The sequence below is a fragment of the Catharus ustulatus genome, chromosome 4 (genome assembly GCF_009819885.2).
Source record: "Catharus ustulatus isolate bCatUst1 chromosome 4, bCatUst1.pri.v2, whole genome shotgun sequence".
Taxonomy (NCBI): domain Eukaryota; kingdom Metazoa; phylum Chordata; class Aves; order Passeriformes; family Turdidae; genus Catharus; species Catharus ustulatus.
Window position 1 is genome coordinate 11,071,975 of NC_046224.1, and position 136,899 is coordinate 11,208,873.

Here is a 136,899-nt window from a genome sequence, read left to right on the forward strand (position 1 = left end):
CCTCTCCTCGGGAGCCTTTGGGCTGCCGTGCCCCCTCTCCTCGGGAGCCTTTGGGCTGCCGTGCCCCCTCTCCTCGGGAGCCTTTGGGCTGCCGTGCCCCTTCCTCGGGAGCCCGTGGGCTGCCGCGTCCCTGGAGAGTCCTTAAACGGCGGTGCCTCCTCTTCGGGAGCCCGAGGCTGCCGCGCCCCCTCGGAGCCAGTGTCTGCCGTACCCCTGGGGAGCCCTTAAGAGGCCGTGCCCCCTCGGAGCCAGTGTCTGCCGTACCCCTGGGGAGCCCTTAAGCGGCCGTGCCCCCTCGGGCCGGTATCCGCCGTGCCCCGCACGCTCTCCGCTCCCGCTCGGTGCCCGCGGCGCTGCCTGGGGCGGGCGGACGGGCCGGGCGGCAGCCGCCGGCGCGCAGGGCGGGGTGTGGCCTCGCCATTATTTATGAGCTCCAGCCCCTATTTGCTCAGCTAATGATGCACCGGCGGCCGCCGAGCCTTGCCTCGCTGGAGCGGCGGCCAGGGCAGGGCAGCGCCTGTAACAGGAGAGCAGCGCCGGCACCGCGCGGCCGCTCCATTCACTCCTCGGTGCGTGGCTGCGCGCAGGGGAGAAGCGCTCGCTGAGCCTCGGGAGTCCGCTGCCAGGATTATTGTACAGAGGAGCCGGGAGTATCTTTGCAACCACCACGAGGAAAGACTTTTCTCTTTTCTTTCTTTTTTTTTTTTTTTTTTTAATTAAACATTTATTTTTCTCTCTGCCGTGAGCCAGGCTTGGAATTAAAATGTTCTGGTAGCAGGAGTGGAGTCTATAAACTGATAGAAATCAGATAGAAGTCAGTATTACTGCTGCTTCCAATAGCCGGGTAAGCATAACTTAAAGTTCTCTTTCTTTTCTGTAATGAATGTGAAATGGTTGAATTTTGCTGCTGTTCAGATAGTTAAACCGATGTTTTCCAGATTGGCATAGTCTGTGTTTGACAAGGTGTTTTTTTGGTTTTTTCTCCTTCATTTCTTTTTTTTTTCTCTGCCAAGTGATTTTCCCTAGAGGATTTAAGAGTAGGACCCAGCCTGTAGCAGATGACACCTGCACAGCACTTCCTAGCAAAGCGATACTGTACTTTCCGAAAGCCGTGCAACATGCTGCCAGCGACCTCCGTGGCAGGGAAACTTCACTACTTCACTTTCGTAGCGGTTTTTCTGTTTGTTTACAGTTAGACTAGAGTGTAAGAACAGAAATGCAATTAGACACTGCTTTTTGTCTGTCCTGTAGGATTCTTTTAAGTACTTGCAAGGCTTTAGGTCTGTGTGTTGTCAGCAGAGATCATGTGCACTGGACGTGCTGAATATAGTATCATGACTTACTGAGATAAATTAAGAGAGCTGGAGCTGGGATATAAGCCCAAAGCAAGAGTCAAACCTGCAATGAGATGTCAGTTACCAGCTCTGCAAATCTCTGAAATTAAACCTATTTCCATTAGGTAACTCACATGTCAGACACCCTGAGGTGCCTTTTTGGCACTGTATGCGTTTATTATTTATGTGTCTAACAGCTGGGCAGGAACCATGCTGCTCAGCACTTGAATCTTATATTTGCCTGTCACTTCTGTGTTAACGGTGAAGATCTGCAATTTGAGCAATGAAATGTAGCAATGTTTCACTCCTCCAACTGATTGCACTAGAACTGGCAGGAGGCACAAGAATGGGAGGGAAAGAGAGCTGAAAGGAGGTTTTTCTATTATTGTTTCCTCCAGTATTATTTAAAGGAAGAAGGAAAGCTGCACACTTGTTCCTCTGACTTTTTTATCTATATTGCAAAGAAAGCATAGTGCTACTACTGTAAAATACTAATCCCATTGAGTCTGTTAAATCACATGTTCTGTATGATTGGCTATTTGGTTTGGCTGTCAAATTTTATAGGGATTTAATGCCATTTCTCTCTTAGAAGAGGAGTGAAGTTAAAGGATATCCCATGGGCAAGTCACAAGGTTTAAATTTAAAGCCCACAAAGCAATATTAGTACTAGAGTTTATGCAGCCTGTTTAAAAATTGTTCTTGGCAAAAACTCTGCAACTATCATTTTATTAGTTAACAGACCCTTAGAGATAATTTGAAACTGGGCCAGAATGGATATGTTTTTCTTACAGATCCGATCTGTAGCTGGCAGATTTCTGACAAGGTTGTTTTTGTCAATTAGAAGAGTTGTAGAATTACTTGGTCTTCGTGCATTTCTCAGTACTCAGAGCAAATAATGAAGGAGAGTTTAGAGTGTGGGCTGCAGAGCTCTGCTCTTTCATGTACTCTCTCCTTCCCACCCCCAGCTTGATGTGGAGTCCTCATGCAAAGAGAAGCCTTTCCAAGTGATTTACAGTGAGTGGAGAGGGAATGGCAGAGGTGGTAATGAGATACGGGGCTTTTACCGTTCAGTCAGTGGTGTGGATCCAGCCCAAACTACTGCTGACCTAAAGTCATCCCTGCCTGACAGCTCATTCCTGCCGTGCTGGGGTGGTTCTTTAAGGACAGGTGTGAACCTCGGAGGGATGGGATCAACAAGCCTGTAGAAATATTGGCTTCCACTGGAGGGACTGTAGTGCTGGAGCAGAGCTGAGGTGAAGAACTAAGCTGACTGCACAGGTAACAAGTCTTTTCATCAAATAAGTGTGTAGCCTTTTATGATAACTTCTAGCTGTAGGGGTTATGTCTTTCAAAGTGCTTCCAGTTGCCATAAAATCACGTGTATCAGCTGCTGGTTAACTAATAAGTGGTGTCTAGTAAAAAGGCTGTTTATATCAAAAGGAAAAATATACATGGTTATGTATTCTAACTTTTGCAGCTGAGCTGATAAAATTGTTACAATAAGTGAAATTAAATTTGCACTTCACGGTTTTTGGACAGATCCTGTTTGGTAGCAGATGTGATGCAGATATGCAATATTCAGCTTCTGATGTGGTGGCTGGGTCTTGGGTCTGGTCCAAAGTCCATTAGAAAAGCCACTTTCCTCGAGTGATTCCAGTGACCTCAAGTCCTTCCTGGACTAAGAAAAGATACAGAGTCAGAGTTCTGGAGTGTTTTCTGATTCTCTGAGATGCTCAGGCTTCTCAGCAGCTAACTCCTATAAAATGAAAGTTCAGCAGATGTGCATGAGGAGTAGCAGATGTATGGAGTGTAGTATCATTGTCCAACTCTGGGATCCTTAGTGCCCTGTAGAAGTCAATGAGAGCAGGTGTGTATCCTGAAAGGAGCTAGCCCAAAAAGCAAACGTTGACTAAGAGTTTCAAGTGTGTTGAAATACTTTTGGTTTCATGGTTTTGAAATTAATTACATACATAACCAGAATTATTTTAAAGAAAAACTTGGGGGTGATTAGAGAGCTCAGCTTACTAAAACTTAAAACTCATTTCCAAGCACCTTAGATTTCAAATCCATTAAGAAAAGAAAAAAAGAAAAAAAAAAAAAACCCCATACCTCCCCCGCTTAACATGAGAGATGTCTAAAAATATCAGCCAGATTTTTATTCGTGAAACTTTATCTCCCGTCCTTGCTTTGCTCTGCCTTGACATTTAGTATAATTATATTTCCAGCAGGTGGAATTGTCTTCATTTTAAATAAACTGAGTCTAATGCTGTAGTCTGCCCTAACCAGAAGGTGGGCTCTGTTGGTTCCTACTAACAGGCAGAGAGTTCCTCCCATGCCAGCAGAGAAGACTGAGGAAAATCACTTTCAGATGCACAAAGGAAAAACAGGAGTGCTGTACCTCCTTCACATCAGTAATTACAGCTTCAGCTGGAAGAGGCTTCCAACACAACCTTTCCATACTTTTGCTTTTGCTCCACAAGATTGTGCAAGAAGAGTAATGAGATAACTCTCTCTTTCAGGTTTCGTTTCTTGGATATTAAGTTGCAAATCTGAAGAGATGGCATTTCTTGCAGTGAACGTGTTGATTGGGATATTTATTTACTTTAGCAGTGTAAAAGGATCTTCCCAGCCTCAAGCAAGGGTGTTCCTAACATTCAATGGTAAGAAAGAAGACAAACATTCTTAAACAAATATTATGATTGAACTTTTTCTTCTCCTTGAATTCAATAACTGAGTAGAAACTGGCTTTTTGATCTGTGTCCACAATTACTGTTTTTGGTTTGTGCTGTTGAGGCACCTGTCAGCTTAAATTTGATTCTTTTACCAGAGTCCATCTATCGCTATCGCCACATAATTAATTTGTAACTAATAATTAGTAGGCTTTTCTCTTTATTTTGAATTATTATGAACTTGCTAACAATTAAATGTTTATTTCTTATCCTTAATTTTACTTGGAAAAAATAAAACACGTGACATGCGGTGGAGAGTATTAATGATTTGAATTGCTTTCAACTGAAACACTTTATATTCTGAAAATAGGCTGGCTGAAGTTTTACAAAACAGTTACCCAGGCATGGAGTGCTTTGAAACAATATCATTCCTTGTGCACTTTGTGCTCTGTGTAGGATGTGTATAGTATGTAACAATCACTGACACCTTCATACTGTAAACCAGCAATGAAAATTATCATTTTCAAAAGAAAGTTTCTTTTACTTCTGAAGTGCTGAGCAGTACCTTATTGCTGCAATTACCCCAGTTTTACTTTTAATAGTAAAGTAACTTATTCTTCTAGTCTTAAATGCTGATTTTAGCCACCACTTCAGGATGTGCGTGTTCTTCAGCTTACAGTGCCTGTTAAATCTGAGCTGAAACTTTCTGTCACAAATTATAGGGGCACTGAGTTTCTCCAGTCCTCTGCCTTTTCTGTGATTGTCTTTGAGACATGAGGGCTTGCTATTCCCTGCACCAATACTGTTTGCATTAGGATGGCTTCTGTGGTTCATTAGTCCAGGGATGCCCTGCCCCTGCCTTGGGAATATTCTGGGTGCTCTGAACAGTCTTTAAGAATTGCTTTAAAAATAATCAGAGCTAGTAAGTATCTCAAACTTCCACTTGCTACAATGATCATAACTATGTAAACATGAGGCTTAGAGACATCCAGGAGGAGACTGCCACGTTAGACCTTTCACAAGAACCAGCCAGAGTTTGAATAATTATAGATTATGGAGCCCTAAATTTATGAATACAGTACTTAATAGGTGTGGAATTGCATGGCTCCAGTAAAAGCAATAGTAGGAATTGATTTCCAAGAGGAAATTCAAATGAAGAAGTAGGGATAGGAATTTCTTTTCCTTGCCTAAAGTCTGCCCTGACTTTGGTGGAGATGGTACTGTTTTGGCACAGCTCAGCACAGAAGCAAGTTTGGCTGTGGTTGTGTCACATTGCAGGTTTGCCACAGTTATGCACAACAGGCTGATTCAGATTTCCACATCATCTCCTTGGTGGCCTTGAAAGTAATCTAAGCTTCCCCTGATCTCTGGTATGACCATGAAGTAGGAAGTGTTCAGGTTTTGTGGTATTCAGCCTTGTGAACAGGAAAGAATTGTAATGAGAGGCAAATGGTTTTAAGAGAAACTCAAGAGATTTTGTTTCATCACAGGTATCCTGCAAGGCTGAAACAGTGAAGCAGCCATAGGGAAAAAGAGCCCAAACCTAGGAATTAAAAAAAACAAAAATTACTGAATTAAAACCTTAGTTTCCATGTCCCTGAGAGGAGGTTGTCCTCCCTTCCTTTAGAAGGGGCTGTCACTACTTTATGTGAAGTTACCCCTTTGTCTGGTGAGGTTCTTGGGCCCAAAGAGCTCTGTCCCCTGGGCCAACTTTGTCTCACTAGTTCCTGCTGTAACCCTCCTTGGCTGCCTTGGTTAGACAGCCTGGCAATGCTATCTGATTTTCTTAAAGCTGACTTTACTCTCCCTAATACTTAACAGCCAGCCTTTCAAAAATAAATTACATTTTTAGGTCCTAAATTTTTATTGAGTCTTTTGAAGTCATAAATATAAAAAATGAATTATGTGTTTTATAATATGAGAAGTATGTCTGAAATAAAAAGCTAAGCTTTTTGTGTAATATATAAACAGAAGTTTTATTTTTAAACCTGATCTCCAGATGGTAAGAAACAGCTTTCATTATGTGAAAAGAGTTTGCAGGTTGTTGTGTATACCAAGGTAATGGCCCCACCTGTAGTATGAACTTCTGTTCTATAAATCTTTGTTTACTCACATGAGTAGAGATGTAATAGTAAAAGGTGAAACCTTGTATTGTTCTCTAGCTAAGTGTGATAACACACTCTTTCTTCATAAGCTGCTTTGAAACTCATTGTTTTTAAATCATGTAGAAATAACAAGTTACTTGGCAGTCTCCTTGCCCTGAGAAGCTGTCAGTTTTTATGGAGAATTGTCACTCTTTTAAAGTGCATGGTTTGAAAATAAAACCATAATTAGGACTCCTTATGTTTTAAATGACATTAGACAACAAAGACAAGTCATTCAAGCTTAGGATACTTACATGATATTTTTCAAGTTCTGAATTGGATTTGGCTTGGTGTCTACAATTACATTGCATAAGTTTTGGGGGTAGAGTGTATACAGGAGGAGAAAATGAGTGATGCTTTTCAAAGCTAACCTGCTCCTTCAGGATCAAGTCAATTGAGCTTATTCACATTGCAGCATTTCTCATGGGAAAATCCAGCAAGTATCTTGACCTGTTCCGTTTTTCATCAGGAAAGATAAAAATGCGAATCATTTGAATCATGGGCTGCTTTTCTCTTTGCCATCTACTTCATTAAGAATCAAATGTAATTAAAAAGTGCGCCTGGGTAATACCTCAAGAGCCTGATAATAGGGATTTTGCAATTAACATCAATGGATGAAGGACTGCAACCCTAACTTCTATTTTTGAAATCAAAAGCCTGGCCCCTTGTCTAATTAAAATGTAGTTCATGACTTAGCTGAGGTTGTTAACTGTGCATATGACGTGAGTGTAGAGCTCACTGCTGTCTGCACCCTGAGTGTCTTGAAAATTGCAGTGCTGTACAGAACCCCGAGGCTGATGCTATTGTTGTGCACCTGGTACAGCCATTTACAGCTGAAAGGAGGGGTCAGGCTGGAGCTGAGCTGCTGCTTTGCTCAGGTGGATGTGGTTTTACAGGGCACTGGGCCTATGGAGAGTCAAGCAAGGAGACTCTCTGTGTGCCTGGGGAAATTTGGCAGGACCTAATTGTCCCGTTCAAGGGTCATGGCTCGAACCACTGATACTTGTACCATTCTGTTCTTGAAAAGCCACTGCAGCTGAGGAGTGAAAGATGGCCCCGGCTTTTCCAGATTCTGAAATTGCAGAGGTGTGAAGCCTGTGGTGCAGCAGGTGCAGCAGTGTTGGGAATCCTCTGCTGTGTCCCCACTGAACGTGCAGGAGGGAACCTGGGGTGAGGGAAGCAAAGGAGTCAACAGCTCCCTGCACTATTAATACTCTATTTCCCCCTCCTCCTGCCTCTTCTGGCTCCTTGTCCCTGGAATAGATTTTTTTTTTAATCTGCTTAAATCACCTATCACAATTTAAAGCACCATAGTTTATTTTCTCTTCATAGCAGAAGACTTAGCTTATCTGTTTATGAACTATCAAGTGTGGTGCCTGTGGTTTCTCAAGCTCCATGCATTCCTCCTTGTTACTGCACGTTCCTGAACAGATAATTGGGAGCTGTGTCCTTCAGTGTTCACAGGGAAAAAGCCTTTCTGAAATCATTGGGAGTATTATCAGAATAAGGAAGGAGGTTCTAGACTCCAGGTTAGTGTCAGATTTTGTTTCATTTGAACTCATGTTTACTTTTTGGGTTTTGTTGCAGCCCTGAAATGCTGAGCTGTACCATTTCAACATCAAATTCTGAATTGGTGGAAGCAGATATTGTACTTATTTTTAAAAATAGTACACTCAAACCTTCTTTGGGATTTAAATTTATACAGTGATGCACAAAGAAGTGATAATTTCACAATTCACTGGGAGCATTTAATGCATTCCTACCTCAAATGTCTGGTCTAGCAGATATTTCCCATGCAGATTCTCCTGTTGTCTGCAGTGAAAATTCCATATGAGAAGTGGATCAAGGCTAATTTGCAGACAGTTTTGTTCTTCTCTTTGTTATAAAATTACTAGAACACGTAAAGGACTTTTAAGAAAGTATCAGTCAGATTCATTAATGACAATTAAAGTGCATAAAATGTCACCAGAGCAACAGCAGCACTTATTCAACTGTCAACATATTTTAAAAGATTTAATGCAACCCCTGTGGTTACCCTCAAGGAAAAATAAAGGAACTGAGAACCATTTTCCTTGAGCTCTTGAGCAACAGCAGTACAACTTGTTTTTAAACAATCCCTCATTGTAATGTTAATGTTACCACAGTTAATAAAAAGTTCATTTATTATTTGAGGGACTTTGTGCTGATGACAGTCTAGTAGGCAAAGGTTTACGCTTATGTAGTTGATTGGATCTTTTTTGGTGTCCATGGAATGAAAGCTATGAAATGAAGAAGTAAAGCATTAAAAGAGAAGAAAAGTAAAAAGAATGAGATAAGATATCCATAGTTTAATTTTATTTACATGCAGAACTTACCTTGAATGTTTGTAAAGTTGCTTAATTTTCAGCAAATTGAGTAATATTTTCTCAGAATTAAATGATTTGGCTCTCACAGCTTCATGGGTCTTAAATAATGTTAATTTATGAAGTGTTGAGCATCAATGATGTGAAAATTTTTCCAATTTAATTGTCTCTCACTGGAGATCTAAAAAACTTTATTTTAATACATCCAACTAAAAATATGTTTTTTTTGTTATGTTTAGTAGTGAAGATTTTTTTTTTAATAGTTTGTTATAGAATCATAGAATGTTAAGGGGTTGGAATGGATCTTAATGTCCCCACATCTCCTGGCATGAACAAGGATACCTCCTGCTAGAGGTATCCGAGGTGCCCTTGAACATTGCCAGGGTTGGGATATCCATAATCCTCCTTGCAACCTGTTTCAGTGTCTAACCAATGTCACAGTACAAAAATCCTTCCTGATAGCCAACCTAAATTTGAGCCTTTTATGGTTTGTGCCCATTACTGCTTGTCCCATCACTACAGTTCCTGACAAAGAGCCCCTCTCTGTCGCCCCTTCAGATACTGGAAGGTTGCTGTGAGGTCTCCAAACCTTCTCTTCTCCAGGCTGAGCAGCCCCAACTCTCAGCCTGTCTTTGTAAGAGAGGTGCTCCAACCTCTTAGCAACTTCATGGTCTCCTCTGGATTTGCTCCAACAGTTGCAAGTCCTCCTTATTCTGGGGACACTAGAACTGTGCTCAATATTCCAGATGGGGTCTTGAATTGATAGCTTTGGTTGTTCCTAAAGACTAATGCCTGATTTGCAAATTATTGGTTTTGGGGGTCATTTTTAGACTTCTGCCTTCTCTGTATTTTTTTCCCATGCTTTTTTTGTGTTTTTTATTTCTATGTTAAATAAACAGAGGCTTGTAATAAATCTTGTATTGAAATTGAATTGCTTGAATAGGCTATGAATTAAATGTAAAAAAAAAAAAATATATGAAAGGAAGCATTATGTAAAAACCTTCATTCTTTCTAGAGTTCCATGGGTAAAAGTCCTACATGCCAAATGACATTGAATCTGCTTATTTTCATGCTCTTGTTCAGTGGCAGTCTCTTTGAGTTGGCTTCACTGTCATTATTGCTGGCATGAGGGTACAGGTGAGGATAATTTATTGTTTCTCTGTTTAGTTAAATTGTGCCATGTGATTTAACTTCAGTTATAAAAATGCAGTAAAGCTGAAGTCACAGGTGGTGTTTGGTCCAGTTCTGTGTTTGTGCTCTAAAATTACTCTAAGTGATACCCTCATGGGAAAGCACAAATAAGTATGTCTTCAAGGTAGTTAATTATCAGGCAACAAAGGTGCCTGATTATTAACAAAGGTAGTTAATTACCTGGCAACAAATTATCAGCCTACAAATTTGATCCTACTCCTGGATGAAGAGCTTGTCTGAATTTGACAAAATTTGTGAAGACTTGTTTTTTTCTTGCACGCTAATAAGTAGATCTGTTATCTAAGAGATGACTTACTTCCTTTAATGTCTTTATGTTCCTGAACTCAGTCAATTTGACCTGTGTCTGAACCAGTGATTTTGTTTGGTTTTTTTTATTTTGGTATGGAAAAATCAAACTTTATCTTAGAACATTTTGACAGATTCTTCACATCTTGGCGCTCTCTGCTTGTCATAGAAGAAAGCAGCTTATCTTGGCCAATTCCAGTGCTCTGTCATTACAATTCTTTCTTGTGTTGCCTGTCCAAGTCAAATGCTGAAGTCCCTACGTAGGCAGTTATATTGCCATTATTCTACAACACATCTTCTTTTTATGTTTACAAAAATGTGATGAGAGAGAAATGGCATAGACATTTCTAATACCCCATTTTTTCCAGATTGTTTGGGTACCAGTAACAAGAGCTCCTCTGTGAGCCATTTCCATACTGGATGAGCTCACAGTGCACTTTGATATGTCGAGCTGCACAAGCCTTTTTGTGTATCACATGTAATTAGTGACGTGACTCACAATAATTACTCATTTTATTGAAATGCGTTGACTGAGATCCTGCCATGAATAAATACATAGACCAAGAACTTACCCTGTTATTTGAACTGACTGTTCCCTCAACATCTGTATTTTGTTCTTTTTGGTGCTGACTTTTCAGAGTTCTCAGTAACACTCCTTAATAAAAGCACTAGGCAGTGTTTCCCAGGAGAAGGTCTTTGTCTTAGGGACACAGCTTACTGATTCACAGTGCAGCTCCTCAGCTCATCTCGTCTCATCTTACATTCAGATATCACTTGCTCAGCAGACAGGAGGTTAAAAGAAGGCTGTATGTTTTTCCTTGTTCAGTTGATTACAGAGCTGGGGTCTCAGGGATACAACTGAGTGAAACGTGCTCCATTACCTGTGTGAATCAGGGTGATGTATCTCTCTTACTGAGAATCAAGATAAATTTCCAGGAATGAAGAGAATGACTGTGATTAACAGAGGGTTTTCACCATTCCTCCCTTCCCTTTATATCTCCATCTTTATTCAGTGCAAACAATTACATTTGCATCATTACTTCATCTGCCACTGACATAGCTTCTTCCAGGAAGCAGAAATGCTGGTAGTGATTTACTGGAGCTAAGCCTCAGGTGTAACAATGGAAAGAAGATAGGGAGTGATTGCTCTGCCTCTGCCATGAAAGCTCTCTGGAGCTGGGACCATCGTCCCTTTAGAGAGTTTAGCCCTTTCATCTTATCTTTATGAATGTAAGGCTAACTATTCCTCCTTGAGGAGAAGTTTCTTGATTATTTTGTGTGGAAGGTTGGTGGAGGTTTTGTTTCCTGCTCCTTTGTACAGCAGTATTTGGGATATTTCCAGCTACTGCTCTAACCCAGCAAATAAGTTCTGCAAAAAGGCTTCTCAATTACCACAACTACTACCCCAGATTATGCAAAGATTTTTTTTTTTTTTCAGAAACACAGTGCACACATAGTTTTAATTTATAATCTTGGAAGGCTTCTATTCCAAGGCAGCATTTCGAAGGCGTGTCTTGCTGCTATCTTACCTAGAAGAAATTAGGCCATGATATCTCATCATTTTTGGGAAAGAAAAAGAAAAAGTTCTGGAACTCTCCATCAAATCACCTTGATAGAAAAAAGTCTCTGGAAAGCATTTCACCCGTACATAAGTCCAGAGAGTGCTATCAGGGAGCAGCAAGAAATGCAGGATGTATTGGGAGCTCTGTGTGTTGTTAGGGAGAAGTGAATTTCAGATCTGGTGTGTGAATACCCTCAAATCACTGTGAGTTTAGAGACTGTGAGCAACTTTCAGGGCTGAGCTCTTCATTTATGATTTAGCCACCCTCTCCCAAGTGCTATATGTAATTTTTAATGACATTAATAATACTGAGGAAGGAAGAATGGTTTTGGATTTGTTTGGGGTTTTTAAATTTTTGTTTGGAGATTGTAAGTAAACATTTCATATGAAATACATCCTATTTTTTATGAGAATGTTTTATTTCTAGGAAAAATTTCAAAGTATGATTTTGTGAAATGCAATTATTAGTGATAGAATGGAATGCATACCCAGACCTTTGAACTGTTCTTCCTAATCTTACACACTGCTCTGGAATAAATTATTGCCTCACAAAATTATCTTCTAGAATGTGGATGAGGAGACATGACAATCAGCTGGGACTGCCAAGTTTCTTCATGGAAAAAAAATGTGTATTGGCAGTTGCTTCTTTTTTAAGTGTTTTTTTTAAAGAAATAAAATTAAGCTGAATCCGAATTATTTTAATTACAGGCACTGCTTTCAGACATTAAGAAGGTCAGAATGGCATTCCAAAATTTGAAAAAAAATGGTTTTAAGAATTACACAGTAAATGTGTGATGTATTAAAATTCACTTTCAACTATTGTCTCAACTGTTGTCTCCTTTTAGAATTTCCTTTGCAATTTCACGGTTCCAATACTGCTTTGAAATGGAACTGAAAGGCACAAGGTCTAGGAGATCCCTCCCTGAGATGAACAGGCTTTCTCAGTTACCTGTTCTTATAATTTTTTATTGTTTCCGTTGCTTAATAATTTTTTTTCTGTTGCTTAACAACATTTCTCTTTACCTTTCTTAATGAAAAATATATTGATTTTCAAAAGCTTTGAGATGTGCAGAATAAATCAATTTGTATCAGTTCAGAATCAATTAAATTGGACAAATAGTTGTTTTCTTTTTACATCTGTGTAAATCAGGCTAGATCTCTCAGTCTCCAAGCTTAAAGGAGCTGCAGAGTTATATTTACAAGTATAAGAGAAATATGCAAGGCAAGTGTCTGATCCCTTATTTAGCTCAATTGGCTGAGAATGGTGAGCTTCATTTTCTTTCCTTCTCATGATGCAACTTTTGAACAGCAGAAGAAATACCATGGTATATATGCACACCACAAGTGATAGTGCAACAGGAAGCAGAGAGGGGAAGACAGTAATATTAGATGTATTCATAATCCTGCAATAATTTATTTTTAATGAAAAAGGCCTGTGTATTTAGAACAGTGTTGTAGATGCATCAGTTTGAAGCCTGCATTTTTTTGTTTGTTGATCCCAAGCTTTTACTTGGTTTGAACTTAACACTGATACAGAAACTCCTTGGAAACAACTACTGGTCTCAGGAGAGTGGATTTTCCTTATCCTCTGAGATCCCCACTGAGCCATAGCCAGCCAGGCAATGAAACACTTGGGTTTTCCTTGGCTCCACCACTGTCACACACCTGTGCAGCCTTTCTGGTGCGTTACAAAGGCACAGGAACACATCACAACATGTCCTTCTGTAGCCCTTAGAAACTCCTCTTTGTCTGGAATAACCAGCCTGCATGCCTCTCATTGCAGTTTTCTGAGACAGTCTCTGTGTGAGTATGTTGAGTGCTCTTACAAGGCAAATATCAAATTAGAACACAAAAATGTGAGCACTTGTGTTTTCAGAATGGCACTTTCTGTTTTTTTAATATCAACCAATTAAGATGTTATTTTCAAGGAGAGGCTTGGCATTTTTTCAAAAATTTAGTTCTTGAGGCCTGAAGAGGATTTAGTTGGCATGGAGAAGTGATCCCAGGCTTAGACTTTGTGATGGCTTCAACATGAACACAGCTGGAATTTTTTAAGCTGATTCCACTAAAAACCCACTTCCTGCCACTGTTGAAAATAAGGCAATGTATTATTTTTTTTCCCTAAAGCAGACAAACCTACAGCAAAGACAAAAGAGTTTAAAGCCCCCATGAGGTGTTTTATTGTGGTTTGCATTAGGGAACTCAAACAGTACATACACAACTATTAAATATGAAAATGAATATGCCTGTAAAGCCATTACCTCTTATTTAATAACTTACCATCTTTGCAGCTTTGGTAACTCCCTTTAAAATGAGAAGTGTGTCAGCCATTCATTTTTCCAGGAAGAACATTGTTTTACTTATGGATACTTGCAAATGTAAAACTTTTTTAGACAAAATTTTGAAAGTAAAGTAGGTAAAGAATAATTTGTCAGTCATTTTTATTCCACTAAATGTTTTTTTTCAAGATCCCTCTCTTCTATTTCCTGATCTCAGGTGAATGTGTTCTTAAATTCACACCAACGACTGAAAGGCTAAGCTGCATAAAATCACAAAAATTATTTTAAGCTTTCAGATGCAGTCTTGTGTACCACTGTCTGCATGAGCAGTGCTCAGGAGTGGAGCTAGGAGAAGACTTATGAACTTGGCCAGCATAATTTGGTCCTCCAGCCAGGTCCAACAAACCACTGACTTTTTTTATCTAGTCACATTCTTTCCTTGGCGATATGGGAGAATCAGCTTGCACAGTATTGCTTCCTTAGCTGATGAATTCATCCTCCCCAGTACCCAGAAGGTGAGCAGTGGGTTCATGAAGCACTGGCATGGTGCTTACTGAAGGGAAAGAACATGAATGTTGCTCCATTTTTGTGTGTATCTGCCCCTGGGCTAGTTAGAGCAGGCTCTGGGGAAGAGGGGCAAGCACAGGAATTCAGCATCTCCCCAGCAGCTGGGGAGAGCAGAGCGACCACCCTGGTGCAGGGGCTCTGAGGAGGCTTTTATAGAGGAAGGCTGTGCCAGCTGAATCAATACAGGGGCAGGTTTCATACCTACTGTGGTAATTTACAGAGATGTGTTGGATGGGGGAGAAAATCTCTTAGAATTAATTAAGAAAATACAACCACCCAATCTTTCTTGAGCTGGATTTTTTTTTTTTTTTTTGCAGATACACAAATCTGCCTCAAATGATGACTTAATTTCCATTTCTTATTAAAAAAATAGAAAGGTATATTTTATTGGAGATTCTCAGAGCCTCAGTGCCAAAGAACTTTCCTTCATAAAAACATTCCAGTTAGATGCAGCACTGCAGTCCAGAGATGGGATCCCTGTTATTATTATTATTATTATTATTATTATTATTATTATTATTGTTATTATTATTGTTTTTGCTTATAGCCAGTGCATTTTTATGGGTACTGGTATTATTTTGGTATTGGTATTCATACTGGAGTCGAGCATTCAATGCTGATTATGAGGCAGCCTGTCCTTCTCCTTGTATTCTCACTACCTCTCTTATCTTGTTCTGAAAGAGGTGGAAGAATTCTGCCTGGATTTTTCCAAGAGGCAAGAAGCTGAGTTTATTCTTTTCACTCCGTGTGGTGACTGTGAGAGACTTTTGCTTTAAAGTTATTTTCTTTTGCACATGGGGACAATAGCATGGGAAGAAGTTTATGGCTTGCTTACAGCTATTGGAAGCTTCCCTAGCCAGCTGGAGATCACTTTCAGATTGGGTTGGATGTAAGAGAAAACATGTAACGTCTAAGATCAGCTAAACTTGAGATTGTGTGTAACATCAATAAACCACAGCACTCTGAATAAACAAGGTGGCCACTCACTGTTTACTGTTCCCTTTGCTTATTTTTCCAGCACTGTGTCTGTGATAGCTCCAACCTGTTTGCTGAGCAGCTTTACATGGGGTTTTGCTCAAAATAGCTCTAATTCTTAGCTCATAGGTATAAGTTCTATGTGGAAATGTGTTAGGACTAGCAGATTGTGGGACAATTGTTTTCTAAAAGGCCCTTTAAAGAAAGCAAATATTTATCAGTGGAGAGTGAGGGGGTGACATAGGAAGCACCAGGAGGTGAAAGGGGCTTCTGGAGGTTGCTCACAGGCACAAAATACTGCGCCCCGGCTCATGTAGTATGAGAGCATTCAGCCTTAATGTCTGCTCCAGAGGTAATCTCCAGTTCCTTTGAAGCTGACTTCAAATCTGCTATTGGATCTTGTGTTGAAAAAAGTACACAATTGTTCTCTTTAGGCTCATTTAGGAGGCAAAATGCTTTTTTTCACGTAGGAATGGAGCATAGTTCTGGCCTACTGTGTCATTTGTGTGTTAAAGTTTTCTTTGGTCATGCCAATTTATTTGTTTTGATTTGTGGAGATGAAGGACAGGGTAAAGAAGGTGTTCAGTTCTGGACCCTCCCATCATATGAGGTTCTGGGGAAACAAGAGCCACAAGGCTGCTGTGAGTGCTGGAGCACATGGTAAGCAGAGTTTCTTCTGGTGGCTCTCTGATGGGGAGATTCAGACTCTTAGCAGTACACAGTGACATCTGTTTAGATGATAGGACTTTTCTTATTTTTTGTTTTGTTGGTTTTTGTTGTTTTTTTGGTTTGCTTTTTTTTTACTATGAGCATACAGAGACATTGGAGCAGGTTATACAAGGAGGCAACAGACACACCCATGCTCCAGGTGTTTGAAGCTCAGTGAGATGAGGTCCTCTGCAAACCCACCTCACCTCAGTGGGTAGCCCTGTTTTGAGCAGGATTTTTGGCACAACCTTCAGATGTCTTTTCCAACCTGCATGTTTTTTGCTTCTGTGATTTTATCAGAGATCAGCAGTGTTAACATGTTGGTATCTATTTTGGCAGTGTTTCCAGTACAGCTTATCTATTAAAGTAGTTCTGAAGAAGAAAGTTAACTTCTCTTGAAAAGGTCAGAAATTTGACCCAAATGACCTGGAATCCTGTGTGCCTGTCCCCACAGTGAAAGCTATAAACACTCAGCATCAGGAATTTTTATTTAGGTGCCTTCTGCAGATTATTGTGCCTGAAGTGTGTGTTTCCAAGGCTGAAACCTTGCATGTTGTGTAAATTGTTTTCTTACAGTCAGAAATAGAATAGATTTCCCTGGTGCGGAGAGGAAAAACATGGGTCTATCTGATTTGGTTGAACAGTAAAATATAACAATTCCTCTTTTAAGGAATGGCAAAAATCCTAGATATGCAGCATTACTTGGAATTATGTGAGGACAATGTCATATGATTCTCTGTGTGTTTTCTGTACATAATCTTTTTTCTCTTGTTTAAGAAAAAGAGATTGCCTTCTTTTTAAACTGAGCTTGTTCATAATACAATGATTAAATCAGTACATTATGATGGAGCATGAAGACTGTAGCTATATTTACAGTTTTAAATAAATTCTGTAATATTCTATTTTTGAAATTCTATTGAACTTTTTTAATGCCAAATTAGAATGAAGGTTAAATTATTTCAGTTGCATTTCTGACTGTGTTTCACAGTATATGTTTGGTCTCAGAACAGACACTACATCTTTTTGTGGTTCTAGTTTATTTTCAAAATTTGTGTCTGTATTTTATATATTAGTGTGTCTGTATTTATATATTAGTTTGTGTGTGTAATGTTACATGGAAGAGATAAAGCAGACTTCTACAGTACACACTGTGTTTGGGGAGGTATACGTGTCTACTTCTGAGCAAAATTTATGTTATCTGATCTATTGCAGGTGTATAGCAAAAAATGTTTGCTAAAATATAATAAAATGACAATTCCAGATAAAAAAATCTAAATTACCGGGCCACATCCTGTTTTGAATGCATAGCATCCTAAATTTTTCCAAGCTATTGTATTTTCTTTCATTTGAATTTGCATACTCGAGCTCTCCTCTTTAGTGGTTTGTGTGCACACACACACAACTAGCACAGAAAAAAATTAGTAAAGTGACACATACTTCTGAGCTTAAGCTTTTTCAGCCTGCAGTTTATACTGTAAGACTTTGAATACTTGACAAATTCATTAGAATTGTATTAATTATTAGTCTGTACAGACTGAGGGAAGATTTCTGTAGCCTCTTTATAAGCCTGTACTGCTCTCTGACTAGCATTATATATCAGAGTCCCTCTATGGTTCCTGTCTGCTACAGAGTCATGGAATCCTGTGGCTTGGAAGGCACCTCTAGCCAAAATCATGCTCCAAGCAGGTCTGAATAAATCAGGTTGTTTTGAGACAAGCCTACTTAAGTCTTTTATAACTAAAGTTGTGGAAATCCCACCCTTTAATACCAATGTTCCAGCAGGTCATTTTACAAATAAGTAAGAGGAGTAATTCCCCATCCCTGAAGGTGTTCCAGGCTAGACTGGATGAGGCTTTGAACAACCTGGTTTAGGGAAAGGTGTCCCTGCCTATGGCAGAGGAGTTGAAATTAGATGATCTTTAAGGCCCTTTCCAACCCAAACCATTCTATGATTGATTCTGGGATTTCCTCTTTTCATTTGCCTTTTAAAACTCAGTCCAGTTATCTCCCCATGGAAGCCATGCAGTCCCGAAACTTGCCTCTTTTCTTTGGCTTATTTTTAGTCTTGGAAAGTGATCCTGACATTCTAATTATGAGTTGCTCTCTTCAGTATCTGCTCACCATCTCTTCACTCCTCTCCAGGTTCATCTCTGCAGATAAAATGAACAAAGTTTGACTCTGTCTGTTACAATAATTCATAAGTTGGGCGCTTTAAAACTGTGTAAGAGCCATATATCTCTCTTTGTATATAGTTACTATTAAGTTGTTCTGATGTCCATTTGGGGAAGAAAAAGGAGGATTTTGTTGGCCTTGGTGTTATTAGAGTCAACTATTGAGGGGTTTTTTTTTCCAGAGGATGTGAACAAATGTAAGTGTTTTGAGTGCCCATGGCAGTTGTTGAGTGTTTCTTGAAGCTGAGTTTGATAGTATGAGGAAATCACCTTCCAGCTGCTTTTGGAGGAATTTCTTTATAACTTTCTGAGGATACCCTTTGATTCCTTCTCATAAATCAATTTCTATATACAGTTTAAAAGAAAAATCCTGTTTACTAGTCCCTTATTAATTTCCATTTTGGGCATTAATTCTTGTCACTGGGGGAAGCCAAAGCATTGTGTCATTTGGCAATGCCAAAATCTCTTGTATATGAATAATAAAATTGAATAGATCTCAGTTCACTTCTTTAGACTCTCTGCAGACAAATTCATTCTCTGTGTGGTAAAGAGTAGGTGGATTTTGTCTGTAAGGGGATATTCATTTTCATTTGATCTGCCTTAATCCTGAGGATATGGGTTCAGATCCCAGAGCTATTGAAAATATTAACTTGTTGCTTCCATCAGCCTTCAAAAGCTCTGTGATTGAAGGCTCTCAGCAGCTGTTATCTACTATAATAAATGCTAATGATAAAAAGGCTAGATGAGCTGAGGATTTTTTTTTTTCAAGAGCAAATAAAAGTATTTTCTTTCTAAATTAAGTTAGGAAAAAAAAATCCTTTGATGATTTCTTTATTGATAGAAAGTACCAACAAGATTGTTCTTTTCCACAAATACTGGTTAGGATTTGGGGGTCACAGTTCATTGCAAAATATGCTGCCTCTGTTTGCCCAGCTGCCACACCTCCTTTCCCTTGCCTCCTCCTGTATGCGAAAAAAAGAGGCTGAAAGCAAGGTAGAGGAAATAACAGGTTTAGTGCTGCTCTGCTTGTAGGCCATAGTCCTTAACAGGATTAAGAGTTTTTGCTTCCATGTGCATATTCCCAAGAGGAATGGTACCCTAATAATTAAGCACAGGCAAGATAGTATAGTCTCCTGGTGTGGTTTTGGCTGTACAGGGACATGTATTGATGATTCAAAATACAGGAAAATGTCTTGCAAGCTTTTTTGTTATGATTTTTGTGGGGGGGGGTGGGTGGATGGGAGAGGTTGTGGTGGTGGTACTTGGGTTTTTGTTTTGTTTTGTTTTGTTTTTTTCTCTGTTAAGGTTGAAACAACTGGACTGCTCCTCCAGCATAACCTGGGCAGTCTAGGCAGAATGGGCCCTCAGACAGAAGCAAGCCAAAATGTCAAAACCAAAGGAAACTCTTAGGGAGAAAAAGGATATGGGAAGGATTTTTCTTTAATCTTTCATTCCAACTTCAATTTTATGGATGTTACACTCAAATTAAAGTAAGATCATGTTACAGCACTGTGTGCTACAAAACCTTATGGCCCCCAAAACTTAAAGAAAAAATACCCATATTCATATCAGATGCATTTTAATTTCAAAATGGTCCACAGAGTTTATGCCCAGCATATTGTTTGTATTGCAGCAGTCTTTCTCTGTCTTACATGTTTCCATTTGGTTTTGGCAAAACAAAATTTGTGGGGACAAAAAACCCTTTCTGAAGTCCAGTGATGTAATCGAACTTTGGATCATGATTGTATTTTCCAGTGGTTGCAGTATTTCAATTAGAAATCTACATTTAATCACTCTCCACCCTAAAAGAGGGTGTGCAGTTATGAACACAGCAATACATGACTGTTCAATTATATCTTTCATTGTAAGAGAGTATTCTATTTTCTAATTAATATTAGAATGAAAACAGAATAGATAAAAATCAATTTCTATGGTTTTACATATTTTTTTTTAATATGTACAAACTGCAGCATGAAGAGTTTTTCCAGTTCAGAGGTTTCAGGGCCATGGATGTGGTTTTGCATTAACAAGGTGGCATTTCCATGTTTTGGGACTCCTTTGCAATGATGAAAAGGACACGTTTGCTACTGTCCCTTACTCACTGCCCCTACCAGTAATTGCCACTTTGCATTATTTATACAGACTGAGTTGGTTTACAATTTTGTTTTTTCCTGCTTTTATCTTTAGCCACTATCCAACACAACTGCACCCAAGCTTTTTTATGAGGTTTGTCTGGTGGAAGCGGAATTAAAGATTTTTGTGTACTTTGCTGTCTTATGACAACTGGCAGCAACTGAAATGAGACATGTCAAGTGACTACCACAAAAAGAAATCAGTAATTTACAAGTTCAGGCAAAGGTTGAAGAAACAAACCTTCTCTGTAATTGTTCTGTCTTGTACAGTCTGTTAATATTTTCATATTTGAGAATATTTAATTTTCCTAATTGAAAGAACGTTACACTACAGTTGAGAAGAAAAGACAAAATCAAAAGCAGAATACTCTCATTTTCATCAGAACAGTGCTAATACTTATGTTAGTCAGTGAGAAAAACATGAGGGTGGATGAGGAACAATAATTCATTACTCTCTCTCCTGCAGTCAATTAAATATGTCTCATACGTAGCTGATTAAAGCTGCCTTTTTCCCATAATAATAGTAGTAATAAGATTCAGACTGAGACTAGGACCATTTCTCCCAGCATATCAACCCTTTAGTGGAAGGAAAAAAGTAAAACCCAAATGCCAGCCTTGCCAGGTTGAGTTGGATTATACAGTCACTATCCATAGCTTGCAATAAGTGCAAAGTTATTCTTACTGCTCTGATGTTGATGGCTGTTCATAGCTAGACCTGCTGAGTCTTAACCAGTGCACCACATCTGAGAAGTTTTTGCACATGACAGAAGCATGGGTCAGAAAGGTGATGGTCTGATGTCCACACGTGCAAGTCTAACATAAAATTCGTGTGTGAAATCATAGATGGGCTCGTGTAACAAAGGACCCTCCCCATCCTCAATTTGTCTGCTTTTAAAATAGTATGTAGAAGGATTTTGGAGAACCAGTTTCTGCAATGTCCTTCTCTTTCTATAAAACCTATTGTTATTTATTTCCCAGCTCCTTAAGATACTACATACTATTTTACTAGGCTAAAATATGCATTGCCCTTACAATTTTTCACACTTGCTGTCTCCTCTGATTTGATTCACATTTCCTTCCTTCTGTATCTAGTTCCCTGTCCAAGTTAAAATGTAAAATAAAGTAGAAGATATGCTTGGGCCCCTGAACACATTGCTGAAAGGTTCGTTTTTCTGCACACAAGTGTTCAGAGTATTTCTCACAGAAGAATTGCATAAATTATGGAGATTCCAGTCACAGAACAGTGAATGGTATTGTCAGTTTGCTTAGGAAAAACTAATGAGGTTGTAAAGAAATACTGTCTGCTTTATAAGAGTAAAATTTGACAGCTGGAAAAACAAGGGCAAAAGGCTGGTTTCCATTTTCCATTGATTTTAGCCCTCAACATTCAGAAGACTTCCTTTTCTGCAAAACTGCATTCACACTGCCTACACATGAACACACAATGCTCTTTTGCTTCAAGCCAGAGGCAGATTAAACTTCATTAGGAGACTAAGGCTTGAGGAAAGTTCAAACTGTAACAGATAGTAATTTGACAAATAAAGAATTAGGGTTTGTTTTACTAAGCCAAAAGTAAAGGCTAGAGCAAGGTTCCCATGGCTCTTTTGTGCCTTTAACCACTGGGTAGGAATACCATCCCTTTTCATAGTCTGGTTTACATACTGTATGAGCCTAGCAGACACATACCATGGCTGTTTTAATGCATTTGAGCACTCACTGAAAGCACACATATCTCTCATTAAATTAAAAAAAAAAAAAAAGGCCTATAAAGCATTTCCCTTAGAGCAAGAAATAAGAACAGGAACTAGAATATGTGTTCATAGTATTCTTAGGTAGATGCACTAGTAGCTCAGCTTAAAAGCAACAAGAATTAATGAATTTTATGTCTGAATGGATTTCATTAGCTTTCTGTAAAAACATTAAATTCTCAGCTGAGCATCCTCATATTTACACATTCCCAGGCCTTGTTGTTCTAGAATAAAGGATGGATCATTGCAGGTGAGTGACAGATACCTGTGGTAACTGATGGGCTGTGATTTGAGGATTTAAGTTCTTCTCACTCACTAGCAAACTGTGTAATGGCTAATGTGCAGTGGCACAATCCCATACAAAGGTCTCTGACATCATTATCTGAAAACTTTTTACTAATATGTATTGGATGAACTTCAACAGACAATCTGTTTGCTAAATGTTGTACACTGGAATGCACAATGTACTACATAGTGACTGCATGCAAACAATATTCTGAGTGAGGGCTAATACAGAATGATGTGCTGAAATGCCTGGCAAAAACATGATGAGACTGTCTCCTGGGCTGGAATGCAAAGCCACTGTGTCTTTGTGTTCTTGAGAGTTAGGTACCTCAGACTGGGAGCTGAAGTAACCCTGTCAAATAAACAAATATGCCAAAAATCATCAGGCTTCTTTAAACATTACCTGGAAGTATCTAGGGGAGAATCTTTGAGGACAGGAATTAGGACACAAGCCTTGGTATTATTCAGGTCTGCAGTGAGGTACAGCTATTAGCCTGGAATCTGCACAGAGGAACATTGCCTGAAGAGAAATGTTTGCATAGTTTACATTCATTTACAGACTATTTTCTTTTCTGCATTGTATATAATAGAGAAAAAAAGTTTTGATTTCCATATTAATTTGGAAGCAAAAAGTTGGAAATTCCAATTCCACCCTATGTTTCTTAAGGAATGTTGTAGGTAGGAGACATAAGCTAAGTTAATTAAGGTTCACTTTTCACTCCTCTCTGTAGCCTCTGCCACCATACACAAAAAAATAATTCAGAATGAGCTGAATTTGACTGAGAAGCTTAAGGGGCTCAGATTAGATCTCAGTTGCAATGCCTTGTTTTCATAATTGCTGCTTTATTGTGTAGTTGCTGTTAGCTCTGTAAAAAAGAGAAATTGTCCTTTAGAGGCATCCTCTGCATGGTGGAAGACTGGAGCTGTGGCCAACCACTGTTCCATTCTTCACATCCCCCAAATGATTCCTGCAGCCTGCTGAAGGGGCTTTAGCCACCTGCCCCCAAAATCTTCTCTTTGATTGTCTTCTGCACAGATTAGGTCTCTTAGATCAGCTGTTCTCCATCTCCAAAGCTGAATGTTGGGAAACATAGAATTTTGAAAGGTTGGTAACACTTTGTCTTGGCTTTAGACTGGCTCAGAGATGCCATAACTGAGTTAATTTTGTGCATGTTGCCAGAAGGTGCTCCTGTGTGTGGAGGTTTTAAATTCTTGCCATTGTGAGTGAACAAATCTGTCAGTTCTATTGCTACTGATCCCCAAAAGCTTCATACAGACATACAGAGATACCTGTGTCCTGGAAGGGATTTCAGCCCTGGTGAACAACTCCTTTAAAACTTTAAAAGGGCGATTAAATTGTCGTTTGGTACTTCGTAAGAACAATTTACTTTATGACTTGAAGGAAACTACTGCACTGAAAGCAACTATAAAATGATGAAAACTGTGAATTAAGTTTTCTAAATTATTTTTACAGAAGTTAAGAAAAGTAGCAATAAAATGAGTCATTGTGAAAATGGTACATTTGTTCAAAATAAGGCCTATATTGTAGTCAATATATGTATCAGAACAATCCTGCTGATACTAATTTAAAACCCGTGAAAAGCAGGCCAATATGTGCTTAGAACCCAGTGCTGAAGTGTGTAATGAATAGAAATTGCCTTGTGTTGCAATTAGAATTTGTGCTGACAGTGAAAAATACAGTTTGAAACCACACATTTGGACTGACTCCCTTTTCTCTCTTCGTCATTCAAGTCGACTACTCAGCTGTGTGTGTGGGGGCAGCTGCATTTACCTCTAATGAAATTACAGCAGCAGAGAATTTGGCTTTGTTTCATTAACTTCACTTGTTTCTTAGAGCTTTTATGTTTCATTCCCTCAAGCCACAGGATAGCTACTTATTCAAGATATTTGTGAATTCAGAATGTTTTGTATTTTCTGCCTCAGGTAAGGAAGGTAGCTAAATCTCTGTCTTTTCCTGGTGTACACATGTACACACAATATTCTGTCCCTTTATCTGCATGTGTAAACATACACACAGAAACAAAAGGTCACTGTGAGACCCTTGACTTAAGAAATAAACCAAATCAATATTTAAATCCAGTCATAATGAAAAGATGTTTTAAATGTAAGAAATCTGAAAAAACAGAAATACTAGAAATCTTAACCCTCTAATCCACCTCATTTTATTGAAAGTGTTTGTTCCAGCACATTTTTGTAGTGCTTTCTCTTGTTAGGAATGAATGCCTTAAGCACAGAAACTTTTTCTGAGCTGTTATTTCAGGAGGAAGAATTATTTTCTAACTGTGAGCCTTTGTTTTCTATTTTGTAACTCTTTGTAACAGTGAATTATACTTCTGTGCCCCATACTAATCCTATCCAGTTTGAGCACAGAGTACTCCCACAAAAACTGTTGCTGTATTGCTTTACAATTTATTTTTTTTTTACCTTGATGGCCATGCTTGGTTTGTTTGTTTGCTTGTTCATGATTTTTTGATGTTCCTTCATCAGTCAGTCTCTTTAGTCTCTTGAATACTTTAAGTGTTCCAAACTTGTGCCAGTTGTCCCTCACATTAATAATATTGAAAAACTTGGAAAGAAAGTTCATTATTCCATGGGTAAGCTCAGGGTGGTAAAGGGCTGTTCTGTGATGAGATTCTTCCAGGTAGTGTTCAAAGTGATGCTAAATACAAGTCAGAGCATTTTTAATTTATTTCTTGCAGCTGCATACACTTTCATTGTTCTAATGATAATTTAATGTGTGCAAATCCAGACTGTCTCCCTTGAAGTTGGTGAATATGCATCACCTTCCTAATTGTTTATTAAGGGATTAGATTTGAAATGGTAAAGTGCAGTGTGCCAAGTCTGTAGGCTCACTCACATATCAGCAGTGAAACAGAACTAGTGAAGTAATGGAGCCAAGACTTTGGACAGCTCTATTTACATGCTTATGTGGATGCTGTTTCCTGAAACTTGTCATTTTGGTGTTGACTCACCAGCTGCACAAACGCACAGGGCTGCACTCTCAACTTCTTAATTTATTCAGGCACAAGTCTGTTCTTGTCTTCTTAGGGACACGTGTGCAGTAGAACAGCAGCATGAATTACATAGTATGATTTTCCAGAGGTTTTCAGACTAATTCATCCTAGATTTTGCCAGTCAGCTTGACTGGAGAGATGGAAATCTCAAGTTTTACCTATGAAAGGAAATTATTCCTGAAGGTCACTTGGACAATTTCCTTATAGCTACCCAAGACAGGATTGCCCTGTCAGGTGTTGGGGGAGGCCCATGTGGAGTTGGATTGCTGGCAAGAGCAGGTGGCAATGCTTCATTAGGCTCCTTATCTCAGGAATTTGTCTCCCCATTTCCCCCTGTAGCACTAAGGTGTCAGAGCAATCTGCTGCTTGCAGAGACATCCAGACATAATGTGGCAATACTGGAATAGAAGCATCACCATGTAGGAACTAGACCTGTTAGTGTGTCTAACTATGTGACTGATATCTTCAGTATTTTACTGGGATATTGCAGTGTAAGCAGATTTCACCAGATTTGTTCATAGTATGCTGCCAATGCTAAACCCTTTCACAGGTGCATCTCTTCTGCTGAAAGCTTCATCTAAAGCAGGATTTTGAGTTGCATGTGAACTTGTGCTCTGAACAGCCTCCCACTTAACCAAGAGGGATGTTTAGGTCTGGAGTTCTGTGTCAGCCTGAGGCTTGGTGCAGCATTATTTGCTCAGACAATGGTCCCAGGTGCCAGCAGTCCTTGTTGCACAGCTTTGCAGCCTGCTGCCTCCTTGGCCCTCTCTCAGCATTGAGACATACTCTGCAGAAAGCAGCCTCAGCATGTCCTGAAAGGAGATGAAAATGTATTTCAGCATTTGAGTCTTTACTACTGTTGTACAATATGCATGAAAAATCATCTCCTTATGCTTGTTTACTGTGTAACAGAAATTGAGGAGTTTTCAGTTTAAAAAGAAAAGTTTAGCTGATCCAGTTTCTTGAGATGGAGCATAAAAGGGCTGTAGAGAAACAAGTGCTGAGGGGGTATGAGTGGGCTTTTGTTAAAGATCAGTAGTAAACAAGAAAGACTTACCATGATGCTCTGGAAAAGCTTTTAATTTGTATAATACAATTTTTATAGCAATTGTGTCCATACAAAATAGGACCCAGGCAAATACAACAAACAAAATAAGTTGGACTTGTGTGGGTTGGGTGATTTGTTTTTTGTGTTTGTTTTTTTTCGTGTGCATAAGATACCTGAAGGCAGTTTTAACTTGCATAGGCTTCAAAGGATTGTAATATAGATATATGCAAAATAAGAAGAATTTCTTGTTTGTTCTCTTGCTTTCTTTATGAATAAGAGTCTGTGTGCCAGGCAGCAGACAAATTTAAAGTGGAGAACTGTTTAGGTATGCAAGAGGGAATGGTTTTCAATTAATGGTATTTAAATAATTTGATGCTACTGTTCCTTAAGTAGAGTAAATGAATGTAATGAATGTAGGCAATACCTTTTTAGCCCATTAGCTTTATCACTTCCTTGAAGGTATGAAAAAATTTGAAGGTAGCATCAGAAAAAATATGAAATAAAATCAAAAATGTTTATATTTTCACTGGGATCATTAGAATTTGTCCTTGGATTTTAAAGCATTTTTTCATTACCTGCTGTGAAGAGGTTTTTCATGAAAGCCGAAAAACGTGGATGGGAATGTTGTGCAATATTAACCATTTCAGGAGGCTCTGTGTAGGAGAGCCACTGAGTAAATTACAGAAATAGCATAAAATTTCTAAGTCTGGTAGGAAAATTCGATTCTCCCATCACTTTTCTATGTGTATTAGGCATCAGAACTGAAAATCAGAGAAAGCAGTCCTTCTGAGCTTCAGTTATATTTTATGTCATTTTCTCTCCTGCTCATCTCTGTTACTTTACACAGTTAAATGCAGTTTTGTGTAGTAATGCTACAGCAACTCTAATGATCATTCTTCCTGAGCCTGGTTTGATCCTGTGCCTCTCACAGCTCGTGACTCACCCAGGAGTGAACGGGGAATTGGATTTTCCTTGGTGTGAGTGTGTGGGTACCTCTGGCCATCCCTGTGCCACCTCCCCGTCTCCGTGCGCGGCTGGACACCATTCCCAGCTCTGCTCTGCAGGCTGTGCCCATGCCAGCCCTGAGCTCTCTTGACTCCCTGCCCAGATGGCAGAGCTGCCCTGCGAGCCTGTCCCGTCCTGGCTGTGCCCGGCACTTGGCTGGCAGCAGAGCAACTTCCCGGGCAGAGATGCGGGCAGCTGCGACTCAGACGGGTATTTTTGGAAGTCTCTGAACTTTACAGTTAAAGATGTGCCAGAAGTATTTAGGAAAAGTTCAGGAGAACGGAACACTTGCTTACTAACTCTCTGGCCTGAGAATGTCAATAAAACTCAGTTTAATAAAACTCTCAATTTAAGAGAATAAAGCTTTCAGCTGCAGGTTAGTTTGTTTCTGTTTCCTCATGGGCTGCAATATGCTTCCTAGAAACTCTCAGCAGTTTTAAAAAAATATTAAAATATGTTTTCATGTTCCTAATAAAGAAAAGCTTTTAAGAATATAATTATTCCAGGAATTGATCCTGGTATGAGCAAGCATTAGCACCACCAGTGCTGGTGCTGCAGTGGCAGGCTCTGATCAGCAGCAGAGGGAGACGGAGGTTGGAGAAGAGTGGGGAGTGATGACAGGAGCAAAACAGAAGTGGATTCTCCTGCAGAATGAGCAGACCAGTCAAGAAGGTACTGAGCTGAATTGAAGTGGGAAAAAGCTATTTTATTTTATTTTATTTTATTTTATTTTATTTTATTTTATTTTATTTTATTTTATTTCTGTCCCCTGGAAAAGAAGTAGTGAAAAGCTACTATTGGACATTCTGTCATGGAGTCTAATTTTGTTAACCTCAGTGGGCCATTTATCAGCTTCAATTGAAGGAATAACTGTTAAATCATGTTAAAAATGAATAAAAATTTCCTGTTGCATCAAGTGTTCCACCTTTTCTTTCTGTAATGCTCCTAAGTATTTCCCACAAGGGACTCATTGGCTTGTCAGGGGATTTAGCATTCATGTAACAGTCCAGAATCATCATTGTCTCATGATTTGTTATTTCAGCAGCATTTTGAAGAGATTTGTGGGGAGGGCAGGATTTTGAGGAACAGCACAGTGCCTGCTGTCTTCTCACAACAGGGTTTTACCTCCCCTCTGTGACCACCCACCCCTGGGAAGGGCTTAGGGTGCTGGTCTTCTGTTGTGCTTCTTCCTGTTCTGCATTTATTTTATCAGCTGGAATACATTTGAAATCTTTAACTTTTCCTTAATAGAATTTGTAAGTCCAGACCAAAAACTTTCAATAAATATGGCTTTTTATACTGCTAAACATATTAATTTAGTACTAAGTACTGACCCAATCAATGTGTGGAGGTATTTTTTGTGGGGAAAAGATGGAATCTCATTTGAAAAATAATTTCTATTATATTCTGCCCTTGTAACTGTTTTGGGGTAGACACAGTACAGACTTCTGGTGTGAGCTAAACCAGCTTTCTTTGTGTTCTAATGTAAAGCCCATTAAGCATTTCACAGGAAGACTCTTCTAGATTGCATGGCTGTCCAGCTGTCTGGCCAGACTCAGTACAACAGGTGTTTGGTTATGATCTCAGTTACACATACACCAATACTCTCTGGAGCTGCCTTTCAATATTTTGTTTTACCTCAAAATCTAATAGTTTCAACTTGATGCCACTATTGATTGTAAGTCCAATGATCATGAATGCCTGCCTGTAAGAAACACAGTGGAAGACGCAATTCTGAAGCTCATTTTGTTTTAAAAAAAGAGGCAGTTACTAAGACTGAATTATTATTCTTATTTTAAGAATTAAAATCAATAATTTAAAATGTTACAAAGACGAACACCTACTTTTTTTCTGTCCCTTTCCTTCTAGCCATCAACATGTTTTACCCAGCAGGTCTAAGAAACAGCCATATGCTCTCTAGTCTCAAGGGAACTAGCTCCAGCTTGAAAATCAATATGTCACTAGCAGGCTGTGGTAATAGATGCTTACAGCAGCAGGTTTGTGTAAGCTAATGGTACTCTGTGCAACAGCAGCTCGTTTAGATGAAAGGGTTGCCTGCTCTCATTCAAATGTTTGGGGCAGCAAAAGATGAATGTTTGTAAAAGCTGATCAAAATGGTAATTTGTTCACTGATGAGCAGCCTGCCTATAGTTCTGCTCTGGAGATCCTACCAAGGAATACAGTGTACACTAGTCTTTCAGGTTATTTCTGCAAGATGTTTTCACATTTGTAAAGACTGTCACTACCCTATGAGCTGGAATGAAACAATATAGTTTAAATTGTTTGGGGTTTTTTTAATGCATGAACATCCACCTCTGGATTTGGATAAGCTGAAAGAAATCTGCAGAAAAGCAAAACTGCAAATATGTGAAATTCAGATAGTTTTTTTACAAAGCTGCCTAGAAATCATCAAGGCCTGGATTTAATGTATATTCTGAAAAGAGAAAGGCCTAAAATTAGTGGTTTTATTAAAGAATCCTGCCTTTTTTTTCTTTTTTTGATGTTTGGAGGACAATGTGTGGAGGACAATGGTGACAGATCACGTGGACCAAAGTTTATTGAAGCAACTATTTTTTATTTGGTGTGCCATTGCAAAACCATTCACAGTGCTGTTAGTGACATCCTCTTGCTTGCACAGAAATGTTACTTACACCAATGTTGCTAATATATTCTACCTAGTGTCTTTCATATCAGTTAAAATGCCCTTCAAATGCAGTGTTTCACTTTCTCCTTCAGAGCAACTGCAGGCAGTCTGCAGTGCCAAATAGAGGAAACTGCAGACATGTATATTGTTGTAGATATGTACAAGTTCCCTTCTCACATGCTGTAAGGTAATGCTCAGTTTCATTTCTTTCTCTTTCTTGGGATGACCTCAGCATGGTTTTTCACCTAAAAAACGTGTTTGAGTTATCAAAGACAGAAGCAGAGCTTTGACTACAAGACACAAGTTCATCAAGTCAGCCAAGAATTCTGTCCTCTCATGAATTGTGACCAACAAGATATCCAGAATTGCAGGCTTTGTCTTGTAGTACATAGTCCGTTTTTTGAAACCCACTTCTCATTTCCATCAATACCTTTTCAAGATAAGATGCCTCTCTATATTTGCTTCCATCTAGTGCAGGAAGTCTTGAGGCAGTCCTTTCCACCCCTTTTCTATTATTTAGGATAAAATGACTTGTCTGAATAATTCACATCCATACATTAGATTTTGCTTGAGTTCAGCTCTAGAACAGAGCAAAATTTTGTTCAGGGGAAAGGAAAATAACTCCTAATTGTGTCTGTTTAATTCTTTCATGCATGGTTTGTGGGGGCTTATTTAAAAAGAATTGCAACACTTAAGACTGTGTCTATCTTAATCTCATGTTCAGACATGGTGTTCATAGCTTTAGTCAAAAAGAGCTATTTAACAACACTTTGGAACTTGTGGGAGCAAGAGCTTTTCTTGTTGAGCCTTTAAAATCTAGCTAAGCTTTATTTTGGTGATGTAGGGTAGCTCTTTCTGTTTATTTATTTCAAACTCTTCCAGCAGCTTATTTTACATGTATTTATAAGTGAAGTTTCATCGAAAGGACAGGTGGCCTCTTGTTTGCAACTTTACAGGATGCATCAAAGGACATGATAAATACACTGAAAATTTCCTCTAGCAAGAAACAAAACCACCAGATTATTTGTGCACTATGCATGTTTATAGCCTACTTCAAAGATTTTAGTTACCTTAGCTCTGAGCCGTGGAATCTCTCTTGCAAGGCATGAGAAGGTCAAGAACTCCTGCAGACATGCAGACATCAGCCTGGCAGGCTAAACCCAATGTAACAATTGAGTGTACACATCAGCATGTTTCCTTTTGTCTGAACAGTGGTCTGAAGCCCTCGAAAATACAGAGAAAACCCAACTTTTGGCATCTTTTTAAAATCTAATTCACTGTCCATTAAAGTCAGTTGAAAGATTCCCATGACCTAAACAGAGCTGGGGAGTCTCTTTCCTCAGAGGGAGCCTGTCTGCATTCTCTGATAGGATCCCAGGTTGGATAAAAAGTGAAAAACTGACAAACTGTATTATCAAATATCAGAAAGCGTAAGAGCTTGTGAAATGTGAAGCCTTTCCGTATATTAGGTCAGCTATTCACAGAGCTCCCTCTTCACATCAGCCTGGAAATAGAACTGATGGATGAGCATGGGTGAGAATCAGACTCGTTACAAAACCTTCAAAAAATCCAGCCATGGGAAGAGAATACTACTGAACAATCAAGTCAATCACTAGAAGACTAGAAAATAGTCAGCCTAAATTTAACTCAGCTGCTTTGTGATCATGTATTGTGAAATTACCATTCCAGAATTTTGTAGGCCTTTATCTTTAGAATTTATGAAGGCCTGAGATAGGATGGAAATGGAAGAGAAACATTTCAATTCAATTTTTTTAGGAAATTTGGTCTTCTCTTTGCCTGTTCCACAGTTTTCATTGACAATTCTAGACCAGTCCATTAATTAGTGTTTTCAGATGGTGACAAAGTGCTTTTAGTAGGGCTGAGATTTCTGTTTGATTGGGAAGTGCCAAACACTTAAACTTTCCATTTCCCATCTACAAGTTACTAGACATGCTGTAGTAGCAATTTAGTTAAATTTTCTAAAGGCACTCAGATGCTAATTTGAGCAGCATTGAAAGCCCCTTCGTAATTAAGAATATTCTTTTCAAGAGAGGTCAGATGATTCCTAGAACTGAGCAAGTGGCACTGAGATGACCCTTGCTGATGAAACCCAGAGGAGAAATCACTTTCTATCCATAGTGCAGCCTCCCTTCTGGTGTTACATGTTGTATTTGGTGGGTGTTCCCTGCATATCCTGCCTGGCATCATATTGGAAGGTAAGATAAAATGTATAAGATAATGTATAAGCCTGATTCTGAATTGTGCAAGTAATGCAAAGATTTTTATTTTTTTTTTAATTACTGCAGGTCTTGAAGTGAGTAAGAGATTTAGGTGAAAAATACATGTATATACTCTGTAGCTGACTGAAAAGGGAGTAAATAAACATATTGTGGTTACAAGTTTAACAGTTTAGTGTGGAGGAAGAGAGAAATACTGTTCTTAATTCAAGAAGAACAAGTTAAAGGATATTTATCCAAGCTAGGTAATTTCAAATGTGTGGCTGATTATCCTAGACAAATTTAAGGGAAGTGTAAGTTCCTCAGTTCCAAAGCTATGGTTGTAATAACAAATAAACTTTCTAGGAGCTTTCCTGGTTACTGATGCTACGGGGCATGAAACAACCCAGGTCTCCACTGAAAATTACCTTCAAAACAGGAAATCTGCATCCAAAGTGTTTGCTAGTATTCATGCATCCTGGAAATTTCCATCCTTAACCTGACCCCAGTATTTGGTTGGGAAGGTGCTACCAAGCAGAGGCAGGTCCCTGTTATCACTGTTCAACACTCCAGACTTGTGTCTTCAGTGTTACTCACATGATAGGGACTTTCTCTGACTTGCTAAGTGCAGCATTACTGAGTCTTTTCAAGAGCCCTTCAAGGATGATAATGTCCAAGTGGGTCAGAGCATGGTGGATCAGCAAATATTAGGCTGCTCTTTGCAAAGAGGTAAACAGGGTTTTTAAAAGTACAGAGAAGTCAATAATATGGGAACCAAAAAGCTTCCAAATTGACTAAAATGCTGTGGAAGTCAGTTTAAACGCATTGGAAGGATAGAGATGTGGATTGAATGAAACAAAGTAGATTTATAAGGGCTAAAGTAGATTTTAGTGTGATCCAAATTCCTTCCTTGATGGAGTGTCTGCTTTTATGGATGTGAGGAAGTGCATCTGTTACAACTTGACTTGACATAGTCCCATTTCAAATTCATTAAAGTAAACTATGGAATTAAGGTGTAGATTAATTTAATGTATTCTTAGTGGGTGGAAAATAATTTAAGAATATTGTTTTGCTGTTAAACTGGAAAGACTTCTCTAGTGTGATTACAAAATGTCTGTCTGGAATCTATTTCTATTACACATTTTTCAGCAGCAGTTTGGATGATGGAATAGAATTTCCACATTTGAACATGAGAGTCAGCTGAGAGGAATTTAAAGATTTTTGGAGGATAAAGTCAGAGCTCAAAATAATTTCACTTAATTGAAAAGTGGTCTGAAATAAATAAATTTAAATTCAACAATGAGAACTGCAAAGTCTGCATACTTAGAGAAAGGAGAGAAGGAGAGAAAATTAAATGGTAAAATAAACAAAAGAAGAAAATTATGCAGCAGCAGCATCACAGAACTGGAGTTAGAACTGGATTTAGTTTACCTTGCAGACTAAGAAATGAACAGCATAAATGTTTCACATAAATTTATTGAAATGTCCATGTCAGGAACAGGAGATTACTCCTGACTTCTAACAGAAATTACTTCACACTGATGAGTGCAGTTTTGGTCACTGCATTTAGCAAAGATGTAGACAAAGCAAAGGGAGTCCGGAGAACTGCAGCATGGCTGATAAGAGGTATAAAAGATATGACCTGCAAGGAAACCTTGAAATAACTGGGTTTGTTTAGTCTGGAAAGAAGAAGACTCATGGTGTGGGAGAAGGGAACTTGATAAGAGTCTTCAAAACTGCTACATCCACAGGGGTTATCAGTTGTTCCCCAGATCCATGGAGGACTAGGCATGCAGCTACTGACTTAATTTGTAGTAGGGATTCAAAAGAAAAACTTCACCGGGCAGACTTAAACAGAAATTATATTGGAAGAATGGGAGTGATGGTCTGCAGAAGTTACACATTTGTCAGGAAAAAAATCATTGTGAACCTGTTTCAGCTTAACAGGATGGTATGATAACACTGTGATCCCTACCAAATCAGCTTCTCCATTTTGATTTGGTCCATTACTTTATCTTTCATGTCTACGGTATAATAAATAAAACATGCAATTCTTGCCTTTGCTGAAACATAAATTAGTCAAATAATTTGCAGTAATCCACAATCTTTAACATTGTTTAAATGAAAACTTATTTCTCCAGTAGTTTTTTAAAAGGAAAAGATGTTGGTGTTTGGTGTTAAGGAATTATATATTTTCCATATATCAGCATTTAATAACTTAATGTTTGATATTACTGGTATATTCCATATATTCTATATATTTCCATAATAAAGTTTTCTCATTTTCATGGTTCTTCCATCACAGTATGCTAGGAATTATAGACTGCTTATTAAAAAATGAAATGTCTAGAGATCAGCATCCATCCAAACTTACAAATAAAACCTTTCCTCTAGAATGGTAGTATTGACCATAAATTTTGGCTCCTGTACGGGTTTCATTTTTCAAAACAAAATGGGCAAACCTAAATGTACTCTCTGGGATCCATAAAATCATACAATATTTTACCACCAGCTTCAGTGGAAATAATACATATTTTTAATAGGCTAAAGGTAGCTTCAAAATCCACTTTTCAGTTGCCTTTGCAAAATTGCATATTTCCTGATTCAGCTCTGGGATGGCTGCCATCTCTGAGTGATGCCATCATTTGGGTTGTGGTACATAGTGTTACAAGCCTGGCATTTCCCACATTTTTCATTCATGTTTCCTCTTTCATAATTTTTCAAACCTTTTTTTTTTTTTCTTTTTTTTTTTTTCTTTTTTTCCCCCTATCATACTTTGCTGAGTTGAGTCTCCTGTACTGAAGGTGTCTGTTAACATTTCTGGAGTCCTTCTAGGGGTGCCCCATGTACCTACTGTAACTGACTGAGGGAGAAATTTGAACCGAATTGCATGGTATGCTCAAGGAAAAGCCCAAGCTATTGGAATGAACCATATATACCAGAAAGAAAAAATGTAAATCAAAATATATGACTCCATTGTTGCTGCCAGTAGGTTTTGACATTGCAATTCTCTTGGTTTAGTGTTTTTTTAACTTGTTTTTGTGCATTAGAGCATTCTTTGTGATCTCAGGCGTGTGCTCACCTTTAGCTGCTGCTCTCTGATTCTGGAGCGCCTTTGGTCATCAATATTAAATGAACTTTAGTATTGAACTGCCACAGATGCATTTGTGAAAGTGTGCCAGTCCACCTTCAGAACTGGAAGCAAAGTACAGTGACCTGTGAGCTCTCTGGGCACATCAGCAAACATCAGCACCCTCAGGGAAAAGGAAGGAGGCTGGTGAGGATGGAGCCACAGGGCTTAGTGGGGGAATAAAAATGAAGTGACACAGGGCAGGACACAAAGAGAGTGCAGCATACAAAGAAAGAAATAGAAATTTTGCACTCTGGCTTTTTCTGAAGTTCATGAATTCCTGTGGATTCTGCAATCCTTCCTAAAATGAGTAACATTATCAGATTTTGGATCCTAGCAGTATGTATTATGTATTCATTCTGCAGAATAAACACGTGGCCTCATTTTGCTACATAGTGAATATGGTCTTCTGTAAAGTTTACCATAAATTAAGTGGATGGATCACATTCTCCGTCTGGAAGTGCAAAGAAAAATAGATTAATTTTGTGTTACTCATCCCTTTTCACCCTTAAATGGGATTAATGCAATAGCTATTTAAACTAAAACCAGAGAATACTCTTCTATTGTTTGTGTAGTCTATACATGCAAAAGGAATTTTTTGCTTTTATATACTAGGTCTTCAAACAAACAAATCATGAGAAATGAAATCCAGGAAAATAATGTTTTTTACTCTAAAAGCCATAGTCAGATTTTGGTAGTATTTCAAATATTTCACTTTTATTAAAATAAGTCAGCAATAGTTATAAATAGTTTTGTTATACAACAATTTGTGAAGCTAAGCTACACATCAAATATATGAATGTACAACAAAAAATTAATTACTTGGTTCAGGGAAGTTGTTTTGAAAGGTCATGGAAATGTGGCTGGTATTTACCAGCTGGTTGCATATGACTTCCTTGCACATGCAAATAGTACCTAAGTGACATCCCCTGCCAAGAGCTGAGCTAGCCTAGCCTAGATCTGCCAAGATTTGAAGAAAAATACTACAATACTACAAAAGTCATTAAACCAACCTAACTTAACATTTATACAGAATATATTTGTGTGAAAGTATTACTACACTCATACGTTAAACTAAAAAAATTACAACTTTTTAGGGCAGGATTGGTTTGAATTAGTGATACCCACATAGGATGCAGAGGAGTGATTGAAGTTGATTTTGAAAGAATGAGCCAAGGTGAGCCACGATTCCTCACTGAGCAGCAGTAGAAAGGAAGGACAGGAAGGATTTGAGAGGTTTGGGCTGAGGTCAGAAGCTGATCTTTTGATGGTTTGGAGTTAGGGTTTGCTTTTTATTTGAGGTTCAATATGAATGTTTTACTTGGACTGGACCATCCGTGCTGCCACACCTGAGGAAAGTACGGCAGAACTGGAAGCTAGATGTGTTCATTATGTTGGATGGATGTAATTCACTATGTTGATAAAGAAAAAGATAAGGCACAGGGAACTAATAGTAATTATGTGGCTTTAAATAGTAGAGGAGTAAGACAAATGCTGCATGTGGATAAAACATCAGTAAGTTAAAAACAGTGCTGAATCTGCACAAATAGGGGGTATCCTCAGTGTAAGATCTAACTGCATTGTTTTGATCAATCACATTTGTGAAGGTGAACCTTACCTCACACGTATGACAAGCCCACTTGCCTGTTAGCATTTCTTATCAACTGTTCCCACAAGGAAAGATGAATATGTTCGATATGTTGAATGTATGCAATATTTGCTTGCTGGTAAGATTCCAGCTGTAAAATAATATTTCCATGATTAAATATTAGGAACCATGGGGGAATGCATTTATGTAACTGTTTGAAACAAAAGCCATAGTTCTGATAACATTGTGATGGTCCAGGATGCATCCCTGCAACTGAGAACTGAATGCACTTCTAAAAAGTATGGAAATGTAGGAAGCTCTTGAAGCCTTGCAATTATGAATGTCAGTGCCAGAATGAAATTGCCCATTATGAGTAAATGGGAGAGTCTGTAATCCAAAGGCTTCTATATTGAGAGTGTTCAAGCTCTATAAAGCACCATCATTTTTCTGGTACCTCTGTCCTCTTCTGTGCTCAAGAAAAACTCAAGGTTTTCCCAAGGTTTTACAGATTTTTAGATTTAGTCAGAAAAGATTGTTGCACAAAAATGCAGCAGGTTAGAGGCCTTGTACTTCCAGGTGGGTTGATGCTTTTAAAAACAGCATAAACATAGTAATATTGTGATCTACTCATGCTGTACTCTTAGGGATAGGGTGAGTGATGATTCCTGTCTTCCTGATTTTTAAGTGTAGGATATGTACAAAATTCTATCAACATGGAATTTAAGATATTGACATAATTTTGTAATTTTTTGGAAAGGGAAATTCCTTGGCAGTAATGCAGAATGCAGAAGGAGGTGCTACAGCAGGCATGTAAGGACGCTGAACTGATCTTCTGGTTGTGCAAGGATTTGAAACTGATTCTCTGGAAGGCAGCAATTGCCTTAAGGTTTCATAATTGTTTTCGTTACGTGGGGTTGAATCAAATATGTCTTCAACATTTTTGTGCATAACTGTTCTGTTCTATAGCTATAAGGGGAAATCTTTCTAAAATGTACCTGTGACTGCAGATGTTTCTGGTCTACCACACCAGCTCCTCTGCTGTCTAAGTGACTTGATACAGCTTTGTAAGTGTTCACTTTTCGTACCATTTAACAAAAAAATTGTTCCTTTAAGTAACAGTGCCTCATTTGACTTGTAATTGAAATTGCAGGTAACTACGAGGTTGCCACCTGCTGAGACAATAAAATCTTTGATGGCACAGTGTCTCAGTGGACTGGGGAGGTGGGGAGAAATGTCTGCTGCGTTTCTGAGACTATGTTTTGTTCACAGCCTGCTGGTTTGGATTATAGTCAGAGATGATTTTCCAAGTCAGCATGTACAACACCCTGCCAGAAAGTTGTTCTTGGAGCTGCTGCTTCTTTGTAAAATGCAGAGGGAAAAAAAAAAAAAAAAGAAAGGAGGAATAAGGATTTTCACTCCTGGATTTCAGGATGTTGTAGAGACAACAACCAACAGTCTGGACTTTGATGCATTGATTCCTGGGTGGGCAGTGCATTTTCTCACTTCTGATTGATTTTGTTGTTGGTACAGCAGTGTTAGAAAAGAAGGGAGAGTTTTCACTCAGACTAGCAGTACAAGCAGCATGTGTTTAATATGTGAATGAAGCAGATGAAGTGGTAGTTCAAGCTTTTGTATAAAACATAGTGGAAAGTTTATTATATGTTTTATGATTTTATAATTACCCTCAAAAGGAAAAGAACTGGTTTTGAAATTATAGAATGTACTTTTCTGCAAGCAGATGAGCATTTTTTCCATTTTCTGTAAAGAAGAGTGTACAAAGCCATTACACTTACAGGGATTTAGTCAGCCTACACAACAAAAGTATGTAAAGAATTTCAGCACAGTGGTTGTTTGTAAGATATTTAGACCTGTTCTACTGACTCAAACAGCTGAATGGTAGCAGCAGTAATAATATTTTGCTAATAATATTACTAATAATATTTAGTAATAATATTTAAATAATTTATTTTCAAGAAGAAAGCATCAAAAGCTTTGCAAGGCACATGATCCAATAGGTAAACTACAGGATAGAGGAGTTGTCTTGATTGCCCAAGTCCAAGAGAATCTACATTACTCCTTTAGACACAGGCATGAGCAGGATACTGCACCCTTGCTGCTTTTCTGAAAGTGTTACATACCCTGATCAAGGTTTTAACACTTAACCAAGCAAAATTCCATTTCTGCCAACTTTGCCTAGATCTGTTTTGGCAGAAGGCTGACCAAACAGCTGGGGTGCCTCCTGCAGATGGAAGTTCACCTTCCTTCTGCCTAACAAGCTTTGAGCAAGTACCTTGTTTTCTGTCTGTGATTTCCTATCAGCAGATCAGCACTGATGCCATGTCAGAGATACAGTATGAGAATAAAGACACCTACAAACTTGACTTGTAACCACAGGCAGGTAAAGCAGAACAAGAACATCATTTATTATTGTGTATGCCTGCACTTGCAGTCATTTCAGCAGGGATTGAGTAGTGCAAAGTCTGGGTCAGTGCAGTCCACAGAGAGTGCATCATCAAGACTTCATTTCCATTCTTTACTTTCATCTTGCAGCTGATGCAGTTATGCTTTTTATAGACATCTAAAGGGAATTCCAGTTCTAAATTTCTCTTTGCTGATCACTTATCAAGTGAGTTCTTGTGTACTTGTGCACAACTTGTTTAGAGCAGCACAGCATGTATTGGAAGAGAGGGAGCAGTTTGCAATTTATTTACAGTACTTAGTATTTCATATAGTCCTACCATGATTTTTAGAGAAAGAATTCTAGAAAATTGCCAATTGTAAAGCACCATTTTGATACTGTCCCAATATCCCTTTTCATTTAAAAACTCTTCCCTAAGAAATGAAAAAGCATGAAAAGATATTACTCAACCAACTTTTTTACTAGGGTGCTCTTTATGAGTTCTGCATCCTCAGTTTGCAACCTTAAATGGAATTACTGTGTTTGCTAATTGTAAACCAAATGCATGACTAAAACAAAGGTACTGTTCTGCATTTGGCATTACTCTTATCTTTTTTATTTTGTAAATTTTGGCAGAGACTACAGTACTATACATATTTGTGAAGCACAGTATACTGTATGTCTGTATTTTGAAATTATATTATCTTTGTTCTAAAAGTACTAGAGGGTGGGGCACTTAGAAGCAATTATGGCCTGACAGGACAAATCTTACTGAAAGTACGTGGTATTGCTAAACCTTTTAGATGGAAAATTCCTCTCATACTTTTCACATTACAGCAGTGAAATCTGTGTAATTATTCCAATCAGCAGATATGCAATGTGAATCACAAAGAAACAAGATCAGAGCAATATAAAGGTATAAACATATTGAAAGGGGAACTTTAGCATCTTTTTGCTTACAGCAAACATTTTTTTTCTTGGAAACAGCAGAAAGAAAAGCAGTGAGGCTTGTTGATGTCAGCAAGTGTACTCTTTGAAGGCCTTGGAGGTGCAAAGCAATAAAGAAAATTGATTCCAATTCAATAGTAAGAAAGAGAAAGCTGATGTTCCAGAAAACAAAACCTTTTCCTTTCTCACCTGGGTGACAAAGCTACCTATAAAAATGTTCTCTCCTGCATTTTGGGTGAGATCTCTTGTAGAATTAAGTTTGCTCCATGGGCCTGTGCTGGGGGCTCTCTCTGGACACAGGAATCCTGATTTCCCTGCTCAGAGGTCTGTGATAAGCCTCTGCATCACGGGGAACCTTGGAGGAGGATAAACTTAGTGCACAGCCATGGTTTGTTTATAAAAACAAGTTGCCCTGGCAGAGAGTGTTAGCAGTCTTAGAACAGAGGCTGTCAGATCTTTTGGTATCTTCTTTCCTTCTATCTTCTGTCTGGGGGTTGCAGTGCCTTCTGCTGTGTCCTGGTGTGAACAACGCTTACTTCAGGCATTGTCATAGCTGGAGAAAGGCTTTTGCTATTGTAACATTGGATTTCTTGACTTGGTTAACTAACCTGGTAATGAAGCCCTTCATGCCATCTGCATTATGTCAGCAAAGTAATCTTCAGCTTAGACAGCAGCTGGGCATGGTTTTTCCTGACAGATGGTATCCTGTCATCTCTTTAGCAGCTGTTTGGACGTGGCTGTGTGTCAGCGCCACCGTGATATAATCATTGTATCCTGTGAAGCAAGCCCAATGTGACCCTTAAGGCACTTGGCATCGTGCTGTTGGTGGCATATTTTGCAAGAATATTTTGAAGAAAGGGTATAGAAACAAGAAATCCGAGCACGTGTCACATATGTCCTTCCTTTGCACAATTTTATGAGAAGCGACAAATGTGTTCCAGCACTGTAACAGTAAGTCTTTTGCTGGTTGCAAACCTAAATTTTGGATTTAGAAAGCTATATAGAGTTGCTGTGAAACCATGCCAGTTTTGCAGTAATGTTACTTTGTTCTGGCTTTATTCCACTGCTACTAAAGAGAGTCTTTTACATTTAGCATTTAATTGAAGCTCTAGATTGTGTCAACCAGCAAATTTTAAAATCAGTGAGAGAATATTTATGCAACTGGTAGAAAGCTGTTTCAAGAACATACTTTCTCTTCCTTGATGTATGTGGTCGTGGCAATTCTGAGTCAAGGAGGAGATACAAGATTTAACAGAATCAATGCTCTGAAGAAAAATAGCAACAGGATAAATTTTCATGTTGGAATTCAAATACTTAACCTGGTGGCTATAAGGAGATTCTTTACATTTTTAGACTCCTGTATTGTAAATTATGAGTCTTAACCATGTGTTTTACATCTGAAAGCTCAGTTCTTTTCACTGTTTAATGTGCTCTCAATGATGAAATGTCCTTTTACTTTCCTGGTTTTTTTCCACATATGCATCTTCCGCTTAATCACGTTCTGTGCTTTCACTCCGCCTATGGTTCAAGTCCCAAGTGCAGCACTAGCACTGTGACATGGTTCCTCCTATGGCTTGGTGGCTTTCCCTGCAGAAGACTGGCTTGGCAGCCTTAGTAAGTCGTGTGTGTTTGTGTACACACAGGCACAGAGCTGTCCAAGCCACTTTGGCCACTATCTCAGAGTTCAAAGAATCTCCAGCATGAATGTTCATTTTGTCCAGATGTCAGTTCTTCTGGTCAAACTGAGTCATACATAGGAGCTCACCACAGGAATCTCATTTCTGATGTTTCCTTCTTTGACCTTTTCTGTGCAGTTAATTAGCAAGTATTGTGACTTATCAGTGAGGACTGGCAGGTGGCAATTAGGTTTTCTATTTCTGCAGGTCCATTATATGTGATTTTACTGCCAGGCGATATAGTTTTGGCCAGCTACATGCATGTGACATAAAAAAAACTTGAGATCATTAAATCACTCAATGTTCCTCAGTGTTGATGAAGTATTGAAGAAGCTCAACACACAAATATAGCACATTTTCATTGTAGTCAAGTGCACAATAGACTTCTTAGCTTCTTTGTGCAGTTTTCTCTTTGTTTGTCTTTTTTGCTGACACTGAGAAATAATGTTTCCAAGATTATTGTGGGTTCTCTGTGCTCAGTAGCTGGGGAGGTTTAACTTGCTATTTTCAGTCAAATTCTTTACAAAGGAGAGATGAATAATAACAAATATGTTACTTCTGTCATCATTCTTTCCAATAGATGGTTTTAAAAGGTTTTCAAGAACATGGTATTTTTCAAGACTGATGAGTATGCTTTGTTTCACTGAACTACAGCTTTAAAAGACCAAAAAAACCCTTTTCTAAACATTCACGTTTCTGACTTTGTGAGGATTCAATTTTTGTTTTGAGCACACCTTGACACATGACTGCACCTAGGTTTTGCAGCTGCTCTGGTTTGCCCAAGGGTCCTGTTGGGGCTGTGAAGTTAATAGGAGCTGGATAGGTGCCCAGGAACACCCAGCTGCAGTTTGACTGGTGGTTCAGTGACTGACCATCCATACAGCCAGATTATGCTTGGATTCTTTGTGCTGTTGGAGGGGCTGTCCCTCAAATCAAATTACTGAAGTTTGAAGACTCAGACATAAAATGTGAGCCCATGTATAGCTGTGTAAAGTCTAAGCCTCTGACTTTTGTGTTTGGCCTCCCCTCTTTTTTTGATTTCAGTATCACTTTTATTCTTATCCTCAAGCTTGAGTGTTGTTTGCTATATGGCATGAAACAGCTACTCCCTTTAACCTGGAGCTGGTTGTTCAGAGATGTGTTCTCTGTACTGTGTTCAGTCTTCTCTGGGATATGTTTTAAGGGTTGGTAAAAGTGGTTTGAGATCCTTAGGGCAGTGTTACTCCATGTTTAGTTTTTTGCTACCTCCTGTTAGGTACTTTTTAAAAAATTGCTTTGTATGCATGACCTAAATTTGTGAATCTAATACTCAAAATAGTGTGTTGCAAAGTTGAGAGCACAAACCTGTTTATTTAGAGACATGGTTTATTATGGTCCAGTTTCTGACCTTACACCAGATTTCCTCGTGGAACTATACTAAAAATAAGTTAATAGTGTACAAATAAATAGTTCACATCCTAATCTCCTCATAAGTAAAATTCAAAAGAAAGGGTACAAAGTTTCATGCCAAAGCAGCTGACCTAGTCACAGAAAGGTCCTTCTGTCTGGTCAAGTAGACCACTCCTACTCAAGATTAACACCTCCAAAAAGTAATTCCATTGCTTTTTCCCTGGATGTATGTAGCAAGCAGGAGTAGAGCTCTTTCTGGACAAGGGATGTGAGGCAGTGTGCCTCCTTTGGAAGGGAGAAGGAAACAATTTTTTGAAAAAAAGGGTTTGTTTGCCAAATGCAAATATTCATGTATTTTTTAATTTTTATATACTATATTCTATCACTTTTTTTTTCCCAATGAACACTTACTTTATTATTTAAACCTATTAACTAATTGCTGTGTGTATATTTTGCAGTTTGAATGCTTGCATTGTCTCATAGCTAGATTTGCTGTTAGGCAATTATTGGTATCCAGTCAGACTGGATGAATAGAATTGTTGTACTTAGAAAGCCGAATACTTTATATGGCTGAAGAAATTAATTAAAACTGCTACTATTTAGCCTGCAGGTATAGCTTATACAACTTAATCCTAGTTGTAACAGACACAAATGTATTATGGGCCCATAAATACTGGTGTATTTCTAACCCGGATTTATTATTTCCCTGTGTAATATTAGGCAACAGATGAAGCTTCTGTGAAACATTAGTGCTGGGAAACTTTGTCCCATTATCATGTGGCTTGTTTTTACAGTTCAGTCAGTTACAATGATGAGAAGAGCCTCAGTGAAGTCAAGACAGTTTGCCAATGATAAACACAAGAAGTTTGAAGGCCAACTCACATGCTGACTGTACTCAGCCTTTTCTGACTGATTTCTTTTTCCTGGATTTAGTTTAATTAAGTGTGCATCAGTTCACTGTCTCCATAACTGTTGAAAGAAAAGTCTTCTATCGAGTTGTATTTTTTTCTATAAATTGTTTCTATTGCCATTAATACTATACCTGGTCAGGCAGATGCTTTATACAGATGATCCATTTGTGTGGTTGTCCTCACATCGGTTCCTTCGATGTCACAGTTTTCTGGAGCAGTGAGTGCCAGGACGCACTGCCTGGCTGCTGCACTGGGAAAATGGGCTCTTGGGGCAGAGAGATCAGGCTAGGAGGAGCTCAGGAGTACATTCTGGAAAGCATGCTGCCTTGCAGAAGTCCTTGGCTGCAGCCCCAGCCGGCGTGCCCTGACGTGGGGGATGCGCCCATTCACACGACCCCGCGTGTGGAGCCTGCAGTGTCCAGGACAGAAACTTGGGAGGTCTCTAATGGGCTTGGACCAAGCCCTGTGTCAGGCTTAGGGCTGGTAATTCACTTTCTCTGTGTCTGACATCATGCTTAAGTTCGTGTCAAAGAGAGAATATGAAAAAGGAACTCAGAAAGTTACAGGACTTCAGGAAGTATCAAACCACTTCCAAACAAATTGGAGGTGCTGCCACATTTCCCATGAGACTTCAGCTCTGCTTCTAGTAGAACAGTGGAAATAAACATTCAGTAAGTTTTCAAGGAAGAAATTCAAGTGTCTTGGAATCTTAGTAGCTGGTCTTATTTTAGAAGAATAAAGTTTTATTGTTTTATTTTTTATAGAGTCATCTTCTGTTCTTGTTATAAGACAGAAATAGTTTGCTAATTTTCATGATTGCTTTAATATCTTTGTACTACCAGTGACTTTGTTTTCTTAAATCTTCAACTCCTGAGCTCCTTCAGCAGAAATTGCCTTGAACCAGGTTTAGTCCTGCTGTGTAGGCCAATGTTTGGCAAAAATGATTGTAATTGTCTCACTATTCCAATGGTTTCAAGCACTTTTCTGCCAACTGCATTTGTTTGTTCACTAAAAAAAAATGATGCCTTTGAACTTTTGACTTGGGTAATATTCCTCAAGGCAGTGATATTTATAAGAGTAACCAAAATTTGCACCTTCCTTTGATGACATAAAAGAGGATGGCAGGGTTATGTGGAGACCAGCAGATCCTGCTACTTCCTTCTGAGCACACAGCAGCAAACATACATTCCTTTTCACACTCTGAATTTGCTTTGAAGCACATCTCTGCTATTGGATGTGTCAGTGGCTGTTTCAAAAATTCTTCTACTTTTTGGGTGACAGCCCTTACATTTGGGACATTGGCTTGCCAAGATGCTTGTATATGGCCAAAACACATATTTTTTTAGGAAACTTCAGAACTCTTTTTCTCTGGTTGTGCATCTGGGTTTTCTTTTCCTTACTATTCTCTCTGTTAGTTTTTGTTTTCAGGGTGGTGATGAGTTTATTCATTGTAATAGCATTCTAATGCAGTGACATAAATCCCTTGCTAGTAGGAAACAAATAACAAATAGCTTCATATACCTTCAGTGCAAAGCGCATGAAATATAGAGCAATAAATGTCAAATATGACAAGTTGAAAGAGTTGTCAGTGCACTTGGATGTCAGTGAAGAGGTGTGGAAGCAACAAGCTTTTTCTTTTTCATATTCCCTACTTGGAGGCTGTTGTGTGCTGAAAATTCCAATGCTAGATTACATGCTTATTTCTCTCTAGTATATCTCTGGTTGGGAATTTTCCTTCAAGTTTGCAGGAGAAATGATACTTCTTTTTGCCTACATAAAACTTTCTATTGTTCCTCAAAATTATCATTAGTAGCAGTTAACTAAGTGAAATATATACCATTGAAACCCAAGGGAGGCGTGTTCAGGAGGTAGGAGAAGCAGATGGGCTGAATGATCTCTTAACTCAATTTTCTGTAATGTGGGAGGCTAGGAGTAAAGTTTATTAGCGTGGGCTTTTTAATAAAAACTTCCTTCTGACAAGTTTTCCAGGGATGAGCAACCAGCCCATCCTCCCAGGCCAGTAAAATTTGAACCTCATGGGATTCAATCTCATTAAACGTCTTGGTCACTGCACAGCACAATTTGAACTCATAAAGAAAAAAAACAGATTCAGATTGTGTTTGCAGCCATTGTTATTTTTAGTTAAGCCACAAACCATTAATGTCTGTTTAAAGTAGGGGGTTCTGCATTTTTCTCCTCAAGCATGTGCTGCTTGCTTCCTACCCATGCAAATACACAGCCAGAACACTTGGTCCCTCCAAGGCCACTGGAAAGGCTTCGGAGTAGTAAAGTTGCACTCAAGCCCTAAGGAGGGGTCCTGTCTCTGCCTCACACAACCTCCTCAGGGATGACTTTCCCAAATGATTTGTTCCTCTGCAGAATAAAAGGTGCAACTGTTTTTGCCAGATATTTGTATTCAGCCCTGTGTTTCTGCTGTGCAGTTACACTTTTACTTTCCATCTGAAGTAAATTGATCCTGACAAATAAATTATCAGATAGATGCATTATCATCTTTAGTTTATGATAAGTATCTTCCCACAATCCCTCTTTGTATCCCTAACCTAGAGGGATTCTTGAAGTCAGCTGCTATTAATCACATCTAAGCAAGATTGTATTGAGGCAGGAAGAAGAAAACTGTGTGCAAACCAATTTTCAGCTGTACTGACAATCTTATTTCTAGAATGGTATTTTCCTCTCATCTTGCTCTCTTTCTGGTTTGGTGTTTCTTTGGGGTTTTTTCCTGTAACTCTCCTATTTCTTGTTGATTGTTTCCTCTGCTGGGATAGCTGTATATTATTGTGGCAGTCCAGTGTTTCTGTTCAACCAGATAAAATTTAGCTTCCTGTCTTCCAGTAAGACACTGCTGTGTATTTTAAAACATCTAAATAACTATTGGAATTTGTAATAAATAACCTAATATTTTAATTTCCTTGCTTTCTGTTTTCCCTCAAAAGTGATTGTCTTTCTTCACTCTCTTTTTTACCTGAAATTGAAAATTGGTCCAACAGAGCATTTAAAGATGCTGAGTTAGCATTCCTGAGAAGTCCTAGAGGAAATACTTGTATGCTTTCAGTTAAACTCTTAAGTGCTTAATATTCTCCTAGAGGAGACCATATTACAACTGTATGAGATTAAGACTTGCCCCTGTTTTGTTCTTGTACACTTTATACATTTTAGAGGTTCCTGCTTGATTTCAGTCTTTTAGCCTTGCCTTATGGAAAACATGGCCACCAGTCTTTCAGTGCAATCTTGTGAATTCCATCGATTGCTAAAGGTATGAGTGCAGAGGTAAAGATCTAGAGAGGAGGGATCATCTCTCAAAGTGATTAATGTCTTTGAAAGGGTATAAAAGGAAGGTGGGAGTTTTATTAAATGGAGTTACAGTTTGTAACCTTTATATTGCCAATGATTCCTGTAAGAGACATGGATGACCCTGCAGCATTTTTAAATACTTGCAAGTAAAGCTACATAATCACTGACCTATTGGCCTGGTGTTTTGAAAAATGCCCATGATATTTTGTTCAAGGGGTTGCAGTTTTCACCTGTTCTGAGATTTCATGGGCAATTGTCACCATTAGGTATGACCTTATGCAGATCAAGCAAACTGTCAACTATTTGTAAAGTGGAGTTATCTCTTTAGGTTCTGCTTCACCTTAATAAATCATGGCAGGTTCCTTCAGATGGAGCTTTATAGATTCTAAGCTGCTGCCCCTCTCTCTTTAACCCTCTGATTTTTCCCTCTCAGTGAGGAAGTACAGAGCTTCTACAAACTGATCTCCTAAATTCAGTACCTCAGGTGTTTGCAGCAGACTGCATGACTCTGCCCAGCCTGCCCATTCAGCTAACATACAAACTCACATCTCTTTGGAATTCAGCTTTGTTAATGCCAAAGAGAGACTAGTGCAAGCCACTCCCCTGCCTGCAGACAACCTGGAATTCTTAACACGGAACTCCTGAGCCACTCCTAATTGCCTACATTTCCCTGAGTCAGAAAGGGTGATGAAGCCATTTGTTTTTGGAAGAATACCCTTGTGTTCCTCCTCCTAGAGTGTTTGCAGGTCTGATGTAACTTCGTGGTAATCCTGACTTTGGACCTGTGGTTTGTGCTGCCCTACAAAATATTATTGACTTTCTGCTGACCTTCCTTTCTTAATATTCAAAGCCAGTTGTTACATATCACTTTCCTGTGTTTTTCTTGCCTGCTGATTTGCTCCAGCAGATGATGCTTAGATTACTTGTAATCCTAACAGCCACAGAGGATTTGGCACTGGTTTGGGTTATTACTATGGTTGGGTGACTCAACAGCAGCAATAATGTATTTACTCTGGACCTCCCAACAGAGTGAAGCCGACAGGAGGCAACCTGACAGAAAGTTTCCAGTAAGACCATTGCTCAGTCAGTTCAAAATGCAAATTGGCGACATAAAATCTTTCTGCCAGAAGCACTTTAACACACTAATTAAAAAGAAAGAGGTGTTTATATGCACCTCCTTCCAAATTATTTAAACCACTCTATTTTTTTTTAATCGATATTGAAGTAAACTGAAGTTATGTAATATCCCACCCTGTCCTTCTGTGCAGGCATTCAGAAGCTGCAGTCTGTGGTCCCATCTTGAGAACTTTATAATCCAAATAAACAAGACAGGCCAAAGCCAGAAGGAGAAATAGACAGATGAAGTGATGTATCTGTGTTTCTGAGTCTGGCCAATAGCAGAGATCAAGTTCGTCTAAGAGGTGCTTTTCTCAAGAAATGTGTTGTTGCAGTAAGAAAAATCTAGTTAATGCCAGCTACAAGCAGAGTCAATTGACTTTTATAAACTACTCACTATAATTTCAGAGGCAAGACATAGGAAAAAAATGTGTTGATTTAATAAATTCCCAAACTGAGACAAAAGAAGTAAGAGATGCCATGTCATGAAATGGAATCAGAAATGGCATGGCCCTTATCACAGTGGGATATGCTGACATACACACCAACAATAATTAAGTGCTCTTTACCTTGACATATTGTTGCCTTTTGCCCAACCTAGAAGTGAAACTGGAGATAATTTAAGTAAGGAGGTAATATAAAAGGATTTTTTTATCTGAAGACCTTTAGGAGCAGTTATAGAAAGATGTCTACAAAAGCCCATCCCCTCCAGTGGTGAGTACGTTTTTATAGGTGTTAGGAAATTAGCATAATTGATAAAAAGCACCAATTAGGAGGACAAGTGGTGATCCAATTCCCCCCAAGGTCAAGCCCTTCTCTGAAGCCGCCCTTCAGCACTTTGTCCATGAGAGTGTTTATTGAAGAGCTGTTCTTGGTCTTGGTTCCCAGGAAGAACCAAGTAGAAGTACAAGGCACTGGGGCCTTGTACCCCCTGGGTCTTGGAACTCTGGAATTTGATTTGTCTTTCTGCTTAAGGAAAGGCTGTGGAAAAGTATTGGGAAAACTAGTAACTAATAAAATAGACTGCAGAGCTACATATATATGTGAGAAGAGAGCACATGAAAGAAAAAATATGAAACCTAAATGGCATCAATACAGCAAAAGAGATGAGATTCTGGGAGTATTTTTGCGAGGTTAAGAACTTCGGTGCTTTTGACGCACGTTTCGTGTCGGGTTATTTTCTAATAGAACAAAGCTGCTAATGTGAGGTTAGTCCTCTGGTGGTCTTTACATACCCTTCGTGCCAGGTTATCTTAAATTATGAAAGCAGCTAATAGTTGCTAAAAGGCGGTTTATCACAAAGCGCATCAGTCTTAAAAGCAAAGTCACAGTCATCAAAGTCTATGCTAAGTTTTGTTACACTAGAGTCCCAAATAGAAGTAGAAGCTGCTCCTGTCAAGGTCCTGGGAAGCTGAAGTTACTGCAGCAGCTCCTGTCTTCTTCTCAGGTGATGAGGGTGCTGGCAAACAAAGCAACAGCAAAATAGAAAGCAATGGCAAAGCGATGGCAAAAAGCAAAAGCAAAGAGCAATGACATAAAAGCAATGGCATAAAGCACTAACTCTCCCTAATACATAATCTTATATAGGATTTTTCTAACAAGCTAACACATAAACTCAAACCACTAATTCTCAACCTATTAGAATTCTAATTTCTTAACATGCTAGGATATGTATAAACAACGTATACGATCTATCTTGTTCTATCTGAAAAATGTAAGCAATATTTTCACTGAAGCTCTATTTTGTCTAAGTAGTGTCTAACAAGGAGCTACTGGAGCCTCTGCTGAAAACAGTATATTTGTTAACCTTCACTAGAACTTGTTCTTCTACTCTGGCATCTTAAACCTTTTACTTACTAAAAGCACTTCAGCTCACACTGAAACTTACTTCCTGACTTACCGTAATTTCACGATTACAAGCCGCACCTGATTATAAACTGCACTCTCGTTCGCAGAGAGGACCTGCATGCAACAAAGTTGCCAATTAGTAACAGAATCGTGGGATCGCAGGGTTTACTGGCTCAGAACTTTTTTCATACATTGGCCACTCCTGAGTGTAAGCCGTATTTCCAGATTGGGATTAAAATTTTGGTCAAAATGGTGCAGTTTATAATTGTGAAATTGCTGTACTTACGCTAAAACTCAAACCTACACCTCTACCTTATGTGTGAATACCTTAATTTACTTCAATCCGTCCAAAGACTTTAATTCAATCCCTGCACTCCTAGCTCACTCACTCCAACATATTTTAGCATTTTATCTATCCCAGACTTGTAATGCATGCTTTTATGTCCTCATATCTAATCATCAACAGTTATTTTATGCCTTTTATATTCTTATTTTTTTATTCAGTATGGAGGCAAGCTTAAATACTTGCTCATTTCTCATTAGAATTTTTCCCCAGGGCTATTGACATAGTTTTCTTTGTTCAATTAAATCTAACTGAGTACTAATATTTCCTGAGTAACAGTGTCATTGCAGCAGAGAAAACAGTTCAAACAAATTGCTCTCTATACTCACTTGCTAGGCAGACATCCACGCACTAACATTATTAATTAATGTAATTGATAGGTCTTATTTTAATTACAATAATAAAGTGTTATGAATAACTTTGCAAGATATTTAAAATGCCCTATGTGAACAACTAAAGGGCTTTTTGGTGTCATATACTTGAAGCAGAATTTTTGCAGTGTATGAATAATTTGGGGGCCAAGACACAGAATGAAAAATGTCTTTTAGCAGCAGCATTTTATAATTTAAAAAAAAAAAAAAGTTATCACTTGGACCTGGACTCTCTACTATCTCACTTGGTATGCATAAGTTCATGCTAGCTGAAAGGATAGTCCTTTACCTTATTAGAGAGCAGGAGAAAGGGAAGCAGAACTTAAGGAGGAAACCAGTATTAATTGCATGATCTGGACAATGATCATTTATCTGCGAGCAGAATGTAAATATTGGTATATTGACAGAACCTGCAAACATTTCCTTGCATGATTATTTTTTGGCATCTGTGAAAAGTCACCTTCTGATTGCTTCTATGAATAGTGTTTTCAGGACAAATAATGCAGTTTTGATTTGATTTAGTTTGCAAGGGGCAGGGGGATACAATACAGTACCTAATGTTATCAGGAAATTATAGAAATATATTCAATGCAGATATTTTATTGCCCTCCCTTCCTTCCTCTCCTTGAACATCACTTACTTTCTAAGATGATAAATCCAAGAAGTTAATTTGTCATGCTCCTGTCTGTGTTATTTTTATCCTGCTTGGAGGTTTTTGGTATAATTACATTTGAGTTCACTACAGTTACAGAGAATTAGATCTTTTTTTATTGCAGTGGCCCAAAGTTAATAATTGAAATAAACAAACCCTTTAGTCAACTGTTTTCAGATTTATTTTTTAACTGTCTGTTACACTTGTCCCTTGAGGTACCAGGTGAGGCAAAGTTGTATTTTTATCGTATTGAGGAAGTTCAAATTTATCATAATCAAGAAATTCTTGTGTCATCATGTAAATATTTGATATCTAGTCTGAGTTAATCATTCAGGCTTCTTTAGTCATCATGAGAGAAAAACAAAACAGGAACCTGCAGAAGAAGGTTGAAATCAGTAACAAAGGAGAAAATTATGTTAGTTTGGATGACTTAGATTCTTATGTTGCTGGTTTTTCTCCCTCATTCACCAGAATGTTTCTCCCCAGAGCAGTCATTGATTATTAAGGTTTCTCTTTTCTCATGCCCAAGGCTGAGATACACTGCTCTTACCATCTTGTCACATTTTAAGCTTGAAGAAATTGATGCATTTTCTGGCAGTGTAAGATCTGTCACCATGTTGTTTGGTATGAGAAACACTGAAGGATGGACTTCTCTGCGTGTATTTTATCTCAGGAGTTGTAAATCATTAATAATTTGCTCAGCATTGTTCTATTTCTAGACAAGCATGCAGTGATTTGACATGATAAAGGGGCAGGCCATCGACAGGCAATGACCAGTCTGGGACAGCCCACCTTGCCTCTTGGGACTGGAGTCAGGAATGAGACCTCTCAGCATAGTCTGCATCCCTTGCTTGTGGCACATGGGAAGCAGAATGAAGGCCTAAAGGGACAGTATTGTTCCCCAGATTCCAGCATGTTTTCTTTGTTATGAAATCTTTTGAGAATTCTTTTGGAGGACCTGTTTTGGAACATGAAGTGTCATTGCAGTGCAGAATTTAAGTGCAGAGGAGATGAAAGTAGTTGGGACATCACCAATGCTAGAGTAAAGGAGGTACAGTGTGGCAGGGAAGTATAACTACAAATTTAATACACCTGTTATGCACCTAAGATGGCATCTAGGTAGGAATTAAGAGCCTAAATCCAGAATATTAATTCAGGAAGATACAGCCAAGCTCATATTCAGATATTTTCACAGATGTAAGCAGTACTATATGGAATGTCCTGCACAGTTTTCTTAGTTTCTCTTTGCGTTGAGTTGGCTGCCTAAGGTGTATTGGCATGCAGAACAAAATAATTTTTCTGCCGAATTTCTTTGGTGAGCGTGATATGCATAGTCAGGCCTTACCAACCTGCACCAAATGGTCTGTGACAGTTGTAAAATAAAAAGACAGAAGGATAATTCCTGAAATATTCTCGACAGTAGCTGGATATTTGTGCTTTCCTCAGTTCTGCCTTAGGGTTGATGTAACAGGACAGTCTGAGTAGTATTGCCAAACTGCGGATGACATTTCTGAAAATTACTGTTTGTGCTCTAGGTTAGTTTATAATACCAGGACTAGAGCCCAAGCATCTGAACTTCTAGCTCATTTCTCACACTGAGCTCATCTTTTAACAATTTTTGAAATTTTACCTACAGCCAACTGGTAAATATGATAAATTTGGAGACTTCATTTCTGACAGTTGTTCGGAAAGTTAAGAATTGACTCCTAATGCTTTCATACTATATTTTATGCTAGTGGTTCTCTTTTTGTTTTATTGGTGTTGAGAGTTGAACATTCAGAGTAATGCAGTGAAAAATCAGTTCAACAGACACTGGACAATAAAATCCAGTTTTGTACAGTGTTATAATTCTCAGACTAATGATAGTCACATAGCAAGAGCAGATTTGATAACTTTTGTAGCACAAGTGGAAAAAATCAGTATCACTAGATTTTCGTGTCTTCAGTAATAATATTTAGGCTTTATAATAGATTACCATCAAAAATACATAGAAATAATTTTAAATTATTTATTCTACACTAAATATGCATCTGATGTAAGAGATCCCTTATTCTAGGGACTTTCAGTGCCAGTAACCCAGCATGGAATAGAAAACAGTGTCGAGCAAGAAGAGCAGCTATGAGAGATCATTTAACAAAGCTAAAAGTTATTAGAATAAATAGTTTTTAATTTTTAGAACTGATAAACAGTTTGCGAAAATATGAAGATGAAAATATACTGTGAAATGCTATGAAGGTGAAGCTATTTAAGGGAACTAATCAAAATATGTCTTATATAATAGTGAAAGCCCTATTTAATAAACACCAGCTAAAAGATATAAACCTGTTGAAAATATTTTCACTCAATGTGAGTTCAAGAGGTCACTGTTTGGCATTTTTCCTCACAACCAAATCTACTGAAGCTAACATGCCTTTACTGAACAAATTCTGATTAAAAGCTATTCAGAACTGTCTCTATTTGCTTGGTCACAATCACATTGTAGATATTTTCTTTCTACAGCAATCACATTCATGACATCTATTTAATGGAGCTAAACTGGATTGTGCATTAAGCAGCATTACTTTATACAAAAGAGAAACACTAAAGCATGTGTACCTGTAAAATAGAGTGATTTAAATGTATTATGCAGTAAGCGTAAATGGTAAGCAGGAGCTTGAATTAGAATACTACCTTGAACATAAAAATGCCTTTAATTTGTTTTTCTTTTTAACAAACGTACATTAACTGAACTTGATAGTAATTCTGAAAGACAGGTAAATGTTGTTATAAACATATAGCAGATGGTTAAACTGACGTAAATGGAGGGTGAGAGGTTTGTTCAAGGTCAGAGAGCAAGTGCCCAGGAGTTCTGACATATAGTTAGTTCCCTGTTCTGATCATGAAACAAATCTCCTTTGTTCTACATATTTGCACTTTACACTTTAAATGAATAGCCATATTATTTTGCTTGTGCTTCCAAAATATAAGTACAGGGCATACAGAAGAGACACAATCTATGATTTTTGCCTCTAAATTTAAAAAATGCAATTTTTGTTTAAGGATCTAGGGCACAGAGTTATGTACTGAGGGCACTTGCATCATCCTCTGCTACACTTAGTAGTTTTCTGCAGAGATAAGTGGATGGCTGTGGTTGATTTCTATCCCATTGCCACTTCCTGTCCTGTACCTGCAGTGTGCCAGTTATAATCTGTCAGGAATCTAAATACCCTTCAGGTTTGGTTTGCTGATTGAGTCCTTCCTTCCTTGCACCTCCAATTTCTATACTGAACCTGTAGGAGGCTGACAGAGTATTTTATCAAGTGTGTTACTCATCTTGACTCTTCTGCCTTTTTACCTGGGAGCAAAGATTTGTCTTCTTTTTTCTCTTTGCTGTTGTTCAGCATATCTGAATACACTAATTGCTCAGTTCTCTTAGAGCCTCCCTTTATCTGAAAGAGATAGCATTGTAATCATGAGATGGTTCATAACTGAAAGTTGAATATAAACAAGTAGGTTTTATCTATTTTTTTTTCCTATCTGTGTAAATGCAAATGAGAGAATTCTTGTACTTTTTCCCCCCACTTTTGGCCAAGTTCTAAATGGCCATCTTGAAGAATAAATATGGCAAGTCTAGTTTAAACATGGAGTGAGTGACTGCAGAAGGTTTATTTATTTTAATGGCTATCCATTCCGATTAAATATAAACAGAAGAGCATAAAAGTTATCTCTTAAATCCAAACCAGAGTTTTGGCTGAACTTAATAGGTCTGAAGTGTCTGCACTTCAAACAAACAAACAAACAAACAAACAAAAAAGATCTCTTTTTGCATGTGAAATACATTTGAAATAACTTCCTCCAGCTATTTCGTTTTCATTTCAAAGACTTTTTTGTATTACCAAGTACGATCCAAAAAACAGCCCGGTCAAATAAGTACCAAACTGTTACCTTAACTTTACAGATGTAAGTCAGAGAGTTTATATGACATGTCTAAAGTCAAAAAGCAAAATAGCACAGAATAGGATTTAGAGCTGAGAGGACTGTAATCCACCAGGCTGTGCTCAGCCCACTGAACATGACTTTTATTGTGCACCCAAATACCAGCTGGTGATCACTTGAAGATTGATGGTAGCATGCAGCTCTGGAATGTGCTCCTAAATTCACTCTTTGTGTCAGTCTTCATGGTGCGAAAAGGAGTGAAAAACGTTTGTGTTCTGTGTGTTTAAACAGCAAGTGTGCTGCCCACTGAGCACGGCTGCCCGAGGCTTGGAGCGCTCCTGCTCCCAGGAGCCAGCACTAGGGACAGCCACATCCTGTAATGGCACCGAGCACTGACAGAGCCAATCCATACAGAAAAAATTTAAGCTTTTCACTGCACACAAGCTTGGAAATTTTTTTTTTTTTTTTAAGTTGATGTTTAAACAAAACTCACACTATGTTTTAATTAATTTAATATTGAGAGTACTTGTAATAGTCTCTGATGTTCAGCAACACAAGCAGAAAACACTGATGATGAAAATTAATAATTTCCAGTTGTGTCCAACCACTGAAGTCCTCTAGGGGATTTGGCCAAACCCCATATTCAATGAAGCAGGTTGCGTCATAACAGTAATTTGGAAAAAAAAAAAAAAAAAAAAAAAAAAAAAAAACACCCTTAATGTGCAATCTGATGAAACTATATGGCTGTTCTTCCAATGGGATTGAATGCATTTAATATATCAGAAAAATCTATGTCAAAAGAAAAAAAGAATCAACTGCCCAGATATTTAAAGATAGGTTTGACCTTTACTTTTCTTCCAAACCTAACTTTCCTTGGCTTCAGAAAGCACCCCAAACACCCACATCCAGAAAGCAGCTAGCTTCCTGTCAGTGGAAAAGGTTGGGTGACCTTGCAGATACAAAATAAAATTTAATCCAAGAGCTCAAATTAGACTACAAGGGGTAGTACAGTGGGTACTCTACTAAAGCATACAGAACAACAAATAAACAGAGGGAAAGGAATTAAGGAATTCTATTATTCTAAATTTCTGTAACTAGAAATACGGAAGATTTGGATAAATGCAGTTGTGACACGAGCGTGGAATCGAGCGTGGCTGCTGCTTTTGGTGAAATTTGTTATCTCCAGTATAATGACCCTTCTGGCATCGTGTTGAACTAGGGGTTCATGGAAGGTTCACTGAGCGGGGGATGCCATTTGTTGACCTCCAGCTGCTTTGTTTTCTCACATAGTCGAGTGAGAATAAGTGTTTCTTTTATCCTTCCCAGATGTAAAGCAGAGCTTGGTAACTATTGCAACTTGGTATATAGAGATGATTATCTAATATATAGACAAGAGTATGCAGACACCAGGTACATGCATCCCATTGACATACTCATACTGCAGAAACAAGAAAACACCAAAAAAAAGGAAGCGTGGTTTACCTATTTGTGTGTGATATCCACCATGCCACATACTTGTTTGCTTGGTTTTGCTATGGGCAACTTGGCTTTTTTATGAGTATCACACTAAATTCAAAATTGTTTTTGAATAAAAATACTACCCTTCAGTTTAGCAGTCAACTGAAACAAAATTATTATTGTAATTCTTTTGAATGAGAAATACTGCCTTCCAAAGTTTCTTCAACTCATAACTGGGTAAATTTTACATTGTTTTAATGAAGAATGATTGAAAAGCTAAGTACTGGGATTTAGCTTGATCTCTTTATGCCTGATGTTTGCCTGATAGCTAATCCTAATTTGATTAAATTGATAATAATAATAATGAAACTGTAATCAAGCCTCCATATACTAAATTCTCCTATTTTATACAGAGTAGTGGTGAGAAGTGACTGGTGAAGATAGGAACAATATATTTTAGGGAGATATGTGGATAAAGTAGTGTGGCTAAAGTTGCAGTACAGTTGGTGACTTCAATAAAGGCAAGGATTACTGCAGCAAGGGCAATAATGCCAATTGTAGACATGCAGAGATTGGCTGAATCTCTGGGGAAGTTGCTCTTTGAGGGAGAGAAAGGAATATGATGGAAAGGACTCCTCTTGTTTTGCCACAGTGAAGTGGGTTCTTATTTATTACAGAAACCATAATGAAATTTTTCAGTGGATGAGCTGCATTTTCTCAATGAGTTTTTATTAGCTCTGGTAACAAATAATTTGGCAGCTTAGTGAAAATATGCTCAGAGAGAAAAGGACTGCACGTGAGCTGATGTTAAGAGCTTTTTCAGTCTGAAAATAAGTTAGGAGACTACTATCATACTTTCATTATTTAAAGTGTTGATTATTCTGAAACATTTGATAGATCTTCACTACAATTCAGTGTCATGGTTGTTGGTACATCAGTGAAGATGTGTTAACATCTCAAAACTGCACACTGCTACTCCCAGTAGCTGTCAGTTTTGCAAAAAGCCAAATTATGTCTTCACTGCCTACAGACTACCTTGATACATCTGCAAAGTACTCAGACTGAACAGGAAGATAAATTTACAAAGAAAGACAATTCTAGGAGTAAGACAACCTAACCCAACCTTTCACCCAACCTTGCACTCTTTCTGTTTCTCCTTTCCCAAAATTCAAAGATGTCTCAGCTGACATCATGTGACCCATCTGTTTGTGGGGATTAAATAGTCAGGTACTTAAACCTAAGGAAACCTTAGGTTTGCTTTTATCACAAAATAAATAGCCTGAATGAGATGCAAAACTAAAGAAAAGTCCACTCAGACTTGTTCTCCCAGTGGCCAACCCATTAGTGGCAAATGGGATGAAGATGTATGATTTGGAAAAACAGTTCAGAGAATTCATGTTGTTGCCCAGTTCTAACTTGGAGACTATCACAAGCTTCAGTCTTAATTAAGTTTTTGGGCAGACAATTACAATAATTCACTTCCTTTCATTTCTCACATCTCTGTAAATTTGTATCAAAAAGTTTCAGTGTCTGCACACAGTCAGGAGTTTAGCTGTCCAGTTAGTCTGATTGCTGCTTGGAACATTTCTCTGTGCCTGAGCATCACAGGAAGCATCACAGCCATTCTTCCAGTGGTGTGATTGGTGGCCCACTAGAAAAACAGAGAAGAGAGTAAACACAGAGTAAACACAAGAGGTTACAATGAAGAGATATACTTCTCCCAGAAGAAGTAAAACTATGTGGAATCTGTCTGACTTCTCAGGGGTGCAGCTTTTTTTTCTTACTGTGTCTCAAAAAGAATGTCATACTTGGCAGCTGAAAGCTTCTCACTCCTGCATCTGAGAAACAAAAATATGCCCAGTGCCAATGGCAAAGCCACTGTGTGCACCCAGGCTGAGCTTCTGCAGCCTTCAGGCAGTGTGGCAAGGGCTCTCTCTCTCTCCCCACGGGTTTTGGAAAGCAACCAAAGGGTAAACTCTGTCTAACTGTGCAGACTTTGAAGTATGCAGCTCTTGGAGAGCAGCTCTCATGCTGCAGAGCTGTTGTACAAAAGCTTGTTACATGCTAGGCTTGGAGGAGACTGGTTCCCATCTGACATGGATAACTCAGCTACAGTAATCTTAAACCAAATTGTCTCTATGGCTCTCCATGCTTGCCAAAGTTGTCCCTCTTGTTTAGGGACCAAAAATGAGAGCAAGGCCTGGACAGGATAATTATGAGCAGAAAAGAACAAGGTAATGTTTGAAAAATAGGATATCTTCTGAAAAGTTCTCTAGAATTGCAGTATTTGTAACATCTTCTGAAATAAAACATGCAAATTGTATGTATATAAAATTATAACTGCACACTACTTGCTAACAAAAAGGAAGCCTATTTTTCAATGTTTTTATTTTGAAATGCCTATACAGACTTTAGAGAACTTATTCAAGGTTTACAGTGAGGTAAATGGAGGAATAACCTGAAGATTGTGCCCAGAAGTGTCTAGAGCCTAGTGAGACTAGATGGCTGGAGGGTGTGGGTGGTCTTGCATAATGCTCAATGAAGGAATCTCAATACTGGAGTATTTGGCAAGACTTAGGATAGCTGTGTAACTGCAGCTTGAAAAACATTGACACATTTTCCCTCTTTGTTTTGGAGTGGGTTTTCTGTTGTGGAATGTGGTATGATTTCACATGACAATGTCTGTGAAAATGAAAAAGAAATCACATCTCTTCTTCATAATAAAAGCTTTAATAAAGAGGCATGGAACGTTGTGGGGTGTCTTGGGTTGATAAGTGTGCCACAAAGCCATGTTAATACATTTTGCCACACACGAGTAAGTGGCTTTCTCTTCTCGTGTGTTTTCTTTTGCTTAGAAAGCACATTCCTTCTACATCCTTCTACACAAAACTGGCAGCTGCCCACACCTCAGAGGATCTGCCCCTCCTTTTTTCTTCAAAGTACTAAATAAAAGATGAAAAATTCTGTTACAGATTTCAGTAATTTTACTAAATCTGCACTCTGTCATGAATTATTTCCCTTTTGGTACAACTTTTTAAATAGCACGATGTTAAAAACCAGATTAATACTTGATCATGATTTTTTTGAAGTCCGTGAGTTACCAGGATTTTAGGGGTTTTGTGTATCGTGCAAATTGTTAAAAAAAAAAAAAAAAAAAAAAAAAGGAGAGACCCATCTACTGACATATGTGAACGCTCTGCTTAAGGTCAACTGTTAACTGGTATGTCTTTTCCTATCAACACATGGTCCCCTTCACAAAGAGCTATTGAGTGTTTTAGTGCTCCTAATGTATATGTTGAGCTGCTCAAGGTGACAAATTGTTCTTCAGACATGCTAGAGCCACCTCTGGGCCTGATTCTCCAAAGACTTCATCTTCGTGCTCCGATTTCCCTTTATAAAAGACTGCAGTATCTCAATCCAGTAATGTTTAAATTCCAGTCTCAACTCATGTAGCAAATACACCCACAAGTATTCAAGGTGTATATTTAAACCAGATCATATTTAGATATCATTGACATTTCCTTGTCATTTACTCTCATTCCAAATGCAGCAATTAAGTTTCTTTCTAATTGATTATACATTTTAGCTCTGGGCAAAAAGAGGATTCTGTTTCAGCCTGTACTACCTGAACTCCCTTCTTCTCTCTCATACAAATGATCTTGTTAATTAGTTAGCCTGTGATTTTATGAGCACTTGTAAATCTATTTTCTCCCCTTTCATTTGCTGGTTTATTTTTTTTTAATAAAAACAAAATTAAACCCTATTCAGATGGATTCAGTGATTTCTAGCTTTTATGAAGCTATTACTTTCTATATAAAAAACCAGATGTCATTGTAACAGCATTAAAGAAAAGAATAAATACTCTCATGCATGAGGAAGAGATAAAGAGATAAAGAAAAGGTCAGAGGTCCACCTGAGCAGTTTTGGGCCCTGTGTGGTTAAGGCACACAAGGGACTGACCAGTAGCACATCTGGCTACTTGTGTGTCTGGTGAGATGACTGTGTCCCCATTCACCATGGGATTCACTTGAGAATGGCTGAGGGATGGCTTTTAGTTTGAACACTGCATGAGCAGTGGCAAAATGCTTCAGCAGCTCCCTTAGCTCAGCCCCTTAAACAGAAGGAATCAATACATAGATCTTTAAAGTAAAGGAATATTGACAAAAGGGCAAAGGTGACTCATTCTGAAGTTTTGAAAAGAAATGTTCTGGCTTTACTTATTCTCTTTCCATACATAAAATTGAAAAAGTAGTCAATGGTCTTCTCAGACTTGCAATATCATAGAAGACTATTTCCACAAGTACTGTGTAAACTATAAAAACGATGGATTTAATTCTTCCATGCCTTTACACTAAAAAAATTAAGTACAAAGCCAAACAGAGAATAATTACAATTGTTAGATTCTTATAAAATCTCGCACCATGTAACTAAATATTTTCCAGTCATTTCTGCTAAAAAAAAGAAAGTTATGAAACAGAGAGATTTGTAAATACAAAGTAGAAAGGAAAATATTTAATCTAAAATAAAACAGACCTTTTCTTCTGGCTGAAGTTTTTTGGTTTGGGGTTTTTTAAAATTATTTTTGGTAACTTAACAAATATCTCAGATTTCACTGACATTCTTAAAATGCATAACTATTCCATTCAATGTTAGCAACATTATGCATAGTGTCTGTATGTCCAAATTACTTTTTCACCTGTTTAAACATGACCTGTGGGCAAAAGGCAAAAGAGGACCATTTCCATTTGATGTTATAAGCGAAGACATTGTTCTACTTAAGTACTTACTTGTAGGGGAAATTAAAAAAAAAAAAAATAAAAAAAATTGGTTTAATTCCAGTTCCTGGAAGGTGAGATTTTGCATTGCAGTCTCACATTTGGCATAGGGTGGCATATTTGTTGGCACAAACTCAAGGTTTAATGAGGCTTAAGAGAGTTTTACAGCCTCCATAACCAGAGGCTAACATTGAGCTTGTGCTAGATGTACACAAGGCGTGTGATTTGTGCACCTCACACCCCATGAGAACGTAAAATAAAACAGCATTGTAGTGCTGACTTCCACATCACAAAGGCTACATGAAATCCATGACAGTTTGGGCAGCAGAGGTTCCCTGGGGAGATGGAGCCCATCTTCCTGCAAAGCTGTGTTTGTCCCTTCACTATGGTGCTGTGTGTGAATGGATTGCTGTGCTTTACTCTCTGCTTGTTTCTGAGGCACAGGCACCAGATCTCTGCTTTTGCTCTGGATTTCCCCATAACAACCTTTGAGACTGAATCCTTACGCCAGCAGGAGAGAGGAGAAAAGCATATTATTTCTTTCACTCTCCCACAGGGGACCCTGAATTAAAAGCTTGACAGAGCATCCTAGGCTTGCTCAAAGAAGCCCTGCTAGGGTGGATATCCAGGGGTGGCAGAGAGCAGGCATGACTGCATGACATGTCAGAGTTTATCCACAGCTTATGAGTGGATGAATTCAGTGCTTTGAACTTGGGCTGGGGATGCTTGCATGCCACGGCTGTAGCTTACACAAACACTGCAACGTAAACATAATTCTTGATTATGTTGAAATCATTCTTGATTATGTTGGATGTTTAGTAATGAGTGGTTTTATGAGTCTGCAAAGAGGAAGTTATATTTTGGGAAGGTCCTGCTAAAAATTGCATACATTTCAGTAACAAATGCATCAAGCATCCTTATGAGGTGTCAACCAAGGAAGTCACTTAGGTCTTGCCTCTACATATTAGAGATTATTATATTCCTTAGTCAGAAAGTCAGGCTGTTTTCAACATTGTGCCACCAGTGAATTTGAATTAAGGAATGATGAAAGTTTGAGGATGGGTGATTAAATAAGATATTCAGAGGGCTACCTGATGGATCTAACTCATTTACCCTTATGCAGGCTGGACAATTTGGTTATAATAGGCTGTTTGCAATAACTACAACTCACTGGATACCCCGTCTCTAATAGCTGAAATTATTTTGTTCTAACCAGCATATTTAGGTTTGTTAAAAATTTTTTGTGATGTCAGTAATAGGTATTACACAAATATTTTGCATTGGGTTTTTTTGTTTGTTTGTTTTTTTGTAAGAACATGAATTTTTTAAAATAATACTTTTTTGTGGAGGATTAGAATGATAATTAAAGAGGAGGACTTAAACTGCATAATTGACGGTAAGCTGTGCACTGTGCACAGAGAGAGCTTCCAGTCATTGGGACCTCTAGAACCTGCAGTTCAATAATAAGCATAATTCTGAAAGAGAATTCACTGAGGCTTTTGTTTTTTCGTTAAAGCAACCTGTCCTCCAAGATCAGATTTCTTTCAGTAGGAATCAAGTTGGTATTGGTTTTATCCCCAAGGAAAGACAAAATTCACCAACTGATGAAGAAAAACTAAGTTTGTTTCTGTATCATTAAGGATGAAAGTTACTTGTATATTGTTTTATTGTGAAGTGAAATTTTTACTATTTAGAGAGATGTCTGTAGCATCATTCTCTGTATAGGTTTTTCTGCTTTCAATGTTTGGTTAAATTTTCAAAGCATGGAATAGAATAGATCTGAGTGTCAGTAAATGTCTAGTTCATGTTTTGACAAAAAGTTTTGTTTGAGAGAGACGAAACAGAATGTGAAAGACCATACAGCATCTTTGCAGCCACTGCCTTCTCCAAGCAACAACAACTAGATAGTAAATCTTCAAAAAATCAAATTTTCTTGCGTGATTGTGTGGTAAATTTTGTTGAATGAAAATAAAATTTGATTAGTTATAAATTCCCCCACTACTTGCTCGAGTAGCCCAGAGAGTGTAATAAGCTGTAAGCTTCAGCATTAAAAGAAATATAACTAATAAATCAGTGTGAGAGTATTTGTTTCACAGCTTTCCTTCCTCTTAGGAATGGTGTTGAGTTTCCCTAGTCTAGTAACCTGACATAAGGTGTTCTTCTCATCAGCTCCCTTAAGGAGCCTTGGAAAGAGTAATACCATTTCAAAGAGATTAAAATTCCACGAAAATAATGGATTTTGATAAATGAAAGTTGTGAAAATCTGTTGCTGTTTTTGTCTCCTGTTTAAAAGCAATCATCATGATCATGATTACCTTTGACATCAACCATGGTGTTTTCATTGTCAACCACTGTCAGTCAGTGAGGCAGTAAAGAGGGACATTATATTGTGCAATCACTGTGCTCCCAATTACAGTAATTTCACGAATACAAGCTGCACTGACTATAAGCCGCATCTCTGGGTGTTGGCAAACATTTCATTCTTTGTCCATACACAAGCTGCACCCAATTATAAGCCGCTCTGTGTTTGCAGCGAGGACCCGTGTGCAACAAAGTTGCCAAATAGTAACAGAATCGCAGGATGGCGGGTTTTACGGGCTCGGTCCTGCTCGGGGCGGCCGCCAGGGAGCGGCCCCGGCCCTGCTCACCGCAGCTGCCAGGAAGCGGGAGAGCGGCGTACCCGGCCACCACTGCCGCTGTGCTTGTCAGGGCTGGGCAGCGCCGCTGTGCTTGTCGGGGCTGGGCAGCGCCGCCACGCTTGCAGGCTCTCACTTCTGGGTTTGGAAATTTCCTAAATTTGTTAATATATTAGCCGCTCCGGAGTGTACACCACACTTCCGGGTTGGGAGCTAAATTTAAGTCAAAATGGTGTGGCTTGTAATCGTGAAATTACAGTACCTCCTGCTGTGTGGGAAACCCTCCCAGTTCATTTCTGCCTTCCTGGTATATCAAAGGTACAGTTAGGAGAAGGCTCAGTTTCACCTTAGCCAAATGGTGAAGTTGATAATGCCCCAGGAAAAGGGATGAGCATGAGTGTCTGAGACTGGTTGTGAGAATTTTGGAGGGCCAAAGGCACTGGATGTTAATGGCACTATGCTGGGGAGTTTCCCAGGTGCCTGAGACAATCCTAGATAAAAGCTTACAGGGAGGATTTTTAAAGTGAAGGAAAAAACATGGATTTTTGAAGCACTAAAGAAAGACTTCTGAAAGTACAATTTTCATATATACTTAACAAATTCCTTTTCAGTTTTTAAGCCCAGATTGTAATCTTGATTGTATGTTTATCTGTTGTTGAGGGACAAAATAAATGCTATTTGTTTTCTTTTTATATTGCTATAAATAAATGCACTCAGCTCCTGAAAGCTATCTCAAATATAAATCAATCAAAACACAACTATCTTTCAGTAACTGGGGATATTTTTCATCTTCCTATGAAACGCTTTAGCAATGATCAATATTAATTGGAGTTATGTATCATATTAAGCAATGCAAATTATATTCTGATATGTGTGTTCTTTCAGTCATTGAAATATCATTGAAAACTACACAGGTATGAATCCTAGGGCTTCACCTTTTGTGTACTATTAAAAATGGCTCTCCAAGTAATTGGGAAAAAAACCAGTTTGCTTTCAGCAAAATACATGTTTTGCAGGAGGTGCATACTTTAGGCACACTTCTTTAGGTTCCTTTTTTTTCAATAGAGCGCATATACAAAAAAAAATTCTGTTTTGAGAGTTTTGTTCTATAAAATAGCAATAGCTTTACACAACAAACTTTGTATAAGACATTTACTGTTTCCAGTAGGGAAAGAATGAACAAAAAACTCTGCTTTAAAAAAACCTTTAGCAAAAGTGACAGGCCATATAATCCCAGACAAAGTTTGCAACTGACAATTATGGTCTCAGATCTTAAATTTACGAAAAAGCATTATAACAGAGCTTCATTTTCATAAGTGCTGTGTATTTGCCACCCTTTTAGAGTCATAGGGAGCACAATTCAATCCTAATATTCAAGAAGAAAGAAAACATAATTATATGTTAAATATTTTAACAAAGAAAAATTGATTATTAAGGTTTTATTTTTCCACTCTCAACTCTTGAGAAATCTCCCTTCTGTTATTACTGAAAAGTAAAACAATCTGAATGGGAGCCAAAAATATATTGGCCAAGCAAAGATGGGAAGCCTGAGCTTTCTTGAGGGCAGCAAATATTACTTATATTGCAGTTGCTTATGTATTCCTGTAACAAGCCTTATCCTGCACTGCTGAGATCAAAGGATGTTTTCACTTCACTTTGTTGAAAAAAGTTTTATGTAGAAAAATAGAGGTCCTTCTACAGTTCTGTTAGTTTGGTCCAAACCCGTAAACAAACAACCAAATGAAAAGACACATTTAGGCTTGACTGAATAATTTTGTTTTTCTTTTAAGTAAGCTATGCATAGTGATGAAGAACAAAGTAAAATTTGACCTTGAAAATGATAAAAACCTATTCTTAGTGAAGCCCCCTGTTAGGAAAAGGAAGTAAAACGTTCCTATGTAGTTCTCATTGATCCTGTGGATTTTCTGCAGTCATAAACTTCAGAATGTATTGAACACATTGATTAATTTAATAAATTATCTTCCTTAAAAGCTAAAGCTGTAAATAATAATATCCATTAAAATAAGAATTAATTGGATGAATGAATAACAGCACTGCCTGATTTTTATGAGTTATGTCTATCTACTTAATGTACAAAATAATTGTATTCAAACTGAGAAGAGAGATTTTGTTTTACTTATTGAGTATCTAGTGAGGCTTTTTCTTCCCTCTCTGACCCCATTTGTGTCCAAAAAATGTCTTTATTTAGAAAGAAATGCAATAGAGAAGTAAGAAACATGATTGAACTGCTTTACTATGCTACTGTCTTTACTATTTCAGAGCTGCAAGAAACTAAGACCTCTGAGTACCACAGGATATCCCACAGCCCCCTGGATTACAGGATATTATTGATGGATGAAGATCAGGATCGGATCTATGTGGGGAGTAAAGATCATATTCTGTCTCTGAATATTAACAATATAAGCCAAGACCCCCTCAGTGTAAGTTCAAGTTTTATTTTGAGAATCTGAGGTTGCTTTACTCCATGCCTTTCCTTTTAAGACAAAAAAATAGTATTTGATTATTTTGCACGGAAGTCCATGCCCAAACCTTACTGAATTTTTGTCCTTGTTTTATGTGTAATGCAGATGAAGCTATACACTGTTCCCCAAACACTGCTTTAAATAGACCTATTTACTAATTTTAAAGCAATATTCTGCTTGGCCTGATCTCACAAGGAAAATCTGTGTGGTTTGATGGTTTCCACCTCTCTCTCAGATAAGATAGCTCAGAGATGCACTTCTAGAAGAATCCTCAAGGAAGAACAAGATACACACTATCATTCTCAGGCCATACCAAAAAAAAAAAAGCAAAAGCAGGGGAGCAGGGGCAGAGTTGGCTGTGTCAGCCTTTGACCTTCACTTGGGTAGCTGAGACACCTTAATTTGGGGTTTTTGGGCACCATGACCCACATCTACCCCTTGACATCACCTCTTTTTGTGGCTTCTCTCACTTACTGAGATGGTGTTTTCCAAAGACTTTGGATTCCCTCACCCAAGAGTAGTAGGCAACTTCAGTGTGAAAATAATACCATTATTAAGTGCTTACAGATTCCTATCTTGTCTCCAAATCCAGTTGAAATTCAGCCTCTCTGCTTTTGAAATAGGTGACCTGCAGAAGTACTTCTGTGCCCAGAAGCTTGGCTGTTAAGCCATTATCTGCCTACAGACTTTGTCTTGACTGGCTTTAGACTATCAGAGCTACCACCCTGCCTGACAGTGTACCATAAAGTGTTCCAAATCCATCAGTCCTGCAATCTATGGGCTTTATTACTGTACCTCAGAAGGACCAAGGGGCAGTGATACCTGGCTTGCAGCAGGGAAGATAAATGCCTTCCTTAAGAGACAAGGCTTTTAATGTGTCAGGGGAGAGAGAGGGGCCCTGCCACAGAGTGATTGAGCACAGTTAAAGTAGGCTTTGCTCTGAATCACCCTCTGGTCATGCCTGTCCACCTGAATTGATTGTTCAGGGAGCCCGGGGAGGCTCATTCTAACTTACACATTTAAATTAAATGCCTCTCCTTCAATGGTGTGAATGCATCCTTCCCTCCTCCTAATGGTACCCAAATCTCCCTCTGAAATGGGGCTGCCTTCTAGGATCTGGAGCACCTTGTGTGACCTTTTTGTAATTGCCATCTCTCAGTGACCCAGCAGCCCTGGTCTGGCAGGAGCTGTGCCCCAGCATGGCACGCTCCCTCCTGTCCTTGGCAGGTTGAGTTCAATCCTATGCTGAGGTTGATTAGATAGGAGGGCCTCTGCTACATGAAATATTTTCTGCAGTATTAAGCTGTGAGTCATTTCAACAGCTTGTGTAGGCCTGGAGAAACAAGAGTAAAAAAAAATCAACAGAAAGGAAAAACACACAAAGATTTCTGGCAGTGAATGTGATCACCCAGTATTAGGCTCAGCATGAATCTCTGCAATTCCACAGTCCTTCCACTTGCTTAACAACAGATTCACTTTGCTGATCTTATATATCTGTAGAAATCCTATATATACATACATTCAAATCCACAATTCTACATATATATGTGTGTGTGTACATATATACACGGAGATCTGTTAATAGTATTGTTTATGTTATCTTGAGGCTAAATGTTATCAGGCTCTGTCACTTACTAGATTTCTAAGGATAAATTTGTAATGGATGTCTTTCCTGTTTCAAAATCAAAATAAATAATGGAAGAAGCTCAAAATATTTACAGTTTGAGATATACAGATAAACTTTCAGACACTGAGATATTTCTTAAAAAACTGTCTGAGAGAAATCAATATGAAATCTTGAGATTTCAAGTAGGTTTTGTCATAATCTAGCCAAACCTTTGATGATAAAATTGAAAAATTTTTACAAGAACCCTTCTTTCTATATTTTTTGTCTTCTTTTTTCTAGTTTGAATAATTTCTACAAGTTCAGTAAAAGTAAAAAATGTAAAGATGGGTAGCAATTTAGGCAATAGTGGTGAAAAATTTCTCTTGCTTGGAAGAAACAAATTAAATAAATGGATTAATTTGCCTTAAAAATATGTAGTAATATATATCAGCCAAAAACTTGGACTTTGATTTTGTTTAGTGCATGCTGAGACAGTTTTATTTATCAACAAAAGTCCTTTTTATCCTTATAATCAAAGTGTAAATTCTATCTAAATATTAATCTACTAGTGTAAGTAGTGAAATTTCTTTTTTAAATTATGTAATAAATATACTACTTGAACAATACTTTTTTCCTTACAGATTTTCTGGCCAGCATCAGCAAACAAGGTTGAAGAGTGCAAAATGGCTGGCAAGGATCCTACAGTAAGTTATAATCCACATGCACACATACACACAAATTAGGTACTTGGCAATAAAGTAAGAGCACCTTGAGTGCAGCCAAAGCAAAATGAAAGAAGTGTTTGTTTTTCTTTTGAAATGCTTTGCAAGCCAATCTATAAAGTGAAATTCTGGAAGATGAGGCAATGTAAACAGAATGCACCTTCAGACTCTGGCAGATGGGAGAAGATACGCAGTGTCCATTTCCTCACCTTCTTTGGTTGTTGCTAATCAAACTAGGTAATAGTGCTTTTCCAGGTATGTCCTGGGGTGATGCTGAACAGCCTGATGAGCTGCTCTTTGGAGAGTGGGGCAGCTCTCTGGCTGGCTGCTCCCCCAGGAGCACCCTGTGAACGTGGGTGGTGCCCACTGCCTGCTGTCTCAAGATCCCAGTTACGCACCAGTCTTCAGATGGTGTTGTATGGTGCTGGCTCCTGCTGCACCAAAAATGTGAATGCCTTTAAAAGTAAATAAACCAGTGCAGTCTGCTAAACAAGGATTAACTCTTCTGGTTTCCAACCCTGTGTTCATAAAACATATGCAGTTCTCACTGTCTTGGGTGAGGTTTGGATGATTGAATATGAAAGCAGTTCTGGGATCTGAGTAAGAAAAAGTATTCATAAAAAAATCTATTTTCAACCTAAAGTGCATTAACACTTGATATAATAAAAACCAAAAGAGTTAGAGAAAAAAGGGAAGGAAAAAAGCTGTAAATCCAATACTGTGAACTGTGTGGCCCTTTAACATTCTGTTTTAATTTTCATGCGGATTTGGAGATGTTACTGTAGGTCTTCAATACAAAGCAACAATTGACTGCAAACCTCAGTTTAAAGTTTTGGAAATAAATTGTTTATACAAACAGCAAAATCTGATATTTGGACTTGCTTTCTTGATAATTATCTCCATTTATGCTGAACAAATCAGGGGGAAAAAGAGACTGTTTCAGAGGTGTCCTTAAGGAAAATTCCTAAGGTTATGCCCTGGTTTCCTGTAGAAGTCCCGCTTCTTCTCATGCAAGAAATATGTGAATGAAAATTGGATTGCTGTGTGGAGGTGGGAAAGCTCCATGGACACCTCTGTAGCTCATCCTTGGTGCTCAATCAGAGAGAGCCCAGTTCCCAGAGCAGGCAAAATGAAACAGCTGTCCAAATCCAGACTACCAAACTCCATAGCTGTTTTTGTGATGCTGTTAAAATTGCATGTCGTGTCTGTTCCCTGGAGCTCCCACCATCTCCTGTGCCCCTGTGGAACACTGTTTGTGTTTGCTGCAGCACGGCTGTGGGAACTTCGTGCGCGTGGTGCAGTCGTTCAACCGCACCCACCTGTACGTCTGCGGCAGCGGCGCCTTCAGCCCCGTCTGCGTCTACGTCAACAGGGGACGCAGGTCTGAGGTAACTCTTGTCATTCTGTCCACTCCTTCTGTGGGCCATCCTGCTCCTATGATGGGAAAGCTCAAAGTTTTCAAAATGCAGGAATCAGAGCTCCCAGTATGTTCCGTCGCTGATGTTAAATAGCAGAAGAGCAAAGGTCTGTGGTTTTCTGACCTGATGCCAGCTAGAAGCAAAGCCATGGTCAAAAGCCATGCCTCAATTACGATGGTTGTCCAAAATTCCACAGTCATACCAAATGCTGGGATACATTTGATGGTACTTTTTATTTGACATTGTCTGGTGAATTCATTCCTACCGTTCTGTGGAAAATTGCCCAAGAAATACTTGAAGGGAAACAGCCAGTTAGATGAAAATTAAAATACAAAGTCCACTTTTTATAACTTCCATGTGTTACTGGTTCCCTGGGGAAACCCTTAATTTGGCTAACTATTCGGTTAGGTTTGCTGGAAATCAGCTTAACACCCAGTACAGGAACTTTATCCACTGCACAAGTTTTTCCCCACTAGATGCTGCCCAGGTGAAGTTGGTTAAGTTTCTCTTCACTGTAAGATCTTACTTTTTCTAGATAGGTCTCCAGTTTTTCTATATTCAGTTTCACTGAGTGTGTTTTCAGTATAAGTACCAGATGTTTCAGAAGTATATGGTCCAAGTTTACTGATTTGAAAGTGAAATGTTTGTTTATGTGCAAATGTAATAGGTAATAAATTAAGCAACCAGAAGGAAAAAAGAAAGGCACTTAAGCAGGAGGCAGCACCTCAGTAGCTTTTGGGTCAGATTCATGTCTGCAGGCACAGGGGTGTGCAGTGTATTTTCCAGAACAATGTGGAAGCAGATGTGTTGGAAAGGAGGCTCAGAGCATGCTACCTGGAGCTTTGCCATGTGAGGGCAGTTTTAAAAGCTGGGCTGGCTTCTTGGGAAGACGCTGGGAAATTCATCACTGATTTAATTAGGAGTGGGATGGCAATTCTGGCCAAGACCCAAGATTGCTGCAGAGGTTGCCAGGGAGGTGATTAGTCAACGTTTCTCCAGGTCAGTTTGCATGGAATGATCTCAATGACTTTTGGTAGATCCCTACCTGGCTCCAGCTTCCTTAACAGAGAATGCACTTGGAATCACTGCACTTTCAGTCCCACTAAATTATCTAAGAGTAGGGATTGAAAGGCTGGATTTAAAAGCAGAAGCAAGCAGAACTAAGTAAGTAAATCTATCCTTCTGGTTGAAAAATTCTGCATTAACTTATTTTGATGTATTTTGAAACAGGGATCACGTTTCCCCAGCATTGTTCTATTTCTTGAAAAATCATTTAGAACATGAACAGTGATCTCATTTCTCTTTAATGAATGTAATACTCTTTATCATCTTAAGTAATGATATTGCATCCCAGAGAAGTTTGAATCTCATTATTTTAGACCGTTTGTAAATGAGATTGGGACAGAGGGGAGGGTAGGAAATGACATCTCCAGATGATGCAAGATGTTAAATTTCTTAAATGAAAAGTGAAGATACATGACTTGGAAAAGCAGAACCAGCTTCACTTAGCCTGTCTGTATAGCTGCATGCCTATGATCAATTGATTAAATAAACTGCTGTTTCAGACGTCTGGAGTCTGTGGGACACTGTAGGCACTTCATGCTCAAAGCCATTACTGTACAGGCCAACAATAGCATAACAGTTTAAACCCAAGAATTTCCTTCTGAACTCACTGCATATATCTGTGCATGACTAATTGATAGAGCAGAATGAGGAGCTATGTAGTGCTGATGAAACTAGTGAAAATTCATTTTTTCCTCTGCTTTTATCATTTGGCTCTCCATTTGGTACAGTTTTCAATGCACAAAAGGTTGTTTTTGCACGTGCAAAGTGAATATTTTACAAAGCACATCTGTTTTTTTCTAGAAGCTACAAAACCTGACAGAGTTGTATCCAACAATCATAAGAACTGAGCCTGTTTTGCTCTTCTGTCTCCAGGATTCCACATAAGCTCACAAAAATGGGGGGTTCACTGATGAGGCAAAATGTTGCCCTTTTCCCAGAAACAGAGGTTATAAAACAATTAATTTTCTTCTTTGGCACACTTGATACTTTGGTCTTTGCTAATCACTCCCTTAGTCACCCAAATGTATTCTAATGTCAAAGTGAATGCAAACAGAAGGAAGTGTAATCCCTATGTGAAATAATTACAGACTAAATAGCAGTTTAATATATATGAAAATCAAGTGTAATCCTGGAGCTAGTTTAGTAGAAGAGTAATGAGCATTTTGAATTGGTAAATAGGAGTTTAATATAGTAAATATGGATTAGAATCAAGCTGCATAAAATCTAGAAGTAAAAAAACAACAAAGAAACCACCCAAAATCACATTAGAAACTTCATACTTATGTTTTAACATTGTTTAGAGAGCTTATTACAGAAACAATAGATAAAATCTCTGAGATTAAATTAGGCAAAACAGAAGAAGGGGAAAAGAGAGGGGATAATGATATGAAAACTTCCTGCTGCAGCTGTGCATTTGAGCTTGGTGTAATCTTCAATTCACTGGTGCCAAATGGCTGCTTAGGGACTTTGGTATCCCCACTCCCCTGAGATTTACATCAACTGTTAAAGGGAATATAAGGACTTCCTGTCCTTTCTCAAATAAGTAATCCTTCATAAAAGCCTTTCTTTGGAATTTTTATCACCTACATTTTTCTTTTGTATTGTTGAATTTTGGTTATTTGTTCTTGGGTTTTTTTTCTTGCAGTTGTGTCTTTTGGCTTTTTTATTGAAGGTTGGAAGTTTACTGTAGGAGCCTAAGAACAAATTGTGTGGTATACAGTGTGTGGAAGTCGGTGTGTGTTGGGTCAGTGTATCTGCCAGTACTGAATGCAGTTTTTAAGGAATGAGCTTGGGCCTGAGTCATTTCTTGCTGAGCCCACTGTGCTAGTATTGCTGGGAGCCAAGAAGTGAAGAGTTGCACCAAAATGGGCAGATTTTGTAAAAATATTTAGATTGTTTGTGTTTTAAGCTGTAGTTCAAATTTTTTCTACTTTGCTAAATGTATTTCCTTATTCATAAAGTACATTGCATATAACAAATCCCTGTACCATGATTTCTTAAAAAAAAAAATCAGGAGAGATGGTATTGAAGAAAATAAGTGTCATGTGGGGGATTTTTGGAGGTCTGATAGCTCAGTAAAGACAAAATTATTTATGCTATAAACTAATGACAGCTGTCATAGGCGATTTTTATTTTATATGTATTATTGTTCTAGTAGCTTTATTATATTGTCCTAGACAGGTATAAGTACACCAGTATATTCAGAAAATAAATGATAAATAACTTCAAAACCACAGAAGCAATCTCCATGGACATTATTGCAGAGTTCAGTCAACCTATCCTTAACAGAGACAAAGGGAACATTTTTTTGATTCAGTGTATTGAATTTGTAATAAGAGTCTTGAAAATAACCATGTGTCAGTGTTATCTAACAAGGTGATGGAATTCTGAATAGTGCAGGAAAAGTGCCCAACAGAGCACTGTTAATAGAGCATTGCTAATGCTGTGAACAGCCAGGCATAAAAATCAGCTTACATCTAATGGTTTCTGACATGAGAAGTGACACACAGATCTACTTTGCAGGAACAAATCTTCAAGATCGACTCCAAGTGTGAATCGGGAAAGGGACGCTGTTCTTTCAACCCCAACGTGAATACGGTGTCTGTTATGATCAGTAAGTAAAGATACCCCAGGTTGCTGGGGTCTAACCCATGTGGTCATGTGTACGGGGGTTGATGGAATACCCCAAGGGAGCTGGACACAGAATTCAGCTTCCCAGGAGCAGTGCCTTTGGTCTGGCTGATGGGCACAAGGGCTGGGTCCATCCATGGTTCAGGGCTTGTATGAAGCTTAAGATGGGTGGACAAATGAAGTGCAGGAATAAGTGATTGAAAGGGAGAGAGACACAGGAAACAAAAGATTCTCCCTTTTCAAGATTACACATTTTTTCCCAGGAATAGTTTAAGCTTTGCATTACCCTGTCTAGCATTTTTATTTGAATGGTTTCTGACCTTGTTCATCCTAGACAGCACTTGTGTCTTTCTTAATTATTTTTAAAATCTCAGAGTAGCCAGGGAAAGAAAGCCTGAAGACTTCAGATGTTTTGAATTCCATTTTTGTTATCATCGCTGCTGTAGAGGCCATCAACTATCGCAAAACTCTTCATTCTTCAATTGGCTTTATATCCAACCAATTTTTCAATTTTCTTCCGTCGGAAAAGCCAGAAAGTGAAACAATAAAGGATTTCTGCTGTGCTTGTTGCACACCTTCAAGAAAACTCAAAGGGGAAATACACTTTGTGCAACCTAAGTCATCTGTAAAAGATACTTTTTTTTTTTTCAATCAGACGGAGCTGCAAATACATACTCAGTGTAACCCGACCTTTCACATTTGCAGTATGTTCACACACTTCTAGTGCCAAAGCCCTGATTTTTCAACATGTGCCTGCTCCTTGCTGTATTTTTGGCCATGAAGGGAACAGCAGTTGCACAAACTTTTGTGACTTTCTTAGTAGATAAAACTTGTTCCGCACAGGTACTGTGTATTTCACCCAAGATTTACAAGGAAACAATGTGCAGGTTTTCTGCCATTTAGCTTCCTACAAAGCCAATTACATCAATTACATATTATGTGAAATATTTTCTTTAAATTCTTATAGATCTTAAGGGAAGAATAATGCAGTCTATCCTACATGACCTTTCAAAATATAAATTGCCTTTTTTTTTTTTCCTTTTGATTCCTTATTGCCTATATATTTTACAAAAAGGACAAGTGTATCTATTCACAGATATATGAACTGAACACCTTTGGAGAACAGGCAAATGCTACCTAGACATCTCTCTGAACCTTGGCTGCACTTACACCTTTATCTCAACAGTGATCTAGGGCAGTGTTTACAGATACTCACTGTGTAAAGAAAATGTTCAAAGTCAGTGACAGATGAGTCCACTGCTGCTCATTGCCATTGTGGTATTATTAGGTGAAGCAATTGTTTCCTTTCCTTGTTTCTTCTGGATTTTATATAGCAGCATTAAAGACCATTGTTTCTGAATTACTGTAATTGTGCTGAATTGTACTGTAATCTGGTTTTTTCCTACAGCAGATCTGTGGCAGATTTGTTCATTTTAAAAAACTTTTCATTATCTTCCTTGGTCTCTGTTATGTGACTAAGGAGATCTTCCCTCCTCTTTGACTTATTTTTCTTAACATAGTTCATCTACAAAGTTTAAATTTTTCCACAAATGTCAAATTCCTTTTAAAAAGAGTCCACAGATTGGGTTTTATACTTTCTGTTGCAAAGTCCAGTCACTTCAAAAGCGTTAAGCTCTAATGAATTTAGTCTCAGTATCCATGCCAGAACATTTTCTAAGTCTCAGCTCATGTTGTAATGAGGGGACTGAGGCATGGTACTGACTCATCTTTCTGCAGGAGGAATTCCCTCCTGTTGCTTCAGAAGATAGTAAATACCACCAGACCAACAACTCTTCATGAATTAAAGAACCCTTTTTAAAGAAAGTTGCAATTTCTTGACCATTTTGGGCATCATTGGCCTAGAATACAGCAGGAAATCTGATTCACCCTTCAGAAGAAAGTGGTACTATGAAAATAAATTTGAACTTTGTACAATTTGCTGTTGTACAGAGATGCATTTGCATGGAAACAATTAAAAATGTGCTTTTGTGCAATTTGACATTACTAGTGTGCAGGATGCATGCCTCTCTCCCCACCAAGACTGTGAAATATTTATAAAAGCAGACATACCTCATCAGTTCAGTAATTCTCCCCAGTTACAAAGTGCAGTGAGCTCATTGTGCTGTGCAGACCAAATACTGTGTGGAATTTAAGGATTTTACCAGAAGGAAGTGGAACTGATGGATCTCTTCTGATACATGACTAGCAAACAGACATTAGGAATGCCTAAGACATAAGTAATACCATTGAAATGTAATAGGATTAAAATTACATAGTATACTACTGTTGCTGAAGTATGTATGTGCATATGCTCAGGACTGTACATAACATTAGTGAGAACTGTAAACCTGATCTCTTTCCGCCAGTGCGTTTCATAATAAGAATAAAGTTCTGATGGATTGAGGCAAGGAGGCAAGTATACAGAATCACTTATAAATTTGTACAGATGTAACATCATTCTGTCAATATCTGCTCCAGAGGTGAATGCTTCAGCAGCATGCAGCAAATGCATTGCGTAAATCCCCTGTGCATGAATCTTGTCATCTCAGGGAGAGGTGAGAGCAGAAGAGTGGCTGCTGGATGCCCTGCCAGGGTTCAGTTCAGGCTCCAGTTAGCAGCAGAAAAGCACAGTCTCCAGAGTTTTGATTCTCTCATGAGCTTCTCAATAGTCTTCCATGCTGATTATGAACACACACACACACGCACACACACACATGCACAGCATGAAAATAGCCTCAAGTATTTCTTGAGCCTGTGACTCTTGCCAGCTTGACCACACTCTCTGGGTAGTCCAGGAGCACAGACAAAAACATCAATCAAAGGACCCAGCTGTACTGGAATGCATTCAGCCACCACTCCCACTCTGAGAGTTACAGTTTATTTTAGCTACTGTTTTCTACTCTGGGGTTTCATTGTCATTAGTCAGGGGAAATTGCTTGGTTATTCACGGAGTAGAAAATGACAGTATATGTAATTGTAATTATATATATGTATGTTTATGCACACACACAGACTCAAGCACAGATAGACATCCTGACTGATGGGCTGAGTTTTCAGCCCTGCACAGGGAGCAGAAGCTCATGGTTCTGTTAATGTTGGAGTTGCATGTCTCATTCTGCTCAAGTAAAATGACCCTATACGTAGAACCAAGTACACAGAAGGGGACAACTGTTGCTCCATATTACTCTGAGTAAAGTTCAATAATGTGCTTGTCTGGCCTCTGCAATACTGAAGTCAGCTTGAGGCTGCCGGGGCAGCCGTAACAGCACTGCTGGTAAAAATTGGCGCTGATCCACTGACTGCAATGGATATTGTACCAGTTTACAGCAGCAATAAATTCAACCCGGTCACCTCATCTACTTCTGTAGCAAAAAAAAAAAAAAAAAAGAAAAAAATTCTTTGAAGTGCATGCTTAAGATACTGAATGTGATACTTTTTGATATCACCAGCCCTTATTCTGAAGTGGAGCAACTAAACTTCCTATCAAGAACGATGTCCTGTCTATGCAGCTCTGCTGTGGCATTTAATGGTACAGCTCCATAAAGTCTGGATTGCTCTCATGCATTCTAGGTTGAGTCTTTGTAAATCAGAGAAAACTTAATTCCCATGACCCACTATTTATCGGTATAGACTTCTGTGTAAAGAGCTGATGAATTTAAAACAAACTTTTGTTTTCCCCAAAGCCATAATAATTCTCCCTCCATTTCAATTCTTCTCAGATGAAGAGCTTTTTTCAGGAATATACATTGATTTCATGGGGACAGATGCAGCCATTTTTCGCAGTCTGACCAGGAGGAATGCAGTGAGGACTGACCAGCACAACTCCAAGTGGCTGAGTGGTGAGATGCCTTTAATTTACCAGTTTTAATGGGTGTCACAGAGATTCTTCTCTCCTTTGCTTAAAACAAAGACCTTATCTTCTAAAGAGCTTGTCTCTGAAATTTAATTTATGAAGTTGAACCATGAAGAAATGTGTGTAAATACAAACTAGACAATGCACAGATGTAGAGAGATCCCTGCATGAACCAAGCTCCTAGGCCACCCCACCTGAGGGCCTTTTTTGCATTAAGGCTGAACCAAGCTGTTTGAGGGCAAGTGTATGAAAAACCCTTTCCAATGCCAATTGGTCAGACAGTCTGATTTCTAGAAAAGTGCTTTCACCATTAATGAATCACATATTGCCTTAAATCAGTGTTTGATTCTAAGCCACCAGCCTCAGTTAATTCAAGGTAATCCATCCACAGAACATTCACCACCCCTTGCATTCAAAATGTGTGCAGAAAAGTGTCCCACTATCAGAGAAGTCAATAAGGATCATTTCCACTTATTTCAGTGGTGAGGAATTGGTTATCTAAACACAGTAGGAAAACTCATTACTGAATGGAATCACATAACTCTTTGCTTCACTGACATCTCTGTGAAAATTCTCCCTGTCTTACTGATAAGAAGACTTCTTCCAATGAAACCAATTTGAATTAAAATGATGGTCAACCCACTGAGCAGAGATAGGTGTGAAAGTTTATGGAGAGCAACTAGCACAGCAGTTACGGTTTTAAAACACCTTCAGGTTTTTTGTCTTAATATTTTTTATGGTAACTTACTCCTGTCTGGCAGTGACTGCAATGAAATCACATTATTTCAATCACAAATTCACTGTGAAAGGGAGCTATATCTGCTATCTAAATTTTTTTTCTCTTTGTTATACATTCTTACACTTATCTGCCCACCCTAACATGTGCATCCTGAAATGAATTAGAGAAAAAGAACTTTTAAAAATGCCTAATTTCTGGAAAATCTGCTTGTTTAAAACAGGTACTTGAAAGTCCAATTTATTTCCGTGTTCTTTTAGAACCAGAGTCATGACATTTGTTGTATTAATTGAGAATAGACTTACGTGAACAGAAAAATACTGCACCCTAAAGAGAGTTTTCTGTCAGGCATTCAACTTTTGTATCAGATTGTTTCAAACTTTGTGCTGCACTTCAACCAAACAAGCAATCTTGCATGATCATTGAAAAGATAAAGCCTGCAGACAGAGGGGCCATGGCTTCCTTCAGTCAAAGGAGATATTCTGAGGGTTCCTGCCTTTTTATACTTGCTAAGGTTATATATCATTTATATGCTTATTATTATATTTATATGCTTGCTAAGATTATAAATTATTTGCTCTCTCCCTAATTTCCTGTTTCTAGTGTTTTGCACCTACATTTGATTATGTTTACCAGCTCTCATATGAAGTCAAATGCTGTTCAAGCATTTGCATGCACTGCTTTCCACTTCTAGGTTACACAGATTGTTTCCCCCTCTTATTCATGAACCTTGTTATTTCTAAGCTCTTCCAGCTTACTTTATGTTTTGTCTCAATGAGTTTCCTTAGGTGCCCCAGATAACACGCTGATTCTTCTTTCTTCCTCGATATCTTTGAGTCTCTGCAGTAATCTAATGCCATTGTTTCTGGACTGCTCCTCTAAAAATTTGCTGTGAAATAAAATTTGAGGATGCAAACACATACGACTGCCAGCAAGGCATTTACCTGTTGATATTTGCTATATTCAGCACTTCCTTGAAACAGTCAGTAAATGTCAAATCATTTGTTGCTTATACTGATGCATCTTTTGGTTTCATCCTTTTGGTAAACTCTTTCATTTCAGAGCCTATTTTTGTGGATGCTCATGTTATCCCAGATGGCACTGACCCCAATGATGCCAAAATCTACTTCTTCTTCAAAGAAAGACTCACAGACAACAGCGGCAGCACAAAACAAATCCATTCAATGATTGCAAGAGTATGCCCAGTAAGAAAGATTTTGTTTACCAGGTTGCTGGGATAAGCTGCTAATGTGACATGATAACCTAAAAGATTAAATGCTTTGATTTGACAAAATTTCCTGTTTCTATGTTGCCATTCATAATTAAGAAGAGTTGTTACAGAACTCACAGCTAGGGTCTGAACAGGTTATAGATATCTGACTATGCATGTAAGACTGCATTGGGGATTTGTGTATTTCTCTGCCTGAGTCAGAGCAGATATCTGTGTTGAATTTTCAAACTTGCTGTCCTAGGCACAAATAAGGCACTTTATTTTCTTCATACAAATGAACTTTAGGCAATGAAGGCTTTCACACACACACACACATACACACACAAACACTCAAAATATTTAAAGCACATCAGAAATATTAAGCTTTTAAATTTGTGGATTTAACTTTCAAATGCTGTTTTCATTTTTGCAACATCTGTTCTTTCTGCTTGCTTGTATTGATGCCTGTGTGAACCCAACTTTAAAAATGTGCACAGGAAATTTAAATTCAGGAGTTATGGCTATTCCTGGGCAATAATTAATTTTTTTCACAGCACTCCTTGTTGTCTCTATTTCGGGTTTTTTTGTATCTCTAATCAACTGTAGATGAAAAATGATTGAAGCAGTTACTAATATCTATGGTGAAATCAATTTTTTTTTAATGAGAGAAAAACTATAATTGAACAATTGCTTCTAGCTTATTCATTCTACCCTTTGGAAGGCTTCAGACAGTTCATTGTGATTGTTTATATATTCCCTGTCTTTAATTTGGGTTTTCCTTAGAATTTGAGGCTTTGTGATGCTTTTGTGCCTGAGTGTGAAGGTGTTTGTCCTTCTCTGGCAATGTGATTTTTTTCATAATCTCCATTCTCTGTATTTTAGTGAGAGTGTCTAAAGGCCTTTTTGGGTATTTTGCAAGAAGACGTTTCACACTTTTACAGCTGTATTTGGTTTTTTACTGTTATAGTGAAGCCCAGATGATTTTTGAAAGGCCTAAGCCTTTTTAGACTTACACTGAAGCCAGTGGCAGAATCCCAAGGCCAGTGAAAATAAATCTGAGCCAGTCATATTTGTATTCTTGTATACATACCATCTATTCATGTATCAACACCTTTGAGACTAGCAAAATATATTACTCCTGGAAACGCTCCTTGTAAGTCACCCAAAATGTTGGATTACCAACTCCAGCAGCATCAGTGAAACATGAACAGCACTTTACTGAAATCACTTTTCAATAGCTTCTGCATTTTGGTTTTTCTCTTTCCTTGGGTGACATCATGTCATGCAGTTTGGAAGACACTGCTCTTACATAAGGCATTCACCAGCACTGTTAGCCAGGATGTGTCAGCCCAGAGCTGCATCACCTGGTTTGGCAGTCACAGTTCCCACCTTGAACCGTGGAAAACTGGAATGATCCACGAGTGAGCTGTGACCAATCTCTGGATCAAGCTAGCAGGGCTTGCACCAGTGCATAATCAACTTGACCTACACTAGCCACTCTTTCTGAATACTGTTTAGAGCACCACCTCATGTGCCAGCATGGCTTACTAGGTCAGCTGCAGCCATGCAGTCAGGACTAGTCTGGGACCTTCTAGAGATGGCATGGACTTTATCCTGGGTGTCAAGGAGTGATGCAGAGCTCCAGTCACTTCATTTGTAACAGCATACACTGCTGATGCACAACATCTACTGCCCAGCCCTCCAACCCTGCTAGCCCAGCAGAGAAGTTCCACTCAGAAAACTAGTTCTTGGATTTTTCTGCATATAGAATGTTTAGATAAGGGGATTTGGCTTAGACTATCTATTTTTAATATTACATTTACCAGATAATTATCTAGATAATAAATTAACCTGAGAAAAATGTGGGAAAGCACAATAAAATGTTAACTGTGTTTTATTTCTTCTTTTCTGAAAATAATATTCCTTTCCAGAATGACACAGGTGGTCAGCGCAGTCTCGTGAACAAGTGGACAACGTTCTTGAAAGCAAGACTTGTGTGCTCAGTAATGGATGAAGATGGAACAGAAACATACTTTGATGAATTAGGTATCACAATAAACATTCATTAAAATTTCATCTAAATGCTATACCTTGTGCATATTTCATTCTGTTTCTTAGTCAAGCTGTTAACAGTGAAATCATAGCACTAGAAGTCCATGACATAATTCCCCTTGCAGTTTTATGACAGCAAAAGAAAAAAATTCTTCATGAGTCTCTCTGTATAATTATCATTACCTTTGAAATAAAGGTAATTAATCTGACTATATAAAATGATGTATGTAAAGAATTTATATTTGGAAGGAAACATCTTAGTGACTCTTACTATATTGCTACTAGCTTGGATTACAATAGAGAATTTTTAATAACCCTTTGAAACTGTTTCTTATACCACAGTGTAACACACAGCTTTTCCATGATGTATTTTTTCTATTTTTTGATCACAGGGCAGAGTCTTCAGTTTGGTAATTCAAGATAATACTAATAAATCCTGTTACTGGCACCAACAATAGCACTATCCATAAAATAATTTTTCAGGAACCATTCAGTCACATAAATTTTAATTTCAACATGTGAAATACTGTAAATATGAAATGCATAATCTATACAGCAATCACAAGAGGCTTCTTTTCATGAAGGAATTAATAGATGCATATCTTGATGCCTACAGCGCCATTAACAGAAAGTTTCAAATTTTATATTTTCTATAGCTGAGATGTGTAAAATCAGTTATAAATTCAGGTTTTGGAAGATTTGGTATATGTTTTACTATAAATATAAATAATATAAGCACCTGATGTGCCCTGCACTGGGTCTGCATCTGGTTCTGATCTTCTCTCCTTTGTACACTCTTTTTCTTTTGTTGATTGTTATTCCTGATTCCCACCATAGCAAATGGAGTTTGGAGTCTTTTGGAGTTTATATATTGACAGCTGTTTGGTGGACTTGCTTTGGTTCAAGGTTTCAGTGGAACCTGATTGGGCCCAGGAGCAGATCCTGACTTGCTCTAGCTGCAGTGTGCAAGGTGCTTGGAGGACTGATTTTCTGAAGGTCACAGTGCCTCAGCACTGCCACAGCAGCTCATCTTTCAGAGCTGTGATTTACCCACCCCCTCCTCTTCCACAAATCAGTAGGATAACTGCTTTTAGTTTCTTGTATGACAAAATGTAGGACCACAGTGAATAGGAGACAAATGCTCTCAGCATGGGCTCCCAGCACAATTCCCTAGCAAAGAGGAGGAATACAATCACAGCTGGAAATTCAGAAAACTGGGAGAGAGCAAACACATGCTTCTGTGTTCATGTTTAATGCAGGAGAGTATAACACTTCCAGTTCTGCATGGTGAAGTCTTTTGCTTCTGACATATTGAAAAGAATATTTAAAATATTCAGTGGGTTAAATGAAAGAGCCACATAAATTAATGGAAAGCTACAAAATGTATTCTGTGATAAAAAGCTGAAACAGTTCAATCTTTTTTGAGTTGTAAATTAAGTTTAAGAGGTAGCATGATTATAGTTATTAAAAACATTTGTAAGCAGCAACTGTCAGAAATTAAAGTAGTTTTCACTGAAGTGTGAAAAAAAAATCAGCAGATCAGTGGATCAGAGGTAATAGTGGGTAAATTCATTTCAGTGAGTAGGTACAGTGCAACAATAAATCCCTACACAACAGGAGGCGGGAGGTTTACATCTCTCACAGTCTTTACTGCAAAGCTGCCTGCCATTCATATCATGTTGAAAATGCTCTACTGAGGGCACTCCAGCATGTTCTGGACAATAAAACACCTAATTTCCCTGTTTTCGATTACATCCATCTATGGGAACTCTTTGTCTTTAACCAAATGCAACTTTAATGTTTTCCTACTGCTAAACAACCAGCTGAAACAAGGTACAGCTGAGAAAAATGTCTGACATATATCCTGAATGTATTTGAAAATTTTACCTTCTGTCTCCATAAGGCTAGAGGGCATGGAGTTAATTTCCAAATTTGTTTCTGAATATTCGAGTGCTAAATTTGTGCATATATGGTCTGTTCATGTGGTAAGTTTCCTTCCCATTCAACTCTGAGATAAAACTGCTGTTGAGTTTACGAGGAATAAAACCATCAATTAATCTGGAAAATAAACTTTTTCTTACTATTCAAAATGTTTCTTTCTTACAGAGGATGTATTTCTCCTAGAGACAGATAACCCCAGAACAACACTCGTGTATGGAATTTTTACAACATCAAGGTAAACATGGAGATTTGAAAAAAAATACCTGAAATACCTGATTTTCTGTATGAAAACTGAAACTGATACTTTGTGGAGGAGGCTGTGCTGGGCAATTTTGTGTGTTTGTGGTTTGCATGCATGATCTCAGTATCATTGCTGCTGGTATCCATGTCAGAGCTATGCTTCTTGGAGCAAACTGCTTCCTGACACACTGTCAGCTGCCACTGGGAAAACATTTCCATGGAGGGCCACTTGTCACTACTCAGCAGTGGGAAGCAGAATGACTCCAAGCAGTGAATTCATGTGGCATCTGAGAGCACTTAACATCTCCTGAAGAACATCCAGCACCCTGCAGGATCAAACCAGGAATTCTTACATGAATTCACACAAATCATGTCCAGCCTCTCAGCTGGCTGATGATCACAGAGATGGCAAATAACCATATTGGCTTCAGTTGGCTACAAAAGGACAAGCCTACGTGGCATTTGGTGACCTCCTTGCAGCTCCCTGTTGCCAGTCAGCTGTAGTCACTGTCTGGTTTAGAAAGCATTTACTGAGCTCCCAAGGGTGTTGGAAGCACTACATATGAAACTCTCCACAAAGACAGACTGACAGGTGTACCAACAGATTGTTCCACCTCTACATTTATTTTTTTCATTTTTCCTCTTGCCCTCACTACATAGTGTTAACACAGAGTAAAATTTGTTGCTGTCCTCTGATTTCTGATATGCTGCTCTTTATTATTTAACTGTAATTTCTTACATTCAAAGAAGTCTTCTGGTTGGGCTTTTTAAAATTTCCATTTAATTGATTTGATCAAATTAGAAAATTATGTAATTTATTGTTAATAATTCCTTTAATGGCATTTTTTAGTAAAATAATCCTTTCGGGTTTTTTTTCTAGAGTAGACTTCTTTCACTGGGATATAGGGGTCTGTTTACTCAAATATGTAAATATGACAAGAGAATATGATTCTATGATATTTAATTGGGAAAAAAAGCATCACATGACTTGTAAATGTAGGTGCTGTCCTTAATTCCTACTTCACAAAAGGAGAAAAGGATGAGCTTATGTTTAGTAGTGAAACCACACTTATCATTATGTTGGGGGTACAGCATGACTGAACTGGAAATTGTACTTAATTCTGGTATTTCTCAGTGGAAATGAGGTTTGAATCACAGGACCATATAAGGTTACAAAAAAGAGAAAACTTCACTTTTTCCTGGCTCTCAAGCTATTTTCTCTCTCTACTGAAGTTTTTACACATGCATATCTGTTATTGTGAACCACATGGTCTATTCTTGCTTTATTTTTGCTCAACTATAGTTAAATACAGAAACCATATGGATTTTTTACTCCTTAATAGTTCCTTTACCTTCATCTCTGTAGACTTCCAACTCATAACAGTAGCAAGAGAGAAACATCACAGGAAGTAATAACTGCTCGTATTTTTATCTAAATCATACTGAAGGAAACCAAGTAATACTGAACTAAATTATTTTAGTGTCATAATATGCTGTAAATCTAACATAAAACATCTGGAAAGACTAAATTTATTTCTCAAAATCTATTAATACCTAGTAAAATTTCCACACATACCATAATCCATCTAAAAGGTTCATTCTACTAATCCATATATAACTGAGAGCGATGTGGATTTCACTTTTGTTGTTTATACACAATGTATAATGTTTTCAGGCCTTTTTGTGGAGTGTTTTTCCTTCTTCAATTGAAAACAGTTACTTGGATTATCTTCATCCTACAGTTAACACCAGGCAGATTTTAGACTGTCTGGAGTTTCCACTTTTTAAAAATAAATACCACAAGTCTTGCATGCAGTGAAAGGAAAAATGAAGGAGTTCATTCACTGTAGTCAGCCTTAGCATCAATCTGGAAATATTTTCCCTAGTGCCCTTCATCATCATGGGGTGATGGAGACCATTCAGGGCTTGTGCTACCTGGACCCCTGGCTGAATCTACAGCAGTGAGAAGAACATGCCCTTTTCTTAGACAAATCCCTTGGTTCTCCTCAGGAGGCTTCGAACTTTGGTCTTCATAAGACCAGTTTTATGGGCAGATTTGAGGACTGTATGGGAGTAATTCTTTACAGCTGCATCATGTCCCCATTTTTTGCAAAGAAGCTGGAAACTGATTATAATAATCCAACCAATTGTAATTGCTCTGGATGTTTTGATTAATATTTTAGCCATGTATTTTAGGAGGCACATGGAGGTCTTGTGGTTAATATACTGGTAGGGAGTTCTAGAAACCTGTGCTGAGCTTGGCAGTAGAAAGTTTATAAAACTCCTGCCACACTGAAGTCAGCAATATTTTTGCCATTGATTTAACTAGAGCCAGATTATATTTCTTCTATATTTAGCATTAGGAAATCTTCTTATTGCACCAGTAGGGTAGCGCCTGCCTCTCTCTTTTTTCAGTTCACTGTTCAGAAAGGTGCTAAGTCTTAGGAAGTTGTGGTGAATATTGGGCAACTAGATTAATTGATTTAAAATGTTTTAAATCCATATAAAAGCAATGAATTGTATAAAATATTTTGTTAGAGGTATCTTTCATCATTGGACCATGCAAAATTATGGGAAAGCTATAAAAAAGTTGGTAGACTGCAATGCTAACTTTTTTCTTGTCTTCCAGCTCCATATTTAAAGGCTCAGCCGTGTGTGTGTATCATCTGTCTGACATTCAGACTGTGTTCAATGGACCATTTGCACACAAGGAGGGCCCAAACCACCAGCTGATTCCATATCAGGGCAGAATTCCATACCCACGACCTGGCACCGTAAGTACAAAGATGTTTATTCAGTCTTGCCAATTGCTTGTCTTTGTTTAAGGCATAAATAAATATTATTTATTCCAGGAGAGAAGTCTCTATGTGACTGTGACAGTTACAATCCAAAACTATTTTATTTGCTTTTCAGTTGCCTGCAAATCCATTTTGTGGGTACATTTGAGCAAAATGTAGCTAAATAAACAAGCATGCAAAGACAGCATTGTTAGTGTGTTCCACAGCCTGGATCCAAATGTCTGTAAGTCTGTAGTAGGAGATTTAGAGGTTTCTGGGACTTGTCACCTGACTGAGTCATACCCTGCCAGGTTCTGAATCTTAGAAGAGAGACCTAGAAATAAATGCATTTTCTTGCCATTCAGTTCACCGTAGTCTTCCTCGTGAGGATGCTTTTTGTATGCCTTGCTTTCAGGACTTTCTGTCACTGTATCAGAGTAGTAATAATCTTCCAATAAATTCTGTACACGATTAGACCTAGCTCTGTTTCCAACTTATGTAAAATTATCTCATTAAATATTTTAAAGAAAACTATTGTTTCTTCTTACTTTTCAACTTCATGATGTATAAAAATTGCTGTTAATGCACTTTTTCTTTTTCATATTTGCTTACTTAACTATTCATAATTTATATTTAGCAGAAATGTGACATTTAATATTTCAAGCTTTAATGAAGAATGTATGAACTTTCTCTAGAATCATATCTGAATCCATATTTGCTAAATGAAGTATGGTAGTGTGGGGGTATGTTGATTTCTATGAAGTCTTACAGTTTCTCAAGTATCAGAACGAAATAAGTATGCAGAGAATCATAAGTTATCTCTCAATAATGCAGCTATATTTTTTTTAGATTAATACTTTGTTGCTTTTCCATTCATCACAGGAAATTAAATTTTATTTTAATTTTTACAGTCCCTGTGAGAGCCTTTAACCATATCACTATTTCAGTCTGATTTGTCTTTGTGCTGCAAAATCTTGTTCTTTTTCTCTCTCCTACGAGGAATAGCTCAGATACATAGAATAGCTCTCCCTGCATTTTAGTGCAGTTGTTGCTGGCTGAAAGAGTTAGGACTTTACATTCCTAGATCTCTTGAATTAACTAATCAATACCTGACATTCCACCAAAGTGTAATGCTAGCATTAGTCTTTCCTTGCAATTAATTCATACAGCTCTAATCTCATGAGTTCACTGAGGCTTTAAAAAGAAAAAAAAGACCCATTCAAACAGGAAGTTTCACACTCCTGTGATTAGTCACATTTCAAAGTTTCTTGCTGCTTCAGAGTATTTTGTTCGTATGTGTTTCCTTAACCACTGCCATGTTTTTTTTGGTTCACCTCATGGAGGCTTCTGAGGTATTCCAGATGGGCCTAAGGTAGTTGGGGAGCACAACAGAAAGGGGAAAAAAAACAGATTTGGATTTAACATGGCGACAGAAATTATGTACACTTTCCAGATATGGCAATGAGCTCTGAATTGGAAGATAAATTTTTAGATCACAGCGCATGGAGATTCCTTTAGATGACCATTACTGGTTTTTGGATCACTGGCTTTTGTGTGCTTCCACGTGATTCAGCCACAACACAGTATCCTTAAGTCATATTTTCTAAGATGGAATTTCTTTGGCTTTGCCTTTATTTCACTGCCAAAAAAATTCCACTTTTCAATGTGTGCCACAAACTTTATTTTTCATTTATATCAAAACATCTTTGAAAATCAAGACATGGGGAATTTTTGCTCCTCAGAATTTGTGCTCAAAGAGTTAACATGATTAGCCATGTTTGCAGTCTGTGTGGCTAGGTCTTCTCTCTGGCATGTACTTTTTTTGTAACCTCTGGGATGCTGGACTAGACAGTGATGCTTTTTATATGACAAGGAAAATCCTACTTTGCAGTTGCCTAAAGAGATATTCATGCTAAACCTCTGGATAGAAATGAAAGTTCATCATGTGTCAGTACACTGGATAAACAATGGAAAGGCTTCAGTGCAGCTTCAGTAGGATTAAATAAAGCAATGGATTCTTCTGGCCATGATCAACTCAGCAGTGTTTGGCTGGCCTTCTCTAAATACCAATGGTTTCTTATTTCTCCACAAGCAAAACTTACTTATGGAAAAAAAAATACATAATTGGCAGCTTGCTACTAAACTCAGTGATGTTTGAGGGTAGTTTCCATTTTTCAGTGTTTTCAGAAATAGTTTTTGTACCTACAGCATTTTGGGGAATATGCTGTAAATTAAAGAATTCTGATTATCAATCATGAACAAAAAAATGTGTAGACAAGTTCTTGAATGAGCTGTGAAGGATACCCATTCAATCCTTGAAGGAAAGGGAGAGCTTACAAGTTTCATCAGTATCATCTTTTGCTTGTCACTGGTTTAGCAAAAGAATTAATTGATTAAAGATGTTTGTTAAGGCTTTGCTCGGAACAGTGGTATAATGTAAGTTTTTAGGGTCATGCTGGTGTGAATCATAGCACAGACATTTTTGCAAGAAGTCACAGACAAAAGTCTTGTGACTCCAAGTCATAAATGGAAGGGTTGAAGGTATCAGAGAAAGACTTTTAATTGAGCTATGTGAGACAGGAAAGTTTAAGTTGAACTGTTTGTGAAACAGAATCCCTCTTGAAAGGAACTGGGGTCTGGCAGAGCACTACCAAGTAGAATAATCTTGCTAATGATGAATGCAGTTCTTTTTCAAGCATTTGTTGCTAATCTTAACAGATAGTTCCATACATTTTCTGGCATGTGGATGCATATGCCAGAGAGGGTAAAGTAAGTGAGATAATAAGAATTCAACTTTGTGAGCAATCCTAGAGCATTAACATATAGCATTATTTCTAATGAAATTTCTAATGAAAGCCAAAACAAAACCCTTTGGATAAATATGAGCCCAGAAAAAATAAATCGTCAGGGATGTAAGATGAGAGAAACAACCCATGTCTGAGCTGAATTGTGGTTCTTCTTCTGGAGAGAACTGATGCCAGAGCAATTTAAAGAGCTCCTACCAGAGCTGTTCTACTTTGTATAAATAATTAACTCCTAACTGAGGCAGAAGAGGACACTAAAGCCTGTGATTAGGCTGAAGTCCCCTCTCTGTTTTCTGGTTTACCCAATGAACAGTTTATTGGGGACAGCTTTTAGCAGTGAGAGTAGAACAGGCACTCCTGCCTGTGGTTACGGGGATGCCCCGGAAGGTGAAGACCCAAAGTCTAACATTGCATCTCGTCAGGTGGGTTTGACACATGACTCACATATCCCCAGACAGTTTCCAAGTCTTTCAGAATATGATTCATTTTATGTAATTTTAGCCATCTAAAAGCAGGGTGTTTAGTCTGAATTACTGACTACAGAGGAAACCTAAGAATAAATGCCTGACTTTCAGAGAGTAGAAGTCAGGTGAGGTAAATCTCTCCCTAAGATAGTGCCTATTTTGGGTCTGTGGTTTTGACCAGAAACTCCATCCTAGATGTAAGAATGGCCCTTGTCAAAATAAACAAATTTCCATTGAGGGCTTTTTATTTAACAAATCATTTTCCAATTGGAAAAATACTGTGTTGAAACACTTCTGAATATCTCCAGTACTCTGAGGAGAGTTTCACAGCTCAGAAATATGGTAAGGGGGAAAAAATGAAAGCTGAAAAGCAGCAGTAAGAAGTGAAGTAGTGATAGCTGTAAAGAAAAAAAAAATCAGGTAAATTAATACAGGTACACCCAGAACTTTGTGCCAATTACTGACATAGCTCTGATTTCTTCACAGTTTCCTGTTAGCTTCAAACTCAGTAAACAGCTGAGTTTTCTAAGATGGCTTTTACTTTCTCGTGAGGCCCAGAATGCCTCAGGGATGATTATTTGGATGGTGCTTTATTATACTTAAAGAAGCATCCAAAGTATTAATGGACTTCAGTTACTTCTAAGGCATTGGGGAAAGTATAGAAAACTTTTTCAGATATAAATAAGTTGTTATGGGACTCCCTCAATAACTCCATATTCTTGCTCTTTCAAATGAAGTTTAGTCACAGGCCCTTTCATCATCTTACAATCAGCGTAGTGACAAAAGGGATATTAGCCAAATACAATTAAGTATCAAATTTTGTCTTTTGCCCTTGTACTAATTCTGTAAAAGAAACATGCAAAAGTTTGGTATCTTTCCATACCAATTCTCTTGGTGGTGGTTTTTTGGTTATTCTTTTTTTTCAGCAGGCTGTTTAGAAGCATAAAAAATGTAGAAATAGGTTCAGAAGTACAGATCTTTGCATCAAGCTGAATTTTGAAGGCGCAAAAATAAATTTTGGTTTGTTTTATCAGGAGTGATGGGAGTTCAAAGTGTAGCTTTTCAACAGTTTATTCCCCTTAATAGACTATAGTAACTTTTGGCCAAGTCTGAAGTGCTTTTTGGAGAATTTCTTACATCAGCTATCTGTGCATATTTGTAAATGATCTGGAGATGAAAGCTCTCAGAAAGACGGTGAGTGCTGTTCATCATTACTGTGCATGTTTCCTGCAGTGCCCGGGAGGAGCCTTCACACCCAACGTGAGGACAACCAAAGAGTTTCCAGACGATGTTGTGACCTTCATTAGGAACCACCCTTTGATGTTTAATCCCATTTACCCAATACACAAGAGGCCTCTAATCATCCGCATAGGGGCTGACTACAAGTATACAAAGATTGCTGTGGATCGAGTGAATGCTGCGGATGGAAGATACCACGTCTTGTTTCTTGGAACAGGTAAAACAAATTTGGCAGCATTCATTTTCCTCTGTTGCAATGTAATCTGCAATCAACTCGGATTTTTGCAATTGACAGCTTTCAGAAATATTTGTTTAAAGTTTGCAATCTACAGAAATGGTATAGAAGTCCATGAATTATGTTCTCTTTACTTTCTGTGCATTTTCCTATTTACTACAGACATCAGTTATGTGCAAGAGATACAATGTATTGATCTTAATTTTGAGACAAAAACACAACACCAGTGCATATTTTATTTGATCTAAATTATAGTACTCTCTTGAATATGGTTTGTCTGCAGTATGATTCCACATTAGATTTTGATGATCTCTAGCACAAGATAAAAATACCAAAATCTAGCTTTATTTTTTTATACTCATCATCATTATTTAATATATGCTGTGTAAGAAGCATATATTAAATGAATTTATTCTTTCTGAATAAATGCATTATCTGATCAAGATGTTGCAAAGGGAGAAACAACTTCTCCAGAAAGCAGTAGTAATATGGAAGCACTTAGCAGAGAAAGAGAAACAAATGGTTTGAGTCCTAGCAGTAGTGGACACAGAGAACTTGATCCAAGTATTCTATAATAATTTCTGTCTAATATAACCTATATTTTGTTTTTACTTACATCAGATTTGAGTCTGGTGTTATGTGTCTGAAGTCTGCAGGGAACAGGTTAAGAGATTCTTGTACTGATCAACTTTGATTTTTTAAAATGTTCTGATATGAATCACACCCTTTAGATTGAAGCAGACAAGTAAAGTGGTACTCTGACTAGACCCCAGGACTCACTCACTTCTGAAACTCCCACTGGTTTAACAGGGAGTTAAAGACTCATAGGCACAAGGGCTAATCTTTTTTTCACTTTCCAGTAAAACAAAGGAAAATAACTCTAGGAGAACAAATACATATCTGAAAATGATTAGAGAGATGGCTTGCTTTGCTTTTATGGGTCACATATTATTGGGGTCCTGATTGTTTTCTGCTTGTAGAATAACTGTTTCTGCCAACAAACTCTCATGGGGCTGGGAATAACTTTCTTGTTCTAATAGATTTAGGAAACGAGTGCTAAAAAATCTCTTAAGAATGTCAGGCTTCTATAGGGAAAGCATTAAAATTGACTTTCTTCACTCTTCTTAGACAAACCTCTCCAACTATCAAAATCAGCAGGGTGCCTATATGCCAAAGGAGGCCAACTGCTCACTGTGCTGTGTGTGCAGAAGTATATCCAGCAAACTGGTTGATGGAAAGGATTTTTTCCCTGTATTTGGCTCCTGTTGGGAGTACTGTGCCCAACTGTGGGCTCACCAGTACAAAGAAAACATGGACCTAAAGGAACTAATGGAGCAAGATCAGTTGAGGGACTGTATGATGTGTTGTATGAGAAAAAGCTGGGAAAATGGGTTTATTCAGAAAAAACTAAGGGGAGACCTTAATGCTGTTGACAACTATGAAATGGGTGGGTACAGCTACCTAGTGGGAAAAAAACAGATGGGGACTCTTTTCAAGGTGCTCAGTGCCAAGGTGATGGATTTCGCACAAGTTACAATATGGAACAGTGCTGTTTGATATAAATTATATATTTTTTTTCCATCAACATGATCAAACAGTAGAAAAAGAATCCAGAGAGGTTATGAGTTCTCCATCTTCAGAGACTCAAAAGATTCAAAACCCATTAAACACAGCACTGACACCCTGCTCTAATAGGACTTGCTTTGAGTGTGGGACTGCACCAGATGTCTACTACAGGCTCCGGGTTTCTTCAGTTCAGTGAAAGGAAAACAAAACCACTTCATTCATGTGAGGTTATGGATGGAAAAAAATGAGAAGGGTTAAAACTGAGCAAGAACTCAATTTGGCTACTGCTGTAAAAGACAATAAAAATGTTTCTATAAATATATTACCAGCAAAAAGAGAGTTAAGAAGAATTTTCATCCTTTACTGGAAACAGTGAAAAGGCTGAAGTACTTAATGCCTCAGTCTTTAGTAGCAAGACCAATTCTGCAGGCTCACAGCCCCTGGGTTGGAAGATGGGAATAAGGAGCAGAATGAAGCCTCCATAATCCAAGGAGAAATGGTCAGTGACTACTACACCCCTTAGACACACACGAGGTCTTGAGGCTGGATGGGATCTACCCAGGGATACTGAGGGAGCTGGCAGAGTGCTCACCAAGCCACTTTCCAGCACTTAGCAGCAGTTCTGGCTAACTGGGGAGGACCCAGCTGATTGGAAGTTATGTGATGCCCATCCACAAGAAGGGCCACAAGGGGAATGTGGGGAGCTACAGACCTGTCAGTCAGACCTCAGGGCTGCAGAAGGTTGTGGAGCAGATCATCTTGAGTGCCATCACATGGCATGTGCAGGACAGCCAGGGATCAGACCCAGCCAGTGTGGGTTTGTGAAAGGCAGGTCCTGCTTGACCAGCCTGAGCTCCTTCTATGACCAGGTGACCCACACAGTGGTGCAGGAAAGGCTCTGGGTGTTTCTGTCTGGACTTTACTAAGCTTTGACAGCATTTCCCACAGCATTCTCCTGGAGAAGCCAGCTGATCATGGCCTGGATGGGAGCACTGTTCACTGGGGATATAACTGGCTGCAAGCTGGGCCCAGAGAGTGGAGGGGAATGGAGTTACATCCAGCTGGTGGCTGGTCCCAACTGGTGTTCTTTCAGGTCTTTCCCAACCCTAATGATTCTATGATTCTGTGTTTTTCCACCAAACCTTTAACAAGTCTCCATCTGTTGCAAAGTAAATGCTTAGTATATGATAAGGCATAGTCAGGGTAATGAATTACTCAAAGAATTTAATAAATTTTTGATCGGGGTATTTTTGTTTTCTTGTCTGGAAGTTGATAAGTAAGTTCTAAGGTATTCTTGACTCTCTCCTATTTGCAGCTGTTGGAAACTACTAAATTAACCTAATTAGAACAGGACTTTGTACAAGGTGGGCTCCCCCACCCTCCCGCTTTCCCCCACCACTAACATAAACCCACATTTTTTGTTTAGTTTAATTAATGCACATACAATTTTTGACTTTGTGACCTGTTAGGATATTTTTTTCTCCTTTCCTGCAGAAGTCTTCTTCTGCTATAGAAATATCAGAAGTGCTGATATAGACTATCCCTACCTTTGTTACACAACTATGCAAGAAAACTTGGTAAAAGAGAAGTTTTACTTTACTGTTAGTTTTCTTCCTTGATAAATCACTATGTTTAGTCAAAGTAATAGATTGGTAGGCTAGTGCAGATCGTTCGAATGAACTTTCTTTTTTTTCAATGTATAGTGGTGCCATTGTTTTAAAATGCTCTATAAGCATCTAATGTTATTTGGAGGCAAATTCTACTAAAGCTAAGTGGAAAAGATTGAGATTTAAGTTCCCAGACCATATAGGTTGTTAATGTAGCAATAATAGTTAAAGCTGGAAAACTATTGAAAAGGTGAAATGTCCTTGAAATTACAATTTGATAGTAAGCATTTTAATAACTCTGCAAGAGGTAAACATAGGAAATTTCATTTTATTTTTGATGATCATTTGACTGTTTTTAGGTGATCAGTGAGGCCTCAAAGGCACACATGTGCTGTTAAAAACATAAAAATACCTGAGGTTGTTCTTATGTTAATCCTCCTCTGTGTATCAGCACTGGACCCATTGTAGATCAGATACAAAAAGCGCAGCTCTTGATACTTTATATTCATTGCTTTATCTTCTTCATTACACTGGAGACAAGGATCATTTTCTGCTTTCTAGTGAGATGGAGGGCAGGCATTATTCTTCCTGAGCAGGGCACAGGACATTAATACCTTCCAAGGTCTTCCTCCAAAGAAATCGTTGCAATATAAGTTACTGCATTTCTCAGCCTTTTCAAATAAAAGTGATCAAGTTTCAGCTACTGAGAGGAGAAACTTGTTTTCTTTATTCTCTGCTTTCTGTGAGACTCAGGAGGATTTGATAGAGATATTAAGTGTCAAAAGGAATGCAGAGGGGATTTGCTTTGGTGTCAGTTCATCCCAGCAAATGCAAAAACCACATTGTATAGGGGAATTTCATGTGATAATTTCCTTGGGAGCCTGGAGCCCCAGAGCCAGAGACAATGGGACTTGACACCTGGTGACAATTACACTCAGCTCAAATGATGAGTTACTGCTGCTGAACTGAGATGTTGCCAGCCATGTCTGTCACTGTCAGTGACCTGTCTCATGCTTGAAATCAGAGTGTTTTATGTCTTGCCAGATGCAATGCACACAAAATGTTTAGCTTTTCCTCTCTTCCTCCTCTATAGCCTTAGTAATAAATCAGTTCCTGAATGCAAGTGAAGAATAACAGAAGTACAACCCCAGTGGTTTTCATCATGTAGCCGTGGCACAGGAGGGTAGAAGCACCTCTGTAATTTTTTTTACCTTGGTGAGAACTAAATGTAGTGTTTCCTTTGCTCCCCCAGACAGAAGTACTGTGCTCACAGGGGCTGGTCCATACCCAGAGTCAATGCACTGCTTTTCTCCCTTGCTTACCTCCATAGCAAACAAAATAAATCCCAGGGACATACCTTTTTATTTTGGCATTCCATGTTTTTCAAATGATTGCAATCTCCTGTTTTTCCTATACTTTTAAACATGAAGACACCCAAAGCACTTAACAGAACTTGTTAGTTTTGTTAGGCCTCCCTTAAGGGATCTCTTCACCCCTGTCTAATGTGAGCTGACTTGGAGTCAGGAGCAAGTCTGGACTCCTGGAGAGCAGTGCTGGAAGAGTACTGTCTACCTACTTTGTCTTCCCAAACAGAAACCCAAGAGATAATTTAATTGGAAAAAGTATAATCATTCATTTGTATGTTTGACCAGAGCAATGCTGATTGTATTTTTTCCCTATGCAATGATAAATAACATATTCAGTTAAAGAATTTGGGATTAGGGTTCTGTTTCAATTATTCCTTTTCTGTGATGGGGTAGGACTCAATCTGAGTTTTTTGGATTCACCCTAGAATTATACTATAATGTGTTTACTCATTTCAGTTATATCAAAAGAACCTGAGCTTTCAATATTTTGTGTTCATCCTTTGGTAGATTATTTTCTGAGTTTTAAGACAGCAGTAAAACACCATGAGAACATATTTGTGAGATTAATATTCATTTATTAAGCATGCCACCTACTGCTTGCATCACAAAAGCCTTTGGTCAAAGTACACACAGATTGCACAATCAAAAGATTATTCACGGGGTTTTTTATTGCTCTTGGTGTTACGAAAATATTTAAATGTCTGGGTCAAACTTGGGTACATTAAACAGCTATGGGCACCAATGGGTTTTTTTTTAGGTCCTTGCTATCAAGATATGATATGTTTTTCTGGAAAGAGATCTAAGTTACTGTCATAAAAAGGCACTACAGGCTTCAATGTGGCTTATTGAGATGATTAATTTCAGCCACATGCATCTGATGTGGTGTGAGGTTGATCGATGTTTCTCATTATCTTTTCTTCTCTGATGAAACATTTGTTTTCAAAGTCTGGATGCATTAAGTGCCTCCAGAGCATAAGTTTGTAATACTCATTTCCATGGTGTTGTATGATGGCTGTCTTTTTGGAAAACTAACCCTTGCTGACAACAGTAGCCTCCAGTAATGCAATAGCCAAATGATCTACAGATTCTAACAGAGAGATAATGTGGTCAAAAGAGCAAGCTTGCCTCCCATAGTTTTCCTGGCTGCAGCTTCGTGACTGTGAGCTTGGGAAGATGATGTTGCACAACAGTGGCACAACAGGCGTCAGACACAATTTCCTTCTCCTTCTTGGTCATAGTGCCTGAGTCATTCATAACCTTTCATTGACCTGTTCATCCAAAGCTTTTTCACAGACTTTTAAGATGATATATAAGTTAAGAGGGCATACCTCCACCTGCTTAATTTCCCTTGTTCAGTTTTTATTCAAGCAAGCTCACTCTGTGTCCCAAAAGATTGACGGAGCAGGGGATGTACAAAAACTTCGCCCTCAGGTGTGTGCATTTGTATCTGTCTTTTTGTTCTTTGATGCAGCTTGAATTTTATGAAGTTTCACAGAGATATTATGAGCTGGAGAAAAATTGCCCCCATTTGACAGATGAGTGAACTAAGCACAGAGAGGTTAGTGGCTGTGGTGGGAGCGCTGAGTTACAGCAGACACAGAGCGTGGGAACGTGGCTGTCAGCCCTGCCTGCCAACCTGCCACCCTCTCAGGTGCTCTGCTGAGCCTCAACAAAAGCTGTTCTCTCAAACAGACAGATTTCAAACATTCTATAAACTTTTTGCTTTCTTTTTTTCATAAGGTTATTTGTATACATCAGGTTCAACTCAGATAAGAGACCAGAAATAATTAGCTGCCATTAGGCTGAAAGGTAAAACATGGAGAAAAAGTTGTTAGAGGGTCTCCAGCAGTGTCAGACACTTCAGGGTTGGGAATTGCTGAGGGAAGCCTCTCAAAACTCATGTCAGAGTAGAAGTGGGTGCCTATTACAGTAATTCTTTTATGATGTGGAAAATTTGGGGGTTTTGTTTGTAGTTTGTCCATGTGATGTGGCTCAGGGGTAAATGGGTCCCGGCTCTCTTTGAGGCTCACATTACTGACAGCTGCAGTGTTCACTTAGAGCTGGAGAAATAAAAACTAGTCAAAATTCAGAGAATGAATTTTATACCCAGACCTTCTGATTCACCCAAAAACCTCTGCCTTTTTCATGTCTGTTCATTATACTTTGCTTTTTCCATTGCCCATGGTAAAGCAGACCAGGAATTAATGTAATCAGGCATAGTATACAGGTATTGATGAAGCTTAGCTGATTAATACCAGTCCAGAATCATGTCTTGCCTTTCAAGAAATATTACCATAATTATGATGATGATGATTTGCCTCTTCTGCTTCCATTCCATTTGTTGAAATGCCTTCCTTCTTGTATTTCCCACTCTGAATACATTCTACACCTATTTTTTAGCCTGCGTTTTCCTCCCTTGCTGTTCCCAGTTTCTCATTCATCTTAGAGGGAATGTGATCTCGGTGTCATTGTCTTTATCACCTGCATTTGTTAAGCAGGTTTGAAATGGAAAAGCATTTTGAGTGCTCCTGTCCTCTTGCTGTCAGCTTAAGGGAGATTCTCTTTTGTTTGTCCATCTCCCCTTGACTCACAGACTGCTGAGCTGATGCAAGGCTGAAAATAACTCCCGGTGAAGAATTAGGAAAGTGGTGAGCAAAAATCTGCCTCTTCAGTTCTAGTGGTCGATTCTGGAGACATAGTAGCTTTTTCATGACTGTGTAAAATCATAGAAATGGAGAATTGTTTTTAAGTGGATTTCTGGAAGAACAAGTAAATGGCAAAGGAAACCGTGCTGTTCATTTTAATGAATTTTAGAGGATTACCTTCTAATTTCACATGTTGACCAAACTTGAAAAACTTCACTTGGTCTTGTTTGATGATCTCTTATGCCTGATTTACAGCATAAAATATCTATTGTGAAATACACTTGGAAGCAGCTCAGGCACTGCTTTGCATAAATGTCCTGCAGTGCACAGTGCTTCATCCTTCCTCTGACACAGGGAATTTAGTTCACTTTTTTTTCTATTAGCAAAAATAAACAAATAAGATTTTTGACAAAACTCAAATATACCATAAGCTTTCTATGTGAACACATGTAAGTGACTTGATTTGTCAGATACAAATTTGTGCTTATAGTGGAGACAGCAGTACTGCTGAGAAAGAAAGAAAAAGTGGGGTTTGGGGACAAATACTTGCTTTTCATTTATTAAGAACCTGAGCAACAGTAGCAAGACTACTTTTAGAAGCAATGGGATAACTATAGCCTATAAGCTCTGTATTATTTCAAGTGTTTATATGTAGGTGTATATAGAGATGTATATGTACAGAATTTTAAAAAAATTTTTTAATCAATAGCGTTCTATTGCCTACTTCAATATTTTATTGTAAACGTTGTATTAAGTCTCCTTTAAAACAATGGAACATTCCTTTCTGAAAGGATCTGTCCATCATGGTACAATACTGAGTCAAAGCAAATGGTAAAATACCGAGTCAAAGGGAATGAACACAAAGGTAAACAGCCCTTCACTCTGTGTATTTTTCTGGGGTGTGACAAAAAGGAGATAGGAGCTTGCTTTACAAATAGGAAAGGTTATTAGGACACAAGGGCTTGGCGTCAGGCATTATCAGTATTTTCTGTGCCAGTGCCCAGGATAAAATCTCCCCTCAGGTTCTGATTTCAGTTCGGGGCAATGTTTGAGGACTCAAGACAATTTAGGAATTTTAAATGTGTGGCATGTGCTAATGGATCATTGACATAAACCGGTTCTTCAGAGGCTCAGCAGCCTTACATTCCTTTGCAGGTAAGGTCACTGTCAACATGTTCAGTGCCCTGTATGTCAGGGTTACAGGTACTTGACACTTTGCAGGCAGCTGCAAAAAAATCCCAAAAGGCTGCAATTCTTCCTGCACTTATGATTGAGTATTTTGTAAGGTAGAATCTAATGTTAGAGAGAGAGAGAATTGATGAAAGAATGCAAAGAAGCAGAGGCAGACTGGACTGAAACCATGTACGTGTGTGAGCAGGTTATTCCCTCAGAGAGAAGAAATACACACAACCCCTTTCTCTTTTCCTCTGAGGGAGGCATCTGCAGCAGTTTAACACTTTGGTGGGTCCTGGCAGTTAGTAAATCTCTGTCAGGTTCTCATAGCATTGCTAATACTGGCACCCAGGCTAGACCACAGCTGTGCTATCACAAGATTTAGTTTCAGTGAAGTTCTTTCAGAAGGAACTGTTTTATCATGCCATTGTATAATGAGAATAAATGTCTCTGCAGAAAATTCTCATGAAAAATTCATACCTAACGTGCCCTGAGCATGTACCATTGATAAGTAGACATTTTCAAGTCTTGTCAGCTTTCAGTTTCTCTTTTCCCTCTTTTTTTTTTTTAAATACAAAATACTGCAATGTGTTCTCTGGGTGTAGCCAAGTGATTAAATATCAATATTCTGGATTTAAACTTTTTTTGTAATAATAATAATAATAACAACAAGTAGTAGTAGCAGTAGAAGTAGTAGCAATAGAAGTAGTAGTAGTAGTAGTAATAGTAGTAGTAGTAGTAGTAGTAGTAGTAGTAGTAGTAGTAGTATCTGGCTTCCTCAAGTAAAATAAGGAGATGTAAATTACTTACAGTAATCATCTTACCCTGCAGCTCCAGCTCAGAATTTAGTCACTGAGCTTAAAGCAAAAATAAATTTGAACTTTTTCAGCTTACATTGTCTTCATTATGAATTGCCAAACAGGAAACTGAAATTTCCTAATAAATGTAGATACTTGCCTGTATTGTGCTATGCTAATGTTCTACCAAATGCACAACTCTACATTGCTCTTAAAACCTTTGAATGCTGAACAGAACCTGTACCATGTGTTCTCATTCCTCACAATCAGTATTGGGCGGGTAGATTTATTCTACTCAGTCTAATTTATAGGTCTTTGATGTAAGAGGAATTCTATGTGCTTTTTCCAAGTTAAAATGCTCATTCTTGTGATTGTCCCACAGTTTATTTTTTCTGCCACATCAGAAATACTTCAGTGGCTGTCTCAGCCTTTAAGAGCCTTCACAGATGGACCCCTTCATCTCACATATTCTTTTCACACAAGAAATTTGGAAAACTAACCAGAAATTTCCCTTTGGTCTCACTCATCACATCTACTCTGCAAAAAAGCTGTCATTGCCACATATTTCTTCTACTTACTCCTTTGTCCTGAGTGGATTTGTGAGGCTTGGAACTGTATTTTAAGAGGGAAATCATGATACAATAGCTAAAATAGCTTCACCTTGTTTTTTCTTTTGACCTTACAGAGCAAAATATTAGCTCCTATCAATATATAATGTACTTGCTTATTGTTTTAATTTCATTAAAAAAAGCTTTCATCTTACTGTGTTTACATGTAGATAGAGTTATTCTTTGAAAGGCTTCTCTTTCACGTCATCAGTTATCCTAGCATTTTATTATTGGATATGAATATATCACATCCTGCAGTAACTCCCTTTTACCTGTTTATATTGTGTTTTATTTTCAGATCATTAGGATAGATTCTGCCTCTGTGTGTCTATACTGCAACAGAATTACTGAATTTGATAGACCTTTTTGTATAGAATGGTAACAGTAATGGTAATAACTCCAATCTTATTATGACTTATGTTCATATATGAGAATACTATAATAGTATTTCTGTATAAGGAATCATCTCATCATTCTTACTGACTCCAAACCATAGAAATTACTGAACATTTCCTACCTTTCTCTGTGTCATAGTGCTTGCTTTGACAATTTCCTTTTATAATTAATGAAGGTTAATCTGTTTTTTTTTATTTTTTCCCTCTGTGTCACATGGTCTCACTTGTTCTCCCCTATTGCAGATCAAGGAACCGTACAAAAAGTTGTTGTCCTACCCACCAACTTCTCTGCAAGTGGAGAACTCATTTTAGAAGAGATGGAGGTTTTTCAGGTTTGGCTTTCTCCTTCTTTCCTTTTTCCAGTGTGTATGTTCGCACAAACACTTTGTTCTAACAGACTTTGGCAAGGGCAGCTGTGATTTGATAAAAGATCGAGTAAATGTTCATGTCAGTTTGATAACCACATAAAGAGGATTGCAGAATATTGACTGTTGTGAAGGCTATAGCTAGCTGAAGCCCTTTTCTTCTGCTGTATTTCAGTTGCCTGTTTTTTATGTTGATATACTGGCTAGAAGGATTTTGATAATCAGTTTTTTAGGAGGTCATTTTATAATGGCTTCCAGAAGGAGACTTTTATCATTGGCATCACTACAGAGACCTTTGCTTTTTTTGTTTGGAATTTCAGATTTCTGTACTTTGATTATCTGAAGATCTTCCCAGTTCTCAGTTGCAAAATGAAATCAAATTAGTGTTGTTTCTGCTTAACTCCTGTTCTTCAAAGTCACATACCTCTGGAGTCAAGAAAACTACAATTTTAAAACAACATAAGCTGAAAAGAAACACAAAAACCTGCAGGGAGATAAAGGAATAGCCTCTGTCAATCACTCTGGCATGTAACAGTTGTAATAACCTAAAGAAAATGTTCACCCTCATGTTGGAAAATCCCTCTCAAATACTTGAATGGGCTATTCATTAAACAGTAGTCTCGGGGCAAATGGTGGTGTGTGTCTATAAACTTAGCTAAGGATTTTGTCACAGCCTTTTCTCTATTTGATTGACAGCATACAAAAAGGAAAATTTAAGCTTCTTTATTGAGGCAGCATTAACAGTTTCTTTAAGAAAAAGAACACTCATAAAGGCATCTGTGTTAACACTCATAAAGGTGTAGTTAGTCTTTCTAGGCTTTTGTTGAAGACTTCTTGCTAAAAAAGATATATGTGAGTGATATTACTTAAAACACACTATTCACCAAGATACTGCTAATTCCATTTACTGAAATATAAATCAATAAAGCATGAAGATAGGTGGGCTGAGAGGCATCCTCAGCCTAAACCTGGTTTCTGGGCCTCTATGCACAAATCTTTTTATCCTGAACCCTAAAAACCATGAGATCATAACTTCTGCTGTTAAAATCTGTGTGGCATCATGGTGTTCAGATGAGTCTCTCCAAGAAAGCAAGGATGAAATCATGGGCCCTGGGCTAGTTAATATCAAGGGTAGCAAAGAAGAGATCTTCTTCCAGAGTAAACAAGGAAAGGAGAATGTGTCATTAGATCCAATGTTGCATTTGACCTGCATTCTCCACACAGTTCATGAAGCAGCTCTAAACTTCTCCAATTCACATGATTTGCAGCCAGATTTTCTAGTGCTGACCTCCCTGCTGTGTTGTGGTCTACTGCTATTAATCCTAGCCCACTGTTAAGGCTTTCCTTTGTGACTGAGCAAATGCTGTATCTTAAAAAAATGCTGAACATTTTTATTACCATCGATTTTATTACTTGTTTGGATGAACATAATGACTTAAGGCAAGGAAAGTAACAATTCCTTTTCCAGCTTTTCAGTATTTGATTTGGACACAGACATTAATAGACTGCTATGATGACACACAGTAGTGTACAGTATGTCTCTGGGAAAGAAACATTCAAAAATACTCATGTCATTTTAAAAGAATCTAGTCATTGATAATCTCAATTTATGTGTTGCATGGTAACCAATCTGTATGCACTGTAGATAATTTGTAGGAAAAAGATTTTATATTCTTATCTGGATCATGTGGTAAATATTCATTTTGTGAGACATTAATTGTTTATGTGTCATTTGTTTAGTTCTGAAAATAGCTGTACTTAGTAGGAGTGAGTGGTTCCTTTCCAGGATATAAAAATGTATACCTTACTTAGAAATTACTTGGTCTTTAGTGACTTTTAAATATTAATTTTGGGAAAGAGTTATTGACAATGGTTTGTAACCCTGTTTTTCAGAGTAATTCTCCTATAACATCAATGAAGATTTCGTCTAAAAAGGTAAGGCAAAGTGGAATGCCTTCTTAGTGCTTATTAACTGAGAAGTAAATTGACTTAGATTCTAGAATATCAATTCTTGTGGGGCACTAAATATAGGGGGATTTTCCATAATAAGTACAGAAAAATTGACTGATGTTTGCAGGAGCTGTTTATATGCTCTTCAGCCACTAGGATAAAAAAAATTCTATTCATTATCTATCATTTCTAATTCACGGAAAGTGTTGGTTTTCTTCTTGTTTTGATTTACAATTAAGGAATTAAAAAATACTAAAAGAGGAAATTCACCCTCCTCGTTTTTTTTCTCTAAAGTCCCAAATAGAAATTTTTCCTTGAAAGTCTGTCTGATCAGTGTAAAAAGGCAGTGCTGGGGCTGTTGGGCCCATGGTGCAATTGTGGATGTCTGTTTAGTTGTAACAAACTATGGCAATAAGAATGATGAAAACAGCTGAGAGGCTTTCTGCTGAAAAGCTTAACACACAAGCTAAAAACGTGTATTCCATGATTTCGCAAACAAGATGTTGCTCAATATTTTACAGGGCTACTACTAAGTAAATATTATTCACTAACTCAAATTCAGTATACTTTTTTATTATTAGGACAAAAAGATCAAAGGAATTTCAATGGGGGTTGTTCAATATTAACTTACATTTTTAGAATGATTAATTGTTTTTGACTAAAACAGTCATTTTGGCCCAGATTTTGGTAGTGATCTTCTCCCTTTTAACTTCTCTTGTAAAAGCTTTGATTTATTATGAAAGTTCTCTTGGCTTATTTTTCCAGGTATATAAGGCTATCAGAATCTGGCCATAAGCCTCAAGATAATCTCTAGATTTTACATCTTGGAAATGTACGCACTGGAGGATCCAACTAGGAGCTCTGCATAATATTTATTAAAGTGACTATGTGCAGAAAAAATACTTAGTTCAAAGGCTTGAGCTAATAATCCTCACTGAATAAGAACCAAGTTCTAAAATCTGAGTGATATTAACTCAGTCTGCCCCAGAACAGAACAATAACACTCAATGTCCAAAAAACCATTAACATTCCCCAGTGTTTCTAGGTGTTTCCTAGCAGGAAGGTGGAAATAATACAGGCCTGTTCACCTGGGAGGTTTCTGTTGATCCTTACTTTGTATGAATTTTTGGCTCCCCTCTCGGTCTTGAGTTAATTCCAAAATTAATTGAAAGGTTTTTTGGGTGTGTTAGCCAGGTCTCGAGTGAAACTCCTCCAGATCAGAAATAAATGTTCCCATTTCCTCCTGCAGCAACAGCTGTATGTGAGCTCAGATGAAGGGGTGACACAGGTTTCCTTGCATCGCTGCCACATCTACGGGAGCGCCTGTGCCGACTGCTGCCTGGCCCGGGATCCCTACTGCGCCTGGGACGGCAGCTCCTGCTCCCGCTTCTACCCCACAGGAAAGAGGTGAGCAGCCTGGTGGAGTTTGCAAGGGAAGGTGGTTTTGGTTCTGCTACATGGCCTGGAGTGTTGTAACATGATGGAGAAGTGGGATGCCATTCCTTTCAGGAGCATATACAAACAATACCCCCACAGCTGTTGTGCGTAGAGTTATTTGTCACCTAGGACTGTATGCTGCAAGAGTCTATGGTAAAGAGCTTGGCTTTTCATATTTAAAGTAATGGATGGAAAAAAAAAAAAGAAAAGGGAAAAAAATCCTAATCATAAATATTAATCTTTCTGTCTCACACACACAAAATCAGTGAGACATTTGTTCTCTTCATTTAAATTCAATTACTTACTATGGATGTAATTATGATAGCCCTAAATACAGTAAAAGATCTCTCAAGCTGTCTGAGGAATCAATTCATTTATATTTTTTTGTTCCTCATTTACTCCTAAGTGAGAAGAAATATTTTCAGGAAATTTTTAGGCAAATGTGATTTCCATATAATGCCTGTGGGTTTGGGTTTTTTGACATGAGGTTTATTAAAGCAGAAAGGGAAAGCAATTTCTGTTTAATTTACAACAGAAACTAATAGTCCATCTCATAATTTTATGCAAAACACAATTCTCTTTCCTCCTCCCAGGGGAAATATTTAATAGTGGAAGGCTGTAGTGAGCTGTTGTCTTAATAAGATTTCACTTCATATACAAACAAAGCTACAGAATACACAATGAAGTGTTACTGCAGAGGAGACAAACCTTTCAGATGTATGCTCTCTACAACTAGCTGGAAGGAGATTGTAGCCAGCAGAGGTTGGACTCTTTTCCCAGGTGACAAGCAAGGGGACAAGAGGAAACAGCCTGAAGTTGTGCCAGAAGAGGTTTAGAGTGCATATTCTAGAATCACAGAATCATGAAATATGCTGAGTTGGAAAGGACCCATCAAGACCTTGGAGTGCAACTCCTGGCCCTTATGGGACACTCCAGGGATCTCACCAGGTGCCTGAGAGCATTGTCCAAACACTTCTTCAAGGCTTGGTGCTGTGCCCACTTCCCTGGGGAGCTGTTCCAGTGCCCAGCCACCCTGTGGATGAACTTTACTTGATATTGAGCCTAAACCTGTGACTGTGCTCTGTGTCTGCTCCTGAGCTGCAGGTGCAGAAGGCCACATACAGTCACTGTTTTTTATTCCTGTTCCCTCATAGAGGGGGAGAGTTGACAGAAACAGGCAAAGCTTGGATCTGTGATAATAATGTCATCCCCTGGACAATTGTTTTTGTTATTGCAGTTTTCTTGACTCACTCCTTACTTGAGATTACAAGCTAAAGCCCAAACTGGCCACATAGCAATTGGTAGAGTACATGGGGCTGTTAAATGCTTTCATTCTGAATATTCAGCCACCAGTTTGCAAACTCATTGTTTTCTTCCATGGAACAAAGGTCACAATATGGGGGAGGAAAGAAAAGGAAAATCCCCAAGTCTCAGGCCACCTAACTCCTACAGTAACATAGCTGCCAAAAGGTGAAGGAGCTGTCAGGTACACCCTGCCTGAGCAGTTTCCAGTTTGCCATCCCCATTATATACACCCACCCAGGGTTATTTCCACTGGGACTTACTTTCATATGATATTTTGTTTGCAATTTGCTCTTTATGTCAAACCAAAATAAACACCTCAGACTGTATGGAAAAAGGTCTGGTTTTCATATGTGAAGGAAATGAGTTGTCTCTCTATCTAACAAGACAGATTATGAAGGAAAAAACATTGTTAATTAGAGCCAAATCCCATTGTCTAGACGGTAGTTTCTGCTGTATGCATTTGCATATTTGCTTCTTCTGACACTTATATCTCCTGTGAATTATTTCAGTTCCTCATGCAACATCAATTTACCGCAAAACACCTTATGGTATTATCTTGATTTTCTAACCACCACTTTTTTTAAAAATAAATATCTAAGTTTACATTCTCAGAACTGCTTAATGCAAGCAATACAAGAACTCATGACATTCACTCAGAAATTCTTCATTGCCTCCCTTGCCTCATGCAAATAGTTCACAAGGTTTAAGACCCAAGGTATAAAATGAAATATTTTTGATGGTAAACATAAAAACTATACTTGGAATTTCAGTAATTACTCCTTTGAAATGTCACCTTTCAAATATTTCCTTTTCAAACGATGCAGTGAAGGATCAGGTGACAGGGGATTGTGAGCACTCTCTGGGTGTTTGTGCACTACCTGGTACAATGTGGCCATAGATGTGTCACCCTTCACTCAGCAGCACTGCAGCTCCAGGGCTTTCTATGGTTTCTGATCCTTAGTGCATAGTTCAGAATACAGCTGTTTAATATCCCAACAGTGTCCATTTGCAACAATCTATGACCAATATATTTTTTCTTGAACTTGATGAATACTGAACTACCTTACACGTTATTTAGCAATGAAAATAATATATCTAAATAATAATAATAAAAAAATTGTGTACCAGTTTTCATGCACTGAATTCTGTGAGCTATGACCTCCTAGCTAAGGAGGACTGAAATGCCAGCATTCCCAGTCCCAGTAAACTCCCCACACAGTTTGCTACAGAATTGTGATTTCACATCTGTCATCCAGATTATATAATAAATTCCCTATTTAGAAATACCCTGATACTCGATGAGTTTTATTATATTTTGGAAATAGTCACATCTCTTTAAGTAGAAGACAGAATAGAATCTCAGCTCTCCACCATTCTGAATGGATACTCCAGTCATTCTGCTACAAAGGTGGCTGCAGGCACCAAAAATAAAGTGCTTGCTAAAATGAAAGCGAGAACATGCCCTTTAGCATAATTTTGTGCTGGTGTGTTAGATATGAGCAATATGAATCTTATACATCTCATTGTTAGCTGCTTGCCTTTAGGAAGTGTTCCAGCTGGGGGTTCTGGCTTTGAATGCTGGGTACTGTGAGTGAACAGATAGGTCTCTTTCATGTATCACCTTTGATCCTTCCATCCCTATACCTCCACTGCACAACTGCTTTACCTACAAAAACTGCACCTCTTTCACAAGCTTCAACAGATGCTTCACCTAAACAGTATCTTCACTCCAGCAAGCCTGCCTGAAGCACACTCACAGTAGGTCATGAACTATCTCTAACATTTGATCAGGTGAAAAAAAAAAAAAAAACCACAACAAATCCACAAATAAAAAGTGGTTATTTTCAGTGTAGCTATCTTGGAATAACATTGTGTTTTTTACAAAATGTTGCAGGAGGAGCCGTAGACAAGATGTGAGACATGGAAACCCTCTGACTCAGTGCCGAGGTTTCAACCTGAAAGGTACTGTAATTTACAGATCCTCATGCTATATAAGGAACACAGGGCTTTCCTTTATATGATTCATTACAACTGACATTATTGGTATGGTTTACTGGTAAAACATAATTATTTTCCAAGTCTGAGTTTTGTTTTGATTTGGTTTTAGCATCTTTCCTTGCAATTACATGAAACTTGCCCATATGTGATAAAATGATGAGCTGTGAAATACATAGTTCAGCATACTTGAATTCAGAAGCTGATGTTGTTGACTAGATAAAGGTAAAGTTAATTGAGGGTTTCTCTACCTCTGTTTCCCTTCAGTCTTTGTTAATGCCTTTTCATTCACTGAAGTTTGGACCTCAGAATATTTCTGAGTGTTTGGTCCCATACTGAGTTTTGGAGCATACCTTTCACCAAACAGCAGGATCTAAGCCTGTCTTTTGATTTATGATTACTCCCTTTTTCCTTTACATGGGAGAAAAAAACTATTCCAAATTTCTTTATGAAGTCTCTTATTTCCAGCTGTGCAGCTGTTTATTCAGCCTAAACCTCAGTGGTGAGGGTGGCCAGGGCAGCCAAGACTTTCCCCTCCCAGCTAGCACTTTCTCCAGATTGATGGACACCAGTCAAATATGCCCAAAGTCAGAGGAGTAAACACAGATATATAATAAGTGCAGCTCAATCTTCTTCAACCCCATGCGTGTCTGAGCTAGGCAGTGGCAATGTATGCCATCAGACCAAGGGCACACAAAGAATTATGCTCCTTTCACCTCTGTTTATGAGCCTGAATTTTGAAATATGTTCTCATCTGTAGATGAGATACTTGGAGACCAAATAATAGAGCTAGCTGATTGTAAACATTTTTATCGATGTTTTCCTAATCAAAGAACAATGCTTTAAGATAGCATGTGAAAGGTTCTGTTAATAATTCTATTGAAATAGACTCCACTGGTTGTTGGAAGAATCTCCTGGATCAGAAAAGACCACAGCAGTCAGTTGGGTGTAGATCCCTCTGCTTAAATGAGCCTTTCCCCATGAATCAATATTAGGTCATCTATTGAAGCTGAAGAGCTTGAAGAGGTAATTCCAAGAGGTGACCCCAATGTTAGAGAATACACCTGAGCTCTGAGAGGTCACTGTTGAAGCAACTTGAGCTGCCTGTCTTCCCCTGCAGGCAATGGGCTGAGACCTCCCACCCACTGTCTGTCCCAAGGGTGGGTGTCTCCTCATTCCATGTGGAAAATGTGAGAATGTCAACAGTCTGCTTTCTGGCCTGAGGGGAAATAATTGTTTCAACCTTGACAGTCTTGTGAAACAGGTTTCTTGTTTTCCAGCCACTTTTGTAATGTGGATGTATTTATAGGTTTATGTATTTTAGCATCTTTGTAAAGGAAGTTTTGGTGGCAGCAGTGGGATATAGGATAGGTAGATGGCAGCTGTTTCCCTGGAGAAAAAAAAAAAAAAAAAAAAGATTAAAAGAAAGAGCCCTTTAGACCCTTGCAAAATAGAATTAGAACCATTTATAGCAAAATGACTATGTTTGGGGAAAAAAATTAAATCTTCCTGAAGGACAAAGGAGCAGAGAGCCAAGCAAAGCCAAGGAATCTTCCAAGCTCATAGAGAACCATAATGCTGATTCAAAGTCTTTAAACTTGGTAGACCTCTAAACATGTATAAACTCAACATTTTTGGCACATTGTTATTTTAAATAAATCATCAAGAACTAAGCAATCTTGCTTAGTATGTTTCCTTTTCATGTCTGTTTAATATTTTTATGTTTATGTTAGCCCTTATAGCCATTACAGAAATGCATTTTGAATACCAAGTATTTCCACATTATTCTCCTAAAAGTTAAAATTGGTTTTCGTACAACTTCCTAAATGTGCTGAAGGACTAGAACCAGGCAAGTCTCCTTACTTAAGAAGAATGGGTTTCAATTTCACATATCAAATGATGAAAGAAGCTGAAAAGAATGGGAGAGTCTGAGGAAAACCAGTCTTGGGACTGTGCAAAAACAGTCAGATTTTAGACATGCAGACCTCTAGGTATTTGCAGTTCTCATTTTGTATCCATTGCTCCTTTCTCAAAAAAAAAAAAAAAAAAATATTTAATATATGAGGCAACCTTTTAAATCCAGAGGTGCTTTGTTTTCAGGACAAATATTATGATTTGGCCCAAGCAATGAGCATCCAGAAGTTCCTACTGGTAACTGCCAATTACTCATCTGTCGAGCCTATAAAGGGACACAACAAGTCTAAGTGATGACATAAGCTCAGCACTTGCCCAGGTGTTTCTGGAGTGCTATAAATCTGTCTTTCTCTCTGTTGCTGGCCTGTCTACATACTCATCACATTTCAGGTTCAGAGCCAAGTCCCTTCCTTGTGTTGGAAGAGGAGCAGAGGAGTGGGAGCCCAGCCTGCCCTCTCTCTCCTCCCTGGGATGCTGCACACAGCTGGAGTAGCTGGAGCCTTCTTTAGGGCATGATGCTTTATTTTGGTCATACAACCATATTCCCCCAACTCATAAATGGTGAAGTGTGAAGAAATATATTAAATGCTTCATTCTCTTTTGGAGTAGTAGAGAATGAAATAATTTCACAGAAAATTGTCCCTGAGCTCAGTTTTCCCACTAGCAAAGTTTACCAGACTATAGGTGTCCTAATTCCTCAGAACAGACCATGTCATTCTGAAAACATTGGTATTTGAAACTTGGTATTTGCACTTCTTCACATTTCATTTAATTTGTTTGAATTTTTTCCCCAAAATTATTTCTTTTTGGCCAATATCAGAATCAGGCATATTTCATTTAATCTGTATTGCAGAGTTACATGTTTTCTTAATCAAATGACTATTCACAGTATCCTGACCTGTTGTCTTTTTCTTTCTTTTTTCCTAGCATACAGAAACGCTGCAGAAATAGTTCAGTATGGAGTAAAAAACAACACCACTTTTCTGGAATGCACACCTAAATCTCCTCAGGCTTCCATTAAATGGCTGCTACAGAAAGACAATGACAGGAGGAAAGAGGTGAGTAATGTGAGCAGGAGCTCTGGGAGGATCTTCACTCAGCATCACATTCCCTCCCCAGACAAAGGTGAGGGACAGTTTGTGTTTTCATCAGGCAGTCTGGCTACAGTGAAGCTGGAGAATTTGTTGGATGCAGGACAGTGACCATCATTTGCTCATTTGAATAAGAGCAGACTCAGTACAGCTGGGACTTCCTCCTCTGCCCCACTGATTTCTGTCAGATCAAAACAGCTACGAGAAAATTAAAGAATCTTTGCTCATACCTGACTAATTGCAAACTGAAGTTCTGCAGCACTCAGAACTTCTGATTGATCTACGGAAATAGGCACAAAAGCAATAACTTGTATAAAGTTCAGGAGGTAGTCAGCATGCAGTAGCTTCTCTGTGCTATTGAAGAGATAAAAGGCAAAAGTGGGAGAAATGTGAAAGGTTTCTGTAGCAAGAGACTAGTCTGGGCTAAGAACACGTATTGACAAAAGCATTTCCTCACCATGGTGCAATCACATTTTCCATTACTGTACTCTCTAAAGCTCTCGAGTTTCAGTACTGTAATATACAGTATGATTGTTTATGGGGAATGTGCCTTCCTTAAGTAATATTAAAGGAGAAAAATCCATTTCAAATCCAAGGCACTTACTATACGAATAAAAAGAAACATCTTTCAAAAGGAACTTTTAAGTAATGTGGTGTCTGTTGATAGGTTATAAATACTGTAATGTTGTATTCTCCTATCAGGCCATTTTACAAAAACAGAAGGGACTTAAAAATGTCTCACTGAGTTTTCTAGTTTCTAGTCAAAGACTCAAGCCATGTCTTGGCAATCGGTGCAGTTCTTTAACCCATTGCTTCAGCAGAGTATCTCCCTTTTTTGTTCTTATGTTGAGTAACTATATTAGAATCCATGCAGTTTCAAGGTACAACAGGCAGAATAAAGCAGAGTGTTAATTAGTTTTCAAGCTCTCAGATTTCTGGAAATCTTCCATAATGTCTCCAAAAGTTTACAATAGCAGAATACCATAATAAGTAAATTAGTTCCCAAGGGAACCAAGTATAATGCAAAGTACAGTAGCAAAATAGAAAAACCATTCAGAAAAATTCCAGCAGTGTTTTCCTTTCATAATGGATTGAACTAGCAATTTTTACTTCATGCTGATATGCAAAGGAACATCTGCACATTAATTTATAATTGGATGTTAACAAGCTCTGGTAACTTGCTCCTTTCAGAAGATATGACCATCTCCTGGGACAGTGCAAAGTCTGAAGCCAGAAAGGAAATAGGAGAGTACCTGTGCTCCTGGTTAACATTGAGCCAAGTCCCACTTGAGACCACTGTGGTGATAATTTTTATACAAGGCTATACACTCTGCAGAGCAGATAGAGTTCTTCAAAAGGAACCTGCTCAAAATCAATATATTTAATGAGAAGCCACTTTGAGTACAATGCCAAATTAGCCTCCCTGGTCCTGCACCTTTCTTCCACTGAGTCTCAGCAGCAATCTCTTGATGCTGAAAGAGATATTCTCAGGAGTGCAACAGGACAAATAAAAGTTCATTTCTTCAACTTTACTATTGGAACATTATGAAAACTTCTATTTCATGTGGTTTCCAGACTTCCATCTTTGTCTACATCCTGATCAAATTTATTCTAACATAAGAAATAAAAATATTTAAGTCATTATCTTTAGCAACACATGCCTTCCTTGAGGTCAGCTCTCTCCTAAAGGTAGCAATATTAGTGGTCTCTTGGAGATAAGTGTATAAAAATATAGTGACTTTAAGAAAGTTATGTTTGAAGTGAATCTTCTCAGAAGGCCCAGTACTCTGTTGTTCCATAACCTTCCCTAAAAAGTTGCTTTTTGCTCTCTAGGTGAAGCTGACCGAGAGGATCATAGCTACTGAGCACGGGCTCCTGATTCGCTCTGTGCAGGACAGCGACCGGGGGCTGTACCACTGCATCGCCACAGAGAACAGCTTCAAGCAGACCTTGGCCAAGATCAATTTCAAGGTGCTGGACTCGGAGGTGGTGGCTGCCATGACTGACAAGTGGTCCCCTTGGAGCTGGGCCAGCTCGGTGCGGGCGCTGCAGTTCCACCCCAAGGACTTGGTGGGGGCTTTCAGCCACTCGGAGATGCAGATGATCAACCAGTACTGCAAAGACAGCAGGCAGGCAGGCCAGCAGAGGGACGAGTCCCACAAGATCAGAGGGGACTACAGCAAACTGAAGGCCCTCATCAATAGCAGGAAAAGTAGAAATAGAAGAAATCAATTACCCGGATCTTAATTTTATTTTATAGTAATAGATATTTTTGTCCTCAGTGTTGGGGGCTTATATTTGTCTATTGAGAACAAATTTGTGCAAATCTGATAAAAATTAAATGAAAATCCAGCAAGCCTCATAAAAGATCTGTCTCCCAATTAAATGCAGTGTAACCTAGCTAAAGAAAATAACTCAGAGCATTTTCTTTCCTAGATGCTTAGTGACTCTAGGCTGCCCTCTGTCCTAGAAGCACTGAGTATTCATCTTAAACCAGATTCACCTTTAATATCTCAGTATTTAAGTACAGCTGAATAGAAATTTTTACAAAATCAGTGCATTGTCCTGCAACTCTGGAACTGTACTAACTAGACTGGTGGTGAATGAATCTGGGTTAAGATGCATACCTTAGACTAGGATGGTACTAAGATTTCCTTGCACTGTGTTTAAGAACATGAGTTTCTTCTTGTTTACTGCTCATAATTGGGTTTACAGCTTTCACTCATTGATCAAATCATGTGAATGCATGTCGATGGGAAGAGAGTAAAGTGTAGTAGAAATGTTTCATTTGCTCAGAGGTCAAATGAAGGAACAAACAGAAGAAAAACAAAGAATTTATACTTTATCAGAGTAAGCACTGATTATTGTGCATAGTATGAGTTGTAATAAATTAATGAGTTCTGGAATGTAACTTAAAATATCTCTGCTCATATTGATTTTTATTAAAATAGGGTGTCCTATAACACTACATAGCTTTATAAGCGGCACAAAGGTAACATGAGAATGTTCATTATACATACAATTTTGAAAAACACCTAAGTGACTTAGGTATTTTAGCTACTTTTCAAAGGATCATACTCCAATTTCTTTTCAAAGGACAGAATGTAGATATACTGTATAGTGCTTGTTCAGAAATGAAAAATATAGATTATCTTTATTCTGTTCCATGATTAAATTGGAGCTGGTCTGCAAGGTGGAAGCAAGTCATAAGTGTCTGAAAATTTTAAAACATTATTTTTTCAACTGTTTTCTCAAAATTGCAAATATTTTAACTAGAATTTTCTAATTAAACCATTCCCATTTTCCAGTCTTTGTACCCTTATTCTTTTCCATGTTATTTTCCCAATTTGCACTGATTTTCAGTTCTCTGCTGAAAAGCAGATCAGGAAAATTAAAAAAAAAAAAAAGAATGAGGGAAAAATAAAACTGAAAAATAGGTTTGGGTCAAAAACCAAAAACTGTAACTTTAGAGGTACGTTCAAACAGAAATCTTTTGTTTAAGAAGCAGCTGTCAGGTCTAATGAAGCAAGTTTTGTTGAAAATTGGGTGAGTGTGCACCAAGCCATTCTAGGAAAAGCAATCACTTTTTTTTTGAGCAACAAAAATGCCAAAAAGAGGGACAGATCATCAATCTTTTTACTATGTAAGTGTTCTGGAAGCCACTGAGTCTGTTCGAAACAGTAACAGGCATTAAAAATGAATGAGTACCTTAGAAAAAATCACAATTATTTATGACATTATACAAAAATATAAATGAACGTTTAGCTCAAAACTGAGCTATCTTAAGTTAAAATTCTGCTTCTATTGGAATACTCTGGGAGTAACTCTAGAGGGCATGGGAAAATGCTTCTGGATTTGTGCCTATGTGAATTCAGCTCAGTGCAATGGAGGTAACACTGGTATTTATCTGCCATTAGTTGGATTGTCACTTTATCACCACCTCATGAAGGATAGCTGGGAAATGAGCCCTGATCACACCATTTAAACAGTCTCTAAATCCCTTTGAGGCATGTGGGAGCACTTTGAATTTAATTTGTGTACTTACTGCTTGCATGGCAGGGCCAGCCTGCTCATATATTGGCATCTAGTTAAGTGCTCTCCTTACTCAAGGCCTAAATGGGCATTTCTGCAATATTTAGCCATTGATAACTAAGGTCCCTCTTATGGAAACCATCAGGAAACTTTCTCTGACCTCCATGAGACTGAATTTGAAAGAGCAGGCAATGTGAATTCTGCAGGAATCTGGATTTTTTTTTTTTTATTTTATTTTTTTTTCCCCTTGAATATGTCTGACTTCTGAAGTGTGTAAGTGACAAACCAAAAATCGAGTGCCATGAAATAGAACTACCTCCTGGAATGACACTAGTGCATATTCTCTGTGTGCTGCCATGCTCTTCCGTCTCCCCAGCAGATTCACTACAGAGTTAGTGTGACACTAATGTCTGTTGTGAGAATCATAATTGCTTCCAGATGAAATACCGTAATTAATAGGTATTTCAGGGTACAAACTGCCCTTTAAGTGGTTAGGTACAGTGATATTTTAATAGCCCCCCATTAGGCCTCAGAAATTACAATTACACTGTTTTCTAATAGACTGTTGGCAATAAGGGATTCCATTAAAACAAGCAGCACAGCTCAGAGTTTCATATGATTATAGAATAATATTTTTAAAGCTGCTTCATATACCATTATTATGGTATGACTGTTTAAGGGATTATACTTAAACTAACATTTTTCCTGCTGCATGAGAACTCCAGTATATAAATATAACAAGCTTCTGTCAGTGCACAACTGGTCCAAGCTTCCATGCTTTAGGAGCCTTCCTGCATGTATAGAGAAGTCAGAAGCCAGATTCTCAGCTGGTGTAAATTAATGTAACTTCCTTGCTGTCCTTGTAGCTACTGGCGTTGATACCAGCTGAGTGTTGGGCCTTACATGTACATAATAGACAAACTGCAATTTTTGTTAAAAGTAGACCCTCTACTATAGGCAACACCAAAACTTAAGACTGTAATATTATTTGTGCTATTTAATACTTCCTATTTTAAGGAGTTCTAAATAATGTATATAATTTTATTCCTTAAAAAAATGCAAAAGCAAAATGACTTCTAGGCATAACTTCACCAAATGTAAAGATATGTTGTTCTCTGCCAAGAATTTCACTGTGTACTGGTATTTTTTTTGCCTTTTTATTTTGTGTAGTTTGTAAAGTTTGCTTAAATCTTGACCTAACAATGTGTTCTTTGCAATTGTTGTTACTGTAGATATGCGTGTTTTATTAAGAGAATCTTGGTTTTAAAAGTGTAGGTATGTGTATAAGTTCCTAGCATGATGAAGCTGTCATGACAGTGAATATGCATCATATAGTGTGTAAGAAAGAACAAAATGTAGTTTAAAATAGTGCTATTTAATTGAATATCTAAAAAGCCCAACAAAATAAAGTGTGTTGCAACATCTAAAAAATTTGTTGGTTTCCCCCTTATGGATATGCATTCAAAAAAAGGAATTTATTTTTTGTCTTTTTGTATTTTTTGTTTCAAAAGAAAAGAACCTGAAAAGCAATTCCCTAGATTTTTTTAATAAGTTCAAGAAAATATTTGGAGCATCGGGTATTGTAGCTGGTCAGTTCCGAGCCCTGCTCTGGACTGAAGCCCCAGTGACAGAGATAACAAGGAACTCATGAGGAGTCAGAGATTAATTCTTTTGGAGATTATCCCATATAAGCACCTTGCATAAAAGCAGGTTACTTTTCTTTTATTCATTGTTTAAAAAGAGAACAAAAAAAATTTGTTTTCTCCTGGGAGTATAAATTAAATCAGAAATGTCTGACTAAAAAATAGGAGTGAAGTGTAAATACTTTTTTCTTCTATTACACTAAGGGAAAACAACAAAATACACCAAAAAAGCACATTCTGTGAAGTTCTGATTCTTTCAGCTGAGACTCCTGGTATTCTCCAGGCATCTCTGTAGGGAGGACAGGCTGCTGGGGCTGCACCACAGGGAGTCACAGCTCTCTCCCTGTTCCCTGGCTTGTGCTTGGAGTGAAATAACCTGCCTGACACCTACAGTATGCTCCTTTTTCCTGCAGTTATCATCCAAGCAGTGCTACTGCTGCTCTTCTCACTGGCTGTTTTTCCAGATGGGTTTTAACAAGAAAGCATAGGTCCTCTTCAGTTCTTTGGGATATTAATTGAAAATTAAATGTCACAAATGCTGACCTTCACAGCAAGGTTCTGGATCGTTAAAGCTGGGTTTTGATTTCCCAGATAGATAGGTTGCTGCAAGGCTTTATGAGGAGTGAGTGGATAAGATGACCTCACTCCAGGATTTCTGTACTGGCTGGTTCCTGGATGTGCTGATATTGGAGAGTTACCTGCTCGGCACTCAGACCAGTCTGGGTCAGAAGTTGAGTTTTCAAGCACTCCCACATGCTGTAGGAAATGTTTGGGTAAAGCTCCAAAACAGATGGACATTTACAGAGTTTTACACTCTGAGAAAGCTTTCCCAGGTCTCATCCTCTGCCCATCCTTCTCAGTTGCCTTTTGCTGATGTTCCCTGACTCTTTTTTACCCTCTCCTGCAGGGTTCAGCAATTTTTGATTCCTTAGCTCTTAGCAGTGGAAAAACAAGACATGGGGCTTCTCTGGACAGCAAATGTGAGAATTCTGGGGGTCTGACACTTCTCCCTTGGCTTTGAAATATCTGTTAGATCACTTTTTTTCCTCCATTGGAAGCTACTGCTTTTTCTAAGGTTTCCCTTCTGGTGGCAAGACCTTTCTGAGGTTTCTCTTTGAGTAAATGCAGGATGCAGAGCTCAGGCACTTCCTCATGGGACTGAGCAGTGTCAAGCACAGCCTCATCCAGGCAGTCACAGAATCCCAGAGGTGACCAGTGAAAAATGCCTGCACATGAGGGGCTGCCAATGCTACCACACTGTTGTTGCCTCTGGAATTAATTGTTGCCTCCAGAACAAAGTCAACAGATGTAATTCAGTTGTGCAGGCCATAAAAAGAACAGGTTGTGGCATTGTGGCTTTTGCCTAAAGCAATGGATTAGGTCTCAGGAGACCAGTGCTTCTTTAGCCTTTGCACTGCAAGTGGCTTGCTGAGCCCTTCTCATGCACCCAAGTGACTTCATGTGCCATGGGCCCAAGCACAACTACACACAGATACCAGTATACCCAGATTTGCATGCATACACAGAGCTGCCTGCATACAGAGGGGTTTTTCTTTCCATGCAGTACTTACCTTTCTTTAACATTAATGTGTGTCCTCTTCTGTTTCCACATGGGCAGAATCAGTCCTCACAATTCCATGACATCAACAGCTTGTAGGTATTGCTGTTACCATCTCTGAGAGCATTTTAAAGACAAGTAATTAGTCAACAAAAGCTCCTCTCTTCACTCTCCTTTCCAGCTTACCTTGTTCTGTACCATCTCAACAAGAATTTCCTTTTAGCATCAGGAAACTTACAGTGTAAGTAATAAAAAATGTGCTGTCATTTAACATGTCTAATCTAAACTAAAGACTGAGATTTAAAGATGCTTTGGCATTCTGAACACTCCAAGAGGAAAATTCAACACAGCTGGCTCAGCAGTCAACAAATAATTACTCTACAGTGCTAGACTGTCCTGTATCCCAGGACTCATTATTGGATTCCATATACAGCTTTACAAAGCAAACAGCATTTGTGTATTCTTAGCACTCTATCAGCTTCATTATTCCTGATTTGAATGCCTGATAAACGAACAGCCTCATACACCAGCCTTATAAATGAACCTCAATGTTTGCTGAGCTTCACATTCAAGACAGTTTAGGCCAAGGGATTTCAACATATCCAACATTTTATAGAGCCATTTTTTTTCCAAAGGATTTTAGGGGAAAAAAAAACAAATTAAAAAATGGCCATTATAGTTGTCTGTGGCAAATGTGAGTTGATAAAAAGGATTGTTTTCTAGCTTGTACAGCAGCATGCATGGGGAAGGAATAAGAAAAATGCATTTGCTTAACCTTGGGTTCACAACCCTTTGGATAGTTGCTGTTCCTTGGCTCTTTGCAGTAGTCCTTTTTCCAGTATCTGCTCTCCCTGTCTGCATTTTAAAGGCTCCTAAGAGCCATGCAGTTTGTACTTCTTTTCAAGCTGATAACTTAGGACATGATGTCCAGGGCATCCTTTCAGGCTTTTTGTATAACAAGACTTCAGTAAAAGCTGTATTACATCCAGTTTTACCTATGATAACTGCCTAAGAAATTTAATTATTTGATTCAATATTTGGAAAAAACTTGTTATATCTGTAAGCCTTTGCTGAAAATGGCACAGAGAGAAGGACAGGACCCCAGAACTGAACAGAGCAATGGAACATGCCATGGGCCTTACATGTTCCTTACTATTGTAATCTTCAAAAGATGCTGCACTTCATTTGTTTCATCAAATTTCTTTGCTTTGTAGTGTCAGTAAACAAAATATAAAAAGTATAAAACACCTCCAAGGTATTTGTAACGTTTGAGCTTAAGAACAAGGATTGGAACTAAACTACTAGCTACATGTATATGTTCACACTTAAGAAACATTAAAATAATATTTTGTTCTATTATTTTCAGCACTTTCATGTTGCAGATTGTTCTTTATTCCATACATGACACTACAAGTATCCTAGCTAAAGGACTTTTTTGGGGGGTGAACCTGAGATATAGTAAAGGATATAGATTAAAAATATCAATAAATTATATTATACAGATCCATTTGTCAGATTGCCAGTCTTAAACACCTTCACTTAAATTACCTGTAGGATAAATTATTTCGTAACTCAGGTTAATAATGAAAATAACTAGTCCAAGCTATCCAAAGCAGTGAACATGAAAATTGTTCCTAAGATTTGTGTTCTTTAGAGGGGTAAAAGCTTTTGCCACATAAGAGAAAGATCACTTCTATTATTACAGTAACAAATCCAGGCCCTTCTTTCACATATATGGGACAAGAAGGAGCTTATGAGTTTTCTTCCCTTTGCAAGTCTTCTAAGGATTAGAAGGATTAATGATATTTACCTATATTTGGGTTTTTCCTATGCATGGATCTGTCCTGTGCTGTGCTTTCCACCTAGAGATGTCTGAGCTATGAGGAAATGGTTAAAGCAGAGAATGCCATGCTTGCTGAGCTAACCAGGGCTGCAGAAGTGAGGAATAATGTGTGGTGCCATTTGGTAACCACCTGGCCCTCTGGAGAATGCTGGAGTCATCTCCCTGCAGAGGGGCTGTTGTGGTGCAGTGCACACAGGGCAGGGAGCCCTAAATGGGCTTAGAGACAGCTCATTTTCTAGTGCTGCTGCAGACCAGCTAGAGATTAACAAAGAAAGAATTGCCTTGCCAGTTTATTCGTTCCTGTCAAGAAGGCAAGCTGTTATTTTGAAAGGAGCTAATGACACGATGGCGAAAACCATATAAGCTGAACAGAAACTTCCCCTGTATCCTCCAGCCAACTGTAAATTCAGCCAGCAGAAATCTTGGAAATGGTACAAGCCTTCCTGCGTTGAGAGCACGCAGGTTGGGGTGCCAAGAATAAATCTCCCTCTGAGGGAAACCTCTGAAGTAACTGCTGTTGCCTGAGCTGTTGCTGGCTGTGAAGGCAGAGCTGAGTGTGGCAGACAGTGTCATGCCATGCCAGATGCTGCACCCCCAGCCCTGTTTGCACCAGATTTTGCCTTACTTGTCAGTGTGAGAGGAGAAGGAAATGGTGCAGTTCCCCCTTTGCCTCAGAATGGCAATTCTGGGCCTCTCCTACGGTTCACTCCACTACTCTGTGCTGTCCCAGAAAGCTGAGGCAGTCAGAAACACCATTTGACTGGTTGATTAAGTCAATTCACAGCTGCTTTTCATCGCCAGAAATTTGCAAAGCAACCACTGGGTCTAGACCATTATTTTAAGTCCCTCTAAGAGGACAGAGCATTATGTTGCACAGAGTTGGGTGATACCAGCATCCCAAAGAAGGGCACGTGCAGGAGCCAGGAACTCTGATTTGCAAATAATTCTTGGCAGTGTCCTTTTTCAGCTGTCAGATGGGAGAATATTCTCTTAAATGTTACAGCATGATGCACACCTGTATTTCACTAAACAAGATGCAATATATTTTCAACTTGAAATTTAGCTACTGGAAAAAAGCAGAAAATATATAATTAATGAAAGAACCAGAATTTAAGTCAAGGCAGTTCATGCTAAAACACACTGAGTCTTAAGCAGTGTCATAAACTCCTTGGCTAATGCATTCATAATCCAGCCATTCCTATCCACAGATCCTAGGGAAGATCCAGCAAGTATTTCCTTGGAGACTTATTAAACTGCAGCCCAGTCCAATGCAGTGCCTTTCTCAGTTCCTTAAGCCAGGTTCCTAGTGAAAACTCCAACTGACATTACTCAGCTTGGATGGGTGAGGACTGAATAAAGCCTGTGGGATTTAGCTTTCTAAGAACCATACTCAGTCTCCTTTTCCTGTGTCCAGGGTCCTCTGAATTGGAAATCTTTCTCACCACCTGGTTAAGGGTGATCTATAAACTCTCTTCATAAATTTGTTCCAAATCCCTGAGAAGAATATTTATTTTCTGTGTTATTTATTTCAGGTTACTATGGCCATAGTTACCATATACAAATTTAGATTACTGCAAACACACAGAAATGAGAAAACATTCAGAATATATGTTAAAAAATGCACTGTGATTAATTTGATTATTTTATTTGACAAATATCTGTCATAACTGTGGTAATTTTCTCTCTCTCCATCACCTCCACACCCTAAAACCCTGGGTTATTTCCTCTACTCTGGGTGATTAGTAAGGTTGCTAAACAGTTTCTTCAGGTTTTTCCTATCATAGGAATAACCACATTTTTTCAGGAGTGAGTGCAGTCCTAAACCAAACAGAAACACAGCTGTCCTGTGACTGTGCTGTTCAGTCCCTCAACTCCAGCAGCACCATTATTGCCAGTCTGATGAACTGTGGCAGTTGGGACCTGTTTGCTGCCTTGAAGTTGCCTTTAAAGTTGGCTAGATGGTGCTAGAACATGCTGCATTACATTAACGAGAATGGCTCACATTCTTCTTACTGCTGATCAGAGACTACTTAAAACATGGGTTTACAATGTGCCTCCACACTTGAAAACTGTAAAATGAGCCAGTTCTACAGTTCAGTCCTGGACCAGAAACTATTAACAGTGCACTGCTAACTAAACAGTGATTTACTTTTAAGAATTACATTTTTCAAAATGTAAATTTAAAAATCCCTTCCATTGCCATAGGTAACACCTACTTGGCCATGTACTAGAGCTTTGTACCTCTGAAGGTTTGTCTTTCTTCATAAAGGAATTTCTACCAGTTGTGCAGCTTTACTTTTCTTGCTGCCACAAATCTTGACCCTTGATCTCTCTGTCTTTGCAGGGTGGTTCTGTGTTTTTCTTTGCTTGTTTGCCTGTAACTCACTTGGGTCCACTGACTCAAAGAAACATGTAATTTAATTAATATGGCAGAGCTGCAGACACAGTTGAGCACAGCCTGAATTTATATTTACATTTGGCTGGTCAGAAAATTGGTTGCAATTCAAAATGAGTATGTCATTCCAGATCTCACACTCTGGTCTGTGGACAGCTACACACACATAGCAACAGCTGAAATGAAAATGCAAGTCTCAAAGGACATTTAACCTCCAATATTTTCAGCTTCTCTTATCACCACTGACCTCACATTGCATATTGGCCTTTATATAAAGATAAAAAATGGGTTCAAGCTGATGAAAAGTAAGTTGAAGCAAATAAATATAATGTATATCTATACAGTCCTCATATTCTGCTTGTAAGGAAACAATTGCTGATATTATATAACTAGCCTTGGGAAGATGATTTGGACCTTAGCTGGTGTGTGCTAGCTGACTGCTGCAAAGCCTGCAGGAGCATCCTACCACTGCACAGGGTGCCCAGGGACATGAGCAAGCTGCCACTGCTCAGCCCCTGCCATGGGTGCAGCTCCATGTTTGTAAAATAGCAGCAGGTTCCCTTTCATCTCCAGTTTTAAATCTGAATTTACATAGAGACCTTTTTTTGCAACCCATGTACTGGAGAAAACACACAAAAAAGAGAACTGATACAGAGAAAACACTTTCCTGTTAAGGTAATATTGATACAGCTGTTTATTGCCCAACACACTGAGGGAAACAATACCTCAAAGAGGTCAAAGGGCTTTCAAATAAACATTAACACACTTTCTGCAGGAGTGAGTTTCAAATTATGGCAGAAGGATGTGTCACATGAATGCAGGTCTCATTGATTCATTAATTCAGGATTTGCAGCTGTCAGTCCTCCTCCTTGAGCAAGAGGTGTTGAACGAGTCTCAGGCCACACCATAGTGATGCTCTGGGTAGTATAAACCAGAAGGAAGCCCTGGGCTGGATTTCAGTGCAATCAGAACAAGAGGGAGGTTTAAATGCTCAGAGAACAGTGATAGTTTGTCTGTCAGGTGACAGTCCTGAACAATGTTACTGAGGACTGTGAGGTTTCTTTTTTCCTTTCTTTTTTTTCCCCATGTAAAGCCAAATAACAGCAGCATGAGATACTTAGATACCCCTGCTCAAGATGCAACAAGAGAGCTAATCTCAAACTGGTTGAGAGAGGCTAATAAAATCTCTTCTGGTTGGGGAGCAATGGGCATTTGAGTTAGGCCATGACCTGTGACTGAAATGGGAGGAAGAGAGCATCCTTCCTCTGGGTGTGTTTATCTGGGCTTGTACCTAATCTGAGAACAGCTAAGACGTATACTTTTTAATCAGAATAATACCTGCTGTGGAAAGTGTCAAGACTCCTAAGGGATAGGTGACTGCTGTGCTCACCTGGGGGCAGGTGACTTAGGTGATTGTGGCCAGAAAGTAGGTCAAGTGAGACTTTTGATTTAGGCATCCAGAGACAAAGATGCAAGATATTGAAGAGACAGTGCTCCTGAAGACAGCTCCCATGATCAACACAAAAGATTAATCCCAAGATAAAACCCAAAACTTTCTCTCACGTCCTGGGCAGCCCTAAACACAACAAATATTGTGAGTGGAGCTACTTTCATATTGCACTGTGACAGTCCCAGGCCAGTCCTCTGCTCTTGGCCCTGGTCAGAGACACAAATGAGGGCCTCCTTCCAGGTCAGCAAGGCAGGGAAGAGGCAGCAGTCACAGGGCAGGACAGCCAAAAGGCTGCAGCATTAACTAAGTTGCTTGGTAGGTACACATAAATCATCATTGACTTCTTTATGCTGCTGGGGATCTGCTCCCAAGAACTGCTTCCTCCACCTTATCCAGCTTCCAGACCACTGCAGCAGAAGAGATACACAAACTTGATGGTCTTCCTTAAAAGTAGCTGACTACCCAGCACACCTCTGTGATCCCAGCACCTGATCTAACTTGATTTTAAATTACTTAATTTAATTGTAGGAAATGGCCTTTGGCCTTATGCCACTGCTTTTAAAAGAATTGCTTCAGCTCTAGTCATTATATTTATGCATGAACCACCCACTTTGATATGGAAATTGCTGCAGCCCAAGGGGATTTCATTAGGTAATTAGGGAGGAGAGCATATAATGTCATTTGCTGTAACTGGATCTACAGAGTTAATCAATAAGTGACCATATGTGCATGAGCCTGGAGCATTTCAATGCCCTTAGCATCCTTGTGAAAAAGAAAACAATGCAAGAGGGATCTCCTTTATCTGTGACACAATCTTGCAGTATAGGGTGTATTTTCATTGCTTAAAAAATTGCACGAGCCATGCTGTCATATCAAACTGCACAAATCAGGCAGATTTATTGTCTGCCTGGAAATGCTCTGCAAGCAGAGAGCTTTGTGGTTCCAAGTCCAAGGCTTGACAAGCACTGCAAGAATAAAACCTGCTTTCTATCAGAGCTTTCAGAATCAGGCTGTGTTGTGCATTTATATTCCAAGTTTGCTACTCTTAAAGGTCAGTTTTGTTCTTGAGTCTGAAAGAAATTCATGTTATTAAGTGTTAACGCAGCTGTAAATACAGCTTTTGAGCTTTTTATTATTATTATTTGCTCTTCTGTTCTGTTGGCTAAAACCCTAGACAGCTGGTGTTTGCTAGATTGCATTCTTAGGGTGAAGAGTTTGTCCTACATACACAGAATGTGTTCATTCCTCAGGAATCAAGTGACCACACCAGAGCTAAACAATACATAAAGCACACAATTTATTTTGGACTATGATTTCTCCAGATGCTTAAACATGGTACATTTATTAACTTTTGTCTACAAACCTCTGATTTTCAGTAGAAAAATGCATAAAGAGCAAAATCTTTTACTGGGAGGCATTATGTGGAGGTTTGCTGACTTCTTGCTGCTTTCATGCCTTCTCATTTGCAGCACAATCTCTCAATGCAGCTACGATATAAAGTGGATGAATTTTCATTTCATTTCATTAAGGCCAAATGGCTTGAACTGACACTGACTGCACTAAAGGAAAAATTTCCACTGGATTTTTGGGAGCTGGGGTGGGCCATCTGCTTGAAGGCAGAGCAGTAGGTCATCTTGTGCAGCAGTTCCTGTCAGGTTTGCCATCCAAGCCTGTGCTGTTTAAATGGCAGGTTTGGGTTGTCCTCCTCAGCTGCTCTTTGGACGGGGTGGGTGTCTGTAGGCATTGTGATCCATTGGCCTGGGCTCACATTTTCATGGCTCATTACAACCAAACCTACCTGAGCTTTGGGCCTGAGGTCCAGGGGTGGCTGACTAACTGTTGTTTAAGATCCACTGAAATTATTAATTTCACAAAGTAAGCAGTGCTGCAGCAGTTGGATGTCTGTGAACATTTGGGTGTGAATGCCCTGCCTGTGCAGGTTTAAGCTGCAGAAGATGGAACTGCTGACTGAGGGAAGTTCCTCTCTGCGTCCCACCTGCAACCACCAAGAGAAAGGACCATGGCCTGGAAAAGCTGTAAAGGGTTTTTATCCTTTGGTAGCACAGTGAAATGCTTCAGTCCTGCGAAGAAACCTGTGACCCTTTTCCTAATCCTGTAATGTTAAGAAACTGATGACACCAGGAAATGTCTGTGCCTTTTGCTGCCCATCCCAGCCTCTGCAGTGAAATATCCCCCTAAATGCTGGCACACACTGAATAAATCCCTAACACTCCATGGGGAAAAGCCCTAGACACACAAATTTTCACTGAAATCAAGGTTTCTTTAAGCAGAGGGGCTGATGCAAACTTAAAGACATTATCAGTCCTGTGTATGGGGATGCATTATGCATGGAAAATATAGATCATGTCCAGAAACATGTTTGTGCATATCTTCCTCTATTGCATTCAGTTTAATTTTGCTTGTTTATGATGGTAAAGTTGCTCAAGAGTGTGAGGCCACACCTAGCTAAAGGGACATTATATATTTTATCTTCCTTGTTTCTGTTGTCTCACTGCCATCTGGCTTTAAACCCCCACCCCTGATTATTTGGGGATCCCAGGTGAAGCTGTGCAGGCAGCTGGAATCATTACCAAAGCAAAGGGTGGTTATCAAGTGTGGTGTAGTACAGGATGCCATGGGTGTGTTTGCAGATGGTGTAATGGAGAATTCCAGCCTAGTAAAAGATGAAGCAATTTTGGTTTTGCTCCTGTTTATGTGGGTATGCAGTAATGGTGTTATGTGTGCAGTGACTTCTGCCTCACAATGTGGCTTTTTTTGCTGGTTGTCAATGCCTGGCTGGAGGATCCCACCGCAGCCACTGCTGAGGGCTGGAGGAAGCAGAGTGGCAGGGCAGAAGCAGCAAAAGATGGTTTTGAACACCAGCACTGTGTGTGCTCCCTCGGGAGCCAGCAGCTGGAGATGAGTTCACACCACGGCAGCTGCCTATGAAATCTCCTCTGGCAAAGCCAGTAATGGAGAAAGTTTAATGCTCACTGTAAATCTGTCATTTTAAAATGCTTCCACCACCTCCTCAGACCTGGAAACGCTCCCCCTGGCCTTCAGGCATCCAGCATGAAGGCTTAGTCTCCATCATGGAGATAAACTGCCAGGTGCTGAGTTTCCATCAGGGAAGACTTGATGCAAAGCTCATTTGTCGAGCTAATTTGGATAATGGATACAAGTTTCTAAATCATTTAAAGCACAACAACACAAAAGCCTTCACTATGGTTGGTACCAGGTCCCCACAGAATTATGTTTGTGCCAAGTTAAGCTTGTATGGGTAAAGATATTTAAAATTCATTTTTCTTCAGACAGGCAAGTGTACCAAAAACTAATTTCAGTTAGCAGTCAAAGGTAGAGGTTTACTGTTAAAAATTTATTGAAAGATCATTATGGTAATTATATATATGAAAAGGCCAAAAGAGAAATTTTATACTAGATTACAGTAAAATTTAGTATTAAATTTTCATCCTAAAATTGTCACCAGAAGCCTCCATGAGATAGAGTGACAAGTGGTCACAGTTACATTCAACATGCTCCTTGTAGGCCAGCTAGCAGAAGCCATAACTTTAGGACACCCACATATGCACATTGCAAAAATAAACAGAGAAGGAGATCAGAATAAGCCCAGCTTTTGGCACCTTGTCTGTTTAGCAGAACAGAGAACTTCTGATGTAACACCTTGGTCCTTATTTCGCTGCAAAATTACAGTAATTTCACGATTATAAGCCGCACCATTTTGACTAAAATTTTGGTCCAAACCGGAAGTGCAGCTTATAATCAGGTGCGGCTTATATATTGATGAGTTTCAGAAATTTGCCAACCCAGAAGTGCGAGCCCCGAGCCGATCTGAACCCACACGGCCCTGGCAGGGGAAAAGCGGGATCGATCCGAGCCAAGCCAGTAAACACCGTGATCCCGCGATTCTGTTACTAATTGGCAACTTTGTGAAAGTTGTGCAAACGTCCTCTCTGCGAACAAAAATGTGGCTTATAATCAGGTGCAGCTTATAATAGTGAAATTACTGCTTAGACTCCACTTTTGACTCTGTCCATATAATTCAAGCTATTCAATTTTGAAAAATAAACTGATATACCATAATTTAAAGGGCCTTTTGAGTGTTACAAGTAGTTTCACCTGGATATAGGATGTCATCTCACCAGTATGAGACATCATATCCCACGATTTCTCAAGCAGAGACTCCAACATTTTTCATTGTGCCAGTAATTATATGTGAAAAATCACAAACAGGATATAGGCATCATCCTTCCATGCATCCATACATCCAAAATTTTCGACCTGGAAATCAAGGTGGTTAAAACCAACAAAACCTTATTTTACCTTGTTTGATGATATTTTCAATTCTAATGTCATTGGATTTCAGGGAGGACTAAAAATTTATCATATTTGCCTTGAATTGTATCAATTAAAAAAAAAAAAACTTTAAAATAAAATTAAAATATTAAAAATATTAAAAAATATTAAAATTATTAAAAATAATTAAAATATTAAAATATTTTAAAATGTTATTTTGAGGGAAGCAAATTTTTTGAGCAGTCTTTTCAAAAAACTTCAATATTTTAGATAATTTTATTGCCAAAAGAAATAAAAAAATTTAACAAGTTTGATTTTATAAATAAAGGAGAATTTTATCCTATCTCAATAACTCTGTGAAGTACATATATGTTACATTTTAAAAAATACACAAAGAGGGATAGATAAATACATTATTTCCATAAATAATGAACACCAGTGAATAGTAATCTAATCAAAATTTCAACTAGGTCTGTCCAGTTTGCTGAGGTGTTGCTTCTCACCAGAGCTTTAACTACTGGTTTGACAATAAGGGTCAGAAATGATTCATAGACTGCTTACTCTGAAAACCCTACACAACATTCTGTAGACACATTTTTGAAAGCAGGCTAAATTCAAGTTTGCAATGCACATGGTTTTTTGGGTTTTTTTATTCCCGTCATTCATGACTGCTATCATGGACATCTTATTAATTGGATAGTTTTGTCATATGTTTTCCCAACCTGTAACTATCTAGCCATTTACTTTGTAAATATGTTTGTTCTTCCCATATACAAAAAAATAGAAACATAACCTCCTTCCTCTGCAACCAAACATGTCCTGCAGAAAAGTCAATATACCATTTAATGGTTAGAGCCTTGATTTACAACAGAATATCTGAGAGCAATATTGTATCCATATTTAAGCAAATATCTTCAATACAAAATGACATAAATCCATACATGACAGCATTTCTAGCAAAACTGAAATAAAATGCTATTGATCATGATCAGGTGTTCTTATAGCCTATCCCAAGGAAGCAGGGAAAGTCAGAGCAGGTGAGTTTTTGGCTGCAGTAAAGAAAGTGAGAGTTGATGCTCTGATGGTATGATAAGGGCTCTATAATACCTGTTTCATGTGGACGTGTTGTAACCATCCACACTGTGTGAGGCAGTGATGTGATGCATATTTTTTATGCTCTGGATAAATGTGAAATAAAAGGGTCCTCAGCTGAAGGCTCAGCACACCCAAGTGTATCCGCCCAAAACCTGTGCAGGGTGAGCCGTTCTGGGCAGGATATTTCAGGATATTTGGAGAATTTGGGGCTGCCTAGATATTGCATTGCCATCTAGTGAACATCACTGAGACTGCATGGTGAAGCCGGGAAGTTGAGATTCCCAGCACTAAACAAATGGAAAAAGAAGCGGAGGCTTCAGAAATGTTCAGCTGGATGATCATTATGCAATGGCAGAAAGAAACTCTTACTAGAACTCCCCAGTCTCCTTGCTTCTTTGTCTAAAGGAGCACGAATCAATTTTGTGAGGGCACAGTAGGAGAAATTTGAAACTCTCAGGTCTTTCATTTTCCTTTCCTGGATATAGGAGAAGTCAGGGAAGAGTCCTCAGTACTGCCTCCCTCTAAGAACAGAAAGGACAAACTGCAGGCATTGCACACTTTCCTCTTTCAGCTCAGCATTTGCTCGAAAATAGAATGCAAATATGGAACTCTCATTTCTCATTCAAAACATTTCACAGTTTGCATTTGGGGATGCTCCACAGTTTGCACATTTCTCCTACACTGTGAACTGTGACTCAGAGAGTTGTAAAGCACTGGTCTCTGCCACTTCTGCTGGGTCTGTGCATTCCCAGGCTTTGCTGCATGGATATATGTGGACCATTGTGACTGGACATCAGATACCTGCCAAAGCCAGTCTATCCCTACCCTCCCAGCTGGGCAGGGGAGAGGAAATGCAATGAAAGGCTCAAGGGTCAAGGTAAGGACAGGGATTGATCAGTCACCAGTTGCTGTCCTGGGCAAAACAAACCTAACTCAGGGAAACATGTCTAATGTACTACCAATTAAATCAGAGTGGGGAAATGAGAAATAAGCCCAAATCTTAGAAATACCTGTCCCTATCTCTCCTCTCTTACTGACCATAACTTTATTCCCAATTCACTGCTTCCATCCTGCAAGTGGCACAGGGGAACAGAGTGGAGGTTGTGGTCAGTTCTTCACACATTGCCTCTGCTGCCTCCTCCTCCTTGCTGGGAAGGATTCCTGACAATCTTCTTCTACTCCAGGCTGGGCTCCATCCTATGGGAGACAGTCTCCACTAAGTTCTCCAATGTGGTTCTTTCTCACAGGCTGCAGTTCTTTGTCAACTACTCCAACATGTATCCCATGGGCTGAAGTCCTCCAGGAACACAGTGCTGCAGTGTGGCACAGGGTGACAAGTCCTGCCAGCAAACCTGCTCCACTGTGAGCTTCCCACAACGCCACAGCCTCCTTTGGGCATCCATGTGCTCCAGCATGGGTTCTTGTACCCTGCAGGTGGATCTCTGCTCCCTCATGGACCTCCCTGGCTGCAGGGGCACAGCTGCCTCACCATGGGCTGCCCCAGGGGCTGCACCAGAGGAATCTGCTCTGGCACCTGGAGCACCTCCTGCCCCTCCTTCTGCACTGACCTGGGTGCCTGCAGGGCTGTTTATCTCAGATTCATCTCTTCAGCTGCAATTGCTCCTGCACAGCAACTTTTCCCCCTTCTTTACTATATTATCCTAGAGGCACTCAACACTATTGCTGATGGGTTGGGCATCAGCCAGCAGTGGGTCCATCGTGTAGCCAACTGGCTCTGTCGGACATGGAGAACAAAAATGCTCAATATTTTCAAAACAGTAAAATATGCCTTTTTTTTATCTAACCATGTCATTCAGGGTTTCAGGCTGCAAGAGAGCATTTCTTCCAAAACACTGTTTTGGAACATCAAATAAGTGACTGTGGAAAAAAAATAAACCAAAAAACCCCAAAAACAAATTTAGAAGATATTAACAAAAGAAATTAATAGAAAACTGCTCCTGAATTATTTAGTTGGGTATTTATTTCTTCTGCTTAGAAAGAGGTTTATGGGAGGTCCATAAAAGGGCTTAGGTGTGAATAAAGAACAGCAAAGTATTTAAATTTTAAATACCTGGTCCCATACTAGTGAAAACTGTAACTTGACTACTTAATAAGGGAGGGTTGGGGATCTGAGATGAGAATAGGCAAGGCCAGTTTTCTCAGAGGAACTCTGCCAAAGCTACACATACAGTCTCAGCAGCTAACCTCCTACATGACTCTTGTGGCCTCCTGCACTCATGACCTCTCTTTCTGCCTGGTTTTCAGCTCAATAAGTGTGTTTTAAAGCCCAATCCTGAAAAATGCAGGTATAGAGAAAGACTGTAAAATTATGTAGCATGACTTCTCACAGGACATCCTCTGGGATGTATGAGGTATCCATGAGTGACAAGTGGTATGATACGGACTTGATGGGCGACCCATGACTTCCTAAACCAGATACTAATAAAGAATGAGTTGTCCTGAGATATACTGCATTGATTTAGGTAGGCAACTGAGACTGTTCTGAGCATTCCTGCTTTCCCTGGTTGGTTTGCACACGTTAGGAGCACACCCACATTTGGTAGAGTATCAGCAATGAGCAGTTTGAGGCTTCTGGACTGCAAACTCTCCAGTGGTACAAGGTTCATGGTGTCCCAACCTGTGCAGTGCCCAAGGCTTGCTGTGATCAGCTTTCTAGTTGTTCTTGAGAAGCTCTTCACCCTGCCTTTCACTTTAGTTATCAGCCTACACAGCCCTACCTGCATCTGCAGCTGTTCTCCCTATCCTAGTCTTCCAGAGTGCCTACTTTGCAAGGGGGTACTCAAGAATTGCTGATATGGCTGTTCAGTTGGGTTTTGTCAGAAGTCATTCCCATCACCATGTGAGATGCCCTTCATTCTTCCCTACCTCTACATTTCAATCCCCACTTCGCAATTTTTACTGTAAAGCCATAATTAGGGAGAAAGTAGAGCACAGTAGATTAGTTGCTGAAATAGACAATTAGCATTTCCCAGTAATGTACACACACAAGGCTCAGCAACCAATCAGAGCTGAAAAATCTGTTCCAGACTGAAGCACATCTCAGCCAGCTCTTTTAGCGCAATGAGGGAGGGAAAGCAATGGCACAATAACAAGATAAGATATAACTACAGTTGCCTGGGAAAAAACATTAACAGGCAATGCTTTACTGGAAAAGATGTCCTGAAAGGGAGATTTATGTGAAGGGAACCCTGTAATTTCTTGTAGTCCCGCCACCTCCTATACTTCTTTGGGTTTTGTTTTGGAAGAGTTGCTGTTAGAGTTTCTGTATACCATGAGCAATGGACACCACCAATACATCTTTGTGCCTGTAAATATATTTCATCATCCTTGGTGCAATACTGAGAACTTCTGGTCACTTAGAGTTGATGACCAAATAGGTGGATTTATACACTTGTCAAAAATTTAAGCACTCATAAAATGATGCAACAGGTCTCAGTCAGATCTGACTAATCAGAGATAACTGTCTCCTCTGTATGTTGCATTAGAGATTGAAGCACAAATCAAATGTACTAATTCAAGGTAGAACTACTCATGAATGGTTTCTGACTTGCTCTGTCTCAATCCTTTGTGAGAATGTTAAAAAGATTCAAATTTCAGCTTTTAGTGAATAATGAGGTATTAGAAATTACGGAAAAATGGCTTTCATTTGCTATCTGGAAGGCTTTGAGGTGATGTGATCTAGCCTCTACCACCACAGCTAGGGCTGCTGATCATTCATGTTCCTGAAGCTGTGAAGTAAGGCTTGCAGGACTCTCTTAGATGAATTTGAATTAAATACACTCTTGAAAGTTTTCACAGTGGTATGAGGCATTGCTATGCTGAACATCTGTGTATATTTGCCTTTCTTTATTATTTCTTTAAGATTTCAAGGACCATCAGCCCCTTCACTCAGGAATTCCAGACAGAACACCCCCTTTGGGGTGACAGCAGCCTTAAACAGAAGTCCTTAAATGTTTGGATAGTTGGTCCTCCAATGCCTGGGTGGTGCTTGGCTCCAGAAAGGAATTCAGGTGAAACACAGGGTAAATCTGGCTTTTCATATGCATTCATAAAATATGGTGTTCTAAAAAATAGATCATCTAGACTTCAAAAACTGATCCACCTTTCTCCTTCCTTGAGGAGAAGGTGCATTTAGCACTTGTGTTAAGAGGTTCTGCACCAGGATAGAAAGGGAGATCAAGAGTTTCTGCCCTAGGTTTTTGACTACTTCTGATTCTAACCTAGTAAGAATTAAAACTAGCAACAGGAGTCATCTCTCAACCAGTATCCTAACAGAGCCAAAATAACTTTGATCTTTATGGAAAATCATCTTTCTCTAGGACTTTAGCTTCATGTGAAGGAATAACCTCAACTATAGCATATTCTTTATCTGAGTTAGTGTAATCCAAATGGATTCACATCAGAATAGGAGCTTTTGGAATGCACATATTGCACATTCTGGCTGATACCTCTGGCCATTAACTTATTCTTACTGCTAGAAAAAACATGCAAGTTTATTAGACTTGTTCAGGATTGTACCAAGATGACATGTATGAACATCCATTCAGCAAAGCAGATGGAGCTCCTGGTGCTCAGGGAAGTCTTTGTCTGCTGCCTGGAAGATTAGATGTCTACTGGAAAAGACTTCCTAAATTAAGCTCTTAACTGCACTGACTTGTCATTGAATTAAAGTATATGCTTTGCCAGAAGTTCTTTCTTAATGTAGTCCCACTGCTCATAGGAAAAATGGAAATAATTAGTGGCTTCTGGTTACCTTTTTCTCCTTGTTTTCTGTCAGTGTGACTCTGTGAATGTCAATACTTCATTTTCTCCTGCTGAAGACAACCAGGCTGAGCTTTTCAAGACTGTTGAATAAAATGTAGCTCCTGCTGCAGCACAGTGTGTGTTTGTGGAGGGGGTGCTGTCATTGTAGGGATAACTTCTGAGTTTACAAAACAGACCTGGTGTTTGACCAGCATAAGATAGTTACATCTGTGGAGTGAATGCATGGAAAAGGAAATGCATCCACATTTCTGCTACAAACACAAGAAATGTCTGCACCCAACAGTACCTGCACCTCCAGCAGGCTTTCTGTACCTTCTGCTGCTGGGTTTAGCTCCTATTATGAAAGTATCAATCAAGAAATTTAACTTCAGAAACATTCACATCGGGGCTTTCAAGCTGGAAAAATTATGAAGGCAAAGTAAGGGCAAAAATGTGACTTTCCCAGTCCTACACACAGGTATTCTGGTAAAGTTAAAATTGCAAATCTAAGTCACATGAAAGAGCACACACAGAGTTCTATGTAATTCCTGATTTGTCCACACATCCTTGGTGTTACACAAGGGATGCTGGGCAAGAAATAGTCCTGGAAACTTTGAGTGGGCCTACTTATATCAACCGTGTATTTTGTAAAATCACCAATACATAGAACTTAAGAAAACCCTGGTCTTAGTAAAACACTCCAGAATATTAATGGCCATTAAAATCTGTCCTGCATCCAACAATCTGTCATCTAGCAGACATTTATGATTGACTTTTTGTTGTACTGCTTTAAAAGTGTTGTAATTGTATCTGGTGATGTTAATTGCCAGAGGTAGCAAGACTTAATTATAGTCCGCATAATTTTTGACTGTCTGTTGCTGAGGTGAAGCAAGAGAACTTGTGAAAACCCAGATGCCCTTTGGGTGGCGCCGGCTGCAAAGCATTCGGTTTGTCTTCTTACAAAATAGAGCTGCGAAAGGTCCTGTGCTGGTGCTGCCTGGGAGGGCTGTAAATCCCTGCCTGCTTCGGGTGCTGCTGGGAGAGGGTGAAACCACAGAGCATCAGGGCCAACCGATAGGCAGAGAGGGAGCAGAGGATGGAAAATGAATAGCATTTATTTATAAATGCAGATTGCATTTGGTTTGTGCAAGCTATTTGTCTTTCTGGTTTCTGTTTTTATATGGCTGCTGAGAAAAAAAAAAAGCTGTAAGCATATTTTATTAGTTATTAATTATTTTAAAAATTATTATGCTGATGTGTGAATAAAAAAAGCCCTTCCCTACTCTCA

At 38.6% G+C, this 136,899-nt stretch overlaps 1 protein-coding gene across 2 annotated transcripts; it reads left to right on the top strand.

Annotated features, from left to right (window-relative positions):
* Positions 1-470: 470 nt before the first annotated feature.
* SEMA3C (semaphorin 3C) lies at positions 471-117,282 on the top strand. 2 transcript variants are annotated; one of them, XM_033058802.1, is made up of 18 exons: positions 471-844; positions 3,854-3,994; positions 67,107-67,267; positions 69,557-69,619; positions 70,906-71,025; positions 74,644-74,734; positions 78,471-78,590; positions 80,403-80,545; positions 82,482-82,596; positions 84,709-84,778; positions 87,413-87,557; positions 92,062-92,284; positions 102,704-102,792; positions 104,719-104,760; positions 106,025-106,182; positions 109,412-109,479; positions 112,354-112,484; positions 114,351-117,282. In XM_033058802.1, exons 2-18 carry the CDS (start codon positions 3,892-3,894, stop codon positions 114,762-114,764), a joined length of 2,256 nt encoding a protein of 751 aa, XP_032914693.1. In that variant the 5' UTR covers positions 471-844; positions 3,854-3,891; the 3' UTR covers positions 114,765-117,282. The 2 variants fall into 2 exon arrangements, with proteins under 2 accessions (XP_032914693.1, XP_032914694.1); XM_033058803.2 differs by lacking the exon at positions 471-844 and adding an exon at positions 2,447-2,612.
* Positions 117,283-136,899: the final 19,617 nt, after the last annotated feature.

Coding starts and splice junctions, on each gene's coding strand:
- SEMA3C (XM_033058802.1), top strand. CDS start 3,892: ATGGCATTTCTTGCAGTGAACGTGTTGATTGGGATATTTATTTACTTT. Junction 80,546..82,481: donor TGATTGCAAGAGTATGCCCA/GTAAGAAAGATT, acceptor ATTCCTTTCCAG/AATGACACAGGTGGTCAGCG. Junction 84,779..87,412: donor GGAATTTTTACAACATCAAG/GTAAACATGGAG, acceptor CTTGTCTTCCAG/CTCCATATTTAAAGGCTCAG.